The sequence below is a fragment of the Haemaphysalis longicornis genome, unplaced genomic scaffold, assembly GCF_048455015.1.
Source record: "Haemaphysalis longicornis isolate Haplotype H1 unplaced genomic scaffold, Haemaphysalis longicornis Haplotype H1 scaffold_2, whole genome shotgun sequence".
Lineage (NCBI taxonomy): Eukaryota > Metazoa > Arthropoda > Arachnida > Ixodida > Ixodidae > Haemaphysalis > Haemaphysalis longicornis.
Window position 1 is genome coordinate 65,958,925 of NW_027526295.1, and position 127,217 is coordinate 66,086,141.

Sequence of the window (127,217 nt, forward strand, 5' to 3'; positions counted from 1 at the left end):
TGGTGTCTCTCGTGTAAGAATACGAGCTATTATTACGCCAATGTGGCGTGAGCTGCAGACGGCGTAACCTAAACTACGTGTACTTTTAAACCCTTATTTTCAGATGCGACGCTGAGAGCATGTCTTGTCGGTGGCCCTGTCCTTCCTGCGTGCGTCCGTCGTCGTCGTCGGCGCCGTCGTCCGCACTCTCCTCCGCTCACCCCCTCTCCTCTCCGATAGCGAAGACTCTCTCGCTAGAGTGTACTAGAAGTTTTAGAGTGGCCCGAGCGGCGGCCTCTCCCATTGCTCCGCCGGGTCGACTTTCGCGCAGAAAATAAAACCGGTATAGCGGCGGCGCTGCTGTCGTCAACAACTGAACAGCCGGCGCTCCCCGGCACCAGCTCCCAGCCTGCGCGCGGCAATATTTGCGTTGCTCGCTGCGGTGTTTTGCGCTTGCGAAGCTGATTTATTTTGGATTATGAGGTTTAACGTGCCGGCGCTACACCGGCGATGAGGCAAGCGCTAGTGGAGGGCTCCGGATTAATTTTGACCACCTGGGGATCTTTAACGTGCGCCGAAATCTCGAAGACACGGGCGTTTTTCGCTTTTATCCTCCATCACAAAAGCAGCCGCCGTGGCCGGGAATCTATCCTGCGCTTTTGATCAGCTGGCTTAGAAAGTAGACCCGGAAACGTTATGACTCCGCTTGAGCAAACTTTAAATAGTACGACCCGCCATAAAATTATCGACCTCCCCTCCTCCCTCCCCCCCCCCCCCCCCCCCCCAACGATACTTTCTCATTTTGTATGCGTTTTCTGAAAACGTTAATTGTTGATATACAGTAATCTGTCGTTAACTCAAAGTCGTAAAATTAGCTGAAAATTTTCAGATAAGCGCGGTGTTTCGAGCTAAATCAAATGCAGAAAATTGTAGCCAGGTCCCTGAAACAACAGCTATATATATGGTGCTGCTAACAACAGCACTATTGCACACGGGAGATTTCGTAATAAAGGCAAAATAATTCGCAGGAAAAAGAAACTTTTATTATTGCAGAAGAAAGAAACAGCTGTGTTGCGCTCGGCTGATTCGCGTTCGCATCTGCATCCCAGAAAAGCGTACCAGAGAATTATCAACGCATCGCATGAATTGGTGGTCGCCACAGCTACGTTCTACCTTGTTACAAAGCAGACGCAGCATGTATGTTGTTTCTGCCGTTGTAGGCACTTCTGGAGGCTCCTCCTCGTCCGCATGATCAGCTGCGTCGTCTACAGCTATCTTATGCGCCAAACAGCATTAATTCCGGTAACGGGGACGCGTAGTCCGCTAAACTTGCACTTCACGACCGCGTTCGGCGAGTAGTGGGAGTAATCATTCGAACGGGGACCTTATCAGCTGCCTCCAGCGGACTTTGCCTTGTGTCCTCTCTGCCAGTATTTCGAGACATCCGTGGTCCTCCGAAAAACGTTTTGAGATAAAGCGGGCAAATGCGTAGCGCCTATGGGAGGTAAACACGGTGAGAAAAAGTTTCGAGAAGATATTTTGAGATATAGCAGAGTTCGAGTTAACGAGGGATTAATTTGACGGACAGGCACCAGAAATGTTCTTCCCTTCCCCTTCTTGACTGCGCATGAAGCAAAAGCGGTGGGGCGCACATTCTATGCTGCAAAAAGTTTACTGTTTTTTACGTTCCTATTTGGAACGAAAATACTACTCGCCGCGGTGGCTCAGTGGCTAAGGCGTTGCGCTGCTGAGCACGAGGTCGCGGGTTCGATTCCCGGCCGCGGCGGCCGCTTTTGTGATGGAGGCGAAAAGCAAAAACGCCCGTGTGTACGAGATTTCGGCGCACGTTAAAGATCCCCAGGTGGTCAAAATTAATCCGGAGCCCTCAACTACGGCGCGCCTCATCGCCTGCGTTGCGTCGGCGCGTTAAACTCTACAATCAATCAATCAACGAAAATACCAAAAGCCTTCTTCTGGGATACCCCTACCGTTGATGCGTGTACTGTCGTTAGTGGGCTTATTTTATTGACCTACTTTGTCGCAGGCACTTGGTAAGAAAGTGTGTACTGAAAACGAAGTGCCAAGTCTGCGGGACCAACTATACTGCTTCCTGCATGCCAGGGGAGGATGCCGCTGTGTTTGCTACCTCTTGTAATTTGGGGGGACTTCTGAATCCTTCCGCGCACTTTTTAAAGTTTATTAGCGATCTCTAGGACGTTTTTACCGGTCGCTTCAGCGACAAGGAGCTCCACCATGACAGCGTTATGGATGTGCTGCAGCCCTTATTCACAACAAACACCTTAACGGCGTTGGTTGCGACCAGCACGTGAGACCTTGACCGCAAATTTGGTTTGGTTCTGAATACATTTCGACACGGATTCATTTCTACATAAAATGTTTAAACAAGTTCCGTGATTACATGCGGAGGTGGGAGCAACACCTTAAACTTAGCCGTCGCTAATGATCGAGGGCGAGTTATGAAAATGCGTTGACCAAAAATGACAATTTAAATCTCCATGTTACCGTTATTCCTAAACCTTTACACGTGTAGACTTTGCGCATGATTTCCCGCGTTACATTTCATTTGCTGGGCTATTGAAAATGAAAACAAAATGTGTATTTGTTCCAGTTCCGTTTATTTGAACCTCCATGTTAGCCTTCTTGAACCTTTACCTCTATAGTAGACGTGTTATATTTCATTTTTGTCGCGGTCAATATATCTTCTGATCTATGTTTTGCATTTGTTTTATGTGCGTGTAATTGTACTTTCAGCATACTTGCGAATTAAATTTGTGTTAATCTGATTCAACTCCTTTCTTGATCGAATCAGGTGAAAGGTGGTGCCATTAATAGAACGTTGCGGGAATAGTTCTATGAAAGACGGTCATTGGGACAACTGAGCTAACTGAGCTAATCACTCTAAAAAGATCTCTCGCTTGCGCATGTCATTTTCTGTTCGGCCACCACGGTGACCCGTAATTATCCCAAGCGGGCCACTGCTTAAATACTGCTATAATAACAACTCACGCAATAAAAAACAAACGCAACAACTTACGATAGTAACCCACATACCTGCAGTCTGAGCGTAAATTGCAATACAATAAGTAAGAGATTGTTCTGAGAAGCTGTCATCCCAGTCCTCATATTTTTTCGTGTCATGTCCATCAAGCAGCCCAGTAAGGGCACAATCATAAAGCAATCATAAACTGGTTCATATTAGTCAATTCAACGCAAAATACGTTTTTATAGGACATTGGAATAGCGAAAATGTCGCTGCAATTAATGTATTTAGAATCCGTTACGAATGCTGCACTGAAGGAAAATCCGTAATTTTCCTTGTCGAGCGGGAAAGGCAAAACTAACGCAAAATGAGCTGCAGCGTTTATTTTTCATTTCGTTACCAACAGTCCACTGTACCTACAGTACATTTCAGCAATTGGACGACCCGCAGAAAACATTTCCAGCGCTCCACGCGTAAAGCGTTTCCTGGCCCGGCTGGGCGCGCGGCCGTGCGCGCGGCCAGCCGCCGCTTTCGCTTTCAATGGTCGTTGACTACAGCGCCGCCGCTATTTTCTGCGCGAAACGAGCACCTCTCCGGGCGGCCGGTAGGACCACTCTAAAACTTCTAGTTCACTCTACTCTCGCGAGGGGCATTGGATTGGATTCGATTGGATTGGCTTGGCTTGGATTGGATTAAAGTGGATTGTGTTGGATTGTGTTGCGTCATAGCCACGGCAGACGCACTGGCGCCGGCGCGTGCCCAGGTGAGAGCGAACACTCTCTCTCAACATCTGCGCGTGTGCGGCCCAGCGCGCTCTCACTCCGCCGGTGGGTGGCGCTGCGCGCGGTGCTGCGCGTGTGCAGCACTCTCTCTCTCTCCGCGGTCTCCTCTCCTTCGGGCGCGCTGCGCATATAACCGGTGTGCCGCTCTCCGGTGGCCTTTCGGTCGACGGTTGCTCTCCGCTTGCGCGTGAACCCCCCTCAGCGTCGCATCACACCAGGGTTCCCGCGAGGGGAGGTGGGCGTAATTTTTTAAATGCAGAGCATTGTATAACTCACGATGTCACCCGTGCGTCGGCGTCCGCAGCAGCCAGCCTCCCCCTACACTATAAAAAGAAAAAGAAATAACAGTTACCGGCGCCTGGTTTCGACCCCACGACTCTGCGGACGGAACGCAAGGTACATGGTGCTCTACCCACTGCGCCACAAAACGATACAATCAAAGGCTACGAACGCGCCTTATATCCTTCACTCATTCAAACTACGTCGTCAGCGGCGTGCGTTGGCGACTCAGCGGCGTGCTAGCGGCGTGATAGCTGCGTGGTGTACACGTGATAGCACCAACCCCCCAAACACTAAACGTTACCGCAATACAACAACCCCCTATAAAGCGGGTTGGCGCGGGCTCCACTCCAGTCAACTCCTGTGCTCTCTTCTCTTGCGTTCGTCGGCGGTCGCAGTTGATAAGCGATGGAAGCAAGACCTTCAACTAGTACCGCGACGCAATCCAACATCAGCGTCGCGGAACCAGTACAAGACATCGTACCATCGTTTTCGTCGGTGGTGGTCGACGAACCGACCCGGCCCGGATGCCCCAACTACCACCACCAACAACTACCACCAACTACCACCACCACCACCACCACCAACCCTACGCCACGTAAACGACCCCAATGCTCTGCATTTACTCGTGTCCCTCGCGCGGGGGCATGCGACGGAGGATTTTTTGCGTCTCAGTTCATGACGTGCTTGTACAGACTAGATGCTCCGTCTGATTGCCCGCTACGAAGACATTCAACCAAATATAATAAACAAATTTTCTTCAGCGTCTAAGACCGCGCCTGGTGACACACACGCGGGCCCTCACTAGGGTCAAAAATAAATGACCGGGCCTGTGCCGGGCCTGGTCTTGAGACGACGGGCCCGGGCCGGGCTCGGGCCAGCCTCACTAATGAATGTCCGGGCCTGGACCGGGCCCGGGCTAGGTGTTACGGGCCCGGGTCGGGCTCGGGCTTCACAAAGCGGGTTAGGCCCGGGTTCGGGCATTAAAATGAGGCCCGTGCAGTTCTCTAACGAGCATATCAGCGCGCCCAGAAACAAAAACGGACGACAAACGCTGCCACCCGAAGACACGCAGAAAAGCGCAATTTACGTCCACGGCCGCACCGAGAAGCCCCGAGCTCCCCGTGACGCGAAGCGACCCAGGCTTCGTTGTTTCATTCCTGTGAACAATAGGAGACGCCAGACGCAACGCGAGTGCTTACGTTCCGTTTCTCTCTCTCTCGTGTACGTGCCTTCGCGTAGTGAGTCGCCCCACGACAGTGCACCGCGTCAGACGTTTTCTTCTCGTGCTCCTCTGTCCCGAGCTATAAGAAACTCTAGTTTTTCTAATCAATTCCGCATTTTATTTTTTCCTATGTAGTCTTTCATTCGAGCCGCGACCTAGCTAACAGTACAGATAATTTAAGTATTCGCGAGTAATATAAATTGAGTACTCATGAGTGCAGATTACGCACTCATGAGGACTCATGAGTACAGAACATTGAGTACCCATGAGTACAGATTGAGTACTGATGAGTACAGATTGAGTACAATTACTCATGAGTACAAATGAGTTCAGTGCTCATGAGTACGAATAATCTTGAGGACAAATGAGTGAGTGTAAGAAAGTACGGTTACAAATGAGTATGTGGTGAGTGAGTACGAGTGATTTTGAGAACATACCAGCTTTTTGAGTCTGAGTTTGATTGAGTACAGCGTGAACTAAAAAAATGTGATTGAGTTTGAGTGAGTTCTTTCTGTTTTGCCTACCTATGCTGACAAGCTGCCTGCCGTCGTTTTGCACTCGGACGAGCCTCGCCTCTTACCCTGGCCATCCTTTCTCAATGTCCCATCCTTCCTCATGCCCGCACAGTGTGGACCCCCAGCCACACTGCCCTCCCTGGGAACGAGGTGACACACGCCACCGCCCGAGTTCTCCTTGACCGGGCATTCCTAGAAGAGGTCAACAATGCAGCCAGTATTGACAACTCCCTTACGCCCATCTCCCAAACCTACACTGACATACTCTACCACTATACAGCAACCCGACGGACATATCCCCCGCCTCAGCCTTCCCTTTCTTCCGCAGACGCTCGCATTTGGCGCCGAATTCAAACCAACACGTATTGCAATCACCACCATCTCCATCACATCTGTCCTACTAACTACCCACTTAACTGCTCCCAATGCGATGAGCCTAACACCGCAACTCATTTCTTCTGGACGTGCCCCACCAACCCTCCACAATCCAGTTCACCTACCCTTGAGCCAAAGGAGTGCGCGTTGCAGAGCTTCCAGCTGGAAGACCAGGAGGCCCTGATCTGTCGGGTGTGGATGGCAGCCGCGGCACGCGGCCTAACAGACTAGGATGGCCACCCACAGCTCCTATTTTTCTCCCCTACCCTGTCCCTGTTGTTTCAATAAACGTTTTCTCTCTCTCACTCTCTCTCTCTCTCTCTCTCTCTCTCTCTCTCTCTCTCTCTCTCTCTCTCTCTCTCCATGACTAGTCGAAAGTCAAGAGTCAAAATCCCTGGGAAAAATTTCGTCTAACTTCGCTACTCAGCAAGAAACTTTGCTACGCGGCAAGGTGGACCCCCGCCCCTACGTGCCCGTGCGCCTCGGCCAACTTGAGCGACGTCTATCTACAGAAATATTGATGAGGGTAATATCATAAATTTTATGGTCAATTTACGCCTGATGTCGATTTCTCTGAGAAAGTGTTTTTGCTGACCAAAATATGAGTTTTTCGCAATAAAATATCAAAATCGGCTCAGAGCACAATTTTTTTCGAACTTTGAGCCAACGTATTACAAAAAGTACTTAAGTTACTACCTTCAAAATTCACGCACGTGTGCTCCCGACCCTTTTAAACAAACATACAGAATATTATCATTGTGTAGATGACGGTTAACATGCATGCACCGGGCACGACAGTTGGAAGAAAAAAATGGCCACGTATCTGCTCCTTTCGTTGCAAATGTCGACGCAAGACAATAGTCGACTTTCGCCCCTAGCAAGTAAATGCATCCCTTCTCTTTCCCGCTCACCTCTCATACTGTTCCTCTCCCGTCTCGTTCCCTCTCGGATAACACGCCAGGGGTTTGCTCACGTCAATTTAAATTTACCGCGTTCCACTGCTCCAAGTCCGGTGCCTCGATGCCAGCGCTGACGTACGGCGGAGACGCGCGTGAATCGAGGCACCCGACTACAACGTTTATAGAACCACGTTGCCCTACTCCACGAGCGTTCCAAGCGGAACGCGGAAGCTATCTAGTGAAACCTTTCGTTGCTGTTGCCGTTATTTTTTTTTAATTCCGCTAGGTAGCACGGGCAACAGCAGGCGATGGTTTTCTGCAGTTGAGGTATTTTATTTGCTATTGCAAAAAGCAAGCAACCGTAAATTTTTTGATAAAGGAACACTGCAAATATCGCTCCTGTATTGAGTTTCTGCCTTATATTTTCGTAATGCGGTGTTCTTGTTGAACAATGTTGACAAGTGTGAGCATTAAAACCGAAATTAGACGTGTTATTAGATTCGGCTGTGAGTATATAACACTATTGCGCAGCATCAGGTTAATTTTGGCCAGCTGGCTGAATCGAGTGACAGACATGCAGACAGACAGACAGACAGACAGACCAAAATTTTTCCGTTGAAGTAGCCCAAGGAAGACTATCGTCTTTAAAAATTGAAGAACAAGATTGTGACGCTAAATAAGAAAAAAAACTTTTATAAAATTCCGCTACACGGCCTACCGGAATAGGATGGCCGCCCACAGCTCCCAACTCTTTTTCTCCCCTGCCCCGTCCCTTCAGTTGTTTCAATAAACATTTTCTCTCTCTCTTTCTTTAAAATTTCCCTCAGATGTAGGCTTTTTTCCCCAGGCGTAGGCTTGCATTAACAGCAGACTTTTTCATCATTTTATTCCTGGAGCGGGTACAGCTCTAGAGAGGAGTCCTATCCGCCCGGCACTCCACGACGTGCTGTACGGATAGCGACTTCGCTCAGCATTGTATAATAAATTACATATGTCTTGTATAAAAGGCAAATGATCCCCCCACGGATACAATAACTGAGAACAGAACAGAAAAAATGGCATTTTGATGTCTACATTGACACCGTAACAACCAATCTGCGCCCAATTTAAAATGCATAGTTTGGGGAAAAACAACAAAACTTTAAAGGGTCCATGCAGACAAAACACAAGCTTGGTTCATTCGAAAGATTGCCTCGTTAGAACCGTACTGACACCATTCTTAACGAAAACTTCACTCCAATAAGCTATATAATTAGGAAAAAAAGGGAGCGGCCATGCGACCCACTAGCTCATTTCCCGCAACATAACCTATGATGTCATACGTGCCAGCTGTGCGATTGGCTGAGGCCGGCAAACGCAAACGCAAATTAGGCAGAGCTTATAAGCTTGTCGAACGAGCTATTTGGGCCCAAATTTAGAGCACATTCTTTTTATAGCAGTAGAAATGGTGAGATAAAAAGTGGAAATTACGAAAGCACACGTAAACATATAAGTACCAATGCGTACTGCTGTTGGTACTGCACGCACTATGCTTGTTTAGCTGCACAGCACTGCGGCTCTTTGGGGTTGCCTCAGACGACATTGGCCGATTGGCGTAAGCGACGTCGTCCCACGGGACCTTATTTGTCGAGCGAGCATCACGTTTCACAAAATGGTTACGGTCTCCGTGAACAAGAACAAGCCAGGTACAAAAATGGTCAAAAACAAACCAAAGGCAGAAAATGGCCCGCTGCGGTATGGTGGCGGCATATAGGTTGACTAACGGTAAACACGTCTCCGCTTCACACCAAGTTTAGCTTGAAGACCCGTTCTTATGATGCCATTGCAGACGTCGTTAAAACACACGATTTTGGCGAGAGAATCAAAATTTTAACTTAAATTGATTATTTCGCAGTGAATAAAGTAGTGTTTAATAATAATAATAATAATGACAATAATAATGTTTTATTGTCTATGTACAAATACAGCAAAATATCTAACTCGCATAAGCCTACTAGCTTGTGTTCGTAGCTGGGCAGCCTCAGCACTGGACAGAGGCGAAACAGATGCCCTAGCACCGTTAAAAAAAAAAAGAAATCAAGCAAACAGGTAAAGCATCGAAATGTACATTGAAAATACCAATGTGTGGAAATACAAGGTTAACAGAAACAGGATCAATTGTATCTTCTCGACATATAGCATCTCGTATACAAATTAGGAAATAATAAAGAAAAATCTGATCGCAGAACAGTGAGAAATTCCCGGCAAATACAAATTGTAATAAAATAGACAGAATGCACGGCGCTTCATTGTGAGTAGTAATGCAACCATCAAGTAAGGCATCAATGTCACACGTGAAGCACATACAGGGTGTTTCAGCGAACACTTTCAAAAAATTCCCCGCATTTCCCCGAGGGGAAGAATGTGAAAGTGCGAATGCACGAGTTGAATTTGCGCGGTTCGGTAATGTTCGCGAAAGAGAGATCACACACACACGCACAACTACAAAGAAAGAAAGATGCATTTATTCACAGACACCTATTTGTGTTGTCGTTGTACTTCATTGCTAGAGCGGATCTCAGCTTTGAAATTTCGTGTCAGTACTCCTTTAAGCAGGTGCATTAGCCCTTCTCACGCCCGATTCTTGGCCAATCCCCCACGTGGGTATGTGCCATGTCAGCGGCCAGGCAGCGCGCGCCCATCTCCACGTGCGCGGACATCGCCGGTGGACGCAGGTTCAGGGTCGCTTAAGAAGTGCATTGCACTTAAAATTCTTAAAAATAGGCTCTTCGAGAAAGAAACAAACCCTCTTCAGAAGGAGATTGCTAGCTGCGGCGGACGCCAGATAGTATCAAGGGTGTGCCCATTAGTTAGGTGGGTAATCAAACTCTACTAATTAACTTCTTAATTAGCGGAGTTTGGTGGTCATTGTCAATGGTGATTTTGTAGCCCCGGAGAAGGCGATTTCATATCAGTTTTTAAAACAACGAAAAAGTCGGTGTTTAAAGCCCTGTAGCGCGAGGAAACCTGCCGTTGTTTTTCGCTGAAAAACGAAACTCGGCGCTCGAGGAGCGCTCGAAGTTTTGAGCGAACGCAACGTGGGCTGGTGACGTGTTTCAATGAATGTGGCGACCAATTCGAAATGTAAGTGCAATTTTCCGTAGCTAGGAAGCCTCAGCATGCAGCCACAGCCGCGAAATTCCTCCTCGCCCATAAAACAAACCTTTCCTTTGTCTGATGCGCTTTCTAACACGCAGCGATTATAAACGAACAGCAGATAAACCTAACGAAAAAAAAAAGAACAGATGGTGACGTTTCACATCTTGCACGTTTGGTAGTCACGTCAGATGTGGTCGTGACAATAAAAAAAAAGTTATTTCTTTTGCAGTGCGCAGCCAGAAGTGGCGAAGACCGGAGATGCCGAGCGGAACGCGTTCCGCTCCCCGCTAGCAGACGACGCTCGCTTTCCTAGCGCAACTCGCAACCGCAGCGCCGCGGTGGCGAGAGTCGCGGCCGGCCGCCTTCTCTCCACGGCCGCGGCGGGGAGATACGGAACTGAAACTAAAGCGTGGCACACTGTTCGCATGGCGGCGCAGTGAAACATCCCCCTCGCGAGGGGCACGATCAAATGCAGAGCATTTCCGGGGGCGCACGACGTTAAGTAGTTTGCGTTACGTTAATGTTGTTGCACTTGTGGCAACTCGTCAGCGCTCGTCAGCAGTAAAATTGGCAGCCTCGGCGCACGCTGAGTCCGAGAGAGGGGAGAGAGTGTCCTTGAAACGTGCCTGGGCGCGCCATCGAATGTTGATCGCGCCGATAGCGAAACGTCTGAGCCGGGCATGTCGAGGCGAGCGATGCGGACTACTACGGACACCTAGAACGGGTGACATCGTGAGTATCTTGCTCCGTGATCGTGAGTTAAAGAAATGCTCTGCATTTAAAAGAAAAGCAAAACTGTCGCCAACGCCCACTAGGGCTCCCGAAACGGGCGACCGTGTTGTAGGTAATGGCTAGCCGCTTGCGCGTACCAACGAAAGAAAAGATAACGCTAGCCGTGGTATAAGGTGATGCGTTGATCATTGAAAAAATTGGGCCCATCTCCCCGCGAGGGGGACTCGAGTAAATGCGTCGCATAGGGGGTGGGTGTATTGCGTTAACGTTTAGTGTTTGGGGAGTTGGTGGTAGTGAATGCGTTGTATCAGCAGCTTCTTGACGTAGTTTGAATGAGTCAAGGATATAAGGCGCGTTCGTAGCCTCCCATTCTGTGTCGGCTTTGTGGCGCAGTGGGTAGAGCACCATGTACGTTGCGTTCCGCCCGCAGGGTCGAGGGATCGAAACCAGGCGCCGGATAGTATTTTTTTTATATAGTGTAGGGGGAGGGGTGCGGACAACGACGGTGCGGACTACGACGGACGTCAACGCGGGTGACATCGTGAGTTACTGAAATGCTCTGCATTTAAATATACAGGAGGTGATGGCGTTGATATCAGCTGATTCCCTAGGGTGGGGAATCACCAGAGCCTTCTTGAATTGAGCGACACAGTCACTGCAACACGTCATCAGCGGATGTTGCGTTTGCACTAGACTTCTGGCGCACCATGTGCGCTGCGTTTCGGTTTCATGGGGGAAAAATACTTGATTTTTGCGGGCTGCAGGGCTCTACAGAGTATTTTTCTTTGCTTTAAAAACTGATCGGTTATCATCGTCTCCGTGGCTACAAACCCGCCATTGGGAATAACCGCCAAACTTCGCTAATTAAAAAAGTTCATTAGACAGATTTAGTTAATTAACAATGTAATTCGCATGTTTCTCATAATTTGTGACGTCCGCCGAACCTGATAGCTTGTTTCTTAAGATAATTCCTATTTTTCTTGAAAAGCCTACCTTCAGAAATTTTGGAAAGTGTTCACTGAAACACTCTGTATGTAACATAATTCAAATGACAGAGAGCGATGTACAGAGAATGGCGCATAATTGCTTAATCTACATTTTTTACCCATGACCGAATAAATTCTCAAGCCTGTTTGTAGGACGTGATATTGGGATTGAGCAGAAGCTTATTAAAATAAAATGGGACATAAAAATTGGGGGAAAGGCCCAGGTAGACCACGAGTAGGGAATATCAGGAGTGACGGTATTGGTGGACAGAACTGTGGAAGACGAGGTCTCCCGTACACAGCGCCAATATGTGTTTTTATTGACCCGATATCCACCGCACACCTGACAGTGCGGACGGTCTGGTGACTTCTGTATGTGTTGGCGAAAGAGATTACAGAGGAGGGACAATGTCTGCGCCTGCATGCAGCGTGTCTGGGTGACATGAATTTAGATGGGAAGGGAACAGCATTCTTGCTGTCCGAATATTGCCGAAATGTTCGCGGCACCTTTTGTGATACATTGCTCTATGCTCTTTTGGATTGTATTCCTCGGGCCACGGCTGAAGGCTGCCCGGGAAAGCTCGTTCATTGCCCTTTATGCCTTGGTGGCCAGGGATCCATTCGAGGAAAATGTGTAGGTGGGGATGAGCTTGCATGTATGTTGTCAGGCTAGTGCGGACAAGGGATGGAATATCATTCGTGGCGAAGCTTCGTAGTGCTCTGCCCGTCCGGACTGCAATGTGGTCGGTCCGGTGCTGGTGAAGTATAACGGCTTCTGCGATGGCTTGAGTCTGCAGTAGGCGCCTCTATGTCCGTGACTCAGGCTTGCCACGACAGCCAACAGATCCCAACGAGCCGCAACATGCCTGGAAAGAGCCGGATCGCTGGCGCCTCGCTGTCGGCGGGATTCAAACTGCGGTGGTGGCAGACAAGGCATGCAGAGACGTGTCCGATGGACGCGGAAGCCGCAGCGGAGACACCCTCCCACCCCCTCTCTCGGACTCAGCGTGCGCCACTACTACTGACCCCTCACGAACTCTAGAAAGAGCGTTGTGTGTGTTTGTACCATGTCGCACCGTGTGCAAAAACTAGAGGGAACGCTTGATTGATAGTTAGCGCTTCGGGTATAAATAAGAGCACCCGAAAACGCATTACTCCTGTTGGAGCAGTGAATCAATGCTGTCACTCTGCTCGAGTTCTGTACTGTAACCTCGCCCTTCGGGGCATTGCTCTTGTCTTGCTTCGGTTCACCTTTCACCATGCAGTAAACAAGTTAAGTTTGCCTTCGGTTTCTTGTCGTCATCTTCACGGCAGCAACATTGGCTGCCCGCTGGTTTCACCCCGCTGGAGGCGACGGAACTCGGCTCGCGTACGCCTGCCCGAATGCAACACTCTGGATTTCTTGAAGCGCTGACAGTCTTCCTTTCGATATAGTTTGCTTTGCACTGGATCCGCGCACACGGCAAGCCTAAATTCGCTGCATTTGCTCCATAAAGTCAAATATTTCACAATAGGGGAAGGTGCACAAATTTTTTCTTTTTAGATTTCCGCGAATACCGGGTGCTTGCCTCCACGTAGGGACCCCTCTTTTTCTTACTCGCACGCACACACACACTTGTGAGGCGCTGAGAGTGATTTGGGACTGCAGATCGGGCAACGCGTGAATACTGCCCTAATCATGAGCTGGAGGTCTTAACTCAAAGTCAGACAAAACATCACCTTGGTTATGCGTGATTGCGAGGAAAGTTTTGTCAAGAAACCCTTCAAGAGGTCAATTGGGGAAGAATTCCGCATGTAGAAGCAAAACTATCTTTACAACACCACTGGGCTAACCAATTTTAATGCCCTACTCCTTGCAACCGGGATGAGTCAAATGTTATCGTCAGCAAAAAATGCGCTCCTGCGCGTACTGTGCCAACTAGCACATGTATGTGGCATAGACGGAAAATACCACGAACATAATATAGATACCAGTGTGCATAGATGAACTGTGCATTCGTTTTAAGCGTGCCATCAAGTCAATGCTAATGGGGGGTATAGGGAAGACACAGAAGGTGTCTCACGCCCGAAAGACTGAATAGAAGGTAGGGTGGGGAGAGGGTCAGGGGAGGTGGGAGGGGAGGAATTGTGATTGCCACATGGGAGCCAGGTGACTTTTAAGTGTAGAGCACTTTGGGGGCTCGCCTTGTCGTTGCAGCTCGCTCGCTGGACCCAAGTAGACATCCACACGGCGTTCCGTCGTTGCGGCACAACCCAGAGGCTTCGAAAGGCAAGCGGTTGATATAGTTATAATTCTAAGCGTTCAAAACTCATGAACCGCTGGCGCTTGTTACAGAAAACTGTAAGTACATTTGAGGCAAAATATACGTAATTAAGCGGCTGCAGCGCCCGCGTTCATTTAGTTGGGAACGCTCGTTGGGTTGGTTTTTACGATAGTAAGCGAATAAAAGTGGAAGTGCAACGGCAAAGGCGGCACGTGGGGACGAAAAGCAAACACAAAAAGAACAGAACTCCCGCTGGCGCAGTTTCAGGCAGGGGGCGCGCGAGCACTGCGAAGGCGGGAAATTTGAAATGCGTTGGGTGGTAGCAGTGAGCGGATAACGGTGCTACAGCCCATTATGGCGAAGCACTGCTCTGCACTCCCGACTGCTTTCACATTGAGTGGAACGGCTTTAATTTGTATACAAGGCACTTGACCCTAAAAAGGAATCTGGAATGCATTTCCAAAGAATGCATGCGACGTAGTTGTAGGAACCTTTAAACACCACCAAACATTTTAAAACCCGAGGAAGATCTCAAGAGTTGGAATTCATCCGGCCCGAAACATGACAACTGTAGTATAAGAACGTCAAGTTCATAGACGTCCCAGGCGTGAAGCGAAATAAAGTTTCCTACTACCTAGACAGGAAAAAGGAATAGTGGCGACCAGTGTATGCGTTCCCCGCATTCAGTCCTGACACGTGTGGCGCAAAATTTAAGTGATCCGCAGGGGGTACATGTGATCTATACAGAACGGCCTCGGTGTACCCTTTAAGGAAACTCTAAACGCCTATATGGCGGGGAACAGAGTGGTAACTGTGCTACACAGCTGTGTACAATTTCGATAGGGTGACGATTGTTTATAGTATCGCAAGTTAACTTTGAAACATCAATTTTGTCTACATTATTCTGTGTAATTTCCCCTCAGGTGCTATCTGTTGCCTTTTGTAGAAAAAAAAATCAGATATACGCAAATCTTAAGGACGTAGCACTGTTTCCTGTCTGAGCACCCCGCGGGGAGCATGGCTGACAGGGCGACATACTCGCGCTCTACACACTCCAGCATTGATATGATGCAAGGTGTTTGTACTTCTAACGAAAGTGAATTTAGCGGTCAACATCTTGAAAGAGTTTCACAAAAATTGAAAGTGTGGACCCTGAAGGGCCGTGCTGCGCACGCGCGAGGAGCATTGGATTGGATTGTATTGAATTTGGGTTGGATTGGATTAAATTGGATTGCATTAGATTGGATTTCATTGGAAATCCAATCCAAATGGAGTACTGGTGTGTAGAGAATTGGGTCTGCACATTCGCCGGTCTGCACATTGCAGAGGAGTGATGTCATAGCCGCGGCAGACCCACTGGCGCCGGCACGTGCCCAGCTGTGCGCCTCTGTTGAGCCAAGTCTGACGCTGCGCCAGAGCCGCTTGATAGCCGTTTCGCGTGGCTCCTGGAGAGCCGTGCTGCGCATGCGCGAGGAGCAGTGACTGGACTGGACTGGACCGGACTTGACTGGATTGCACTGGACTGGACTTTACTGGATCGGATTGGATTGCTGAACCTTAGCTAACGCTACGCATATCCTGGCATAGCCGAGCTAAGCCACTGCTAATTTTTTTTAATATGGGGTTGAACCTTCGAGTTTTGTCGTTTTTTTTTTTTTTTACAAACTTATACACTTCAAATGGGGCACATATTGGTTGTTTCGGCGCCAACGTGGACATTGAAAATGCCATTTTTCCTGTTCCATTCTCAGTTATTGCATCCGTGGAACAATTGTTTGCATTTTATACAAAACGTATGTAATTTGTACAGATTTGAGGCGAGTCGCTATCACTACAGTACGTCGTGGAGAGTTGGGCGGCTCTTCTCTCGCGCTGTACGCGCTCCAGGAACTAAATGATGCAACATGTGCTTGACGATAATGGAAATACATATAAAGGCCTACATCTGGATAGAATTTGAGAAAAATCAAAGATGTGTTTTTATTTTTTATTAGCTCTGAACTTTGTCTTTCGGTTTTTCTTCAAACTTTCGTGTCGGTTACATCTTAAACATATATTATACAATTATAATATTTTGAATGTTTGTATTTTGTATGTTTTTTTTTTCGAAGGTTGTAACTTAGGTACCTTTTGTAAAATTGAGGCTCAAGTTCGAAAAAAAATGCGCTATGAATTTTACATTTTTTTGCGAAGACGTTATATTTTTGCTAGCAACAAATCTTTCCCAGAGAAATTTTTTTTTCGAAGGTTGTAACTTAGGTACCTTTTGTAATATTGAGGCTCAAGTTCGAAAAAAAATGGGCCCTGAATTTTACATTTTTTTACGAAGATGTGATATTTTTTTTAGCAACAAATCTTTCCCAAAGAAATGTACACCAGGCGTAAATTGAGCATAAAATTTATGTATTTTCCCTAATAAATGTTTTCGTGGATAAACGTCGCTAAAGTTGGCGGAGGCACACGGGTAGGTAGTGGTGGGGGTTCCTCTTGCCCTGTTCCAAATTTTTTTAGTTTGACAAAATTTTTCCCGCGGAAAATATTAGTGACTCAGGACTTTCGAATAATCAGAGAATGATACAAACAAATTCAATAAAATTGAAGAGGTCGAGCAGCCACCCTTCGTTCGATCTCATCTGAAATCACCCTACTGGTTGATCAGTCGTGAAAAAATCCAGCTGCTCGTTCGGCCAGATGAGTGAGTGGCTTTGCATTCGGCTCCAGAGATGGCGCAGTAAGTGCCAGCCTTTCGCAAACCAAAACTATGGAAACACTGTACTAAACCTCTCTTCGCGTTGCCAACGTAGCGTGCCACAAAAATTAAACGTTTAGTGTACGCGAAGGCAGCAAACGCTATACCGAGCCCTATAGTAAACACTCTCTAATATTGCCGATAACAGGGTGTTTCTGCTGCCACTCATTTCAGATAAACCGAGGCTCCACCATCTTGAGGCTCCACTCAAATGATGGATTAAATATGTTAAGCTGCGCAATCAAGTCGATATTAAATAAAACTTCGCCGCATTACCTTCAGTGCCCAATAATGAAGTCGAGCACGACTTGCCTGTTTCTCTAATTAGGACCTTTCCGCACCACGGCTTCATAACGAACTGGGCCAATGCCATTGGCCCCACCACGCTCCGTTCAACAAGGCAACACTGCGCACCGTGTAAGCTGGTCAGCACAGCAAGAGGACTGCACGGTCACTTTAACTGCACTGCGCCCTCCTCCTCACCCTTTCCCCTCTATACGTAAGTAGTTAGTTGCAGTTTTATTGGACAGGAAGGTCGAATCCAATCCATGGGGTGGTTGCGGTTGTGAGTGAAGGGAGAAATGGTGAATAAATCTTTATTTGTCAAGCTGGTGCAGATGTTAGGGCACCCGCCCGGTGGGGGGCTTCCCTATTCCGGGATACCCTGAGCTCGGCTGGCGGTCCAGGCCCTCTTCACCAGTTCACGCTGGATCCCAACGTCCGGGCTCGTCAGGCGGTTCACCCACTGCTTGTAGGAGGGGGAGGTTATTGGGGCAAGGCCTGGGGTCTTCTGGCACTCCCAAATCTGGTGGTACAGTGTACCGGGCGTTGGACAGAAATTGCAGGTAGACGGGTATTGGATGGGGTAAATCGCATGGAGTAGGGTTCTGTGGGGGTACGTATTCGTCTGTAGTCTTCGAAGGGTGGTGGCTTCTGCTCTTGTTAAAGGAGCCATGAAGAGAAAACGCAAGTTTGGTTCATTCGAAAGATTGCCTCGTTAGAACCATACTGACACCACTTTTAACACAAACTTACAAACTTCGCTCAAATAAGCTACATAATTAGGAAAAAAGGGAATGACCATGCGACCCACCAGCTCATTTCCCGCAACAGAATCTATGATGTCACACGAGAATGCTCTGCGATTGGTGGAGGCCGGCAAAAGCAAACGCAAGTTAGGCAGGGCTTACCAGTTTGCATAGTGAGCTATATGCCCGTTAAACATACTGCACAGTCCTTTTATGACACTAAGAACGGTGGAGTAAACGGTTTAAGTTCCGAATAAACACGTAAGCATGTACGCCAATGCGTACTAAACTACCGCCAGCCGAACTCGACATCTCGCCGTCGCGCAGACGAATTTTCGGGTTCGAGGCTCTTCGGGGCCAACGAACCGTCCCAGCACGCACAGCCGCGACCGTGCTTGGTATCGTAATCCCTTCACAGGAGGTCGGCCGTCATATCGCCAACCAGCAAAGGTAAAAATAGAAACGAGGGGAGTAAGGAACAGAGAGCAGCAACGAGATAGTGCCACTCGTCGCACAGGTTTTGGTATGGAGGCCGTGTTGGCTTGCTGCTGTCGTTTACAGTTTACAACCACTGAAAACTTCAGTTTGTTCGAGCACTTTACAATGAAATTTCGTTGCTGCGTTTTGAAATGCCCATGTAGTGCGGGCAAATCGTCGAGGGAGTGCGACATCCCCGCCGGTGAGATCTCCTTTCATGTGCTGCCCAACGACGAACCTCGGCGAAGCAAGTGGCTACGTTTTGTGAACTTTGCAAACGGAGGAGAAAGAGAGCTAAAGGAAGTACGAGTGTGCTCGCTTCATTTCAGAGGAAGTGATTACGGCAGGGACCCTTACGTTAGCTCACTCCTGGGACATGCTGGCGCTCGTCGCTGACTTTGTCAAATCGCCGCCAAAGCGCTCTGACCTTGGGGGAAAAAATGCCGTATACACCGCGCATTGACGCTCGTATCTTTCTGGTCGAAGCAGAGAGTTCGCGCGAACGGCTTTCCATACACGACACCGGCCAACTGGCATAAGGGATACTGCTACTGAAATTAAACTATTATTAACCGTAATAAAAATACGGCACATACGTACCAGTCTGTATTCGTCCGTCGCGACGGGGCTGACGAGGCAGCGATGCCGACGGCTGGGCGGTCGTCTGTTGTGGCTATCGCGGAATGGTCGCTATCCGGTCCATCCGCGTATCCCACAACTCCTGCCGCTCGTGCACTTAGAAGCATTGAGCGTTCAAGTGGTGTGCGGTTGTTAAATGCAAGCCCGAGCTTCTCGGCGAGAGTTTTGTTCTCCGGATCAGGCGATTCCATGACTAGGGCTGCGGGTGCACTAGGTTTTACTAGTATTTTTAAAATGGCCGCCGTTCCTGTTTGATTCCCGCGTGTGCACGGGTGCTATATGGAGTCGACATACTAAGTATCCGTTTCATGGACCGGCTCGTATGACGCCATTGTTCACGTCACGAAATGTACAATTTAGCGGGGAGATTTAAAATTTTGGCTTAAATTGCCTTATTTCTCAGTACGGTACGACAACTTTATTGATAGTGCCTGCAGACGGCTTGTCGCCCTGGTCTTGTTAGGGTACTTCGCCGCGACGCGGCCTTGACGTCGTCTCGGTTGGTGTCGCCTCTACTTTGGCCGCGGCCCCGCTACTTCCTCGGGTCGACCACGCCTGCCCCTGGTCTGGAGCGGCAGTCTTCCCTCGGGTTCGCTGGGTCGCTGCCTTTTGAGTGCGGCCGAGACCTGCTGGACGGCCTGGATCTGGGTCTCCCTGTCGTAGCTCCTCGTCGTGAATAAAGCATCATTTGCTTCCGGGAAAATCTTAGGGTACTATGAAACACCTAATCTTTCGAATAAAACAAACTTTTGTTTTCTCTTCATGGCTCCTTTAATTGGGAGTGCGGAGTCGGGAAGGTTCTTCGGCCTTGACGGTAGTAAATGAGAATGTCAGCATACCTGACAAGCGGTTCTGTTTTGGGGGCCGCAAGCGGTGTTTTTCCCTCTATGGTAATGGCCCGATGAATAAGCGCGCGGGCAGCGGCGTGAGCGGCCTCATTACCTTCGAGAGATTCGTGTCCAGGTATCCAGATGAGCCGCGTTTCAGGTATTTGGGTAGTATTTTTAAGAATTTGAAGTGCCGTTTTGCTGATAGAGTAGTATCAGTTGCAGTTCTCAGTTGCACTTGACAGTTTCTCATTGTGATGAACTATGGGTCACCCTTCTATCGCGCCAGACCACTCTTACTTGCAAAGCTAGCGAGCTCCGAAAGAAGCCCGCCACAGCTCTGATATTTCAGCAAAGGTAAACGGGGTGTGACGTGCTAGGAACTGTTTTCGATGCTCCTAGTAGTACTATACGCATGACCATATGAAATGGTCTAAGTCGGATTTGACGTCCAGACGAGACATCGTAGCCGTGGGAGCGGGCGTCCGACGGCACAAAAGGCGGACGAGGCACTCAAATACGATGCGCTGCGGGCAACACTACCTTTATTCGCCGTTCACAGCATACGCCACCGGCATAGCGGTTGTGAAAATTACTTTCTAAGCCGCAATCGCAACAGTGAGTGTCGCTAGTGCGGAATTCGCTATTACGTCACAGTGCTCGGCGCGGATGGCACAACGACTGCTAGTACTGGGCGTCCGGTTCCTCGCGGTAGAGGAAGTACACGGTGACGGGGCCACGTGACGTGTGCACTACTTCCCGGTGCCGGATCATGAGGAGGGATCCCAGGCCGTACGCCAACGTCGGGATGCCTGCGTGGGGAGAATAAGAGCGAACACGCACTAAAGGAGGGGACACTGTGCGAACGAGGATTATAAATTTAGAGGGTTTCACTAGTTAGTTTATTAGAGAGTTTTATCATATCGTTACCGTGTTTGCGTTACCGTTTACCGTGTTTGCGGGAGTAGACTGCGCAGCGCGAGAGTTACCGCGAACGGTAACTTACCGTCACAGGCTTCACCGTCGCCAGCGGCTTCCGGTAACACGGTAAACGGTAACGCAAACACGGTAACGATATGCTAAAATTGCCTATATATTAACTGTGTAATGTAAACTTCTAGGTAGTAGACAATGGACAGCTCGCGGGATACTCGGGATTTCATAGGTACAAGCATTAACGTGGTTTCGAGCAGCACTGATGCCCAAAATATCGGGACATTGTACTTTTATTACGGCCAGTGGAATGTTTAGGAGCTGGCCATATAAGAAAAGGCAGTCACAACACAGGTTTAACAGGTAGCGCCACTGGCAGGAGATGGCACCACTAATCGTTGTTTATTGTGTCTCAGTCGTGCTGTTTGTTCGTCAAGATTCTAACGAGTAAAGTTAGAGGTAACGGGGCCCTCACCGAGGTTGAGGACCTTGAGGAAGCGGAAGAAGGCGTCCTCCACGGTCAAGTCATGCGGCGCCCTCCGTGAGCAGTGGTACTTGATGAACGGGTAGCAGCCGGTGCGCAGGACCTGCATGGCGCCTCAGTGAAGGAGTCTGAATACAGTAGCCTATACAGTATAGCGCATGGATGTGCTCAGACACAGCTACTTGCTAATATATACTGCACAGGATTATTGGGAATCCGCTCAATTCAAACATTCTTTACGCGGTGCTACCTGCTTTTTTTTGTCGTTCAGAAGTCACGGATGCAAAGCAAGAAAGCAAAACAAGTTGCACAAGACATCTACCTTTAGGTCTTAAGATGCGAGACGCGATATCGTTACTTTTTTTTAGAGAGAGTTTCACAACAGAGCTGCTTCATTCACAGTTCATGCTCCTGAAGCACTGATGGTCAGCCGAGACGGTGAGACTATCATCAACGGTTTTCTACGCCCCTGTACTGTACAGAGACCACTGAGAACGCACCAGTTTTCCTATTAAATACAGCCGAACACGGATATATCGAAACATTGTCTATATCAAACAGTCGAAGCATGCCCTTGGAAATCTCATGGAAAAGTATGGCGCTTTTGTACGCGTGTATCGAACTGCCGATCACGGGCACATTCGATATATCGGACACTGGGCTGCAAGTGTCCCTGCAAGTGCGCTTCTCCTGATCGTGGTTATGCAATGAGGCAGTGGAAGTGGTAAGCGAATATATCTACTTAGGCCAAGTTGTGACCCCGGATCCCAACCATGAGGCAGATATAATACGAAGTATAAGAATGGGGTGGAGTGCATACGGCCGACATTCTCAGATAATGAATGGCAGCCTACCATTGTCCCTGAAGAAGAAAGTGTATGACATCTGCATCTTACCGGTGCTCACCTACAGGGCAGAAACTTGCAGGCTCACTAAGAGGGTTCAACTTAAATTGAGGACGACCCAGCGAGCAATGGAACGGAAGATGATAGGTGTAACATTAAGGGACAAGAGGACAGCGGCGTGGGTCAGGGAACAAACGCGTGTTAAGGACATACTAGTAGAAATTAAGAAAAAGAAATGGACGTGGGCAGGGCATGTAATGCGAAGGCAGGATAACCGTTGGTCATTAAGGGCAACAGAGTGAATCCCTAGAGAAGGCAAGCGGGGCAGAAGATGCGGCAGCAGGTTAGGTGGGCAGATGAGATCAAGAAATTTGCGGTGATAAATTCGTCGCAGTTAACGCGGGACCGGTGTAATTGGAGATTAATGGGAGAGGCTTTTGCCCTGCAGTGGGAGTAGATAGGCTTCCGATGATGACGATGATGATGACTTCTCGCGGGCGCTGCCGCAATCGGTGAGAAGGAGGCATCGCCGCATCGTTTCGATGGCCTCCAACACTTGTTGGCACGCTAGCGTGGTGGGCAGCCGCATGGCAGCGAGAATGCGGGAAGTGGTTGCACAGAGTTTCTTACAGTATACACCAGAGAGGAATCTGGCGCTAGCGTCTATGCGACTAACATCAAGGCCGTCTGTGTCGTCATGGACCGCCATTATACATCGCGCTCGCCATGGCGCTCGCCTTAGTTTAATCATTGGCTTGGATTGAAACGTGTTAGTGACCACAAATTTAAACAAAGTGCCACAAAAACGCGAAGAATAGTGTGCAATTACGTAAGTGGAAAATAAAAACAGCTGTTTTAAAACTAAGGAAAAAAGAAGTAAAGCGTATTTTTGCCGGAACGGTTGTGCCTGCTATTCCGCAGGCCAAGGTTGTAGTTACGAACAAGGTTAATATTTGGGGGGGGAGGGGGGGGAACTGATTAGAGACTGATTTTATTAATTTTACTACTATTGCAAATAATAAGTTGCTTGAAGAGTTCGGAAAGTTTTCTGAGCGTGCCTATGAAAACGTCGCCTTCGTGGTGAACCGGTGCATCAACTGTCAGCTACAGGTTAACAAAACTTGCCGCTGAGCGAGTTGGTTTGTACTTAACGAAAAAAGAAAACGTGGCGTTAAACAGTCGTGAACGATGACAAGATAGGAATGATACGTGCGCCCGTATCTGCCGTATCTTGTCTTCGTTGAAGTACGTTTCGTTTCTTTTTTTCGTGAGCTACAAATTTCGCGGCGGCATATCACTCGCACAGTCATACGTCCTTCGACTGCGGCATGACCACCATCAGGTACGATCACGCACTGCCTCCTGTTTAACCGAAGACGGCTACCACACAACAGGGAGGATTTCGGTTTCCTCGTAGCTCGTAGACGTGATAATGCAAAGTGAAGAAAGCAAATCCCCAAAATCGCTTAAGAATCCAATTTTCATGCCAAGCCCAAACCAAAAGCGGGGGTCTTCCCATACACCCCCACGTCGACATGGCTTTATGGTCGCGGCTGCTGTAAGTCACGTGGTATCACTTCAAGGCAGGGGTGCAAGCGGGCTTGAGCCTTTTGGAGCAGCTTTGGACCAGTAAAAGGGTACTTTTGAAGCAGCTTTGGAGCACCAAAAGAAGAGTTTTGGAGCGGTGCAAGCCTGCCTGGGAGCAGATTTTTCCTAGTGTAACATCATGTATTTTCACTTCTTTTATTCTTTGTAAACACAAAATAACAAAAATTCAAAGTGTTCTTACTCAACATTCAAGCAATACTAAGCGGACCAGTTTACCAACAGTTAGAAAAAGCATTTTCTTATAATTAAAACATAAAAGCTGACAAACCAGTAACTAAGAGACATAAAGATAAGCAATGCTTTCTCGACTTCAGTCACGCCCGAGACGACCACAGATAGGCAAAATGGTCCCTTTTGCACCTGAGCTCTTAACTACCAAACGAGTCTCCAGACAAAAGAAAGAAAGCTAGGCGAAACTAATAGAGGAAGAAGTAGGGGAAAAAACTAAGAGGAAGCAAGACATAATTTGATTCATCGCAGAACCAAACCTAACTATATTCCAGAGATGTTACAAATAAATATTGATGTTCACAAAACACACGAGAAAAAAATATACCACCATTTGAGAACGACTGCCCTAACGAATCGAACATACCAGAGTTTCCCAACTTTTTTCTCCAGAGTAAACAGAGGTCTTACCGGAGGGAGGTAGGGGGGGGGGGGGGGGGGAGAGTTCCCTTTATTCTCACCAACGTCCCTCCAGTAAGACCTCCGTTTACGCTGGAGAAAAAAGTTGGGAAACACTGGTATGTTCGATTCGTTAGGGCAGTCGTTCTCAAATGGGGTCCGCGGACCCCAGCGAGACCGCGAGGGCATTTCAGGGGTCCGCGAAGACCTACCCGAATTACTAACACCCCCATACATTTCTCCGTTTTGCTAGATCTTGCTAGAAATGCAAAAAAAAAAGGTGGTTTCGCTACATAACTTGTCAGTTTTTCTCCGCGTAGCACGTGTTCTAACGTTGGCGTTTTGCACGACATGCCAGCTATGCGGCAAAGCCAGACACACAAGATGATGGGTGACAGCTGCAAAAGCCAATTGTTGGAAATTTGACACACATGTTGGCGACACGTATGTTCACACGTATTTGACACGTATGTTGGCGACTTTAGCTGCAAGTCACAATTATTTGACATTATGACCCGATCGACATAGTTCATCGTGTGGTCCCCCGTCGCTCCTGCAAGCCCGCAAGGGGTCCTCGGTACACTCATTGAACCACTGTGTTAGGGGATGGAGGGAAGCCTAGCTTCCCCCCTCTCCATCCCCCGTTCAGAAACATAAAAAAGTCAATGCTGTACGGCAAGGCGCACCTACCGGGCTGATTACTTGCAGATATCTGCTAGCCTAGCAGAATCTCCCCTCTCCCTTGCAGTGTTGCGGAGTTACCAGTCCGGAATTGGAATGAATCCGGAATCATTCCACATTTTCGCGACCCCGGAATGGAATGGGAATGGAATGGCGACAATACTTGAATGAATAGAATGGGAATTGAATTAGGCGCCTTTTGCCCAGAATGGAATGGGAATGGAATTACATGTATTTTTCCCAAAATAACGCGCACTTTTCCTCCTACGGGCAGTTTTTTGTCAAAATATGCAAAAATACGCAAAAGATCCCATCAGCCCAAGTTCAAACATTAGAATTTAACAATAACTCAGTACTGTTAAAATCGATTGGCTGAAGCAGCGATTGTACTAAAATTATGTCCTTAAATACAGCGCTGCTACGAAGTTCGTCGCGATTCTCCGCATAATAAACGCGGCTCTAGGCCGTTGGTGACCATCGTGGGGAACTACCGCGGTGGCATCCCCCCCTATCTCTACCATTCTTCATTAGGCGCGCCATGGTGCAGTCAATGGGAAGCTGCACAGAACGGCACATGAGAATAAGAACACCCTGTCCTGATCACGGCATTCCCACGAATCCCGTCTGGCTAAGCTTTCCCACACGAGCGATGTTACATGACGCGCGGTGGGCATATCACACCCCAAATGGGTCAGTTTACTTTGGCAAAGGTGGTGCCTTTGTATGGAAACGGACCCCGCACTACGACTCGTAAGGAGTCTAGGAGACTCTTTGTACTTGGGGGCACATTCTCCGCAGACATCCCTGCAGTCCTGTCTGTTCTGCAGTGACCGAGCCACAATTGCCCCCGCGCATGTGGCAGCGCACCTCTGCTCCGGCAATCAATCGGTAAAATGGAGAGTCGAGCTAGTTGGTGAACACACATTCTTGAAAATTAAGTGTGAACTATACTACACGGACAAGAAAGCGCCGTTGTCGTCGTTCTTGTCCGCGTTTAATTTTGAACAATCAATCGGCGAGTGGAACCACGCCAATCTCTTTAGTACTGTTTGTTGTCTCATTCCAATGTTATGCTCTGGCCTTCAGGTGGTCTGCATGCGTTGTCTTGTATTGCACGCGCAATACGCCTCGAGCGCGGCCTGTAGGGGCGCCACTGAAATCCCCCTAGCGGCCCGTTTCGAAAGCAGCCGCGGGAGTCCGCGCCCCGCTCCCCAGTGCCGCCGCTGCTTTTGCAGCACGTTCACCACAGAGATTTACCGTTTGCGGGTGTTTGAAATCCACGTTTATGTGGAGCAGTCACTCTGTTCGCAAATGGGGTGTGTTTACGAGAGTGTAAATGTTTCTGACGCGATCTTAGTGCGGCATATTCGGTCTGTATAAGCGCCAGGTGTGTGCCACAGGACAGCGTCGCGGAACCGGCGTATGATGGAGCCGATTGTAGTTACACTGACCTGAATTTACTAGCAGTGTCTCCGTAACCACCGGGTCCTCAGATGTTCATGATACGGCTATACACTATTATTTAAATCGGTTTTGTTCGCAATCAGCGGAGCACTCATACCTGACAGCACGCCAGTTACGTTTGCCAATATTATACCTGAGATATTGCTCACCACCATTTACAAGCCAGTCTGTGTTAATTTCGGGAATATTTACAAAAGTACGATGGACAATGCATAATTATACTCGGGGATCAGCACACGACAGAGTCGTCTTGTCGTGAGGTGAGCGCCCGCAAACATTCATCTGCTACATATATCATCTGCGAGCAGCGCGGAGGCGGGCTTAGAATATAATCCGCGTCCGCGACGAAATGCTTTTTCGAAATATCGTCATATAGCACATGGAGCCTGCAGAATAAAGCAGAAACTGAAATCAGAGGGCCTTATTCCATATCACACTCTTCCAGCGACACCTTTCATCGCTTAATTATTGAACAGCCTACCCTGTATACTTCCAAAAATGCGTCCGCCGTACGATCAGCTCTTCGTTGAAGTAGAAAAACAAAAGGAAAGTGAACGCGAGATTTGTGTGTGGGATTACTAAATCGTTCATTGCTTGATTCCGCTTCGCATTTGTACATAGCGCCCCCCTCCCCTCCTCCTCCTCCCCCCCCCCCCCCCCCCCGATGTCTCGCGAAAAAGCAGTGCATTTCGCGTATAGTTGGTCTAGTGAACCCTACCTGGCTTAAGTTTCGACGAACCTCTTTAGCATGTCAGAAGCTGCACTGTTCTTTTTTTTTTTTTTTTTACATTTCTGTTTCTTAATTCTGCACTTCCACAGCATTTTTTTCCCGCGGTTTCAGTAACTTGCCTTGGTTTTTGCTATATGGCGTGTGTGGGCACATATTTAACGACGCACAGGCTTCGAATTTACTTAACATTTTCGCATGGTTTATATTCTCATAACAGACATTAGTTATTGTCCGGGATTGGGTAATCACATCCCCGAAACATTTATCTGCGACGTATATATTCGAAACGAAGCCGCGTTCGTTGTCCACGCTGCAAAATGAAGCCAACCTTTCATTGTGCCAGTATCAGGTCTAAACAAGGCGACAGTAGAATTCATTTGTGCTTGATGTTTTGGAGGTGACATGGGTGATATGCTGCTGCCGTCGCCTACGCACGGAAGCGCGGCGACGAAGCGCGCAGAACTGCGTCCCCCGGTAGCTCTTGCAGGCGATCACGTCCTCTACGAAGACGCAGCTGCTTTTCAAGTGACCCAAACGTACTCTTTGCCTATAGACGTCACCATAACAAGTTTTTCTTAGGGCGCGGAAAGGCGAAAAGAAGCGAAACAGAACCAAAACACTGCACGAGCCCCTACCAGCCACGCAGCGCAAATCCCGTCAACGCCGCGGAGAAGCGGCTGCAGGCGGCGCAGCGATCGCAAAGCTCGAGGCGTATAGACGCTGCCCATGTGATGACCCTGCCGCCCATAGAGTTTGCCGCCCCCTTCATATTTGCTAGGGTGACAACTAGAGCCACTAAATAAGCTACGATCTAGTGGCTTAGTGCCACCCTAAGGGTGCCTCGACACCAATGCCACCACCACAGCTTCAGGTGGAGACACAAAGTTAATACACCAGGCCACCGCAAGACGCCATTTTGGTTCTGAAATATCGGAGCGTACCATGGCTGCTGTGTCATAACCAATGCAGTGGATAGCGCGGGGCCAGGGTTGTAAATGTATTAGCGTTGGATATAAATTATTAGGTCAGTTGTTGAGAGAAAGATAGATGCAGTAGGGAAATAGTTCATGCGCCACTGATGGAGCCAGTCAGATACTCCGGTGAACGGGACTGCAGAGTAGCCAAGCCCATGTTACACTGCTTCAGCAGGCCCAAATCACAAGCTCTGCGCACTTTGACCTTTGATTGTCAGGAGTGGGCAAGCACACGGCACCTGGTAGTTGGTGCCGTCCATGGGCCAGTTGAAGTGCGACCAGCCAAAGTGGTCGTTGCGCACAGCAGCGTAGCGCACCAAAAACGAGGTCCACGGAGGCAGGCCGCGCTGCCGTAGGTGGCAGCTGAGCACCTCCGATGCCAGGGGCCGCTCGGAGTGCCGACCCAGCGCCACCCACAACCTTGTCACGGGACCCCACCGAGGGCTCATGTGACGATCCCTGCGGCGGCCTCGGAGGCTTGGTTTCACAACTGGCCGCACACCTGCGGTGACATTGTTTGCTTGAAGGCTTGAAGCCGGCGTGAAGGCACGCGGCAATTTTGAGTCGTTCACAAACACTGCCAACCCAACCCATCTGTCAGCCAATAAACTGAAAGTATAAGTGCATGTTAGTTGTGCTTTTCTGCTTGATGCGGCACAGCTACTGCATGCACGATGGTGCATTTTAGCAGGTTAATTTGGACCTCCTGTGATCATTTGGCGTGGACAAAAATTTATAGAATACACTGAATAACATGCATTTGGGACTGACTGTAAGCCATTGCCTCAGCAATCTTGGTAGAAACACTTGACCGAGACTATGCAGCATAAAAAGAAAGAACAGATTACGATCCGGAGGATTTTCGTGCAGTCCAACAAACTGCGTGGACAATATGGCAATGCATACCATAGCTTGCCTGGTGAAAAGCTCCCGCAAGTTGTACATAAGATCCCGCATAGATATTGTGACTGCTTACATCAGCGGCAGCGAGGAGTTTTCACCAAAGTCCCAATGTACGTGAGACCATGTGCGTCAACACGATTATCAGACTAGCACATTAGCAGGTCGGTCACGGGCAAACAGAGATTAGTGACACCACTTCTACGCAAATTGGATTCATCCGAACGTCCACCTGATAAAAGGGAACATGCCCCAAAACTTCTCATGTCCACAGAGAAAATTTTCAGCATTTAGAAGCAACCACAAAGCTTGCTTGCCTTGGTGTTACCAAACAGCCAGCCAGCACAGGGTCTGAAATGTCCTCCACCAGTGCACTCCGCGGGAAAGGGTGACTCGAGCTCCGTCATCCCACACCAAGTTTTTTTCTAATATTTTTTGAAGGATTTCCACTGCATGGCTGCAGCAGCAGTGAGGGTGGGGGCACCTCCCTCCCCTAGGCCAGCCTCAAGGCCTGCTTTACTGTTTTTACGTGCATCTTCGGAGCTTTGATAAAATCAGATGAAAATGCTCAGGCCTTTGTCCTTCCGGTAGGACAATATTGATCGATTGTGAGGTTTAACACACCAAAGCTACAACTGGGCTACGAGGTGCGCCATAGTGTTGGGCCTCGGATTAACATCGACCACCTGGGGATGTTTAACGTGTTCTGAAATCTCGACACACGGACATTTTTGCTTTCTGCCTGCATCTGCAAAGCAGCCACCAGGACCGTGATTGAACCGGCGCCCTTGGGCACGGTAGAGCAGTATTAAATGAATAGTAAAAGACATAGTGTTAAATACTTTTACTCAAAAACATTCAGCTAGGCTCTCTTTTTGAGAAACCAGACTTTCATTATAGTGCCTGGAATATACTTCTAGGCACTGTACTTTCATGCAGCTGAAGTTTTACTTCTGTTTGTGAGCTTAGCCAAGACAAGCCAAGGACTATGAGTGTTTCGTCTATGTGCTTTGCTTTTTGAGCCTTTTGAGGATCGAAATAGCACAGGGCTGGCATGTCTGTCAAATCGAACTTGGCCATTTTAAATATCCTCTCCTGGGAGGCTGCAAACACCAACTGGTTTAGTTCTGCTGTAGTTCTCTTAAACAAGCCCAATAGGCCTGCAACTTTATGACCAGCATGCCATGTCTATATAAATGACCACGTTCGCTGGAGGTAGAATATTCTGTACGGCTTCCATTTCTGCCACGTCAGTGGTAACGTTGTCTGCATACAAGAAACTTAATTCTTGCTTCACTGTCTTCACTCTTCATGAATTCAATTTTAATCCCGCTTTGAGATGTCAAAACACTGCAGTGAGGTGAAGAGAAAATACAACTTTGGTTAACTTGAAATAGTTAGGCTTCAGTACCTCACTCAGCTCCATTGCGGCCATGAAAAACATTTTTTAACCGATAAAAACGCAAGAAATACTTAAGAACTTTGAAATTCCGCGCCACAGTGACGTGTTATCGGCATGAGTGACGTCATATGGATCATCACTAAAAACATAATTTTCAGTGTCTTAACTGCAGGTTAGCATTCAAGTGACTCGATCAAACGGAACTAGTGGCCCACTACAGTCATCTAGTCATGTGTCCTGGCGATTGATCAGTTCGGCCGCCGTCAATTGCCCAAACAAGATTCTGCGACGTCATGGAAAAGTTGCCGGAAACTGGCTAGCGAGTCGCCACTCCTCCACGCGTTTTCTTTAATATCTCCGTTATTGTTCCGAAGTTTGCGATGAAATCGGTATCATTGTTATCACGACAGAGCAGTCTTTCTAATGAACCAAACTTGTATTTTGTCTTCATGGCCCCTTTAAGGCAGTAAAGTGTAGAAGCAACCAGTCCTATTTGCAAATCGAAATTCGTGGCATAGTTTGGCAACAACGTGCTCGCTTCAGTGTGGGGGAAGGCACAGAATTGTTTCTTTGGCATAAAAATAAAAATAAAGTATTTTCGATAAGCTGTGCAATGCTGGGGTACGTTCGCCCTGGAACCAAACGGGCCATTGTCAGTAAAAAATAAAAGCAACCCCACGTCGGTTAAAACCGCAGTTAAAACTAAACAGCAGCCACCACGGCCGGAATTAAACCTGCGTCCTTGGGCTCAGCTGCACGATTCCCTAGCCACTGGGCCACCGCGGCAGGGCACAAGTTCTTGAACAGTGCAAGCTTGCCCTTCAAAATGCAGACTTCTAAACTTTTCAAAGCCATGATCATGGCTTCATTCAAGAAATCATCATCATCACCAGCCTATCTACGCCCACTGCAGGGCAAAGGCCTCTCCCATTATTCTCCAGTTACCCCGGTCCTGTGCTAACTGCGACCAATTTATCCCCGCAAACTTCTGGATCTCATCTGATCATCTAACTTTCTGCCGCCCCCTGCAACGCTTGCCTTCTCTAGGGATCCACTCTATTACCCTCAATGACCAACGGTTATCTTGCCTGCGCATTACATGCACTGCCCGCGTCCATTTCTCCTTCTTAATTTCTACTAATTTGTCCTTAACGCGCATTTGTACCCTGACCCACTCCGCTCTCTTCTTGTCCCTTAATGTTACACCTACCATCTTGCGCACCACTGCCCGCTAAGTCGTCCTCAATTTAAGTTGAACCCTCTTAGTGAGCCTCCAAGTTTCTGCCCCGTAGGTGAGTACCGGTAAGATGCAGCTGTCATACACTTTCTTCTTCAGGGACAATGGTAGGCTGCCATTCATTATCTGAGGACGCCTGCCGAATGCACTCCACCCCATTCATATCCTTCGAATTATCTCTGCCTCATGGTTGGGACCCGGGGTCAAGAAATGCTGCATTTTAAACTTGCTGGACAATGCCAAGGACAGTGGTGAACTTTTGGAATGTGACAGCGACAAGGAAAGCACTCGTATCAGATGATGATAGCTTGTGATTGTTGTAGTACCAGTATGTATTGCCTTTTGCACGTGGAAAGTGGGATGCGAAATAAATTTTCTAGCAGGTTCTTTTGCCTTATATTAGGCTTGATCACTTTTCTTTTCTTGGGTCCTTCAACTCTCCCCTCGCCTTATAATCTTGAGTGGCTTATTTCAAGTAAACAGGGTACCTTTGCTGGCCTTGAGTTTGGTGAAGGCCAGTAAGTGGCTGTTATGGCAAGCCTCTTAACTACTACACAAATATGAGACCTGCTCATTTCAGTAACAGTAACGGCTTTCACAATAACGATAGTTTGTGGCAGGAAACTCAATGCAAGTTTGTTTGGTCAGATCATAAGTACAATACAAAGTCGCTGCCATTGATCAAGCCAAACGTAGATTTTGATGTGTTTCGCCCTCCGTGGGATCCTTGTTCATGACTGTGAACGAGGATATTGCTGGGGATCCCAAATGTCTTATCTTCCAAACTTCATATTGTGATTACATTTTGTGGTTGTATAAAAAAAAAACACTAAATTCAATTCCTTCCAAGTTGAAGAGCACAAAGGTTTTATTAAACCTCTGCAACTCCAAGAAAACAACATTTTTGCTTGGGACAATTAACAAGTGTCTTCATGAAATTTATTACAGGAGACTTTCCTCATATGCCATTCGGCTATCACAGATGAACAAAAATGCAGTAAATACATATGATGAAGAGTGATTTTACAAATGATTTGTTTCAACTTTGCAGGCCTAGCAACTTGCTAAATGAAAAACAAAAGAAAGCCCTTTAAGTGCAGAAACTTTTAGTATACACAGACTAGGTGTACCCTGAAATTCTTTCGGGTAAGTGACAAGGGTATGGGACACTGGTAATCACTGCACATTCTTTGCCTTTTATATGGTGTCACATGAGCAACGGTGACCGTACGAATTATGCGGCTAACTTTGCCTTTTACAACATTAGTCCACAAGTGAACATGGAATGTGGTAGCTGTTCTACAGTTCTTCTCTCTTCAGGCGAGGAAATTGCAGAGGTACACCACCGACCACCACCTTTGAGCCAGCAGTGGCCGTGTCTGGCATTTCCGAGCACCCAAACTTGGGGCTGCCACCGCCTGTGTACATGTAGCCGTAGCACATGGTTCGCGTCGTGTGTGCCCACATGAGGTCGCCAGAGGCCCGTTGGGGGTCCCAGCGCAAGGCCAACACCCCTGCCAGCCGCTCCGTGGCCCCGTTCAGGAAGGGTGACAGCAAGAAGCCCCTCTGGACACAAGTATGCAGCGTCACCACAGGCTCGTCATCACCGGGAAACTTCAGGGCTTGCGCACACTGCCGGACGAGCGCACTTCGGATGAGGAGTTCCCCGGAACCAGAGCTGGAGACGGCCACTGCGCAGCCCCCGCTGCTGTCCGCGTTCTCGGCCCAGCAGCCGCACCCGTAGACGGCCGCCTGGCCGACCCGCCCGCTGTGCTTCAACCAGAGGCCGCCGCTGGACACGGCGGCCGCCACGTTGCCTCGCCGGTCCATGCACACGGCCCCCACCGTGTCCAGCTGGGGCGGGTCGCTGTCCGAACTCGGGCAACGCTTGGTCAGGGTGCCGGCGTCGGCCAGTGAAACGGCCCACGGCTCGTCGTCGTCCGGGTCCCGCTTGGCGGGCCGTTCTCCGAGCGGGCTGCTCCGCGCCAGTGCCTCCTCGGCGGCGCAGCGGTCCAGGCGGCGCTTGAGCTTGACGTACCGCCGCTGCACCTCCGAGGCGACCAGCGCCTCGGGCCTGCGCTCGACGTCGGCGCGCACGTGGTCGCGGGCCCAGCGCAGCGCTCCCTCGCCCGTCAGAAAGCAGGGCGGCGTGCGGCCAAGAGACAGGGGCCCGTCCTGTTGAGCGCGGCACAGCGCCTCGGCCACGAGCACGGGGTTGCCGACGCGGGGCAGCGCGCCCACGGCGCCGAAGCCCAGCGTGCGGCCGTCCATGACCGAGGCGTCACACTCGACTCGGCCGCACGCCGTCAGGTTAGAGCCGAAGCCAGCATTGGTGAGCGGGTCGTTTTCGAGCACGGCTACGGCGCCCGCCACGGCTTCCAACGCGCCGCCGTCCGAGCGCTCGAGCACGCCAACGGCGTGGCGGCAAGCCATGTTGCACAATCGCCGGTAGCTGTCGAACTTCTCCGACGCGTGGAAGCCGGCGCCGACATGAACAGCCACCACGGCCTCCATCACGCGTCTTCGTCGGCGGTGAAACGCGCACAAGCCACCAGTTGCACCTTGACAGGCAGGCACGCGGTCGTCCAAGAGATCAACAAGTGTCTTTTACTAGAACGATTAGAATGCACTCACGGCACCCACTCACGCACACACCTGCACAGGCGTTCAACACACATGCGGCCGAGGATCATAAACGCTAACCTCTTTTCGTGCGCCGCCGGACGTTCCGAAGGCGTTGGGGGGCGTCGTCCCGTTGCCCGGCAGCAGGTTCATGATATCGCGTTCGTGAGCACGCAACCTGTGGCTTAATGTGCGCTACACGCCACAGGTTGAAATTTCGCACAACTTCAAACTGTTGCAAATCGCGGGAAAGAACACGCGGCGCGTTCGTTCACTTTTGTCGCAAAAGGCGCCGCCATTTGAGCTTGAAAGTTGTCTAATCTTCGGATTGTAGTGACTTTATCAGCCGCTTAGCCAAGGTCTGCTACAAATCCGTGAGCAGCCACTATTGTAGCGCATAAATCAGACAGCAACTCTGGCGCCGGCCGGAGCTCTTTCATGAACATGGCTGCCGATGCCTCCTTGGAGTTCCCGATCTGGGCCCTTCTGCCGAAAAAGGAAACATGCGTGCCGTCCTTCCTGAGCAAGTACCCCGAGTACGACGGACGGGGAATCAAGATCGCCATCCTGGACTCCGGAATCGACCCCGGAGCCCCCGGCCTACAGGTTAGCGCTTCCGCCAGCCGCGAATGACAGAGCACTTTATAATGCACCGCTCGAGCGGTTGGTACCGTCCTCCTGTTGCAACATTTTTTTAGTGCACGCTGAAAAAAAAAACTGGACCGAATGTTCCCGGCACACGTGAAGCTTTGCTAAAGTGGAACGAACAGCGCTGCATCGGCTGCAGCCATTCATAGTGGGGAAAGCGGTTCGGGCCGTGGTTTAATGTGATGACACCAGCATCTTTTTTTTTTCTTTTACTTCCTCGTTTTTTTTTTTCTGCACAAAACATTATGAATAAAAGTGCGCAAAACTGCGTCGGTGGTGGTGAGGATGTGCGAAAAAAAAATTGCATGGGTGAAACTGGTCTTATATTCGCGGTTGTTTCATCCACGTTCGATCGACTTTGTTCATTCGTTTTTTTTTGTTTTTTTTTTAATGCGTCCAGCCGTCTTCCAAGTAGCCCGCGAAAATGTTTTGGCAATGCGAAGGAGCATTTCGGTAAAGCACGCCAGCGCGGCTCGACCAACTGGTTTCGGTCTCAGGTGGCAACGTGGAAGTCAGCTGTTGGACGGACGGTGGCCGCAGTCCGAACGTTACCCGCGATTGCGTGATTACCGCAGCTGCGAGCTCCGGTGCGTTGCATTCCGATCCGACTGTCTAATCGAGGCACCTGCGTCCCGGTGTTAGTGCCAAGGCCCGCTGGGACCTAACGTGTTTTCGTTCCACCTTATCGAGGTCAGGCTGGACATGCCCGGCCCCTTCTCGCACCGACGACCGTACAGCTTGGGGCAGTTTCTGTTACCAGGCGCGGTTCACTTCTTCCTCGTTCGCGCAGTGCGATAGGGATTGCGCGTGAACTGCATCCGTGCAGTTGTTGCTCGGAGAGTACTGTTCGCGGGGGAAACTTATCACGTTTTTTTTTTTTTTCGAGTGAAGAAAACAGCTCGCTGGAGTGGGAAACTTTCAAAATACTTCGTTGTTTCGGTTCTAGTTTCACGCATGTATTTGCTTTTTCCATTGAATAAAAAAAAACTTTTTTTGCGGGGCAATTATCCTAGCAATACTCACAGCATTTAAAAGAGTAAGGGTCCCGGCTAGTTTGCAATCCATGCCGCTGCAAAGTGCACATACCGACGATAAAGAAAAGCGACACACACAAGTGCTGACTTACAGCACGTACTTAAATATGCATTAATAACAACTGAAAACATCGCATCCAACCGGCTATTGCCATATCACAAACCCGTGGTAAATACTTGAACAAAACACAACAGCTGTCCACTTAGCAATGACAGACAAGTGGCGTTTTTAGTGAACTCAGATAACGAAAGCCCTTAAATAAGTTATCTTTTTGAGTTACGTCAATGGAAGGCACATTTATGCATTTCTCCCTTTGCTTTGCTACTTCAGCTGCCTCTGCGATTTGATTGATTGATTGATTGATTGATTGATTGATTGATTGATTGTAAGGTTGAACGAACCGATGCAACGCAAGCAATGAGGCACGCTGTAGTGGAGGGCTTCAGATTAATTTTGACCACCTGGGGATCTTTAACGTGCGCCGAAATCTCGTACACACAACCGTTTTTTTTTTTTTCTTGCTTTTTGCCTCCATCAGAAAAGCGGCCGCTGAGAATCAAACCCACGGCGTACTCAGCAACGCTTTAGCCACTGAGCCACCCCGGCGGGTACCTCTGTTATTTCACATGTTAGTGCATGATTATCACAGTGAACTACGATGGACTCATTAAACAAAGGTTTGCAGCCCGCATGGGAACATGAAGCTGCCAGGCATTGCATGAGGGCATCATTTTTTATTGCAGTTGAGAAACACGTGTTCAATTCCCCACTTAACCAGCTTGAGATGGCAGGGACTATATGATAATGGCGGCTTGTTAGCACGTGGTTCCTACCACCAACACACATGCGAATTTTTAGAGCTCAGGATGAGATCAAGAAAAACGGATAGATCGTTCCACAAGAATCTCGTACGTCAGAACTAACGGGCTAAGGCACTTGCGAAATATTCTAACAATACGTTGGAATGTTTCAAGAGTGCTTCAGCCTGTGTGTCGGGTTGTTAATGACTATTTCGTGGTTTTGGCAGCAACAGTTCCAGTGGGGATCAAGCCACAAAAGTTGTTGTTGGAATTTTTTGAGGATGCCTTAGCCCATTAGTTCTGTCGTACAAGACTTGGGTGCAATGATCTATTCGTTTTCTTGATCTCTGAATGATCTTCAAAGCTTCCCGTATGTGTTGGCGGTATGAACCACACTCTAACAAGCTGCTATTATCATCTATTTCCTGTCATTCCAAGCTGGTTAAGTGAGAAGTTGAACACGCCTATTTCTGTAATGTAATAACAAAATTATTTCCTCTCGCAATGCCAGACAGCTTCAGTGTTCCAGCTTCCCGTTTTTTGTCTACGGGCTACCCTGTGTTATTGCTCAGTGCTGTCGCTGAAGGATTTTTAACATCTGTAGAGATCGCTGACAAGGGTAACAATGAAAAGTACACCAGCAAAAAGAAAATAGTTGTCATGTCATACATCCACTGCCTATCGCACAAACTGAAGAAAGCCACCGAGCAAGTTGGTCTTCAGGTTATGCTATCTGCACCACTCAAGTTGTCCAGGCTGCGCAAAATAAATAGGCCCATATCTAAGGAGAGTACATCTGCCGCATCAATCATCGCACAAAATTTTTTTAATGTGTTGAAGGTGTAATCTACAAGATTCCCCTATCCTGCACTAGGAGTTATGCAGTGCAAATGGGCCGCTGTCTTAACAACAGGTTGAGCGAGCATGACAATAATGTGACGCGGGGTCTGGAAGGGCATCTAAGCTTGCATTGCCATACATGTTTTAAGACAGACTCGTTAAACTACCCTTGTTTAACGAGTCCGTCCTAGTTTACCGTCATAATCGTGTACTACCATGTGAAATCACAGAGGCAGCTGAAATAGCAAAGCAAGGTGAGAAATTCATAACTGCACCTTCCATTGAACTATCACAAAAAGAGAGAAGTTATTTAGTGTCTTCTGTTATCCGAGTTCACTAAAAAATGGCTGGGGCTTACTTCAACTAACCTTGGATATGCAAAACAAAAGCTTGGCTTAGTCTGGTTGAGTCTTGGTTTCGCTTGGTTAACCTTTGATTTAGCGGTATTGCCGACCACGGCTCAAAGCCGTTCGTTCGCGTGCAACGCTTGCAGGAGGAGGCCCGGCCTTGCTTTCATTCACGATGAATGCGGCGTTCTTTGCCGGGCGCTAGATGAGTCGCGTAGCCCAAGACGACCCAGCGGCACATGTGTGGGACACTGCGGGGGTGGTCGGCTGCCTATCAACTGAGCGGCCGCTCGCACCACGGCCGGCGCCGCTAGTTGAGCAGAGTTGACTGAAAAAGGGGCCTTGTGTGCAGCGCTGAAAGCAGGCCCGGCGAGTCACGTGTCTGCAGGCAAATGAAGGTGAACTTGCACGACCACGGCAAAACCGCTGGACAAGAGCATTAGAGCTTTGCTTTAAAGGCCACTTGTCCATCATTGCCACGTTGCTACACGGACAGCTGTTGTTTTGTTGAAGAATTTTTTGTGTCAGGTTTGAGATATGGCGATAGCTATTTTGGTGTGACGTTTCCATTTGTTGCGAATGCATATTGAAGTAAGTGTCATTTCAATTAAAGCCAATTGGAAGTCAGCGCTTGTATGTGTATGCTCTTTTCTTTGTTGTCAGCTTGTGCGCTGTGTAGCGGTGTGCAGTCACAGCATTGTTGAGGCACTGTGACATATATTCTGCGCATAGTTTAGTTTTCAAGCAGGCAGTGTTTATCCTTAAATTGTTACATGAATTCATGTTTTTGTTTAAAAGCAAGCAGTTTTCTCTGTCGTGCGGGTAGCATCCGTACAAAATTGCAGTGATGTTTCTGCACAGTTTAGCATTTAAGGCAGCAATGCAAGTTCGTATGTTGGACTCGTATGCAAGTTCATATCTCGGGCTCCACTATAAGCTTCTCTCGTTAATTAAACTCTGGGAAGGTACTGCCAGCATTTGGTTTACTCGAGCATAAAATTAGATCAACAATACTTTTACAACAAGAGTTCGCTCCCAACATTTTCTAGTGAGACCAATCGTTTCCCAATTTCCCCCACAAAAAATACCCACAACATCCCGAAAACTTTTCATGAAATAAATTATTCATTGTCGCGACATAAAGCTGCCATTTAAAATGATATTCAGAATTTTAAGTCAATGACTATACCCTAAAGCCAAAGCTGTACTGGAATTGCTAATGTCACCTCAGTGAATCGTTCAATTATTACAAAATTGTTTACTTGGGTGAAGAACTGTGAAAACTTGCTTTGGAGTGGGTTTCGGCTGTGGAGGGTAATACTACAGGCATTGGGGGGAAATTTCTAGATGCCGTGTCAATGGCCCTGTTGGAAAAATCCGAAAGGAAGAAGAGGTGGCCATTAGCAGCTGCCTCCTACTATCACTATCAATGTACAGTTCCATCCGCCATTAAAAAGAATCGCTCGCGTCCCGCGGTCCTCGCCTCGGTTCTTTAACAAAATGGTGCCGTGACCAGGATCAAAGGATAACACAGTTGAAGACCTGAGTGCGCACCGCCCCACAACGATGACGTGAGTGACCGCAACGATGGGACTGAACTGTCACCGCTGACCATTGACCGCAAGCGTCCACAAGAAAACTTAAGGAATTGAGGACGAGCCAAACGTGCATGTACCGAATCCCACGCCCTCAACCATTTTACCGATTCTTGACGGACGTCTCGCGGAGACCACTGAAAGACAACAACAACGGCTTCGGCATCAACGACAACGGCTTCGACATTCTACCGAGCGTGATCCTTCTCGACGACTACCTATAGACATTAAAGACGTCGAGAATGGACCTGCAAAACCTTTGCCAAAGAAGAAGCGTAATCCGACAGGACATCAAAGCACTGATCGACGACATAAAATCACGCATTACTGACGAGACATCATCAATCGGTGAGCTAATTTTGATGAAAAAAAGTTTATTAGAAAAATATGAAATCCTGAAGAAACTGGACGGTGAAATTGAAGAGCTTGTCGAATTGGATGATTTAGAGAAGGAATATGAAGCATCATTAGAATTCGAAGATTCAATCCTGCTGACAAAATTTAGAATGGAACGATTGTTCCCGGAATTACAAAAATATCCTAGCAATGACTCTGTAGCAATAGCCTCCGAACAAGACGACAGCACCATAAAGAAGAAAGAGTCAGCACTAAAGAACAGTGGCCGTCCTAACGAAAACAGCGATTTGGCGGCACCTCCGAAGGACGATCGTCAGGAGCCCCATGTCACCGAACGAGCTGGTACTTTCAAAGAACAACATAATGCCTCAATCGACAAAGTGCCGGCAGCTGCTCCTAAGGCTCGCTCAGATGAACTGACAACAGTTTTTCCCACAGTTGACGGTGCAAACGATGAACCCGCGTCATTACCTCGAATGAATATAACGAGGGATAGAAGTGACGGCACTACACTTGAGGTACCAAAAAAGAAGCCTTCTGCGCAGGATTTTGAAGAGATTAAGAAGTGTTCACCGCACAACGAACGACTTCATGGAACCCCGAAGGTGAACCAAAGAACACTGCAGAAACATCGACAGATTGACGCAGTTACAGGCGCACCTGTCGATCGTTCAATTATATGTTGCCATCACGGAAACACGACTTTGGTGGGGATTTTATTGAATAGAACAAAACGTGAAGATTTTATAACCCCGATGCCAAAACAACGACGGCGAAAATGGCGAAGCCGGACAACCCTACGACAGGCAGGTACAAGTAGCACAAATAAGGCTCAACCGAAACGTGTGATCCAGTACAATGCGAGACTAAAAGCAAGGAATCAAGGGAAAGCCACATGTCTAAGGACCTGTATACACCTGAAGAGATACATCCGGTACTTGAATTTCCTTAGGACCCGACAGTCAACCCAACGACCATGCCGCATGAAGTTTGTACGAAGTCTGCAAGGTCGTCATCCAGGACGGACAACGGTGCAATCGAGTCGATTACCCTGCTCAGATTCTGCAAGGCGCAGGTATCACAAACGCACCAAGCATCGATGGAAACAAAAGTATAGACTAGACTAACACAGGGCGGCTACGACGTTCATGACAAGGATTTTGAGCACATTGAACTGATCACGGGACCTTAGACGAAAGTGTTCTGTTGAAAGACGAGTGCTTGCTTGAGGACCGTTGAAAACTGCAATCCTTCACGTCATGCCCATTCTCCTCCGCCATTTATCGCGTGGCCGGGAGGATGTTGGAAAAATCCGAAAGGAAGAAGAGGTGGCCATTAGCAGCTGCCTCCTACTATCACTATCAATGTACAGTTCCATCCGCCATTAAAAAGAATCGCTCACGTCCCGCGGTCCTCGCCTCGGTTCTTTAACAGGCCCTGTGCCAAATTGCTTGCTGGTGTCTATGTTTAGAAATTTAGGCTTGTCATTGTTGTAGCATGACGCATTATCTGTACAAAATGCAGTGATTGTGAGAGTTTGGTGACCTTTATTTCCTTGTGTTACCGGCTCTTTTATTCATCTTACTACAGTGAGAACATTTTTGCACCTTAAAAGATCTTACCGCTGTTGGGTGGGTGAAGATGTTACCAGAAAGCAAATTTCTCCCCAGTTTAAATTAAAATAGCAGTTTATCTTTCCGACTTGAGCAAAATTATAGAACCTTACAGAACCCAAAAAGAGGACCCTATTTGTACCATAAGCGGGGACCCCAAATTTAATAAATTTAACTAGCTGAGGTCGAATTGCTAGGAGTCCATCCTGGGAAGTGCTTGTCTCATTCCTTCTGTGAACTCATTTCAATCTCGCATGGGGAGCTAGGCTTAACGGACTGTCACTGCTGGCTACATAACTTTGAGACAATATGATATTCGTGCACGAGGCCAAGTTTCTCAGTGTGGTCGCATTGCAGGAAGCTTATTGGAACACCTTGGAAACTTTAGGCTCTCTATATTGAGTACAGTGTGGTTAAGTTACTTGGACTGAAAAACTGCTTTCAATTGTTTTGTTTTCGTGTGTGGAACTCCCCTGAAAAAATAACAAAAACATAAAGAAGACGGACTGTGCTCCATGGGAAGGCAGTCATTCATGAGCAAAGAACCAAGTAGGGATCCTCGGTTCCAGTTATTAACTAGAAAAGATTGTGGTTGAAGTGACACCAGTTGCCTGTAGGTTTAGCATTCATTCACATATAATTTGCTTTTTTCTTTTCCTGCTCTTATTCTGGCATAGATTTGATTGATCTATTTTGTAATGGTATTTCCCTTTGTACTAAGGGGGATAAACTGCAAAGGCTGTTCCTGCATTTTTTGTTGCTTCAAGGTAAACAACTTCAGCTTTTCACTCTAAAGCTTGAGGTGTGTGGGGCACATTGGTAAGAATACAGTTCACCCTTTAATGGTAATTACGGCAGCCGGATTTAGTCCAACCAATGCCACCATACTTGCGCTGTGTGCACAAACGGCCGGTAGTTCCCTATTTATGTTAAACAGTGTTGCTGTCAAAGCATTTCAACCATTACTTGCAGTGCTTTTCGATGTTGTCCTATGCGTACTGTGTTAAATGGAATATGGGCATGTTTGTTTTCATAATTACTGTCTCATTTTTCCAGAAATGTTACTGCAGCTAGCTTGTGCAATTTGAATTTAACCGGGGAGGTTATAGAAAAATTGCATGTCCTTCAAAGTGGGATAAGTTATGAAAAAAGGGTAGGGGGAGAGAAGCAGCAGGCCCGAGAGCTAGCTTCTGTGTTTAGTCATTTTGTGGTGTCTGTCAAAACACCAGTTTTGTCGCGGTCAAAGTGGCATTGCGCTGTGTCAGGAAAATTTCACTCGTGTGATTCCGTTGCTCCTCGTTGGGTAAAAGTGGTATAGAAGATGCTCAGGCCTATGTTGAACTGGTAGGCGTGGATTGAGAAAACATGCTCAGTTGCAATAGATAGACCGCTTTGTTCGGAAACGATCATCACTTGTGCTAGACACTTACAAAGCCCGAATAGCCGAATGTTGGGAATAATGGCATCGCCAAATTTTGTCCTGAATTTCTACTCTTCCATGTTGCATAAAAATACTTGATCAAAAGTAGCGCTAGACAGCATACTATAACCTATATACTATATACTATACTCTAGCATATTCTATATTATATAGTATATATATATATATAGTATATATTATAACCTATATACTACAATACTATAACCTTAATGGGCACCAAAGGGGCAGTAGCCGATGGAGAAAATGCATTATTTCTTCCAAGCCAGCTCAGTTGCCTGTGAGGTTTTAACTGCCAGCACCAACAGCCTGCCCGTTTCCTCACATTCAGTGCTTGGTGAGCTCTGTTATATCTTGCTTCATTTAAGAGAGACCTATGCAGTTAATTAGCGCCTTTGAATTGCATGACAAGAGGACTTGTCTGCTACCCTGTCCACAGACAGGGTAGCAGACTTAACAGCACAGTGTTGATTGTGCTCGTAAAACTGATTTCTCTGCTAGTGCTACTCTTGCATCCTCCCAGGCCCTAGGTGGTTTCTTCCTGCCAAGTGCAACATTGTGGGTTGTGGAAAATAGCCACGGATGTGCTATTCCATTATGTGGGCTCATAGCGCAAGTGCAGCTTTAGTATGTAAAGTCTGCTTTAATTCTAGCCCAGTGTCGCGGAGTAATAGCAAAAGAAGAACTTGCGAGAGAAGAAACTGTATGGCCGTTGCGATTGGCATTTCACTGGGCTGTGTAGCTTTGTAGTCTACGTTGGTTTTCATTGTGACCTTATCTGGTCACTTGCCTGCGCCCAGAGTGGTTTCCTGCTCCCGGAGGTCCTTTCCACGAGTGAATGACATCTTCTGTTGTTCTCTTCTCTTTCACGGTGTTGTCGTAACGGCTCCCCTGTTGGCCACGCTTGCTGTGCAGGTGACGAGTGATGGCAAGCCCAAGATAGTGGACATGATGGATGCCTCGGGGGCAGGGGACGTGGACACCTCCAAGGTGGTCGAGGTGCAGGACGGCTGCATCGTCGGACTCTCGGGCCGAAAGCTCAAGGTAGGGGGCCTCTCTCTTTCTATACAGGCTCCCCTGTGAAAGCATTTTGTGTACCTTTGAGGGGAGGGGGTGTGGGGAGGGGGGCATGTTGCAGGCACAGCAGAACAGTGGGAAAACCAAGAGACTGGCATTTGCGTGACTACTACGCCAAACCTTACTACATCGCGCTACATCCCAAGTAATTTGTACCAAAGTCATGCGACACTTTGTTTTTTATGGTTTCTTTAAGGGGGGGAACACTATCCTTAAGAACATCTTTATTTTTTTAACCTTGCCATTCAAGGTTTACATATCCAGTGTGTCTTAAGTGCGAGACACAGGCACGACTAGAGCATGCGATTGGCATGCGACTGATCATTGGAATTGATCGTTAGGACCGGTTTTTACGTCGTACGCTCGTCGGATGAGGCTCACGACGTGCAACTGACAAGCCATATGCAATAGCACCATTGTTGCGACCATCAAGCGGCCGCAGGCAATGAGAGCCATAAGGTGTCGTCATAATGACGTCACTGTGAAAGTTTCTGTCAAAGCCTCAAGGAAGCGCTAGTGGCAGTTCCGAGTATTTTGAAGGGAGCACCGCAGCGCGTGCTCGCATGGTCTCCGCTGACAATACAGACACCTGGTTGACACATGTTTCCGGCGGTACCAACATCATGGACGAGCGGAATCGTCAGTGCCAAACGTCCCCACACCACTGTACTGAACGTATAAAATGCAGTGTATAGTGTAATAGCACTATTCATTTCCACTTCAAGTTGATAACTGTTTTCTTTTCCTGATTTGGCTTTGATTTCTCTCGCACATATTTAAATCAGCCGGAGTGCGCCTAAACAGGGAGGCAACCGTGGAGTGAAAACAGTGGGTGGAGCGACGCCAACGATGGATCGCATGCGCACTTTGGAGCATGTGTCTCAAATTCACATGTACGACTAGTAACGATCGTAACGATCAGCCGCATGCCAATCGCATGCCCTAGTCGCGCACGTGTCTCGCGCTTTAACGCCCTGAGCACCAGTGTGCTGCCAGTTTTCGCATATAGGGCTTACGGTACCTTCGGGACCAAAAAATTGCACAAAGAAGAATTTCTTAGGTATCACCTTTTTCTTTGTTTGCACAGTTTTTTCTCCAAAAAGTTGGTACTTGAGCAGCACTAGGTACTTATAAAAGCCGTACAGGCCCAATTTAGATCTTAAAAAAAATTTCAATTTTTTCTATAATTTCCTCCTTTTTCACCACGAGCGATATTGCAGCAATAGGAAATGCTCGAGAGGTACATCCCAGCATGTAGAACAGCTAGAAAGATAATTTCTTTTGCTGAATGTTGGAACCATCCAATAAGGGAAGCATATTTTGTATTTCATGTTTCAGTACGGGTTTAATTAGCATTATTTTTAATTTGTTAGCAGGAGTACTTCAAACCTAGAAGTTAGAATTGATGTATACTTGTATGTGATTGCAAAACAAAAAAAAAAACTGCTTCCCACATTTCATTCTCCACAACGGTTGGTATGTATTCATGCCTTGCTGGTAATTTTTGTTGATTAGTTTTTCCCCGCTGTTCTCAAGAACAATCGAAAAGGATTTTGAATTATTTCAGAAACTAAATTCCTTACATTAAAACTAATTGGATATTTGAAATCAGCTAAAAAAACTGTACAAGCCTATAAAGTTTTATCAAGATTGGCTGGAAAGCAAAGAAAGAGTCCCTAAGACCAGTCTGCCCCTTAAGTTCAAAGTTGTGCAAATTGTTATGCAGTTTTGGAAAAAAAAATTGGTTATCTCATTACTAAATAAATACTTGTATCTCTTTGTGCCCTGGAAGGACCAGGGAGTGCAACTATAGCAGAGCAGTAACATTAATATTGTTACCGCAAAAGCCATAACCATATGAAGTATCAGACCAGCACATGCTATTTCGTGTACAAAATTGAATGCGCGAAATTTTGTGCTAATAAAAAGAATTTGTTTATTTCTGTGGGTTTGTTGCACTATTTAGTTAAGAAGATTTGAATGAACCCAAAATGACGTCAATCTGACCTGTACATCTTGAGATATTCTCTCCATGGGAAGAAAATTGGTTCCAAGAAAACAAGGCACGAAGTTTGGAAAAAAATTGGTTTCGAGAAAACAAGGCACGAAGTTTGGAAATATAGGCAAAAATGGTCATTTAGAGGACAGAAAAGTATGACAGCTGTGTAAGTAGTTGAGATACAGCCGTAACATGTTGTAAGCGCATTCAGTGGGACTGCAAGTATGTTAATACGGAAAGTTTGTTTTTTGGGCAATTCTCGGTTCTCAATATCAGTGTCCCCCCCCCCCCTTAAACAAAGCTAACCGCTTAAAAGCTTGTTGTAGTTCACAATGCTGCGGTGCAAATCGAATTGAATAGAAAACACAATTCATTAAGTATTTTGAGTTGTGAATATTTGCACACCGCTGTCTTTTATGTAGAGGCTGACAATTCCAATCAGGACTTGCACAAAGGAACACACTCTCACGTCCACGGTATTGATCATCTTGCGGGTGAGAGCAACCGCTTGTAGCACAAGTCAGCAAAGCGCTGGAAGATCGCGGCTGACAAGCTTTGGCACTGTTGGGTCGTTTCCTCTGACCCTCGATACTACGATAAGAGGGAGACAATAGTTCTCTGTGCTGACGCTTGTTCTTGCCTTGCGGGTTTCAACAGGTAGTGCTCACCAACAATAGTGGAAAGCTTGGAGTGCATGTTCTGAGGTTGTGACTGTTCTGTCGCACGGTTTTATCTTGAGGGGCAGTGCGGTAGACCAACACACGAAAAAGGAAGAAAGCAGAACAAGAAGATAATGCCATTTTGTTTTCTTTTGTCGCATACAGTGAACTCCCATGAAGACCAACTTGAAGGGACCATGATCATTTGTTTTATCAGAACGTCTTATCAGAAGCTCGTCTTATCCGAAGCCTTTCCAAAAAAAGAATCGGCAACATGCCCAGGCGCATGCAAATATCTTGCTTCAAGATGGTGAATGAAGTAAACTTACAATGGAGGAAAAAGACAAAAATGTCATTTGAGTGCACAACTTGACAGGATACTGTCTTCAAGTGCTCTTGCCTGTTCTTATCCAATTCGAGCGACGACGGAGAGTGCACACCTGCTACCTCAAACGGCAATGCAGCAGAGACAAAGAGGGAACTCCTCGCTTTCTTGGCGGTGACGCAGTGGGACTTGCGACACGAATTGATGCTCCCGCTAAGAAACGGCATTGGTTGGGAGAGCTGCTACGTTCATGAACAGAAAGTTTCTGTGGTTGCTTTTTTAAATTTTATATATATATATATATATATATATATATATATATATATATATATATATATACAGTATAGCCCACTTATAGCGAACCCGGTTTTAACGATATAGCGGCTATAACGAACACATCTTCGTTTCCCGTTACCATTGGTATACATAGATTTTCTGTCCAGATATAGCGAAAAGCGGATATAACGAAGTGATTTCAGTTTCCCGTTGTGTTCGTTATAAGCGGGCTCACCTGTATATACTATTAACCTCTTAGTTTTGCGCCTCTCTCCTCCAGAGCAGAGCGGCCACAAAACTCTCCCTTGCTCTTTTTCTTTTCGTTGCTTTGCCGCTGGCTTCGTGGGTTAAAGGGTGGGAAAAGTAGTTGGTAGCTTTATTTGTGTGCCTTTTTTTCACACTCCCTCGCGCGGTGGTTTTCTTTTACATTTCTTTCCATCTGGTCGCGTCAATGCCCCGCCACACCCCACCAAGGCTGCCATGTTTGCTGCCCAGAATCACTAGCAGTGGTGGTCACCGTGAAAGTTGTTCCTCTTAATTGAAGAGTATGTGCAAGGCTTTTCGTCTTAATTAAGCAAATTTTTTTTGCATTGGGTCTATGGAAAACCAAACGAGCGTTCCCACATTGCTTGCCATAAGCAAGAACTCGTCTTAACCGAATTCGGCCTAACAGGAGTTCACTGCATTCATCTACTCTGCTGCCCTTCAAGATGTTCAGCAGATACAAACTTGCCCAAATGTTGATTCTTCTGTCACACATTAAATGAGAGAACTAGTGGTGTGGACACCTGCTGAGATGTCAAATTGTGGCGTGGAAATGCTCGAAGCAATTGATGCTCACCAACTGATGTAGACTGGGAGTTCTGAACACAAGCCAGCAGGTATTGGTACTTTCGCCTCGCATAAGTCGACTGATGCCATGGCACATTTATTTATTTATTTATTTGTTTATTTATTTTTTTATTCACAATACCCCTAAACGCCCCCGTGAGGGGGTATTACATAGGGGGGTTACATAGCACACGTGTTGTACTAGCGCAGTAAAGCGGAAACAATAAACAAAAAGAAGCAGGAATATTCCCACTGCAAACGCAAATAAATACACATTGTAAACTTGAAAAAAGTGATAAAGCAGTAATCAAATCATTATAGCAACAAAAATATGTAACTCAGCGCGAATGTCACAACTGTCAACACTACAAAGGGCGTGGTAGTACTGAGCAATCACTGAGCTTGAATAACTAGTTGGGTGTGCTCCGTCTCTTGACGGATCCCCTCTCCTCCTCCCCATGCAGATTCCGGAGTCGTGGAGCAATCCGAGTGGCCAGTACCACGTCGGGCTCAAGTGTGCCTACGACCTCTACCCAAAGTGCCTCAGGGAGCGCCTGCAGGTGGGCTTCCGAAACAGCTGCGTCGGGAGAGGCTCATCTTAGGCCTGCTCCTGCTGCTGCTGTTAGTGGCGGGCGTGATGAGGAAACTTGTTGGATTGCAATCCTTCTCCTTTTTTTTATTCACCACATTCCGGTTTCAGTCACATTTGGTTCGTCCTTCCCGTTTTCACTTTTCCCTTATTTTAATACCCCGGGGCTCCGGGACATAGTATTCCTGAAAGGGATTTTGGTGACTGCCAGTGTGCTCTAACCAGTGGCTGCCAGTGTCTCTATGGAAAATGCACCCAAATGGCCAATTTATTATTAACCATTTGGATTCCCAGCGATGTGAAGTTGCCCACCTCTGCAAGAAGTTTGGGGGCCATTTCACATGGGCTCTGAAATGTTTTATTGGTTAATTGTAAGGTTCTCAGTTTCTAATTTTATTTGATTCTTTCAGTTGGGCATACTTTGTTTCCATGTTCACTGCAAATTAGATTTCTAGTTTTTTTTTTTTTTTACAGGCAAGTATTTAATCATATTTAGCTGTACCAGGTTCTCTCTGTAATTTTATAATTACAGAAAGAACTTGTCTTTCATTGCTCTGTCTTCATTGAGCACGTCAAGTTCACAGTGTTAGAAAGTTTAGAAGGACTTGTTGTTGGGCGAGTTGGTGCATTTTCTCAGAAGGGGTAAACTGCACTAAGGAAGACGCTACACAGAGAGAGGTACACAAAGACAGGTGCAAAGACTGCGCCTGTCTTCGTGTACCTCTCTCTGTGTAGCGTCTTCCTTAGCGCACTTTACCCCTTCTGAGAAAATAAAAGTGATGGGAATGGATGTAACCAAAGCTGTGGTAATTGAAAGTGGGCCACCCCGGCAAATCCGCGACAGTATTTAAAATCTGCTGATGAAAGTGTGAGATAATGCATGTTTATTTCTTATATTTTCCAATAATAGAGGGGTTTTAGCTGGCCATTCTTGACAGTCCGGTCCACTCTGCTCACGATGGCCTGCTCAGCAGCGATCAGAGCGTGAGCAGCAATGGTTATCACTGCTGCTCACGCAGCAGCGATAACTGTATCTTTAGCGACAAGAAATCATTCACGTCACTGGTTGTGCACTGTGCGTGTGTAAACCCAGGGGTGATCCAGCTGCGCCATTTGCGCCATTTTGCTACAATTGTACTCTCTTGCGCCCTGCTGCGCCCAGTGGTGTTTTACTTGCGCCAAATGCTCCGAACCGCTTGAACCCGATCTTTCGGCCGAGAGTTGTCCCCTCAAACCAGCTGAAGCGAGAGACGATCATTCTGCCGCTAACTAGCACGATGGTTCCTAGGTTGGCAACTTGGAGGAAGCGGTGCACTCGATTATTCGGTTGCCCCAGCCGAGCTCTGCTCATGGTGCAGCCACAGTGCAGCAATAGTGCAGCCACAGTGCAGCAATAGTGCAGCCACGGTGCCGCTTCGGAGCAGAGATGGTGATTCGGCAAGTCGGCATGCATACACTCCGGCGGCGTGGACCGCAACTGAGTGGTTTCCCGCACTGCTGCAAACAAGCATAATGGCATTACTTCATGTGTATCGCTTGTAGAAAACTAGCGATTGACGTTCGGCCACTCGTGACAAGATGCACAAACGAGAGTCTATTCTTTTCTGCGCTCGCGGCAAATCGTTTTGTTACTGTGTGGTCTTATATTTAGGGCTAGTACAGTGGAGTAGCGCTAGCCAAAACTGCATCAGCGTAAGTTTGAACAACTTGCCGTTTGTGATTTTCGCAGCGGGTTTCTCTTTGTTTTTGTTTTTTGTTCTTTTTTTTTTTTTTCATTCCGCGTGACGGTATTGAAAATAAAGCCCCTTCATATTGCTCTTATCCACCGCCTGAGTGGTCGGGAATGTGGTGCTGATGTTGGCAATGAAAAGCGGCTCAGGTGGAATTTGAATAAAAAAGAGGATCTCATGCCATGCGTTGCTGAAAAGGGCTGAAAACATTATTTCATGAGGGCAGGCTTTATTAGCAGAAGGCAACTCTGCCTTTAGCCACACCCTCTCCTAGCTGAATGAACTTAATAAGAAGGCAAGCAAGAAGCAGTAGTATGGTGTGATGTGTGTGAAGTGCAATATTTTCTGTCTAAATATTGTCGAGCCGGACCCTCCGAGCTGGATGAACTGAACGAAACAACAAGTAAGAAGCAACAAATCAGTGCAATATGTTTGAGTTAGTGAAATATTTTTTATTGTAAATAAAATGGGCACCCTTTTGGTATCAGTAAGTTTTTGTAATGATTACTTGGTGTTTTTTTTTTAAGTTAAAGAAACGCTTGTCATCTGCTTCACTTGCAGCGGTGTCTAAAGGCTGTGGGGCACACATTTTTGGTGCTTTAGTTACCAGCTTCAGAGTCTACAACTGTGGGGAAGTAATTAGCGTTGCCTGAATGGTTGCCAGCCTTCTTTATCTCCAGATAAATGAAGCTGCAACATAAGTTTTGTGCTGCTCCCAAGCTGCTCCAAAATCAAGCTCTGATACAATAGTGCTCCAAAATAACATTTTTTCAGCTCCAAAAATTGCTCCCATAGTTCGAATGGCTGGATCACCCCTGTAAACCAAAACTTCATTCGAAAGGGAATGTAAAAATTTGTCTTGGTCACTCAAATCAAGCAAAATACGGTTTATTACCTTTTTCACGTTTTCTTTTTTTTTCACATTTTTAATAATATAATGCAGTCAGTAACCCGATATAATGTTCCTAAATAATTTAGAAGAAGCCATTAAACTTCCAAATAGTCAAGACAAGGCTGTCTTTCTGGGAGCTGCATAGAAGCAATAGAAGTAGGCTCGCACTTTGGTTGACGTTTTTCGTGTCCGTTCTAAACCTTGTTGAGGTGTGTGACATATTTGCCTATTTGGGAACGTTTTCACGGTATCATCGCTCATGTTTCGGCTGAAGAGACGGACTTCGCAGTAGCGCGCTTGCCTCGCTGGGGGAAGCCATGGTGGAATTCCGCGCTGTAGCGTATGCTGCCGTGAGCGGAGCGGATCGTCAAAAACGGCCAGCTAAAACTCTCTAATGGAGCGCTAAAAATGAATGGTCACGAAACCTTAGAGTACAGGGTGCAACCCAAGCAACAAGAACAAACAGAGCGTAGTTCAGTACCATTTAAAAAGCACGGAAACGGGCATAGGGTGAAGAGTGAGATGGTAGTAATGGTAGTGTGTACAGCCTGACCCACTTGTAATATTGAAGTGCTGCCGAAAAGTCACTGTTGCCCAAAGACGCAGGTTCAATTATCAGCCGCAGTAGCCACTTTTCTGGTGGAGGCGAAAAGCAGAAATTCCCGTGTGTTCGAGATTTCGGCGCGCGTTAGAGATCCCCAGGTGGCCAAAATTAATCCGGAGCCCTCCTTTACGGCACGCCTCATCGCCTGTGTATCGGCGGCGCGTTAAACCTCTCAATTAAGCAATCGAAAAGTCACTGTTATAACTGCAACCACAAGTCCTAACTTCTTTCAGAAGTTCTTTCGGTTGCAGCCAGGAGTGCTAACCATAGTTATCTGGAACGAATGTAGGTGCCTTTTACCAAGGGTCACGTGCAGCTAAGGTTTGAGGGGGCAGAAATCAACGAGAGGTAGGTTTTTGCCATGAAATGACTCGTTAAAAGGATTTTGGAGGCCGATATATTCTGACCTTTGCCACCGTCGATTGTAACTAAGCGGTGTAACAAAAGAATTAAAGGGACCCTGCAACACTTCCGAGAAACTCTTACACTCTTTCCTTCGTTGCTGGTTGCTCTGCGAAAGCTGTGGTTATCACCAGCTGAGAGCAGCACTTTTGGTGATTGGCTCGTCCCAGCAGATACTCCTTGTAGTTTCTGCTTTGTTTTTGTTGCGGTTTTGTTTGTTTAAAGTGGCTGTCGTATGTGGTCGTTGTTGCAATTGAAGGGAAGCCGGCTGGTAGCCGCTACATTGCTCTAATTACATCATCCGAGTGCTGAAGCAATGCTAAGGTTTGGAGAGAGAGAAAAGCCGTTTTGGCGAGTTTCCAAGTTCTCTGATGGCATGGAGCAGTACTTTTTGGCTGAGGTACATTGTGACTACCTATTGTAAGTGCTGAGTGCACTTGTTGGCCACGTTTTCAGGGCATTTCATGTTTTGAAGGAAAGTTGAAAAAAGTGTTGCAGGGTTCCTTTAAAGTACGTCTTATGGTGCAGTGACCATTAATGATAACTCGACAGATCATTTCAGGTTTTGAGGAAAAATTGAAAGGATTGTTTCAGGGTCCCTTTAAAAAGAGTTTATGACGCAGTCACCATTAATGATTGCCCCACAGATTTCACTTCAGTGTCCCGTTTTCTTTCCCGTGGTGCAGAAGTCGTACAAGGAGCGGGAGTGGTCCCCTGCGCACAACCTAGCCCAGGCCAAGGCCTCACGGGCACTGCAAGAACTGGAGGCCAGTTTGGGCACAAACAACAACAGCGCCGGCAGCAACAACAACAACAGCCAGGTATATGTGCGCGCCTTTTTTATTTTTTATTTTTTTCTTCTAATCCTCAGTGATATTTAGGGTGTCCGAAGCAATCCCTTCCTCGATTTGTCCAAGGTGCACACAGTGCCTATGTGTGTTGCCGCTGCTGCAAGGTGGTGGTGGGGTTCACTTTGAGGAAGCAATAGTTGCGAGCAAAGAAAGCGTTCATTGACTACAGTTAAACCTTGATGTAGTAAAGTTGCAAAGAATGGCACTTTACTTCGCTGTTTTGAAATCTGGCTGCATTGAAATTCTGCACCTAGCGTGCGTTGACATTGCCACTGTACTTGCCAGGTCTACAGAGTCTTTCAGACCACCGTTTATTTTCTCTAAAATAATCTGTGGCCTTATTTTGTATCTGGTTTGCCGTTGGAGGTGGCCTCACGCTGCGTTCATAGGCCCATTTTGTGGCCCAGTAGGTAGATGTTGCGTAGCGGGCACTTTGAGGTTGCTTGGGTCGGTCTCCTTGCAAGTTCCCAAACTTGCTTGCATGGTGGAGTCTGTGACTTCCCTGGTAGCAACGACGCTAGGGTCAGTATAAAGGAAGTCCTCTAAAATGACACCGTCTGGAAGTGACCCTGGCATTTTTCAGGCACCTTCATGCTTCTTCAAAGCCAGCCTGATTGTCTTGCTTGCCATAGCCGAGTGCATGCGCAGCAAACGGAGCCTCTTCATTGTCTCCTTCGCTGTCATGTATTCGTGTCATGTATTCCCTGCACATGGGCTGTGCATTTCACAGGGTGAAATGCAGGCAGATTTGTCTCCACGTAGTGTCTCATTTTTTTTCTGCTGCTGTCATAAAGTTGTCACTGGCAACAGGTGGAAATTCTCACGGTAGGAATGTTTAAGTGCTATCTAAAACCATCCTACCTTTTGCCTTGTACCTTCAGTTGAGACTCTCTTAGCGAAAGTATTGTGCGTGCACTACCATGCCAGAATGGCAGCAGCACCCTTGGCAATTTCTGCCAGAGGGTTGTGCAAGCCTCCCTGCAACAGGCCAAATTGTATGTCGCACACCATCAGGCAGAAGGCATCGCAAACACTTGCTTCTCCCTTGATGGTGTGCCACAGGTGTGTCAATTGTCCAAGTTCCTTTTGTGTAGAGCCGCCACAATGCACACAACACTCGTCGCACTGTTACGGCCAGAAATGTCGGCACTGCGCAGGCGTGGCTAGTTTGATGGCTCTGGTGTGTCTCACTGAGGTATGACCCAATCCTCCTTTTTCCCATCCTCTTCCTCTGGTCAGCAGCTGAGCCTGGATCAGCGGCTGGAGCGGGAAGACCGAGAGGCCCAGGTGGAGGTGCTGGCCAGCCTGGAGAAGAAGTTTGAGGACGCGGGGCCCGTCTATGACTGCGTCGTCTTCCACGATGGCGCCAGCTGGCGGTGAGTACCTTGACCGGCAGCAGCCACGGCTGGCAAGAAAAAATTTGGAAGGGCGGCTCTTGTGTGAAGTTTGCCGTACAGTATGGTACGACTCGATACTACGAGAGCCGGCCTAGCGTGAGAGTAAATGTTCTTGCATCCATATATGGCTTGTCCTGTAAGAGAACCTTTGCGCTTCCTTTTCTCGCGAAAATAAGGTGTGCGTTACAATCAAGCGTGCATTAGATTAGAGTAAATACGGTATTACGGGTTTGAAAGCGCTCACATGAAGAAAAACATAAGAACCGGTATGTATTGAGGTTCGTTAGTTATTCACTTTGCTATTTTTCTTGCAAAAAAAAAAATGGAGGAAGCTGGCACTGTGTTAAAATGGTGCTTTGGACTAGTTGGTGCATACTAAGCAGTGAAGCTCACACTAATGCATAAGACTTGAAGGTAGCGAAGCTGTATGCAACCTTCACGACCGTCACGGAGCTTTAAGTCCATGATTACAGCCGATTTGCTTCTTCGCTGCCACGACGACACTTAACCCATCATTGTTGCTATAATTGTGAGTTACTTTCATTTTTTTTGAAACTGATAATCATTGGACATCACCTTGGAGGGGCGAATGCTGCGACCTGGCTTTCTTGTTCCGAGCAAGTGTTGTGAAGATTCCGGCAAACACCGCAGTCTTTTTCGTTCCAAACAAGTGTTGTCACGATTACGGTGAACGCTGGAGGGTTTTCTTCTTTTTTTTTTTTTTTTAACCTATCTTGGTCAATCTTCCTGAGTGGGTATGCTTGGCTTGACAAACGTGCACAGGGGACGCTGAATGGTTGTTGCGAGGCACACACACACACGTTATGCGACGAACAGCAATTTCGTAGCATTCACTATTGAAGTATGTGGCCTCTGTTCTAATAAAGGGAAATCAGCAGGGTGCATAAACTTTTTTCAACCAAACCACAAAGTTTGTCATTTTTTTCCAGCCATCAGAGGCCCCTAAGGCTGGGGGGCCTGGTTCATTTGTACCCTTTGAACCATGGATAATCCGTGCGTGTATAAACGGCATCCTTATTAGTGAGCTCAACTGTACTCGAGCAGCGATTATTAGATTTTAATTCAAAACTAAGGTAATAGTGTCTGTACTGAAACAGTGCGTAACCACATTGCATACTAGTGTGAATAACATTACCTGTGGTAGTTTGCGCAGTGCCCTTGTTGTCTTTTTCTTGAGAATTCTGAGTGAGCTATCGTCCCAGGCTCCCAATAAATAGGGAAATTGGGAATCCACAGTTGCACATATATTTGTTTTAGTGCGTCCCTCCAAGATGCATGTGGCTTGACGCACTGCATGCATTGTTGTGTTGATCCTGCTGTGTTGCCGTGCAGGGCTGTGCTGGACACCTCGGAGCAGGGGGACCTGGCCAGCTGTGCTCTGCTGGGCACGTACAGCGAGACCCTGCAGTACGCCACCCTCACCAAGGAAGGTGTGTCTCTCTGGCCCCCTGGCCGAACTTTCTGTGTGGAGGCAACTTCAGTGGCTGGCGTGTGGCCTGCTCTGTTACTTTTGTTCTATTTAATAATTCCCCTGGTGGCAGTTGAGGCAGGAGTGGTGCGTGAAGAAGCAGCAGCAGTGATGAGTAGAAGCAACACCGAAAGCTAGGCTAGTTTATCTTTTCCATTTTATCTTATCGCCATTCCAAAGGTTAGTTGCAAAAGTGTGTGCACCCTATCCAACAGGATGAGATAGCAGGGGATGGCCCTGGCACAAGCGAGAGAGGAGTTCTGTTAACCGGCATGTAATTAACTCGATAGTTGCGTGTAGCCGTACAGCACTGCTTTTTGTTTCGGGGGGAGTCGTGCCCCTCTCCCCAATTTTACGTTCGAAAAAAGAAGTTGATGTATAAAAACTGGTATGTTCGTTATTTGGATAAACATGACGCAGTTGCATGGCATTTTTTGCTTAGATAGAAGCATGTATTACTTGATCAGTAGTGTAGGTAATACACTAGGATATTTTTTTGGTGTGTGTGTGTGCACGTGAACATTTGAAAATAAATTTCTCATGAGTCCAGTCAGGTTTAGTTGAAATTGTCTCTTCTTTCCTCTTAGTTTCTTCCTCTCTTAGTTTTTGTTAGGTTTTTTTTTTACTTTTTTTCTCATACGTCTAGAATCTGCTTAGGTGTACAATGAAGGCAATCCTTTAATCGTAGGGGCAAGAGGCCTATCTCTGGACTTCCCTAGGTTGTTTCTCATGGCTGTAATGATGTTGCAATAACAGGAACATTTATTTTTTTTTTTTACTTATCTGAAGTCTAGTTAGGTGTAGCTGTTTAAAGCATAGCTTATCTCCATTTTTGTCACGGTTATTGCTGTCAGCTGTGACGCTTTAATTCTGAGAACGTATATGTTGAAAAAGTTGTTTGGCTCAGCACTGATTGAATGTCGAGTTAAAAGTCATTTGAATTTTTGTTTTGTCTGGTAACCAGAAATTAAAAACTGCAAATAAATGATGTTTGGCTGTAGAAATCTGCTCCCAAACATTTGCGCTGCTCCAGAATTTGCCTTTTGATGTTCCAAAGCTGCTCCCAAACAGCCCTTTTACTGCTGCAGAGCTGCTCCGAAACAGCTTTACTCCTGCTGCCTGAGGTGTTTTGAAATGCTCAAGCTCGCTTACACCCCTGTTACTCTCAACAGCAAAATTTATTGATACGCACAAACTTTATCCATAACGACAAATCAAAGGTTAGGGGAACATAGCACTGATTAGCACTCACTCTTTTCCAGGCAGATGGTAGATGTTGTTCTCACTTGTGCTGGCCGATGGTTGATGTTTCGTAAGCAGAACATCAACCACTCTGCTTGGAAAAGAGTGTGGGCTAATCAGTACTACATTCCCCTAACCTTTGATTTGTCGTTATGGATAAAGTTTGTGCGTATCAATAAATTTTTCTGTTGAGAGTAAGTGCTTGGGGGTTTTCCTTGTGTGCTTTTCAACTTTCCAGTGATGAGTGAAGCAAGGGCACCAGCGTGGTGCAGTGATTCGAAAGTGAGCAGCGATTTAAAAAGATGCAGCAGCTTTTCGCAGTGTTGGAAAGGTCACTAGGGGGGCTTACATATGTTCTCAGGCCTGGCATCTCTTGCATAATTGGGATTGCACAAGCTATCCCTTGGCAGGTAATGTGACTTATGCGAAGAAGTTGTGTCATCCTGCTTCTTCTGTGTCGTCATGCTTATCACACTCTAATTTTCTGAACAAGTATGTGCCAACTAGCCCAACAATGGGCTTTACTGACGTATGCAAGAGTGCTAGTGCTAGCATTTTCCTCTTCTTGGGAGACCCTTCTCCCACAACCAAACTGATAAGCGCTGCAGAACTGACGAGCACTTGGTTGCATTTCTGCTTGAATGTCTGCAGCACGCTGTTGGACTAGGAACTTTGGTGGTTTGGACTGGGAAATTTTGTGCATTGAGCTAAGCCCACTTCAGACTGGATGCTTGGCTGGACTCGTCGGCATCTTAGTAGCTTTGGCTGCACTGCGGAGTGGCTGTATTTGTGTCCCCCCTCCTTCCTTGCAGACTGCCTCAACTACGCGGTGAACATCCACGACGACGGGAACCTGCTGGAGATTGTGGGCAGCTGCTGTGAGTGGCCTGTTGCCTTTTCTTTTCTTGAGCTGCTGTTATTCCAACAGGGGAACTGCTACAGGAGGTAAATGTAGTAAGGAAGCAGTTATGTTCAAGATGTGCAGCCTTGTGCGTAGACAAGTTTTGGCGACTGCGGGATAGTACCTTCGAAAGCATTGAAAGTTAAAAATGGAGGAGAGATTTGCAGTAACGTTGCCCACCCTTGAGGAATAACTGGAACAGTGAATTTGGAATGAAAATTCTTCATGTTAATGTTACTAGCCTTTTTTTTTAGTTCGTGACTAGGTGCGATTGTAAAAAACATCAGCCGGCCAAGGCAATGGGCGGTTTGTGAAAGCGGCCATGAAGGGAAAATACAAGGTTGGTTCACTAGAAAGACTGCTTTGTCCCGATAACAATGATACCAACTTTACTGCAGACTTCGAAGGAATAAATTAAAGAAAATGTGTGAGGTTGCGGCGACTCCACAGCCCTTTTCCGGTGGTGTCTCCGCGACGTCTACAGAATCTTCCTGGGCAGTTGTACTGGGTTCGTCTAGATCCATTTCTTCACATCACTTCAATGCTAATGTGCATTAAACAAACTGACAACTATATTTTTAGTGGCGGCCCATCAGCGCGAAATGTGAAAGTTTCTCAGTACATCGCCGTGGGCAAAAACGATCTCCATGGGCAAAAATGCCAAGGCCTAAGACGCTGAGCGCATGCGTCAGGCTAATAAGGATTCGTTTAGCTCAGAATTTGTTTAAAGGAAACCACAAAACAAGCATCGAAACCACATTATAGATGATAAGGCCTCTATGAACAATGGCACCCCCACCATGTGTTCCTGGTTAAGTTAACATTTGCAGATTACCTTTGAAGGCTAGGCAGGACTAGTGTCACTAGATGTGGCAGTTCTTGCCCAAGACACTGAGTGCATGCGTCAGGCTAAGCAGGACCCAGCATTTACCGCATCTTTGGGCACACTTCCGCTGCTGGAATGCTGTTAAACGCGTTATCTTTGATTCGTATTCAGAACGACGTCAGTCGCACGCAGCCGCAGAGCAGGGAGGACAGGCTAAGCCTACCAGAGTTGGCGGACTAAAACGCGTAAACAACTAAATGGCGGCACCCATGAACAGTCGCAGTGTAAACAAACGCCACGTGATTCGAACTGAACAATGAGCATGGCGGCGGCACGGAACAATGGGAGACAAAAGTGCCGATACTCCGTAACCCTGTCTAGTGAGACTAGCCGAGCACAGGCGACGAGCCCGCCGAGACGACGACAAAGATTTCATACCCTCCTCCATCACCATTTGTAGCAGTTCACAACAGTTTTGCTGGGCATCCACTTTCGCAGGGTTGGAGGGTAAGCAATTTTTTCCGGTTAAAAAAAGCTTCTTCCGGGGCTGGAATGGAGCTGAGTGAGTGACCAAAGGCCAGTTCTGTGAAATTGAACGAAGTTGCGTTTTGTCTTGCTGGCCCTTTTAAAAAGGTGGCCCTTCCTAGGCCTCTTCACTCAGTTTGACGTTCCTACCAGCATGGAGCCCCGAGTGAGTTGCCAAAGGCTAGTTCTTCCGAACTTAATTAACAAAGTGGTGGGGTGTCTTTGTGGACCCTTTGAAAGGATGACGGTCCTTCTTAGGGCCCCGTTGCCCTGTTTGACGTCCTTCCCCCCACTCCCCCATTGCTCGCAGCCACCCACGGCACGCACGTGGCGTCCATTGCGGCGGCCTGCTTCCCGGACTGCCCCGAGCGCAACGGGGTGGCCCCCGGGGCCCAGCTGGTGAGCGTGGCCATCGGGGACCTCCGCCTGGGCTCCATGGAGACCGGCACGGCCCTGGTGCGGGCCATGGTGCGCCTGCTGCGCTCTGGCTGCCACCTCATCAACATGAGCTACGGGGAGCACGCCCACTGGGTCGGAGGGTGAGTCCGCTTCTGCAAGCATTTGTTAGTACAGAGGACTCTTGTTAAGATGAACTCGGTAAGACGAACTTTTCGTGCTCTTGTAACCTCCACAATGCAAAAAACCTCCACTTAAGACGAATTTTGGATAATATGAACAAATTTACGGTGCATTAGAGTTCCTCTTAACGGCAGTCTACTGTACTTTTGGGTGGAAGTGGCACATGGTTTCTTTGCCACCACTCTGTATAAAAAACGGCATTGTTGTTGCCTGCTACATAAAATGCCATTTAGAGACCCTTCAGTAAAGATGGGAAGACTGCCGAAGCTTATATTGGTGGATAGCCATATTTAGTTACGTATGGTGACTTACTACATTGGTCGAACAAAGGCATGAGCACGTAAGTGCCTGATAATCAATTCGCAGTTAATTATCATACATTTGTTTCAATGTAGTCTTTATCAAGCAAGAGTCTTTATCAAACAAGAGTTACGGCTGTTTCCTGTAACAATACTCCGTCTGTATAGATATCCACGTATTGACAGATATTGACAGATTGACAGATATCCACGTATTGACAACTTCACTATGGACTGATTATGAAGAGTAAATGGCACTCAGCATAATGGTAGGGTCATCTCAGTGGCCAATATTAGTATTCCCCGCCCCCCCCCCCCCCCCCCCCCCCCCTCCTCTCCCCCAAGATGCCTACATTAGATTGAGAACTACAGAGCATTTGCTAGCGAGTTGGCTTTGCCGCTAGATCAAAAATTCTCTGTCGATGCAACTTTGTACACAGCTTCGCTGCAAAACAGGTGCAAACTTGAGTGTGCACTGAACTTTGGTTTCTGGAGTAGAAGGCGCGAAGTATTTAAGCACTACGTTATCACAGCAGCACATTTGCAGCAGTGCAAGAAGGGTTTGCCTAGCACATGCATTGCAAATGTCGTATCGTGTGACGGGGGATCGTGACGGCATGCGTGTAGAATTGATGCACGCCAACCATGGAGAAGTTCGAACGTGAAGTGTGGTCGCTCTGCCTGTCGAAGAAATTTGTGCCGAAAGACAAAGAAGCGTGAAAGCACAGAGAGAGAGACGCAAGTGGAGAGGCGTGTTTCTCAATGAGAGTGTCACGTGCTTGGTCACCGACGAACATGCTTGCTCTGGATGCCACCCCCCTTTCTAATCTCAGCCGGCTGCTGGAGCTGCTGCACGAGGTGGTGGACCGGCACGGTGTGGTGATGCTGAACAGTGCGGGCAACCATGGGCCCGCCCTGTCGACGGTCAACGCCCCCAGCACCATGCCCACCTCGTCCATCATTCGTGAGTAGCGTGTGGGCGGGGTGTCCCCCACGGTGGTGGCAGCATGCGCGTGCGTGCAACAACTTATCTACGAGTCGCGGCCCCTTTTTAAAGGAGCCATAAAGAGAAAATGCAACTTCGTTTAATTTGAAAGAACTAGGATTCAGTATCTCACTCAGCTCCATTAGAGCCACAAAAGATGTTTTTTTAACGAAAAAAAAAGCAAGAAGTATTTTAAACTTTCAAATTTTGCGCCACAGTGATGTGTTATGACTTTTGAGCAAGAATGACGTCGTATGGGCCAACAATAAAACAATTTTCGGTGCGTTAACTGCACGTTAGCATTCAAGTGATGCGGTCAAATGTAACTCGAGGCCCCAATACAGGCGTCCAGTCATGTGTCGTCGCGACAGGTCAGTTGGGCGGTCGCCCATCGCACAAACAAGGTTCCGCGACGTCATAGAGAAGTTGCGGGAAATTGGCTAGGGGGTCGCGACTGCTTCACACGTTTTCTTTAATATCTCCGTTATTTGTTCACAGATTGCGATGATATTGGTATCATTGTTATCGGGACTACGCAGTCTTTCTAATAAACCCAACTTGTATTTTGTCTTCATGGCTCCTGTAAAAATGTGCGTCCGTGCGCAAGGGTTTGTCAGGAAGCCGTCGGTTTGCACAATATGGGGCCATTCCTGCACCCCAACCGCCATTCCCACACACACACACACACTTTTTAAGGCGGGAGCCTTAAGGGTGTGGGGCAGTGCTCTTAAAACAGCTTCCTTTAGTTGTTCAGTAAACTCTCTGAAACTTGTCAGTCTTACTGCTTTTTTTTCCCACTGGTTTCAAATATGGCATTATTTTTTGAGCCAGTCAATGAGTTCCCATGATAATGTAGAGATAATTAGCCACTTTTGGAGGAATAATGGACAAAACAGTGCTGGTCGTAGAACTGTAATCTTTATGCTTTCCAATACTATGAACAGCCGCATGGCACAACAGCACAGCTTGCAGCACCAGTTAAAAAATTCCTTGTGGCACTTAAAGGGTTAGGTGCCACGAGGAATTTTCGAACTGGTGCTGCAAGTTGGGCTGCTGTTTCCATAGTGACACGTTTCTTCTTGTCTTAGAAGCAGAAATTCCGGCTGCCAAAGAACCCCATGGCGTTCCGTGTTGCCATCATTGAGTATGTGAAAGTGGAAGCAGAAATGAAGGCTGGATATCAGTTGCGGTTGCAGACGACCAGAGCGTGCGATTGAAAGTGCTCGCTTAACACACACCGGCTCTATGCACGGTCTTTTTGGTTTTGTGGCTTCTGGTTTCGCAGCTCTTGTGAAGTCTCTGCTGGCCGCCTGGAATGACAGCAGAAGTTGAGGTCGATAGTGCGTACAGGGGTGGGGGGAGCAGCAGAGGCACGGAGTACAGCTAGAAAACAGAGCAATAACATTGGGTAGTCAACTCTGTCATCGTATCTGCTTTGCTGTCATCGTATTCTGCATTGGGAACTACAGTAAAATCTCATTACAAGAGACACTCAAGGGAACCAAAAAACATGTCTCTGTAACGAAGGTCTCTTGTATGCAATCTTGCTAACATGGCGAACATAGGAAAGCCAACCAAACTGCTGACTGGGCTAGTTGGTGAATAGATGCCAAGATTTGAAGCGCAACAAAAACACACGGACGAAAAACAGAGTAGACGAGACAGGCGCTATCTCACCTGTCTCACGCCTGTCTCGCTATTGTGCCTGTCTCGTCTACTCTGTTTTTCTCCGTGTGTCTCTTATGACCAAGTGCCTCTAGTGGCGAGGTTTTACTGTATTGTTTCTATGCATGTGTCTTTCCTGTTGGGAAAACTGTGCTCTTTTGTTCCTTCCTTTTCTTCTCACTCTCCCCATTGCCCTCCCCCGTGGGAGCAGCGGTGGGAGCGTACGTCTCCCCGGACATGATGGTGGCCGAGTACTCGCTGCGGGAGAAGATGCCCGGCCTCGGCTACACCTGGACGTCCCGGGGGCCCTCGTAAGTTGCCCCCGTGGTGGGAGTGCCCGCCCGTGCAGAGGTTGTCACCGTTGCATCCGATGCCTGCTGGCTATTTACACGTAGTTTGAGGCTTCTTGACCTCTCTTTAGCTGAGTTTATAAAGGTATCGGTGATTGAACTGATGCGGAATCTTTATAAATGCGTTTTGTTACCTGGGACCCCTCTCGGTTGTCGCTTCAGGAAACTCCGATGTATGTCCCGAGGCGAATGTGCTTTCAGTCTAGACAGGGGGAAGGGGGGTTCAGTGTGTTAATGGGTCTAATACTGCTGCTACATACTGCTGCTACATATTGCACAGTTTTGATGCACCAGGCTGCTCCGAAAGCATGAAAACTGCGAGAATTGCGCCAAACTGCTCCAGAACGGCCTGAAAGGCAAGGATTTCGATGCATCAGTTTCGACGGGGAGAAAGGCCGAGTTGGCTACCTGGTTTTCCAAGCAGCCTAAGTGGTGCCGTTTTTTGCGAGCACGGGGCGATCGTCTTGGTATTGCCAGGTCAGGCTGAACCCTCGTTTTCTGGCTTCTGGTCGCCACTCTTATCTTCGCTGCCTCGCAATCGCATAAACGATGAAAAAAAGAAAGGCTGTGGAACGAAGCAAACGATGGATTCTAAAGCGTGATTGACTGCGTTCGCTGACTGCGTTCGCTGGCTGCGTTCGCTGAAACAGCCTTCTGGATTGGGCGACACTATAGCAAAAGAAACATAGCCGCTGGGTAAAGCGATCGCTGCGTAGTTCAAGCTTCGTTAATCTTTTCCCTGGTTTAGGTTATGCGGCCAGTTACCGTATTTTCGCGCGTATAACCCACCCCTGCATATAATCGCACCCTCACTTTCAGTTCGCCGGAAAAGAAAAAAAAAAATCCTCGCGTATTGCTCGCACATTTTATACTGCAAATTGCAGCTTCATGGCAGAAAGCGCACTGCCGTGAAGCTGCCATAAAGGAGAAACTCCGAGTATTATCCGCACCCCTATTTTGAAACGGAAATTTTCGCATTTTTGGTGCGGGTTATACGCGCGAAAATACGGTAGATTCCTGTTTAGTCATTTATCTGTTTTGGTACTGAACAGTGATTTTTGTCTGTTATCTATCGTGGTACTGAACAGTGACACTAATGCAGGTATAATTTTGAGAACGTGTTGAATTAGAAGTTGAATGGCTCGAAAGACGGAGTTCATTGAAACAACGTGGTGCCAATGACTTCACCATGGCTCATACTTAAGTGTGAAATGCGGTGCGTGTGTCTACGCTTAGGGTTCACGAAGGGAATCTTTGTGCTCATTGTGATGTTATAAAACTTTCAGTTATTCCTGTGTTCGACAGCGACCCCGAAATCCTCGGGAATTTAAACAAACGACGTGCCAGAAGCTGCGACGCGTGCGGAGTCACTGCAACGGGTTCGGGCATGCGCGCCAGATAGGACTGGTTACACGAGTAACAATAATTGATTTATGTGAAGAGAAATTTAATGCCACAAATGAGGTGGCTAAACATAGCAATGCTACTCAAATCACGATCGGCGCGAACGTGCGCCTCTGGGATTGAAATGGAGCGATGGCCGTCACCTGGCCTTGTGCAACTTCTGTCGTGGCTCTGCACCCATTCGTAGGCTGCAGTCAGGAATTACAAAAACAATAATTCCAGCATTTAAATGGTAAAAAATAAAAACACATTACAATTGCAGCGTTTTTCAATTTGAAATTTTTTATGGCATTTTACGTTGCCTCTGCATACAGCTTCAACACAACTTAATTAAAAAGTTTGCAAGAAGGTAGCGCAGTTTTTGCCTTGTGAAACTCTGTTATAAACACTTTCGCTTGAGGTTATTTCAGTGCTATGTGCATTCCAAACTGATTCAAAAGGGCACTTCACCCCAAAGTTGGTACTAAGATGATTTTTTTTTAAGCTCCTACAACAACGTATTCAATGTTGGGAGCTGCTCCAAGTATAACTTATTCTGCTCCAAAATCAACATTTCGCTGCTCTCAAAACTGCTCCCATATCTGTTTGGACTGTCTCATTTGACATGACATTCAAGTGAAATGGCTTTGGAAATTCCAGATGTCATACATTTGAAATTTCAAAGGCCATTTGACTCAAACGCCATTCAGATGTCACTTCAGACATCCATGTAGCAGGGTTATGGGAGTCATTGGTGAATTGGCTACAAAATATAATCTGCACCCGATTGCAACCATCTCCAAAGGGTTCGGTGGGTAGAAAACCCCCAGTTTGCATTTTAGAATTTATATTACTACAATGCTTAGAATTAGTTACCACCGTCAAACATGGATTTAACACATTACAATACGCACTACGATTAGTTTTGCAGATTTGTGCATAGATCGCTGCAGTCTGTTTTTTGTGCTGTAGACACTGTGAAGTGGAAAACACCAACGTGAGGAGCTCTTGTGTGGGCGTCTAGTGTAAGGGTGTATGCCGAGGGACTGGGGGAAAGTGCCAGTGCTAGTAGGTGAGTGGTGGTGTTGGGGGGTGGGGGCAGCCCAGATGGTGACCTTGGGGTGAGCGTGTGTGCCCCGGGTGGAGCCATCACCTCGGTGGCCAACTGGACCCTCAAGTCCAGCCAGCTGCTCAACGGCACCTCCATGAGCTCCCCGCACGCCGCCGGCGCAGTCGGTGAGTCTCTTTTCTCACTCTTTCTCTTCGTGTCCAGGTTCCCAGTAGTTGTGAATGCACGTGAAAATGGCGAAAGCTGTGCCCAATGGTGTTGGAACGGTATGAAAGTTGCGAAATTCCGTTCCAAAGTCAGCGCGGTCGGACACTTCCGCTTGCCCCTAGCACTGTCCACTGGTCAGCTTTGAACACTGCGGCAGTCTTCTGGACCAACTACTAAGACAGGCTTGCTGTTCGACCTCTGTGGCCTAGCGGGGGTAGCGGCATGACTTTTAACACTGAAATTCTGGGATCTAGCCCCAGCAGTGCCAACTTTATTTTTGTAATTCCAGTATGTTTTTCTTGATTTAAAAATGCCCCATTAGATCATTCCTATGCATTCTTTTCGTAATTGAGGGCGGTGTAGTATCTTTTAGGTCGGTTTAGGTGCGGGAAGGAGCCTATCGTCGCATTTAATTAAAGTTCTGCATCGTGCTGGGAGTGCCCGGCCAGCTGTGAGTTGGAATGTCACCTGGAATCTAACAATTTTGACACTTGCATGGTTTTTTTTTTATGGTCGACAAAAGGCCAGATCTGCCATGTGCGTTCACCCTACCAAGTTAGGGGTACAGTAAACCATCACGGTCATCACATTTGTAACCACAGCTTGTCACCAGTGCTTGGAAAAAAACATTAATGTTGGATTTTTGAATAAGGAAGGAACGTTTACTTAGCTGCGAATGGGAGGCTACATTTTACCGATGTTCTTGCTCACAGCCGGACCAGACGTGTTGTAATATTTTATTCATTTCAAAACCATCTGGACAAAACCATTTTTTGGCTAATATTGCTTTGGAGTGAAAATCGCTATTGGGGCAGTTTTTGCACTTTCTTGCAAAAATGGCGGAAGACTTTGGACGGGAGTATGGGAGAATACTGGCGTGTGACAGCAGATTACTTTAGTGCGCAAAGTAAGACGAGCTTTGTGCACTGCTTTTGCAGACATGTTGCGTGTGCTTCATCGTTGCATGAAGAAGACCAACTTCGCAGATAGTGAATGCTGCGCCAAAGGGGCAAAAATGTCTGCGTGCCTTGTGACCACTGGGGCTTTGCAGAAAACAACAGGGGCTGTGCCTACCTAAACCTCAGACGCATTGGCTTAGAGTGAAAGTTTTGGTCCCGAGTTTCTGCGCATGCCTCTGTGCTTTCGTGTGATCCTGTTGCAGTGTGGGGGTGGGAGGGCTGAAGGTTGTCCTTGCGTGCAATGTTGCAGCGCTGCTTCTGTCGGGCATGGTTGCGAAAGGCCTGGCCTACTCGCCGTACAGCGTGCGCCGGGCCTTGGAGAACAGCGCTCTGTCCAACACAGACCCCTTCAGCATGGGGCACGGCCTGCTGCAGGCGAGTGGCCCTCAGTGCTTGAAGCTCGAAAGATTGAGAATGCCGTTCATTGTGATGTTTACAAGATTGTCCGTTATAACATTTGGATTTCCATTACACTGTCCGTTCACACGTGTGGTGTAGTTTTCACGTATAAGACTTTAAGGAGCCTTAAAGAGAAAATACAGCTTCGTTTAATTTGAAAGAACTAGGATTCAGTTTCTCACTCAGCCCCATTACAGCCACAAAAGGTGTTTTTTTTAACGAAAAAAAAGCAAGAAGTATTTAAAAAACCTTCAAATTTTGCGCCACAGTGACGTGTTATGAGCAAGAATGACGTCATACGGGCCACCAATAAAACAGAATTTTCAGTGCGTTAACTGCACGTTAGCATTGAAGTGATGCGGTCAAATGGAACTAGAGGCCCCATTACAGACGTCCAGTCATGTGTCGTCGCGACAGGTCAGTTAGGCAGCCGCCAATCGCACAAACAAGGTTCCGTGATGTCATAAAAAAGTTGCGGGAAATTGGCTAGGGGGTCGCAACTGCTTCACACGTTTTCTTTCATATCTCCGTTATTTGTTGGAAGATTGCGATGATATTGGTATCATTGTTATTGGGACTAAGCAGTCTTTCTAATAAACCCAACTTGTATTTTGTCTTCATTTAACGAAATCCTGGCTATAGCGAACAAATGCTTGTTTCCCGTTACCATTTGTATACATAGATTTTGTGTCCAGATGTAGTGAAAAACGGCTATAACGAACTTATTTCCATTTCCCAATGTGTTCGTTATAAGCGGGCTGCATTGTACTCATGAACCAACAGGACCAGGCTTCCGTGGCACACAATGGGCATTCTTCATTGCTTGTATGCTATGCTATGAGGTTCTTGGGACAGGATAGTTGGATTAAAAGGCCCCGAAGTTTTCTGACGTGGGGTGCCGACACCTTATCAGGCCTGCTGAGGGGAAGGGAAGGGGACTAGGAAGGGATAGGAATGTGGAAGGAAAGAACAGAGTAGGGAAAAGTATAGTGAGGAAAAGAGAGGATAGAGAAGAAGTTATCGGGAGGGAAAGGGCGGTCTCTTCTCCACTTCAAGAGAGTGAGGAGACTCGTGAAGCCTCTCCTTCTCCTCTCGCTGCGCGATGACCCGCAGGTGGACCGGGCCTTTGAGCACCTGCTGCAGTACGGCCAGGGGCGGGAGCGGCAGGTGCGCTTCCGGGTGGGCTGCGGCCCCCACCGCCGGGGGCTGTACCTGCGCGAGCCCCACCTGACCCAGAAGCCCACCGTGCACACGGTCACCATCGAGCCCCTGCTGCTGAACGACGAGCGCGCCGGTACGGTCGGGGCTGGGGACTGCTCCTCCCTCGCGAGGCTGGTAGCTTGGCCGGAGGTGGTACGGCGCAGGGTTGCTCAGTGTACACCAGTTGTGAAACTCCTCATAGGCCCCCACATGGATCAACTAGCCTGCCATCTGTCGACGAAATGATGAAATAGTACTCGAGTACTTGCGCTCGAGCACTCCAGCTCGAGTGCTCGGTATAGTAGTACTCGAGAAATAGTATTCGAGAAAGGTTATGACGTATGGCTGCTGCCATAAGTCATCAAAGAAGAACTGTGGAAACATAAGTAAACTTAACCTAATTTTCACGTTTTCTAACTTTAAAGGCAAGCTTTATTTCAGCCTTTGTCCCTTTTGCGCTGTGCCAATACACCTGCCCCCTTGGCTACTACGAAGCAGGGGTGCTTGCATGGCTTGGATTGTGAGGGAGAGTTTCGCAACTGATGTTTATTGACTAACTCTGGGTGCAGCGTAATTTTTCTTGAAAGTGCAAACGCTTGTTGCAAACAGCAGAGTGAGGACAACAAACATGGACCGCTTTGTGTTTGGCGTCCTCTTTCTGTCGTCTCCAACATCAGTTCGCACTTTCAAGAAAAATTACACTGCAGTTTGGTTCACCTTGGGGATCTTTAACATGTGCCGGAACGTCGACCCACTCATGTATTTGTTCTTCGCTTTCGTGACAAAAAATGGCCACCATAGCCCGAAAACAAACCTGCAGCATCATGCTCAGTAAATAGCACAGAGCCAATTTGTGAAGTACCGATTGTGTTCCCGTTGAAATGTTTTCTACATATTTTAAGAGAGGCTGCCACATCTCAATACTTGTATACTGGGCAGGGAATTGTGACGTAGTGGTCGGAGGTCAAGAAATTTGGAGAGGACCAGCTACCGTATTGATTCAGTTGTGAGGCGCTCACGATTATAAAGCGAGAGTGCAGTTTGGAGAGAGAGAGAGAGTGTGTGTGTGTGTGTACCATATTTTCTGGTCTATAAGTCGCACCAATGTACAAGATGCATTTGTTAATCAGGTAAACTCATGGAGGATCAGTTTGTTAGAAAGTGCGTTTAAAGTACATGGTTGCGGTGGCCGCCGCCTCTGAACGCATCTTCCTGTAAGTAGTGCTAGACACGTGCATCTACTGTCCAAAGTCTAGACAGAACTAACTTCTCAAAAATGGCTTATTGATACACACAGATGGCATGTACTTACAGACGGCGTCTAGGCAAAACAATCGAAGCCTTCTTCCTCCGACTCTTTAACAAATAATTTATTCATTTAGACCATAGAGCTGTGTCTCTTAACGTGCACTGACATCACGCTGCACGCAGGCACCTTTTCGAGTGCGGGCCCTGTGGCCCCCATGTACCAAATTTATCCCATACACAAGTCTCACTGGTGGTTAAGACGCACCAACGAAAATTTCAGAAAGAAACGCGACGTATACACCGGAAAATATGGTATATACAGTGGAATCTCGGTGATACGAATTCGGTTGATATGAATTTCGTTGTGGTACGAATTTTCGAAATTCCCCGGCCAAAATGCATTGTGTGCAATGTAAAAAAATTCGGATGATCCGTACGCATTTATCACTCCGGTGCGGGTGATACGAACGCGCGAGCAGACGACTGCGGCGTGGGCGGGAGGCGGGAGTGTTGGAGCGGCCGTGGGGGACGGTAATCCTCCTCGTGGGGAGGTGCTGTTACGAACGAACCGAACGTTTCGCCCTCTCGATGCCTGTGTTTTCTCCCTCCCTTCTTTTATCTCCCGCTGCAATCTCTTCTCTCTGTACCTTTCGTTTCCGCTGGCTGCAGCTCGGGTGCCTCTAGCTGCCTTTTTTTTTTTTTTTTTTGTATTTTACCTCTTGAATAAACCGCTGCAATCAAGCGTCTCTTCATTTCTCCGCGAATACTCTCACCATTTTGCCTTCTCCACATTCCTCGCTTCCGTCTATGCCCCGCACTCTACCTATCCTGTTGTCGCCTTGCCGTGTTGCCTGCGCTACTTGCGCGTCGATTATGTTGAAGCGTGCACCGTATGGAGCGTTTTCTGCTCGTGAAAACACGCCGCAGGCGTGCTGACGCCGCCGCAAATACCACCCGCATGCTGCGCGCGGCGGCAACATGGCGGCGTCACCAGCCGCGAAGTGGTGTGGGTAGCTCGACCGACCGCTTCTGATCGCTCTTTAAGATGCCACTTAAGAAACAAATGAAGTCGCTTGTACAGTAAAGGAGCTGATAATGTGGGCGAAAACGACACTACAAAGCATCGTCCGCGCGGTTAGGGGAAGCGCCGATCAAATATCCGCCACCGTGGTAAGCCTAACCATCTCCGGCGGGGCCAGCGGGCTGTCCGGAGCGCTTTCAAACTGCCGCCGTGAAAAGCACGCCTCCCCAATGGAGCAAGTCGGCAGGCTCCCCCCACTGCCGCGCATCATTTTCCGAGCGAGGTAGAATCTGACAGGGCAAAATCGCCGACGCGGAACGCACGCGCAACGCCGACCCGCACGTATGCGGTTCACGCTTGTTCGTGTGCGTGCGTCGCGTCGGCGATGAGCTCGCATTCTTTTGACGCCCGTGTCTATGATTTCGCCCCTGTGTCAGATTCTACCTCGCTCGGAAAATGATGCGCGGCAGTGGGAGGAGCCTGCCGACTTGCGCCAATGGGGAGGCGCGCTCTTTAGGGCGGCAGTTTGAAAGCGCGCGCAGCAGCTGGCTGGGCCACCTCCGCGGCGGATATTTGGCGCGGATATTTTATAGTGCAGTTTTCTCCAACACTGTCAGCTCCTTTTTACCGCATGAGCAATTTAGTTTACATCTTGAGCTGCATTTTAACAAAAGGTTAGAAGCGGTCGCTGAAGCTACCTGCAGCTCTTCACGGCAAGAGCCGACGCCATGTTGCCGCCGCATGCGCGGCACATTTCCATTTTTTCTCGTTTTCTGATGATATGAATTTTCGGGTGATACGAATATTTTTGCCGCCCCTTGAGATTCGTATGACCGAGATTCCACTGTATATACTGAGCTTCGAATATAAGGCAGGGTATGACTTTGAGAGTACGGATTTGGGAAAAAACTTAGCCTTATATTTGAATAAATATGGTAGTCCATCTTTATACTTTACAAGAGAGGCAGTCATTTGCTGAAATATCTGATGCAGGCATAAGGGGAAGGCAGTTAAGCTTAAGGAAAATGGTGTGGGGAAAATTCTTTGGAGATGAGCTAAGTCAATTCCTGACAAGAGCTCCTGCAGTGTTCAAATAAAGGTAAACAGATAAAGCAGTGGAGACTCTCGAGTTAGTTTCTGGCACATTTTCTATGAGGTCGCAGTACATTGTTTGTGTGATTGGTTGCCACCGACCTAAGCCACCACCAAGAGATATGAAAACATGACTAGGCGATTGTAGTGGAGCGTCTTGGTTCTGTTTTGACAGGATCAATTGAACTCTAAAGTGCAGTTAACGCACCGACAACTATGTTTTTTGTGCTGGCCCATATAAGAGCACTGTAGTGCTAAATTTAAAAATTTTTCTGTATTTCTTGCATTTTTTCTGTTAAAAAAGCCTGTTTTGTGGTTGGAATAGACCTGAATGTGTTAACAAAAGGCCAATTCTTTCAAATTGAACATAGTTGTACTTTGCCTTTACGGCAACTCTAATGGACTACATGTGGATCCTGCTTAGTGTTCAAAACCCCTGCATCTGTGCGAATGGCCACAAACCTTGCTTACCCTTGCAATGGCCCTCGTTGAAACAGCCCTGGTGCTATTGTTGTGCAGACCCCCTGGACAAGATCGGGTTTGAGATGAACTTCAGCCTGACGTGTGACGCGGCCTGGGTGTCGGTGCCGGCACTGCTGAACATGACGTACACCTCGCGCGCCATCTCCATCCGCGTGGACCCCTGCGGACTCCCACCCGGCTGCTACTACACCGCGGTGCGTGTCTCCCGTTTCCTGACCGTTTTTGTCTCCGGTGTGTGTCAGCCACGCCAAGGCCGTTAGTGATTTATATGAAGCCACAAGGGGCCGCTGCAGTCCACCGTCATCATCATTGTACTACATGCATACATACATACATACATACATACATACATACATACATACATACATACATACATACATACATGCATACATGCATGCATACGTATATGCTTGCATACATACATACATACATGCATGCATACATGCTTGCATACATACATACATACGTACACACATACAATGGTGATACGAATGTCAAGGGGGTGGCAAAAACATTCCTATCACCCCAAAAACCCTATCACTGCAAAACAAGGAAAAAGGAGTTTTTTTGCACGTGGAAACGCGCCTTGCATGGACCGACGGCGGCAACATGGTGTCAGCTGTCACATGCAGGTAGCTCCAGTGACTGCTTCTAACCTTCTGTTAACACGCAGCTCGAGGCGTAAACTAAACTCCTCATGCGCGAAAGGAGCTGATAATCTGGGCTAAAGCTGCATTATACAATGTCGTCCGCACCAAATATCCACTGCAGAGGTGGTCCAGCCAGCTCCTGCCAACGTTTCGAAATTGCCGCCGTTAGGAGTGTGTCTCTCCCCATTGGGGCAAGTCGCGAGGCTCCTCCGAACAACCGAGGCAGGAGCTGCCGTCAGGCTGCCGGGCTGAATTGTCAATGTGGGCATCAAAACACGTGCCCATCGGCAACGCGCACGACTCTCGTGTAGAAACGAGCCACGCTGTTCAGTGTGCAAACGGTGTAGGCAACTTGGCAAGGCAACGAACGGCAAAACTGCGAAGAATGTGGAAGAGGCCAAATGGCGACAGTATTCACCGTTAGAAACGAGAGGGAACGCCTGTTTACCACCCCGGCTGTGGTTTATTCAAAAAGTATAATACAAAAAGGAAGCTAAAGGCACCCGAGCTGCAGCCAGCGGAAACAAACGGGACAGCAAGAAGAAAGCATAGCAGGAGATGAAAGAGGGGAGGGAGAAAGAACGAGTGTGGAGAGGGCGAAACGTTTGTATGTTCGGAGCGGCACCTCTCCCGCCTCTACTGTACACACCCCACAATACCATGGGGGGGGGGGGGGCAGGACTAATGCTATAATGCTTTTGTGCCCACACGGCCACACCAAGACTCCCTCCTCTCGTCCACGCCGCGGTCGGCTGCTCGTGGCTCGTGCATTTGTATCACCCGCACCGGAGTGATAAATGTGTACAGACCATCTCAATTTTTTTACATTATATACGATGCATTTTGGTTGACGAATTTTGAAAATTCGTGTCACAGTGAAATTTTTATCAACTGAATTCGTATCACCGAGATTCCGAGGCTGCTCTATTGCAGGGTTCGCACAGACCCTTGAAATCCTTGAATATCCTTGAATTTGATAGCATTAATTCAAGGGCCCCTGACACTCCTTAAGGGGGGAGGTGGGTCTTTGGACAATTTTTTTTATTTTTAGTGCCAGGTTGATGAAAATTGGCAGTCTCGAGCAGTTTTTTATGCTGATTTCAAATATGGTTTTAACATAGGAGAATTTGTTGAAGAAATACAGTGATTTGAAATGAATTTATTGAGGCATTTCTTACGGGGGTTTAGAGCTATTTCGCTTTATCAAGCTCAAAGATGAATTATATGGACATAATGCCAAAGGTCCACTCTGCCAGGCTATGCTATTTTTATTCATTTCAAAAGCTTTTGCAAAGTATGAAAAAAGTGAACACTTTATACCAACAATTTCTATAAAATTATTTCATCATTACTCAATTTTGCTTATAGGTGAACAGCGTCAGAGTGATAAAAATAGCATAGCCTGCTAGATCAATTCAATACGAATACAATGATACCAGTCTTGTCATCCTAGCTCAAGAACAACATAACAAAACCCCCCGTAAGGTAGAGCACGGTCTCGCAAAAAAAGAAACTGAGAAAAATGCATTTGAAGTTTCCGATCATAGTAACTTTTGTTACAGCACAGCTACAATAACAAAAATGGCATCACTGTGTAGCTCAGTTCTTCATGAAGAAAAGCAGACTAAGTATGTGCCTGTACCACAAAAATAAGCGTAAAACATTCAGCGTAAAGCCAAGCATAATCTCTGAAAACGGTTGAGAAAAAGTAGATTTTCTACAAATAAACTTAAGAAACCAGATTTGCTATTTCCCAGTTTATTCTAGTGCCTCTGAAAACTACATACCAGCCCACACATCACATACTGCAGTCTCTTCTGCTACCTGTAATGCTAAACCACAGCAGCCAATGAAAAAGTGACATTATTCCGTTATGATTTTCAAAACTAAATCAAAGACGTAGGTGAATTGAAATTTTCTAATCAACGCTAGGGCTGTACAAATAGCATCACCTGCTAGAGCAATTCAATACAAATGCAATGATACCAGTCTTATCATCATAGCTCAACTGCAAGATAAAAAAAGACCCCGTAAGGGGGAGAGGGATCTCTCAAAACAAAAAACTGCATGGCTGTAGCTGGATATCGCAATTTTGTGATCAACACTAGGGTTGTACAAATAGCATCACCTGCTAGAGCAATTCAATACGAATGCAATTATACCAGTCTTATCATCATACCTCAACTGCAAGATAAAAAAGACCCTGTAAGGAGGTGAGGGATATCTCAAAACAACAAAAACTGCATGGCCAAGCTGGATATTGCAATTTTGTGATCAATACTAGGGTTGTACAAATAGCATCACCTGCTAGAGCAATTCAATACGAATCCAATGATACAAGTCTTATCATCATAACTCAACTGCAAGATAAAAAAACACCCCGTAAAGGGGAGAGGGATCTCTCAAAACTAAAAACTGCAGGGCCGTAGCTGGATATTGCAATTTTGTGATCAACACTAGGGTTGTACAAATAGCATCACCTGCTAGAGCAATTCAATACGAATGCAATTATACCAGTCTTATCATCATATCTCAACTGCAAGATAAAAAAAGACCCCGTAAGGAGGAGAAGGAAATCTCAAAAAAAAAAAAAAAAAAGAAACCCTGCATGGCCGTAGCTGGATATTGCAACTTTGCGATCAATACTAGGGTTGCACAAATACCATCACCTGCTAAAGCAATTCAATACGAATGCAATGATACCAGTCTTATCATCATAACTCAACTGCAAGATAAAAAAAAACACCCCGTAAGAGGGAGAGGGATCCCTCAAAACTAAAAACTGCAGGGCCGTAGCTAGATAGTGCAATTTTGTGATCAACACTAGGGTTGTACAAATAGCATCACCTGCTAGAGCAATTCAATTATCACGAATTTATCACGTCCAAGTCCACGATGACAAACTCCGTGCCACTTTCCGAGCTTTCGCACGCTGGTTCTCTGTCCAAAAGTTTGAACTTGCGCTCCGTCGCCGACTGCGACGCCAAACGCTCCTTCACACCCGCCGCATGTTTAGCACGCTCGGCAGATTCACCAGCGGTGTAATACACGTTGTCCATGCGGTCCTGATTGGCACTCGAGGAGCCGGATGACGGTTCGCTGACGCCTGAAGCACTGCAACTTGCCACGGCCGGAGATAATGAAAAATCATCTGTCTCAGACGCAACAGGCGATGTCGTCCCCGCGTTACACGCGCGTTTCTGCCGCTTCCCGTTCGCTTGACGCGTAGTTTTTTTTATGCGAACATCTCCCGGCATTGTAGCAAGAAAAAGAACACGTTGCACCAAATTGCAGCAGCAGAGAGAAAAAGACACGATGAGATAAACTACCGTGGAGGCGAACGCGGCGAACGCCAGGAAAGAAAAACAAAAATACAAACGCAAAAGGCGCCGGGTTCGCCGCGCCGCCCAATCAGAGACGCGATACGAGGGGCTCGTCTCGCGCGCGCGCGGTCTGGCCAATCAGGGGCTCGTAAGTGACCTTTCGAAAACCGGCGAGAGCGAGCGCCCTCGCCATGCTACGCCATTTTGAGATATCGCAAAATACGCACAAAGAAACGACCTTCAAAACGCGTCCAAGATGGCTGCCGCCAGTCGTCTCCTTCGCGCATGGCGCGCGCGCGAAGTTCAAGCATTTCTTTCCTGATTTTCGACAATTTGGGGTCGCCGTCATGTTTACAAAGTTGATTTTAGGACACTTTTCGATCGAATTCAGCGGTGAAACTTTTAGAGTAGGTTCTTGAAGTTACAAAGGCTTCAAAAATGTATTTTTCTCAAAACACGTTTTTTCGCGATTTTTGGCCATTCTAAGACCCGCGTCCCCCCTTAAATATAAGTGAGCTCCTTGTAATCCGTGAAAATTTAGTGGACTTTGTTTCAATAAAGCAAATGAACGACGTATTTCTGTAAGTTGTACTGATTTCATAAACGCGTTTACTGAGGAATGACCGCGAAAACAAGTAGTCTTGACAGAAGAGCAATAGCAGCAAGTTTCAGTTTCGAAACCGGCAGCGCCTGTGTCGTCTGGCAACAAATGCGAGCCAGAAATCCAATCCAATCCAACGTAAGTTGTATCAACGGTTGGTCGGTATGTGTCTTCCAGACACCATACGGTCGGTACTCGGTCCGACTTTACTTTGACAGGATGCCAGGCGGAAAGTGCAAGTTTCAGTCCAAAAATAATACGGAGCACGGGAGTTACGAGAGTTATGGGCTGTGATGAAACTTCTTCTCCTCCTGAGCCATGGGCAGGCCTCAGTGGAAAGAGGCTTCAGCATCAACAAGCAGGTTGCGGTCGAGAATTTGGCAGAGCTGTCGTATATTTCTCAACGAGTTATCTGCGAGGCTGTGAAAAACCATGGCGGCCTGCTGAATGTTCCAATTCCAAAAGAGTTGAAGGCGTCAGTGCGCCAAGCCCGGCATAGGTATGCTGCATACCTAGACAAACAAAAGAAACAAGCACTGTCACGGCAGGCAACTTCAAAGAGAAAAGAGCTCGAGCAAGAGCTCGATAAGATGCAGGGGAGGAAGTCAAAGCTTCAAAAAACTCTCAAGTGCCTGCTGGAATCCGCGGACCGTTTTTCGGAAGAAGGTGAAGCGAAAAACAACCTCACCTACTTAGTCAAGGCAAACAGCTTCTGTGGAAAAAGAAATCCATGCGAAAACTGCACTGCTTTCACAAGTCTTGTAAGCAAATGAAATTTTGCTAACACTCCTTGAATTTTGCCCATTTTCATCCATGAAATCCTTGAAAAGTCCTTGAATTTTCAGTCAAATATTCTGTACGAACCCTGCTATTGGTTGTTCTCTTGAAAAACATCTCCCCTAACCGGAATGCTTTCTTCATGTTTGGAGAAATTGTGTTTCCTCTGTTCGCTCAAGCAGCTTTTTCGCCTGCTGCTTAACAGAAGTCTTGTACATAAGAGGAAACAGTTCATCTACCTTTGAAGGGCGATTTTATTGCTGGAGGTAACACTGGGCTCTTCTGTTGGTAGATTTGTGGTGTGCGTCCCATGGGGTAAGGAAGATGATCCCACTGCTTCTGCTGCTGCTCTGCCCCCCCCCCCCTGCCCCCTTTCACCACAAAGCTTCATTCTGTACCCACCAAAATTCTCTGTCGAACTTCCAGCACTGCGTCACCATATTACCAATAATGGTGCAAAATGCTGCCTTTTTTTTTTTAAAGCGTTGGCTTTGTGCAGAACCACTTCCCCACATATCTCTGACAGGGGATGCTTCGTTCAATACCAATTCTTGACGGCAGGCAGCTTTTTTCATTGAAGCTGTAGCAGGTGGAACATGGTTGAGAATTTCTATTCCTCTGCATCTCACTGCCGAAGCTGCTTCTCATGTGATCAGGGTGCCAATACAGTGTTGGGTGAAGGGGAAGGAGTCTGGTGCAGTGGCTTCGTAGTCTTGCTGTGCACTCCAGCTGCTTCTCCCTGTGTATGAGTACCATATTTATTCGAATATAATGCCAGGTTTTTTTTCGCAAAATCCGTAGTTTTAAAAGTCATACCCCACCTTATATTTGGAGCTCAGTATCTGTATATGGCGATTTTTTAAGTGCAGAGCAATTTAGGGGCTCGCCTTGTCGTCATAGCTCGCTCGCTCGACCCAAGTAGAGCCACACAGCGTTCCGTCGTAGCGGCTGTCGTCGCGGCGTATCCCAGAGGCTTCGAAAGCCAAGAGGTTTATATGGTTCAAAACACGTTCGAAACCCATGAACCATTGCCACTTGTCACACATCTCATTTATTTAGCGCGAAGACACCTGCAGGTATATTTGAGTCAAAATGTAGGTAATAAACTGGCAGCACCCACATTCCTTTATACTTGGTGACAACTTAAGAACAGCACCGGAAGTTGCCGCTGTGCCTTATCACCGTAGCCAGATGTATCTCTGCGCGCGCGCAGTAGGGCGTTACTGGGAATATTTTGAACATGGCGTGAGCCGTTCCCATGATTTTTTGGACTTAATCTCTACCTATAAAGAGAAGTGCCCGACTGACTGACTGACTGACTCATCAACGCCCAGCCAAAACTGTTAGACCTAGAGACTTGAAATTTCACGAGTTTATTTGCGTCATTGAGTAGGTGCTCACTAAGGCGGGTTTTTCAGAAATTGCCCTCCTAGCCGAAGAAAAAGGCGAAATTGTGGTTTCGCTAATTCGTGATTTTCTCGGTCACCCATCCACATATCGAAGCGCTTTTTGCTGAATAAGTAGCCCTTAAGAATACCTAAAAAATAGTTTTTGGAATTCGCCCTAACCTACACCAGCAAGGTGATACCGCATTCCGGAACTAAAACGGTGTTCCTAAAGATTCTCGAATAAATCTTTCACCGATTCAGTAATCCAACTGATTTTTGCTAGATATGTTACTCATACAAGTGCACAAAACCATTTTTAAGGATTTCGCTCTGCGACGCCGCTAAAGGGGTCAATTTGTTTTTTACAAATGACACGGCTGATGAGCCAAAAAGGCCTGACAAGTTATGTCACGTCTAGCGAAACTGCTTTTTCAAAGGGCTACAGATTGCAAGGGCACATTCTGATTACGGTGTTGGAGGTCAATATTTCTTAAAATTTTAAAAATTCCACCCTGGAGACAGTGAAAAGCGGTAAAATAGTTTTTCACATATTAATTTTTTTACCACCCGCCATCTCAGATATCGAACTGGTTTTTGTTGAGATAGGCAACTTACTGACGTAGCTCAACACTGTTATACAACATTTTTCGATGACACCCTCCCAATAGCGGCAAGCAGGATTTCTGGAAAGGACTGTTTTGTTACATATTCGCAAATAACTACGCAGCCAGTTGATATCTATGATTTGTTTTTTCTTGAAAATGCTGCCCATTTAATTGCCCAAAAACCAATTTCAGGATTTTGTCCTGAGATGCGGATTAGAAGGCCAGCGAGGTTTTTTAATCTGCATCCTTTTGGACGTAAAATTCAGTTGAGTTTTCCCGCGTTCGCTTAGCGGTCGCCATCTGTTGACACCTTCGGCAACTACGCGTCTCCAGTAGGAGCAGGTGTCATATATCATAAATGTAAAAGAGAAGATGTACCAGTAAAAAGAGCAAAGGTTAGCCCTCGGCATCTGCTGGGACTTTCTGCAACCTCGCGCCTCCCACAGGAAGCCCATGTTACTTATGATAAAACTGTCCCGATGAGCATCGTTCATATCTTCTGAGATAGCACTTCCTACGCGGAAGAATACCCCTCACCCAGCCGGCCTCCATCATGTGGTCCCAGCGCAATCTCCTGCCGAATTTAAGTTGTGGCTGCAACCTGGCACTCTTCCTCATATATTAAGAACGAAAGCAAACCAAGCTCCTCCTTCTTTCATCCACTTTTCCAAACCTTGAGCTGTGGGATAAACTGGTGACAATCAGCGATCTGGATGTCCTGACAATACTTCCTCCAGAGTGAAGGCTGCCGACTCATCACATGGCTTTCTGATATAGGGAACCACTCCCACTTCGCAGGCTCAATAAAACCTTTTTCACTCACTGACTCATTCGCTCAAACGCGCCATCTTGGTGCAATTTGTTTAGCTAGAGTTGGAGTAAAACATGAGCACCAGTCGTTTCACATTACCACGACACGCCTGAAGTAGGAGCCTATGTACTGACAGCAGGCAGGCGCTTCCGAGTGTGTACCACTTCCCAATGAAGTAGCCTAATATGGCTACTAACAAATACCAATTGCTGTCCTTAATATAATGGCACAGCCGGGCACCGCCGGGTACTACCGCTAGTATGCTTATAAACGACTCCAGTGACGACAAACAAACTGCGCGAGACGAGGCAGATGATATCACCCATTCATAGCAAACCCCTTTGAAAACGCGCGTGCACTGACGTCACGGGTCCGGCGCTTTAGCGGAGTGATAAACTACATGACGTGGTGCCGTTCTTGAGTTGTAACCGAGTATAGTTAGGAACGCTCGTTGGGTTGGTTTTTGCAATAGTAAGCGCAAAAAAAGTGGCAGTGCAACGCCGGCGATTGCGGGAGGAAAAGCAAGCACAAAAAGAACACAACTCCCGCTGGTGCAGTTTCAGGCATGGGGCGCGCGAGCACTGCGAAGGCGGGAAATTTGAAATGCATTGGGTGGTAGCAGTGAGCCAACGCCGCCTGTATAAACAGTGCCTAACGCGTGAGCGAAAAATGGCCAAACAGCCACTCTCCTGTTGCTCTCTCCTACCCTTCCCCGCTCCGTAGCCTTCAAGCGTGCTTTCGTGTCCGCCAGCCAGCGCCGCTTCTCGGAAACTATGCAAAATAGTGGAAAGTTTGTTTAGCGTTCCCGAGGCGGCGCTCCTACGCCTTCTTGTTTTTCACCATGCCTGTCTGTCTTGGTCTGTCACTGATAAAACTTCCTTTGTCACGAAGCAAAGTCCCTTGCGCTGCCGCAGGCTGATGCCGGCTTTGCGCGCTTATCTACTCGGATCACAGGCCCTGAAATTTTCTGAGTGGGGCATCCCCCTTCTATCCCCTCCGCATTTAGGTATTGTTTTGACCCCCCTGTTCGCACTCCGCATCGGTACGCACTTCTAAAATTGAGGACTGTACTGTAGAAGCGCCCGGACAGCGTGGCGGGATCCAAGCTGCTTATCCTTTTGTTTCCTATAATTTTCTGAAGTTTGCAAGCACGTGATATTATTTGAAAGTAATCGTAGAAGTGAGCGCCTGAACAAAAAACGTGCACGCAATTTTTTCTTCTCTAAATACTCCAGAAAGAAAAATATCAGTAAAATAATGGCTGCCCCATCCGAAAATATCGTTTTTCTGTTAGTCTACCCGACAATCAGTATGTTCTTAGACTATTTCAGTCCACCTCCATCTTTATCTTTGGAAAAATGCAGCAAGTATGAAGCGAGCGACACGTTGAACGAGATCCCCAGTGCGCCACAGAACTAGCGCCCCGTCACGGCTAAGATGTAAGCGAAACGGCCCTTGAAGCCCAACAGGCAAGCTGACAGACACACGTCGTAGAAGTGGGTGCAGCGTTCGCGACTCGCGAGCAGTGACGTAATGCGAGATGTCCGCCGGCATGCGCCACATAGCGGATCAGTGCCTGAACTAAGCGTCCCTACCCTTCCCATTGAAAAGCGCGCGACGCGTCAGGCAATGTTAATACAGGCGGCGTTGAGTGAGCGGATATTGGCGCCACAGCCCATTATGGCGAATCACTGCTCTGCACTTCTAGCAGCTTTCACATTGAGTGGAACGGTTTTGACTCTCCAGACTGCACTGTCGCCTTATAATTGTGACCGCCTTATAATCGAATTAATCCAGTAGCCTCCCTCAACCGGCTGGGCGCCCAGAGAAACTTTACCGGAGGTGAAGTCTAATGAAGCTTGTGTGTGGCCGTGAGGCTGGTGACCAAACAGTAATTTGCGTAGATGGACGGTGTTGTTGAAGACTCCTCGTATGCCTCCTCCCCCTCCTCCTCTGTACAGGTGAAGGCATTTGACGTGACCTGCGTGGACAAGGGCCCTGTCTTTGAGGTGCCCATCACCGTCATCAAGCCCAGACCGTGAGTTACAGCTTTGGGCAACCTTGGCACCTGCTCTTGTGCATTCCGGGGAAGTAGAGACAGTTTGGTGGGTGCAGTCTTCATCAGCGGCAGGCTGTGGAACACAGTCCTGCTGATTGCCAAACACCAGTAGTATATCAGGTTGGCAGTTCCGGATTAGCACTCCAGCCAGTTCGAAATTGTGCACGTCATAGGAAACATCACAGGAAATCTGCAAGGAGGATGCAGAAAAGGGAACAACACCTTTGAATTGATTTTTCTAGTAAATTAAGTTGCGTGAACGTTTTTATAGTGGTCGAAACGTGGCCTAGGGACTCTGGACATCAATTTGTGCTAGTAATCCCCCAGTGTTTACAAATTACTTCAGTGTCCTTTTGAGGTTGGAGAGTATTTGCATCCCTGCTCAGGCGTAGCTTGCCTGGATCGATTGGCTTGTGTGCTGTGCAATGTGCACACCACTTTGTGCTTACCTGTGCCTTGAAAGCTGCCCCCGCCGGAAAATTGTCGCAATGTGCGGTGGCAATGTGGCCTTTGTTGTTGGGCCTTGGGCAAGCGTAGTAAGGTGGTTGGCAGTGTGTATACTCTCTCTCTCTCCCTCCCTTCCTCCCTTAAGGCTATGCCAGGTAGTCTGCAAGGTCTGAGCATTATCTGTATCTGAGCATGAGTTAGTATCTCTAGTGTAGTGCTAGGCCTTTTGTGCTCTACTCTTATCAGTGTACTCTTATCTGTGCACTCTTATCTGTGCACTCTTATCTGTGCACTCTATCAGTGCATTCTATTAGTGTGCTCTATCACTGTACTCTATTATCTATCAGTGTTCTACTCAATGAGTGCTCTACTCTCGGTGCTCTACTCTACCATTGTACACTATCAGTGCTCTACTTTAATCACTGTACTCTGTCTATCAGTGCTCTACTTTAATCACTGTACTCTGTCTATCAGTGCTCTACTCTATCACTGTACTCTATTAGTGCTCTACTCTAATCACTGTACTCTGTCTATCAGTGCTCTACTCTAATCACTGTACTCTATCTATCAGTGTGGTCAGCTGTGTTTGGCACTCTAGCCTAGTTGCCAGCAGCAGTGTGAGTTGCTGTGGTGGCACGTAGCAGCGATCCCTGGCTGCCCCTTCCCCCCATGCAGGGTGGGCGAGCAGGAGGGCCACCAGTGGCGGCTGGAGAAGCTGCCCCTGCGGCCGGGCCTGGTGCACCGGGAGTTCCTCGTGCCACCCCAGGGGGCCACCTGGGCTGGTACGCTGCCCCTCCTTCTTCCTTCCTGCTGGGTGCCTGGTGTCCACCTGGGTGAAAGGGGGGGTGTGCTGTTATGAAGAAGGGGACTCCTCTCATGTTGTTCAGTGTAGAAGAGCTGTCAACGACGCAAGTTGGTACCGGTTCATTGTACTCTAATGACATTAGATGACAGACAAAGAAAATGGAAAAGGACGCAAGATGCGCACCGCTCAATATCACTCAGCTCACTGTGACTGTTTTTCACTGTGACCTGGCTACCGCTATGCTGTTGTTGAGTGTGGCTGGAAGACCTGTTTAAATTGTAGTTGTTTCTGGTGTGTGTAGAGGGCCATGTGATTGTGCTAAAAGCACTCCGCTAAAACAATGTTGATCAGTGTTTAAAAAAAAAATGCGGCATCTGGCATTACTGGCCCAACATAACCTAACATAACGTAACCTGACTTAACAAACAGAAAACCATAATTTAAAACATCAAAAACTAACCAAAGCCATGAATGTGATACTTGAAACTGAAAATGGAAAAAAAAATAATAATAAAGGAGCGGAAAGTCAGGCTTGAAGCAGTGCCCTTGGTATCGGGAATCTAAGATTCAACCTCTAACACCACAACAACAGACGCTCTTCCACGTGCTAGCCTAGTTTAAATGTTTGAATGTCATCAAACAGCACTCCAGCCATGGCTACAGCACTGAGCTGGAGAGCTATCAGAAGGCAGTCTGGACACTGCGTTAAATTCAATTGGACTACCTCAAAGACAAGATTTTAAGTTGGAGTCAAACTTAAAGGAGGGAATAGTTGTTTTGGTCAAACTGTTTCAATTCAAACAATCAAATAGCTTGAATGTCAGCTCTGTTACTACTGTTTCTTTGCTCTTCCTGTTGCGTGAAGGTACTTGTATATGCAGGGGCCACTGCGCGCATTCTATATAAAGACGCCGCAGTCGCGTGCGGTTCTTGTGCGCTGTTTGCACTAACACGACGCCTCCTCGGCCCCTGTGGGGACGTGCAGGGCTGCAGCTGAAGTCCCGCGACCCCCAGCAGGTGGCGCACGTGGTGGTGCACGCGGTGCAGCTGCAGCCACTGCAGTCGTGCGAGACCCACGAGTTCCAGAAGACCTGCATGGTGCCCCCGATGGGCGAGGCCTCGCACGCCTTCGCCGTCCTGGTGAGGCCGCCCTTCTCCCCTTACTCAAAAGAGCTAGGGGAGAAGGGGGGGGGGGGGAGGGGAGGGGGGGGGGGCGTCGGATGGTTTTGTACAGAGTGGCTCGAACCTGTGCTTTCGTGGCTTGTAGGCACGGGAACAACTTTTCTGGCGTTGCAGTACCCTGACTGTCCTCGAAGTTTTGCACGTGCGCAGCTAAAATTTGCTGTGATTGGAAAACAAGACGTTTTTGCCACTTGGCAAGTTGTGGAGATTGAACGCAAGCCCTCAGAAAGGGATTGTCGTTTACTTGTCAGGGAGGACGGTCTTCTTAACCTTTTCACTGCCAATCCCGAGATAACTTGGGCGGTCACGCACGCACACCTCTTGCTATTCCCGAGGATGTTTGTGTTGCCATTATAACTCGCTCCGTATCACTTCCGAAACAACTGAGGCAAAAAAAGTATAGCAGGCATGTCGCGCCATGTATGGAAAGTTCACACAATGCATAAAATTTGTAGGTTAAATTTTATACAGGAGATGGAGCACGTGTTCCTCCATTCGCGTCGCTTCGCCTTCGTATCAGCAGCGCTGCAACGGCCGGCAACCGTGTCGCGCGTGTCTGCGCCTTGACGAACACAGAAATTCTGGAACTTTTGATGAATTCCCGCTCCAACAAAAGTCACAATAATGAAGCAACTCAGCTGAATGGCTTGTTGAGTGAAGACAGCGAGGAAGAGCCCCTGCATTCTTAGAATCCAGAAAGAGGAAGAAACGCGACGAGTGAAATTTCTGCTGGAAGAAGAAGAGAATTCAAGCTTCAAGAGCAGGCTTTCGACCCATCTCCTTCAGGAATAAAAATGTTTCTATGTCGTACAAAGGTTGTAGTGATTTACTAGCGCAAAATTTCCACATAAGTAACATTAAAAATAACCCGGCCAGGGGTGTGAAGCAGTCATTAAAAAAAAAAAAAAAACTCTGCAGTGAAAGGGTTAACTAGGCTTATGGCACGAAGATACAGGAGGGTGGAAGGAGAGTTTGTCTTGGCTTCTAGATTTAGTGGAAACCGGACAGTAACTTTCAAGGAAGAGCAGGCCATTGTTAGAAGGGTTTACCTAAAAATCAAAAGGAGCTATTTTAAGAGCAGTGTCCCCCCCCTAAACTAGGCTTGTTTCTCTTCCCCACCCCCCCCATTCACCCGTGTTTCCCCCGTTGTTGACCACCATGCAGGGCGGGTGCACGCTGGAGCTGTGCATAGCCAAGTGGTGGACCAACCTGGGCGAGGTGGAGGTGGACTGCACCCTCACCTTCTACGGGCTCCAGCCGCACCCCCAACGTCTGTGCATGGTACGCTGCCCTATGGCTCCACCCCAGTTCAACTCGGCGCAGTGGAGTTTGGCATTGCCCATGTCCGAGCTAGAAACTGCTGTGGCTCGCTTTCCTCTCTGTCCAGCTATTCATGCTCTCATAGAGTTTGATACTATGATATATACAGTCGGACCTCATTGTAACAAAGTAGTGTTGGGGCAGCAAATTAGTTGTATTTGATATTCGTTGTATTAGTATGGGTAAAAATCATCTTCAACAAATGGGCAATCTGGCTAGGGCAAATATCTCGGATACAAAAACGCCATATGCTAGACTTCGAACCCACTGAAAACGAGGTGATCGTTCCCTGTTTCCTTGCGGCATTTCAAACATGGACAGGAACACGAGAAAGTGAAATTACAACAAAACAAAGTGTGTTCGACAAAACAACCATGCGTTCTTATTTGTGTTAGGATTTGATCTTCATCTGGTGGCTTTTAACAGCACCGAGTAGGATTAAGCTTTCACATTGTCCACGCACGAAAGGGCCTTTTTTTCTACTTCCACAACTTTAGACGTCACCTATCAGTCTTCCTCAAATAGTTGTTCGTTATAAATAGAATAAGTTTCACGAAAACAAGCTTTGCCAACCAAAGTTCGTATTTAGTTTGCTATAGCTTATAATTCACTGTATCAGTGTTCGTTATAATGAGTTTTAGCTGTACTAGAGGGAAACGTGGTGCCAGTGTCAAGGCGAGCTGCACTTCAGCGAGCGTGCCGTTGTGTGCCAAGTCGGAATGTTCCACCAGTCCTTGGAAGGGCTTGCCAACAGGCCCAACAGTTGTCTGTGGGTATAAAGAGGCAACAATATTATTGCAAGGGTTAATTAGAGTTATTTTATCATTATAAAAATGAAGCTCTAAGATTTATGTGCCAGGAATAATTTCGCAGCTTCACGTGAGGCGAACAAGAAAAAAATCTATTATATATTAGTAGTCATGCTTCATGCAGATCATTTTTGTGCAAGCCATTAGGCCTCACTGGCCATTATGATGCAAGAAGCTTGTAATACATTACGGAAACGAACACGCCCGACAGTAGCTGGACCAAGACAACCGTCTGTTGCGCTGGTGCACGTTAAAAAGGCGTTGTGTCTGAAGGTTCAAAGGGGGAGGGTGAAGGGTAGGAAACAGTGTCGATAGCGGCAGCATTTGATGTCGCAACGTTGCACTGATGCAGCAGTCGTAAACCATGTGTAACACAATATTTACTATTTTCGTGATGCAGTAGAACCCTGATAATACGGCTTTCCAGGGACCGCGCAAAGGTGTCGTAGGATCAGGGTACGGGTAAATGCCGCCCTAGTCTCCCGCGACAGGGGGGCTAAGAGCTTATTTAAATTACTGTGTTAAGCTCATTCTTGCGTAATTTGCAAACCCATAACCGAAATCCCAAGTTTCTAAAATAGAACCCTTATTTCATGCCCCCAAGAACAGTGGAATAGACAAAGCAGGTGTTGTTGCACAAACTTGCCACTCGTTTATTGGAAGTGTTGATCGGTACATATTGGCACGCGATGGTCAGTAATCAAACAGATTGAGCAAGATTATCGAATCATCTGGCATGCAGTAAGGGGGATGTTGGGTCCGGTTATACGGTAAACGAATGCTAATTCAAAACCTTCGACTGACGTGTGCCTATTGAGACGTAGCTGAAGATCTTCGCTGTGTTCGTTCTGTTTGGCAGCGTGCGACAGACGGGGTGTTCCGCTTTGACGTCACGTCGGAGCTGCGGCCCGAGGAAGTGGCGCCGGCAGCCAGCCTCAAGCAGCACGTCATCGTCCTGCGGTGGGTGCACCGACGACCTTCGTTGTTCTTTTTCTTTGAGGGAGCCTTGTACAATGTACATGGGGGGGTGGATTTGGTGGAATAGCAGCTGGACGCATTCTGAGTCTGTTCATGAGGCCTTTCGTGAAACCACTGAAGGAAGTTTGTCAAAACTTAATTTGCGGAGGAATTATTTATTTTGTCCCATATAATTTATAAGGCAGCGTCTATTCTTATGGTAGCTGTGAGAATTACCGTAGGAAATTTCTCACAGCAGTGAGAAACCGAACCGAACCTTACCCAACCCAACGTAAGGTTACCTAATGCAACACAGCCCAACTATGCTGAAAACAACTTATCTTGAACTCAACCCAATAAAGTAAAAGCCCTATGCTTTATCATGTGGTAATTGTATGAATAGCCCCACTGCAAAAGAATTTGCCTCCAAAGGCCGGATAAGGGAAAACTGAAGAAACTTTGCCCTATTTTGGATTTCAACCAAAATCTTACCGTCTAGAGGTGGTAGCTATACCGCAACGCCATTGAATTAGTCAGCAGAAGTGGTTTTCACAGAATATTTGATCCAACGATGCTTCAGGTGGCATGCTAAGCCAATGGAAGGCGACTGCCATGAGAATAAACACTGTTAACTTATAATATGACTGTTTAATGGAAGTATATAGTGACTTAGTTGACCTGTGATTGGCAACAGAAAAGAAAATGTCATGCAGTGTGCTTTCTTTCAATCTCGGCGTTCAAAATTTGAATTTTCACTCACTTTCTTATTAACGTGGACCCTTGTTTGTGCACAGGTGAGTTGTAGTTGGGCAGGTTGGACATGCAAGCGGTCCACTAAAGTTAGCTTTGCAGGCCTATGGCCGATGTCGGCAAACCACAGCAATGGATGGTGCGAGCGAAGCAGGACTTTTGGAACTCGCCTTTCTCGTTTGAAATTGCAGTCTCAACTTCAATCTGGTGAGGTAATTTGAGAATGTTTACAACTCGCTGTATAAAGCAGTGACAAGGCTCGAGTCTATCATGTGCAGCAAGAAGTATGCTGGCTGCTCACAGGTGCAATTCTTGGCACTGGTGGCTGTGTTTCCGATGGAGGGGGGAACCTTGAGTGCGTGCGAGATTTCTGCATGCTTTCAAATCTAAGCAGTCGAAATACTCTGCTGCAGCATGCCTCACAGCCCTGGCCTTGTTGCGTAAAAGCCCCGTTTGACCTTTGACCCCCGTTTGTGTGACCTGCAGGCCGAGCGAATCCAAGGTGCTGCCGCTGGGTGCACGTGACGTGTTTCCTGATGGCCGGGTCATCTACGAAATCCAGCTCACCTACAACTTCTCCCTGGTGAGCGAGAAGGGATGGAACGGGCTCGAAGAAGAATGCTCGCTGCATAATGAATCCTGTAGGCGACGTGCAGTCTGTGTGAGAACGTGCGAGGGGAGAAAATGCTCCCTGGAGAAGCGGTAGTGCTGCTTGCGCCTGCACTGCTGTCAGGTGATAGAACCGCCAGCTGAGAGGTGGTCACCTGGCAACCTGCGAAACTGAATTTAACTCTCGTTGTTTAATCACTTATACCCGTGCCACACGTGCACAAAAAATGACATCGGGTTCTTAAGGCCCTGAATGACATTTAACCATTTAACTCTCGGTGTCTAATCACTTATACCTGTGCCACACGTGCACAAAAAATGACATTGAGTTCTTAAGGCCCTGAATGACATTATTTTGGTGGTCTGTGCTACACGCCAAAGCTCAAAGGTATTAAATGTGTTAGGTATGAGGGTGATAATGACCAAAACGAGAAATGCGCTCATATTTTAGAAGTATTTAAAGCGGAGAAAAACTTTATAGAAGGGTTAGAAATGTTTTTATGAAAGAAAAATGACTGTTTTCTAAGCAAACGGTGTTAGCTGTTTCTAAAAACGGCTTCAGCAGCTGCTGTCGCCTGCCAGCAGTAGCCAAATCCAAAATATTCAAAACAAGAAGTAACAAGATGGTTTGCCTTTTGCCGCTGTTTTAGTGAGCTTCATCTTCTTCAGAAATTTGCCGCCAAGTGGACACAAAAAATCGTCTTATTTGAAAGTTCAGATACGTTTCAGCATCAATACTCTGGTGCTGAGAGTTTCGTTGGTTCCATTTCGTGCCCATCACGTTGCCAGATTTAAGGTGTTCATGAAGGTGAATGAGTTGTGCGAAACTCCTTAAACCAAAAATGACATTAGAGCAAATGGCATAAGATTTTGGTGTGTAGCAGGGAATTGATGGCATTAAAACCTAAGGCATTAAACACTTAGTGTCATTTTTCGTGTACGCGTGGCCTATTACACTGCCCGGAAACTCGTGCTACATTCTAGGGGTGGCCTTCGGGATTGCGGCAAGTCTTACACCACACAAGAGTGCTGGCATGCCTTCGCTCTGTGGAGTTCTTTCTTAAAGGGCGTCCCTATTTGGCGGGTGTGCACCTGGTCTTGGAATGGAATGTAGGAAGCTGCTTGCTAACAACGATGTGAGCCACGTGCATTTGAACCACACTGGTTTTACGCCTGCACTGTGGTAAACCCTGCATCCCTTTCTTGTGTCTCATACAGGGTTGTGAGAAATGAAAATGTGGCCCCTGCTGTTTTGTAGGGTTTGGTTCTCAAAACTTGTCAACTCTTCCACTTTGGGAAGAAGGACGGGCAACGAAGCTGTGGTTGTGCTGTACCTCAGTCGGCTACCATATTTACTCGCGTAATGACCCCCCCCCCCCCCCCGCCCCCCCTATACTTTTCTTGAGAATTTACGGTCTTGTCACCTTGCATAACAAATGCAGCCGGGATTTGTTTTTACCTTGGCGAGGTTGCTGATGCCATAGACGATCGCAGTAACTTGATATCACGACACAGTATGCGCAGAAACGCTAAAAATGCATTCTATCAAAAAGAAGTCCTCACAGTAGCTGCACACAATTTTAAAATTGCGTGCTTGCGGAGCACCACCTGCGCAAAGCAAAACAAACCTAAACGCTGCGGCGTGCGAAAAAAAGCACCAAATGTGCTCCTCACTTCTTCCCTGATCTGTGCTGTTCCGCAACTTCGCCATTACGCGATATTGTTTGGTTGTTCAACTGTGTTCCGGCTTTTTTTTTTTTTTTTTAGCTCTTGGTGCGCGGCATATGATAGGCCAGTACGTGAGTTACACAGCCAGTTTTAAACTGAAGGTGGTGGAGCGTGCGTTGATGCACATGGAAATTGCGCGGCTGGGCAAGACTTCAGTGTTGAGCCAGTGCATGTCCGCTAAGGGTAGAAACGAGAGGTTTTTGGGCGGTTAACAGGGATCGCCGTGTGTTTTGTGGGCCCGAAGAAGGGAAGTTTCTCTGGGTGGGAAAAGAAGTTTTGGAGGGCCTTGATGGCTGGGAAGACGATGCACTGTGGGCTGACAACAAAATGTGAGGCGACAAGCGACTTTACTAAGGGTATAGCTCCATGACGAGTAGGGGGCCACTAGCATGTTGTGAATAAAAAGGAAACTTGATAACATAGTTACCTACATGTATTTACTGGAAAGTTGAGGCTTTGACAGCGCTTCTGTTAGCATCTTTATTGTATGACATTTCAACTTTGAAAAATCTGTTGCAAGATTTTCCCGCATAATCGACCCCCCCCCCCCCCCAATTCATGCTGAATTTTCTGAAAAAAACAGTGGGGTTCATTACGTGAGTAAATACGGTGTATCGTCCAAGGATTGCACGAAACAAAACACGTTCGTTTGCAATTTGCGGTTGAGCATACTTAGTTCATTATACTGAATGACACTTGGAAGGACTGTAGTCTTATTCTGGCGTACAAACATGGCTCTGTCAGTTTCCCTCCTGCAGAAGCCGGAGTATTGACAGCAGGCAGCAATTCCACAATATTTTCAACTTAGCAGCCAGTTGTCATACAATTCGTTTGGGGATAGTTCTGTTAAAACAAGAGTTATAGCCATTTTCTGTAACTATACTGCCTCCATCGACAACCATGTATTAACAACAGACTGTAAACCATCTATTAACAGCAAACTGTAATGATAGTCGTCTTAGCGGCCAATTTGAGTCTGATTTCTTTCATGTTGCCTGCGTTAGATTGGGAGCCACAGAGAATTCGCAAGAAACTGGAGATGCAAATTTCGTTCCATGACCACACTATGCATAAGGGGACAGACATTGACCACCGCTGGAGGCTAGCCATATACTACACTGCAAAAATGAGGGCAGAAAAAACTGGGGAACCATTATATGACAATGTGGGACCACATGTGGGTGACCTTCCTTTTCTGCATGGCAACCCAGAGCAAGTCGACCGAGGTGACGCCCAGCTGCGGCCTGCTCTCCGAGCTGCTGTATGAGTCCGAGTACGAGTCCCAGCTGTGGATGATCTTCGACGCCAACAAGCAGCTGATGGCCTCCGGGGACGCCTTCCCCAACAGGGTGAGGAGGAGCCACCTTCTCTTTATGCCTCCTGTGCACCAACTGTCCAGACAACGTGAAGGACGTTTTGGTTTCTCCTTCAATCTCTTTGAATTGTCATTTTAGACTGCTCCGAACTGCTCCAGAAGAGCTTTATACAGTAGAATCTCGATGATACGAATCTCGCGGGACAGCGAAAAATATTCGTATCATCCGAAATTCGTATGAACCAACACAGACAAAAAAATTGAGCGCTGAAAAAAGTTTTCGTTTATTTGTTTTTTTACTTTCGCGTGAACAAATCCATGATTTCTTCTGCTTTTTTTAAACCCCCACGTCACAAAGCAGTCTTTTCTGGAGCGCGTAACGCTTCGCCTAGCTTCGCGCTTGTCTCCTCACTCCCGGTGTCCAAGCTCGCCACACGCCGCAACAGTCAAGCGTGAACCGCATGGTGCGTTTTTGCACGCGATTCCGACGCCTCGGCGTCGCGCGCGCTGTATTTTCACGGCCACATTGACGATTTCGCGCCCGCGGTATCTCCTACCTCGGTCAGAAAAAGACGCTGACGACTTGGGAAACGCTCGGGACAGCCCGCTGGCTCCGCCCGAGATGTTTAGGCTTAGCACTCCGGCAGATATTTTATGGGCGCTTTCACTAGCGGCGCGGATGGTGTTTTATAGTAACGTTTTCGCCAATGTTATCAGCTCCTTTACTGCACAAGAAACTTCGTGTCTGCCTTGAGCGGCATTTTTAAGAGCGGCTAGAAGCAGTCGCTCAAGCGGCCGTGCCACTTCGCGGCCGAAGCCGCCGCCATGTTGCCGCCGCCGGCCACGGCGCGCGCAGCGTGCGAGAGGTTTCGCGGCGCGCATGGGGCGTGCGGGGCGCGTTTTCGCGAGCAGAAAACAACAGCCCGGCCGTTTCTGGAGAAAAAAGAGTGACAAATGGGGAGAGAGAGCCGTCACTTGCTTGTTCGGCAGTCAGGCGCCTCGCCGGCTCGTTCGTATCATCCGCGGGGCCGCGCAGGTCCGTTCGTAACAGCCGAAATTTTTCCCATTGCAAACAATGCAATTTTGCCGGGACTTTTCAGAAATTCGTATCATCCCGAAATTTGTATCACCCAGAATCGTATAATCGAGATTCGACTGTATTTCATTTCCGCATAGAATTTATATTGCAGGAGGAGCAGTCCTGGACTGCCAGCAAACTACTTGGAACTGTTCTGGGTAGGCAAATAAAAAAAAGAGGCCACTTGTATTGCTGATGGCATGGTATTGCAGAAAACAGCCTGCATAAGTAATAGTGTCAGTGCAGAGCTTTTTGTGGCCATACTGCAAGTTACAACTTCCGTGTGTTACACTGTCACTATAAGATGTCACCGAGAGAGCGAGAACCGAGTGGTAGAAACGGCGAGTGTTGCTTCAGCTTCTGTCCTGTTTTTATTCTGATGTGCCATCATTTAGGGCTACTCAGTGTCCCACCTTAATGTTGAGCACACGGCACACCAATCTTTGTCCTTGTAAGTACAGTAAAATCTCGATGATGCGAATTTTGCGGGACCACGAAAATTATTCGTATCATCCGAAATTCGTATGAACCAACACAGACAAAAAAGAGCACTGAAAAAAGTTTTCGTTTATTTCTTTTCTTACTTTCGCGTGAAGAAATTTGTGATTTTTTTCTGCTTTTTTAACCCCCATGTCGCAAAGCAGTCTTTTCTGGAGCGCTTAAAGCTTCGCGCATCATCTCATTCACGGTGCCAAAGCTCGCTACACGCCGCAACAGTCAAGCGTGAACCGCATGGTGCGTTTTTGCACGCGATTCGCGCGCCTCGGCTTTGTGCGCGCTGTATTTTCACGCCCGCATCAACGATTTCGCGCCAGCGGTAGCTCCTACCTCGGTCAGAAAATGACGCACGGCGCGCGTGGCACAATGGAGGAGCCTGACGACTTGAGAAGCACGCAAGACAACCGGCTTGGCTCTCCCGGAGTTGGTTAGGCTTAGCACCCCGGCAAATATTTCATGGGCGCTTTCACTAGCGGCGCGGATGATGTTTTATAGTACCGTTTTCGCATGCATTACCAGCTCCTTTACCGCACAAGAAACTTCGTGTCTGCCTTGAGCTGCATTTTAAAGAGCGGTTAGAAGCGGTCGCACAAGAAACTTCGTGTCTGCCTTGAGCTGCATTTTAAAGAGCGGTTAGAAGCGGTCGCACAAGAAACTTCGTGTCTGCCTTGAGCTGCATTTTAAAGAGCGGTTAGAAGCGGTCGCACAAGAAACTTCGTGTCTGCCTTGAGCTGCATTTTAAAGAGCAGTTAGAAGCGGTCGCTCGAGCGCCCGCGCCACTTCGCGGCCGAAGCCGCCGCCATGTTGCCGTTGCCGGCTGCGCCGCGCGCAGCGTGCGGGTGGTTTTGCGGCGGTGTCAGCGCGCGTGGGGCGTGCGCGGCGCGTTTTCGCGAGCAGAAAACAACAGCCCAGCCGTTTCTGGAGAAAGAGTGACAAACAGGGGAGAGAGAGCCGTCACTTGCTCGTTCGGCAGTCGGGCGCCTCGCCGGCTCATTCGTATCATCCGCCGGGCAGTGCAGGTCCGTTCGTAACAGCCGAAATTTTTCACATTGCAAACAATGCAACTTCGCCGGGACTTCTCGGAAATTCGTATCATCCCGAAATTCGTATCACCCAGAATCGTATCCTCGAGATTCCACTGTACAACAATTTGTGGACTCGTGGGGCTCTTGAAATCGTCCTGTGAGAACCAGCTTTTAATGAAGTGTTCTTGGGCACTACTGCAGCATTTGTGATGGTTTGAGACCCTGGCCCTCGTAGCAACAGGAAAGTCGTCAAGGTCAGCTGGAGAACGAAACAGTGTCGAGAGGGTTGAAGCAACGTTTGAGAAAATTGTGGTAGGGTGATATTGAGGAAAGAGAAGGTACTTGCCAATGTCAGTCACACCACCAAGGTTGTTCATATCTGACACTAAGTTCTTTGTGGTTGAGGCAACGCACGAGTTCGCAGGGAAACAGACCGCTAAGTGCAAGGGTGAGTATGCGAGGCACAATGCCAACCACGGTCAGCACTTTGACAATAGGTGGGAGTTTGAGGATCTCGGTGAGTGTGGATCTAGTCACTGAAAAATGTTACTCGCACTGTAGCGGCCACTATCATCACCATGGACCGTTGTGCCAGCATCACCAGCGCGTGGCCTCGACAGGCACGACGAGCCACGCGCCACAAAGAGAACACCCAGGCTACTGCGCTACTCGGCCGTGTTGCACGGGCGCTTCCTGACTCGCGGGGCTTCTTCTCCCACCGGATCCTCCTCTGTAAATAAATGTAGGGTCAGTCGCACGACCACATCGGTGCCCACAGCACAAAATAGTGAAGGAGACACGAATGTTCTTGTAACAACGTGCGAAGCAACATGGAGGTAGGGCAGAACCTAAGAATGTGCCCAGTGGACATCTCGACATGGCAGGAGCGGGGTCACAAAATGTGATGTCGGGGCCTTTCCTAACCTGTTCTTTTCTCCCTGCTGTCATCGCACGAGTTCCGCTCGCGACCGCCCGCTTCCTTTATTTGTTACACAACTTACGCCTAGCGGTCACAAATTTTGACTAAAGGTGAAGCTGAACATATTAAATGATCGCAGGTGGGAATTCGTTGCACCAATGTCAATCACCGTGCCACTATCATAAAATGGAGGTCAGGGATACTTCTGCTTTTATGGAGGTGGCATTGGGGAATGAAAAAAAATCGTTGAATCCAGAAATTTGTTAAAAAGAGGCTCATTACATTCCAGTTAAACTGTATTTATGTATATCACAGTGAAAACAGGTACCTTGCTGTGCGGAAGGGGAATGCAGTGGAAAAATGTGTTCCAGGCCGTGCCCATGTGGTTCGCTTTATCAACGTGTGTTGAGGGTCGCCGTGGTTGTCCCCCGTGCTGGTGCAGTACTCGACGAAGCTGGAGAAGGGCGAGTACGTGCTGCGCCTGCACGTGCGCCACGAGCAGAGCGCCCTGGTGGAGCGCCTCTCGGACCTGCCCCTGGAGCTGTCCCAGCGGCTGGCCTCGGCCCTGACGCTGGACGCGTACCGCTCGCACGGCCAGGCCATGCTGGGCTCGGGCAAGAAGTTCGCCCCCCTCGTGGCCCGCCCGGGGGCACAGGTGCCCGTCTTCCTCGCACCCCTGCCCTGCGACAAGTGCGTCTCTCTTTTTGTCTTGCTCTATCCGTATCTTTCTCTGTTCCCTCTTTTTTCGTCTCACTTTATCTCCCCCTCTCTCTCCCGCTCTCCTTTCCTTTCGCTCTCTCTCCATCATTCCATCTCCCTCTATCCATATCTCTCTCTGCTCTCGCTCTTCTGCCTCACTCTCTCTCCCATTCGTTCCTTCTTGTTTAAAATGGTGAATACTGTGTGCAGGGATTCTGGGTGGAAAGGTTTGTCCTGCCCAGGCATCGAAGCATGCTCCCTGTGCAGTCGTGTTGTGCCTTTTTAAGAAGAGGAGGAGGTACCAGTGGTTACCAAAACCATGTTCATCTATCCTGGGCGTGAACAGTGCATTGCTGAAAGGAAAATGCAGCCAGGAAGCCACACTTTTCTGCAGCAAGGCATATGTACAGAGCTGATAACATGCAGATGGCTGCTGGGTTATCACCCCTTTGCTTGTGCCGGTTGTGGCACCATTTACCTCAACCTTTTTAAGGCCGCACAGCACCACCTGATCTTGGTAGTGTGGGTGCACTCGCAATAAAAATGGGATTGTACCGCTTTGGGAGTGGGCAGCTTTATTTTTGCTGTACAGTTGCAAGTTGGGCGAGTTGGTACGTGTTCATACTTAATCACAGCGCGAAGGACGGGGCAGACAGAAAGATTAACCACTGGACAGGCGCTGTCCAGTGGTTAATCTTTCTGTCTGTCCCGTCCTTCGCGCTGTGATTAAGTATTTATTTTTGCTTTTGACGTGCGATCTGGCTAGGATAGAACACGGCCCACGTGGCGGCAAAGCTCCATTTCAAGGTAAACCGTGCGCATTTCCCGCACGCTACCTTCACTGTTGAAGATTCGCCAACTGTTAGAGCAGGCTATATGAATGAAAGTTAGGTATGCTTTCCTTACGACATAAAGGCAGTGATGCTGGAGCACTGGTGAAGTTGGCTTCCTGACCACAGGCATTTATTATCAAGCACTTGTGGCAGTTGTTGTCGCATCTTTTTCTACGCTTTTGCAATTCCCCATCCACTTCCTGTGAGCTCCGTCGCCCACAAGGCCCCTTCCCAGATGAGAGCAGAGTGTGTGTGTATCCCTGCAGGCTCCCCAAGGGCTGCAGTGCGGGACACTTCCTGACTGGCACGGTCACGGTCACCAAGGACGAGCAGGGCAAGAAAGTGGTGAGTGCCGCCCTCCTCCTGCCACTCCTCAAGGTTGGAGAGAGCCTTGGCTGCGGGGATTGGCTGTCGGCAGGGAAGTGTTCTGCCAGCGAAACTTTAAAGGAACACTTAAATAGTTGTAGACATTGTTAAATTACTGTGCCAAATTGAGGTGTACTGCATGCAGGCCATGTTGTTAGCTTTCCTGGCCAATTTGCGCGCATTTTTAATGAAAAAGGCTGCTCAATGGGGCCACTTTCTTCGCACAGCCCTTTCCACCAGTTCGTTGATGTCGGCTACAAATTGCACGGGAAAGTTTCATGTGAACAGATGGTTGAGAGGTGCGATCATGGCGCTGCACCTGCTAATTTAAGTTGTGAGAAGTCAGAAGAACGAACAGTTGTCACAAGAGGTTGTTGCGGAGCGGCAGTCCTGCAAAATGTTTTTCCTTATCTGCGGAGAAAGCACTCTTTTTACCTTGCAGGGCAACTCACATGAGTAGCACATTATTTTTTTTTTCCTTTTGAAAAACACAACTGCACTCACTGCAAAGATGATTTCTCCATATGCACTCCCCTCGCTTTACTTTTACATTGCTGTAGTGTGAAATACGATTGTGGAGGCACTTCCTAATGTTCGGAAACGTAAACCAGAAGCACACTTTACATTTATCGGGCACATAGAATGTGACTGATGGCTTTCTGTACTGTTTAATTAAATTCCTCCGAAATGCCTCTTGCTGGGCTGTACTTTGGGTGTAGGCCAAAATGACACATGCAGCAGTATTTATGCTAGCACATGAGAAAAGCAGGGCAAGAAGTTGTTACCCGAGTGGCATTCCCTTGCTGGGACACCTGCACTACAACTCCACAGCTTTCACTTGCTGTATTCCTGCAACTGCTCTAAGGCACTTGTGTGCAAGGGCTCTACAGCATCCAAGTACTATACTCTTGCAGCCATCAGCTTTTTATAGTTGTGTTTGACTCGCCTGCAACATGTAAGCCGATTCCACACCGTGCAGTGCTCCACGATTCGAATACGTAATCAGTAGTGCAGATAAGCCCTGGTTTCACTTAACTGCACTCCCATTCGATAAGAGGCAGAATCAGACAAAAGAAAAGATGTAAGCAGGTATTGCTTCAGTTCTTCACGACGGCAGAATTGGTGCGAGAGCTGATTCTAAAGGTGTGGGCTGAACTGAACGCACCTAAAGTGACGCTGCCTCTGTCAGCCACCTGCCAAGCAGTGACTCCCTTCTTTCCCTGCCTACCAGGCCGTGTACCCTCTGACGTACCACGTGGGCGAGCTTCCCAAAAAGAGCTCGTCCTGCACCTCGTGCACCAAGAACCCGGCCGAGGAGAAGAACCTGGACCAGGAGTACCAGGACGCCCTCAGGGACCTCAAGGTCTTCTGGATACCCAAGTGGGTGCTGCCTTTCGTCCACCACATTTGTGGCCTTGTTGCCCAGGGTTTCGTACCAATGTATACCAGAGGGAAATCTGGAACCAGTGTGTAGGTTAGCCAGGCTTCAGGCAGCCTCTTGTGTATCGCCTGTCGAGCTTGGTACTGGTATTTACTGATATGTCTAGGGGAGCCATGCTTCAGCGAGCATTCCGTCGTGTACTGGGCGGGCGGGCACGTTCCACTTGTCCTTGGCATGGCTCATGGACAGGCCGGAAAGTTGCCTCTGGCTGCAAAAGGCAACAATATTACTGTAGAAGATTAATCAAATTTGTTTTGCTATTATAAAGTTGAAGCTCCAAAAAGATTTATTTGGCAGGGATGATTTAGAAGCTTCGTGCAGGATGTACAAGAAAAAGATGGTTGCCCTTTTTTTGTTGACTTTGGCTTTGAGACAAAACAGAAGCCTTGTGGCCAGCCAAGCCAAGTAGGCGAGGAACGTCGCTAGCTGCGATGGCGGCGCCCAGCGCCAGATTTCTCTCTAGTGTGTATCACAGGGTGTCTAGCGACCGGGAAAACCGGGAAAAGTCAGGGAATTTTGAGCCACCGGGAAAAGTCAGGGAGTTGTCAGGGAATTTTTCAATCAAGTGCTACCAGTCAGGGAAAACCACTTCGGGGCCTGCCCACACTGTTTTAGAATAGGGGAAACCAGTGTTCGAGGCCCCCAAGAAGTTACCGAACGCAACAAGTTCGCGCGCGACGAAAGCGTGAACCGCATGAAACGTTTTCTGGTTCTTCTGCAAGCGAAAACGCGCCGCGCACGCCTGAGGTGCGCTGACGCCGCCGCGGAAACCACCCGCACGGTGCGTGCCGAGCGGCAGGCGACGGCAACATGGCGGCAGCACCGGCCGCGGAGTAGTGCGGTAGCTTATTTAGTGACGTTAGGTAGCATCAACGGCCGCGTTTGCCACTCTTTAAAATGCTACTCAAGGCACAAACGCACTAGCTTGTGCAGGAAAGGAGCCACCGCAGGCACGAAATCGTCGACGCAGCCGTGAAAATACCGCGCACGAATCGCGTGCAGAAACTCGCCGTGCGGTTCACGCAGCTCGCAGCTGGCTTAGGTTGCTGGGTGCACTTGCGCAGAGGGACGATGTGTGGGGTGCCAAAATCACACGCACAACACGCTTTTTTTTTTTTCAGCGAATTTTAAAAGGCAGCGCTTTTCGGGAGCTAATCTTGAAAGAACTTCTTTCTTATGGCAACAGGAGCCAGAATTACATAATCAGAAAGGATGACATGGCTTAGCATAAACCGCATGCGGCGTTTTCTGCTCGCGAAAACGCGCCGCGCACGTCACAGGCGCGCTCACGCTGCCGCAGAACCACCCGCATGCTGCGTGCGGTGCTGCCGGCGGCGGCAACATGGCGGCGACTTCGACCGCGAAATTGGAGCGAGCGCTTCTAAGCGCTCTCTAAAATGCCGAAGAAGTCATGCACGAAGTTGCTTGTGCGGTGAAGGAGGTTATAATGTGGGCGGAAATGGTACCATAAAACATCATCAGCGCCGCTAATGAAAGCGCCCATGCAATGCCTGCCGGGGTGGTAAGCCTAAACATCTCTGGCGGAGCCAGCCGACTGTCTCGAGCGCTTCGAAACTGCCGCAATGAGGCACGCGGTTCCCCATTGGCGCATGTCATCAGGCTCCTCCCACTGATGCGCGCGACGCGCGTCATTTTCTGAGCGAGGCAGAAGCTGCCGCGCGCGCGAATCGTCGACGCGGGCGTCAAAAAATCGCACGCGCAACGCCGACGTGCCCGAATCGCGTGCAAAAACGCACCATGCGGTTCACGTTGCATGTCGAGCCACGACAATCTAGAAAAAAAAGCAAAAGGTGCTGGCTAAAGCGCAACCTGAAGCTTCTATCCTGCAAGATGAAATAAACTCTCTGAAGCCGTAATTGAAGGCAAGCAAACCTCAAGCTGAACGAGCAAACTGAAGTTATTCAAAGTGCATTCTGAGAAGTAGGGCACTTGCAACAAATGTGTTTTTCCCTACGATAGAATGTCTTTTCTCTACACTTTTTATGTGCTTCACTGACCATTTCCACAGAATGGCGCCTGTTGTATAGGTCAGGGAATTTCGACTAAAATGGTCATGGAAAACATGGAAAAGTCAGGGAAATTGAATTAGGCAATTTGCTAGACACCCTGGTATCAGTACGAAATTCTATGATATCAGGTTGGAAAACGTTCCCATTGTCCTTGGCATGGCTCATAAACAGGCTGTGGCTGTGAAAAGAGAATGATATTATTGTATAAGATTACTTAAAGTTGTTTTATCAGTGGACTAGTTTAGCTCGAAGATATTTATTTGGCAGGGACTATTTATAAGCTTCATGCAAGATGTACAAGAAAACAGATGTTACACTTTTTTGTTGATTTTGGATTCAAGAGCAGAAAGAAGCCATGTGGCTAACCAAGTCAGGTTGTCAGAGGAACGTTGCCAGCTGCTATGGCTGCGATGGTATGCAATTGCGGCAAGAGACTTCTTTCTACAGTCTAATCCCGCTACAACGAAGTCCGCTTCAACGAAATTTCCGCTTCAACGAAATATTTCCAATTCCCCGTCAGCTAGCCATAGAAGTCAATGCAACAAAGTCCTCGCCACAACGAACCATTTGTCAGGCTTGCTTTCGCTTCAACGAAATTTTCGATGAATGGGGCTGGGTTTGAACAATTATTTCACAATAAAATAAGCATAGCGCCAGCTATTTGTAACTTTTTAAACATTCAGGACGCTTAGTTTCACCGAAAACATGCGCGGTGCGCCCACACCGCCACCAAAAAAAAAAACAACTCATAGGCGGACGCCATTGTTTGATGGTGATAACGATGTGGCTGGCCGTCTTTACATGAGGCACAGGCCCGGTTCGCCAAGCCGGAGCTACAGCCAATCTATATCCAATTGAAATCGCACGAATGTGCTCCACTGCTGGCGCGGCGCCGTCATGTATGCGTTGTGGCTCGTGAGCAGCTGTCCTTGCCGTTTTCCTTCTACCATTCTTCATAGCCAAGAGCAAAAATCATGTTTGCGTGTTTGGTCTTGAAGCCAAGTCATCCTACCTTAGTCGCGAGCGCGCGGTCATGTTTAATGCAAGCGCGCGCATCTTGCCTGCCAAGGTCAGTAGCTGCCGTGCCGTCAGAGGATAAGATAACGCCACTGCTCCTGCCACAAGCGAGGGGGGCTTCCGACCGCCTAGCAGCTATCTGAAAGTAATCAGCTCGGTGGGCACGCCTTGTTGTGCAGCAATACGTTTTCCGCCTGCATTTCTTCACCCCCCTCCGTAACGCGTTCTTTGCGTGCAGTGAACACAGATAACCATTGGTATGTTTGTTATCCGAATAAACGTGACGTTATTTAAGCGCGTCACTCCTTTTTCTAAACATTGTTTTGTTTTTTTGCTGCCAATGATGCGGAAACATACGGGGCTATTTTTCGGGCCTTTTCGTGGTGTGTTGGGGCGGATTTCGCCTCAACGAATTTTCGCTGCAACGAAATTTTTCGCGCGTCCCGTCAATTTCGTTGTAGCGGGATTCGACTGTAGTACGTAATATGAAAATGTATGGCTTATTGGAAATGAAGTCGGGGACAGTGTGAATTCAAGGTTTTGTGGCAGTAGAACTGTAATGATTGGCATAACCATTTGCTCTACTGTGCTTCACACTTGGAAGGGAAGGTGCGAGATTCAGCCTCTCAAAGAAAATTAATGCCGTTCCACTCAATGTGAAAGCTGTCAGAAGTGCAGAGCAGTGATTCGCCATAATGGGCTGTAGCGCCGTTATCCGCTCACTGCTACCACCCAATGCAATTCACGTTTCCCGCCTCCGCAGTGCTCGTGCGCCCCCTGCCTGAAACTGCGCCAGCGCCGGGACTTCTGCACGTTTTGTGCTCGCTTTTCCTTCCACACACGCCGGCGTTGCACTGCCACTTTTTTCGCTCACTATCGTAAAAACCAATCGAATGAGCGTTCCTAACTAAATGAATGCAAGCGCTGCTGGTTAATTATGTATATTTTGCCTCAAAAGTACCCGCAGTTTTCTTTGTGCTATACAACGGGGAGATCTGTGATTTGACAAGTGCCAGCGGCTCGCGAGTTTCGAACGCTTATGACTATATCAACCTCTTGGCTTTCGAAGCCTCTGGGTTATGCCGCTACAACGGAACGGCGTGTGGCTCTACTTGGGTCCAGTGAGCGAGCTACGACAACAAGGCGAGCCCCTAAAGTGCTCTGCACTTGAAATAGTGCCTCTCGGCCACCGTTTCATTGTTTCAACTTTGCCCATCCGAGACTGTGCACCAGCTTGCTTTTTCTGCTGGCAGAAAAACCTGCGTCGGTGTCAACTTCTCTGTCCCATCTTGCTATGCGGACTGCGTCGTCTCACTGACTTACTAATAGGAAGGGCCTCCCTGTCCATGCAGGCTGCAGGGCAAGTCGTCGAGTGACCTGTACGAGGAGCTGAAGCAGCAGCACGCCAAGCACGTGCCCCTGCTGCTTGCGCGCATCCAGGCCCTGGACGCCGACAAGGTCAGTGGCTGGAACAGTTTCAGGTGGTGGCAAAACGTGTGCCGTTTGGTGGCAAAGCACTTGTTAGATCAGTGGGTTGTGCGGTGTATGGCTCCATACCCGCCGCGGTGGCTCAGTGGCTATGGCGTTGAGCTGCTGTGCCCGAGGACGCTTCTTTGATTCTGGCCGTGGTGGCTGCTTTTCAGATGAAGGCGAAAAGCTAGAACGCCCCTGTGCAGAGATTTCAGGTCACGTTAGAAGGGCCATGAAGAAAAAACACAAGTTTGGTTCATTCGAAAGATTGCCTCCTCAGAATCATACTGACACCACTTTTAACGGAAACTTTGCTCAAATAAGCTAGATAATTAGGAAAAAAGGCAATGGCCATGCGACCCACTAGCTCAATTCCCCCAACAGAACCCATGATGTCGTACACAACAGCTCTGCGATTGGCCGAGCCTGGTAAAAGCAAACGCAAATTAGGCAGAGCTTATAAGCTTGCTGAACGAGCTACATGCGCTTAAATTTGGGGCACATCCTTTTTATAGCAGTAAGAATTGTGGGACAAACAGTGGAAGTTATGAAAGCACACGTAAACATAGAGTACCGATGGGTACTGCTGTTCGTACTGTGCACACTATGCTTGTTTTAGCTACACAGCAGTGCGGCACTTTGTGGTTGCCTCAGACAACACTGGCCGATTGGCGTAAGCGACAGCGTCTTACGTGACCACATTTGTCGAGCGTAGCCCCCTGTTTCACAAAAACGTTCACTACTTACCATAACAAAAACAAGCCAGGTGCAAATACGGTCAAAAACAAAGCGAACTCGGAAAACGGCTCGGCGCAGTATGGTGACGTCATCTAGGAGGGCTGACAATAAACAAGGCTCCGCAGTCTGCCAGCAGACCCGTTCTTGCGACGTCACTGCCGGCATCACGAAAAAACACGATTTGGCGGTAGAATCAAAATTTTGAAAATTGACTAATTTTTCAAATACGGCATAGTTTGCTTTCGGACAAGCGCTGGGCCCACTCCAAAACACGAAGTCTTTCGAGTAAAACAAACTTGTATTTTGTCTGCGTGGCCCCTTTGAAGGTCCCCAGGCAGTCAAAATTAATCCGGAGCCTTCCACTACAGCACGCCTCCACAGCCCAGATGCAGCTTGGACACGCTATACCCCCAAAGGTTGAATTTTGTGCGTGGTTCCGAGGAAATGCCGACAACTGCCATTTTTCGAGGCGGGACTATTCATTGAGGGAAAAGGCTAGGGCCAAGTTAATATTTTCCAACTTGATTTTCCGTGGTGCAATTATTTGTCGTCTTTGTTGGGTGTTAGAGAACACGAAGTATCGTATCTTGTTAACGCTTTTCCACTTCTCGCCTCATGTTTTGTTTTTGGTGCATTATGTTTTTGGCGGGATGATGAACCAACATGTTGGAGCGTGTTTCCTTGTGAAGTACAAAAAGTAGAGAAAGCTGCTTTATTTTTTTTTCCCGGCCTCTTACTGAGTTCTAAGTCTTGTCGCAACCAGTCCCACTTTTCACCATTTTTGAGATCATTTTCTGAGTACTTCTCGCTGAGGGTTCTTTTTAAACAGGCTCTAAGCCCTTCCAATACAAAATGCCTATTGTGCATACACTGTGCACACAAATCGGCTGTCGACAACACCTAGTTGGTCAGAACTACTATAAGAATATTCTTAAACTTTCTCTACGAGCAGTAAGCATTTTCTCATCACCCAGCTGCTTCATTCACCTCACTGGAAGCGTAGCAAATCAAAGATGGCTCGAATAACACTCCATGGCAGGTCGAAACCACTGTTGTCCGAGCAGCTCATTGTGTGATGTTTGCAGCCCAGCTCCTGCTTAGGGCCTGCTCGAGCCTTTCTTGTGCAGTGTGGCTGTGTTAGGCCTCATTCACACAGCCGTGACCCTCTCCGTCACGGCACCGTCACGTCGAAAAACCGCGACGGAGACGTAACGGAGTAGCGTTCGTACTGGAACTCTCCGTCAGAGTAGAGGGTCGTTTGCCTGGTGATCAGTTTAGCTTAGAATTGAGTAAAGGAAAATAAAGAAAACGTCGTGATATATACGATACGAGGTAAATATAATTTCTGTAATGAAAAAACAAGTAATGGCTTAGATTTTCGCGTGTGCTCACTTTTTGCTAAATTTAGCCGTAAAAATTTAAGCTTTCTGATTGGCTGGTTTTACCGCGGGGCGTGGTCCCGTTGCGTTGACGGAACGGGAACATAGAGCTCGGCTTTCCATTGCCCTTGCACCGTCTTCAGCGAGAAATCGCCTGAGAAACCGTCGCCCATGACGGAAGACAGTGACGTTGCGGTGACGTGACGAGGTGAAAAAAGGCTGTGTGAGTGATGCCTTATTGTAGCTGCCGTCACTTTCTCAGAGAGCCTTTTTGTCGAACCCATGCACGTCGTCAGCTTTGACGATAAGTGCTTGGGGACATGCTGCCTGCCTGCCAGAGCAGTGCATTGCTGTTGACCGGTGTCCCTTCTTGATGACCGCAGGAGCGCACCAAGTACCTGTGGGACATGGTGGGCCTGGCGGACGAGGCGCTGGCGGCCATGGACACCCTGGAGCTGCTGGCCTCGCTGGGCGCACGCACCGACAAGAAGGACACCCAGAACAACAAGCAGTGCGTGTTGGCCATGTTACTCTGCTTTCCGCTGCTGCTGTTTTGGAGAGATTGGACACGGCGGCAGGGGAAGGGGGGGGGGGGGGGGGACATGCAAGTTTTTTCAGTTTTGAGGGCTAATAATCTGCACCTGGACTGTAAGGTACACTGTAGTGGAGGGCTCATGTTTTTTTACCTCTAATTTTGACCTCTTGGGGATTTATCAGTTGCCTATCGAAAGGGACACACAGAATTCTTTTCTCGATGAACCACTTTCCATTCCACTACAATGAAATTCTTGTTCAGGTATTATCAGAATGTTGATTCCTTCATGTGGGGAAAGGGGAGGAGGGAAGGATAAAACTCGAAACGGAAAGGGCGAAATATGATCTCACCACTACTGCCCCGTGTTTCAGGCAGGAGAAGCAGAAGGCACAGGTGGTGGAGGCCCTGACACGCAAGGGGGCCGCCCTGTGCGAGATCTTCCTGTCCAAGCAGGCCGGCCAGGGATCGGGGGATGACCGGCCGCAGAGCCCCTCGGCACCCGCCACGGAGGCGGCCACTGAGGCAGTGCCCCCCGCGGCAGCCACCACCACGACGGCGGCAGCCGACGAAGAAGGTCCCTCGGTGGCTGACCTGAACCGTGTCTACTCGGAGCTCCTCAAGTGGGCTGACCCCAACGACCCCAAGGTCAGCCAGTTGTCTGCTGTTGGGAAGAAGCTTTGAGGCTTGTCCGTAACCTAAGCTGTAGTAGACACTCTGAGCTGTTCAAAACTTTAAATGCACGCCAGCGTTCTTTCCATGGGGGGTGGCAATGGAAATCCCACCCACTGCTTTCAGTAAACCACCCACTGGCCCAGCTGACTGTTTCGAATGCACGCCCGAGGAACTAAAAACGGCCACTGTACAAGAGCAATGCCAGTGGTAGTGGGCCGCATCTCCCGCCACCTGGTTATGCAAAAAAAAAAGTCTGAAACAAGTGGCTTTGAAGTCCCAAGTATTGCCATCTGCGTACTTATTGCGTTTTTCTTTTCTTTACTTAACAGCGTCCACTTCACCACACCGTGGCACCATGGTGGCCAGTATTTGACTAGAGTTGTTTAATTTTTACGATGCCAATTTGAAATTCCCAAGCTTCTTGCCCCTCCCGTGCTCCAAATGTCCACCTCCCACGAATTTCCGATGAGAACCCCGGTGTGCACCTAGTCCTGCTTCCCCTGAGTGCTTTGACTGTATTCTTGAATTCAGAGCTCAGCACACAAAACGCAAGGACGAGAGGAAGGGTGAGAGGCAGTGCCTGTGTGCCTCGCTCTCTTTCTCGTTCCTGTTTTTTGTGTTTTGCAGTCTGAATCCAAGAATATGGAAAACCAACCTTACTTTGGCTGTGCTGGCATCTCGCTAGCCGCACTACGCGTGCGCGAGTGGCATTTAATTAACCAGGCCGGTGGCCAGTGGGCATCCTTTCCCTCCATCTGTGACGTTCCTCCTGTGAGGTGCATTGAGTGGTGCCCCGTAGAGTGCGTAATGGAGGCACACCTTCCCTCCCTCCCTCCCCTGCCCTGCTGCTGCCCAGGTGGCCCCCTTTGTGGAGAAGCACGCCCTGGCCCTGAAGCAGCACGGGAGGGCGGCACGGCTGCTGTTGCGGCTGCTCGACGAGAAGCCCAGCAAGGAGGTCGAGCGGAGGCTCCTACAGGTACTCTCTCTCTCTCTCTCTCTCTCTCTCTCTCTCTCTCTCTCTCTCTCTCTCTCTCTCTCTCTCTCTCTCTCTCTCTCTCTCTCTCTCTCTCTCTCTCTCTCTCTGTGTTTTTTTTTTTTTTTTTTTTTTTTTTTTTTTTTTTTTTTTAGCAGCAGAGCTGTTTAGGCTTTTAGTTCCGCCACAGAAAGGGTTACCAGAAAACTCAGCCCGGCCGAGCGCACGTAAGCGTGCGTCTCATGATGAACGCCCGACGTTGTCGAGGCCTGCACCACATGAGGCGCTCACAAAAAGATAACGAGAAAAAATGCCAAGAGCACGTGAGCGTGTGCCTTGTGAGTTGCGCCCGGCATCAGCCAGCTTGACCTTTGAGAACACTCTGCCTAATGTTTGTGGTTTGATCTCTTGCGTGCTCTTCTCCATGCCAGTTCACAAGCATTCGCACCTGATGTGGAGAGCACAGACGTGGTGGGTGCTTGGTTACTCACGAGAGTTCATAGTATTGGAAAATATAGAGATTACAGCTTTACGACCAACACTGTTTTGTCGATTGTTCTCCCAAAAACAGCTAATTATCTCTAATTATCTTGGGAACTAATTGACTTTCTCAAAGGATAATGCCATCTTTGAAGTCAGTGGAAAAAAAGCAGCAAGACTGACAAGTTAAAGCAAGTTGTTTTTAAGAGCCATGTCCTCCCCCCTCAAACAAGTTTACTGAACCTGCTGTGACAAGAAAGGGGATGTTTCTCCCGTGCCTCGCAGGTGTACGAGTTACTAGGATGGGAGCACTGTAGTCGACACCTGGAGCGGAGCCTGCTGGTGCGCTACCCGCCCTCGTACAGGCTCTTCTGAAGAACACCCTAACGCTATACTACTACTACTCAGGCTATTGCTAATTAAAGACTGCTGGAGGAGGAGTCGAGTGGACGATCATCACAACGCATCTCCCTGGGCGTGCTGTCTCATTCTTGTTCTCGCACTGTGGCACTGCCTTGTAGCATGCCTGAACAACCTTGAGGATTCGCTCCAAGGCCAGCGCAACAGGTGTGCTTTTTGTTCCTTCCGGATGATGGGGTTATGACAAGTTCACCCCCCCCCTTTTTTTTTTTTAGGTGCGAAGCCTCTTAAGGGCTGGGGCTGTTGGCGTCTCCTGTAATTTTTGTCATCGTCGTAATCGTCATTCCTGTCACGTAGTCATGGTGCTAAAACAGTGCGAAACTCGTTCACTCCTTGCGGTTTAACGTAGCGCGTACTAAAAAAACACCGGGACACTCGTTTGCGCCTCACACTAGAGAGCTTTGTGCTTCAAGGACAAGACACTTTTACAGCAAACTTGTATACCTCTACTTCCCAACGGTTTCATCTCTGTGGGCAAAAACACTAAGACGCCAAGAATACACTTGTACATTGCATGCTTCACCCCTCATCAGGTTTCACATTAGCGGAGATGGCCTGGGATTTTTTTTTTTTTTAAAGGAGTACTGACACGAAAATTTTATGTTCCACTTTTATTGATTTTATCGATGCTTAATGGTCTGGTGAACCCGAAACAGCACTTTAAATACTTCAGCACACGAAAATTAATTACATTGAATGGCCTGAAAATCGTTTGTTTCAAATTCCCACGCTTTCATTCCAAAAGGCGCATATGACAGAATCCCGGCATGACCTCACCGCTCTGTGCGGACGCCAAAACACTGCGGAGGCCAGTGGGAGCGTCGGTTTCGACCGTGCCGCCACCGGAGCTCAACGGCTGAGCTGCCTGAAGGTGCTAGGTCTACCATTGTGGTGGAAAATCGGTGTGACAGCTTTCGATAAAAGTCCTAATGGCGACTTCTATTGCGATTCCAGGCTATATTATCGCTTCCTTTTTCTTCTGTGGAACTTTATTTTTGCCAGCAGTGCCTTTCTGGACAGCGGTTATGCATGTAGCTCTGGCGACGTGCACCCATTTGTGAATGCGCCGGCGCCCGCTGCTCGCTCGCGGGGCCGTGCACGTGAAGTGACGTCACAAGTTTTTGACGTGCGCTGGCGCGTCACTTCTTTTGGCGACCACGGGATGATGTCTCGCTGATGTCCGTTTGCTGAGTGCTGCTCCGTGTGCTGTTCCGTTGGTGCGATAAATGAGGTCCAATTGAGGTATGTTCTTCGCGTCGCAGGCTGCTCATATTTCAGCCAGGGTATTCTGTTGAGTGAAGAAAGCGAACTGTGCAATATATTAACGCCGAAAATTGGTGTCAGTGCTCCTTTAAGAGTTATTGTTCTGCCACTCCACATCTTTCAAGGTCATTCATCATGTCACATTTGACCTTCAGCCGCTCCCACACAAGCTGCACCTTTCTTATTGCTTCACTTGCTCAAAGCCTAGCAGGTGTGGTATGTATGACAAGGTGAGGGTTTAAAGCTTGGTCTCTCCATCAATGGCGCACCAGCTTGGTCTGTGTGTGTCTATCAGTGCAAGCGAAACGGTGGATCGAACCGTCCAATAGGTATAGCAAGACAGCAGATTGCGAAACTCGAGCAAAGGCAAACGTTCACCAAACACTGTGTGCATAGTTTTTGCTTTCACTTGCGCTAACGAGGCTTAGAAGTGCTAAATCTGAGCTTACTTCTTTTTTCAATGTTTCTAACTTTGGTATGCATGTCTAGGCAACACTAACAGAGCATGGGGGAAGGGGAAATATGAGAGCTGCTTCAGTGGTGTTTGGAAGCTCTGCTGGCACAGCAAAAGTGTACCAGTTCTATCGCTTCTCGCATTGTGGCAGCACCCATCTCCCTGGGTCCACAACTTGCCTGCTCGTCAAGAATTGCAGCAGCTGTGAAAGAAAAAAAACTCGTTATTGCGTTTCAGCCTCCATGGTTTTGGGCTGTTCTGCTGCTGCACAGTTGCATGCTGTAGATGTCACTTTTCCCACCCTGTAATACTACCAGATGTTATCGTATTAAAGCATGTGTGGAGGCTTCGTTTCTGGGTTGGAGCTTAGTTGCTGTAAAAGTCGGAATATAGGTCGAGATTTTTAAAGCAAAGCTTTTTACCTCTACCCCCCAAGGGTTCCTTTACGACCGTAGGTGTCACCAGAAAACTGCAGCGAACAAATAAAATAATTTACTGGCATCGCTGGGAATCGAACCTGGAACTAATAGACAAACAAAACGGGAGCCCGTTGTGTTACCGATTTAACTACGAGTCCACGCGAGGACGGGGAAGCCAGGTGGTGTACTCACCAAGCATATCCACGGGTTTACCCCTGCGTTCTTGCTGAATGCCACGTGAAAGCGTCACACGACCACTCACGCCCATCTAATGGCCCTGTGCACACGTTGCTCATGTGCTAAGAGTTGCAAAAATTAAAGGAAGCTCACACCAATGCATGGCATCTCACTTCTAGTACGCCAATGTGCTAAAGCCTGTGGCCTCCAGTGTTCACGTAAAAAATCACGGCTCCTTGTCGTCCGCCCTCACGACAAACCAAGGAATACATTCAAATACTCCTCGATGGCCAGGCCATCACTCCAAGCCCCAGCATCAAGATCCTGGGCCTACATCTCGAGGCTAACATCAAGAGTGACGTCTCCTTGCAGTGCATCAAAAACAGCATTAATCAAATCATACACATGATCAGGCGAGTTGCCACCAAGAAGCGAGGCCTAAAGGAATCCGGTACCTTTCGAATAATTCAAGCTTTTGTCCTCTCGAGAGTCACTTACGTCAACCCCCTGTCTTTTTCTCTACAAGGAAGACATAGGGATGCTTTATATAATGATTAAAAAGGCAGTCGAGCAGGCCATTGGTCTTCTCATGAGTGCGTCCACACAGAGGCTGCTTAGCACGGGGCTCCACAACACGGTGAAGAGCTGATAGAAGGCCATCTTTCTAACCAGAAGGTCCGACTCAGAACTGCGATGGGTAACCGCATGCTTCACCAGATTGGCTGGGCAGCCCAGAATGTCACTCCGCTTTACGTACTCCCAGACTCTTGGCGAAAAGAACTAAAGATGCTCCCTGTGCTTAGAAATATGAACCCCTCGCATGACGAGCGTCAGCGAAAAGCACGGGCTCAAGCGCTAAACACCACCCTCAGTGGGGATCATGCAGTTATCTACACAGACACCTCCAAACATCAAGGGCAGCAATACGCCATCATCGTGGCTACCTCCAGAACCAACCTCGCGTGTATCTCGCTTAGGACCCAAGAAATTCCAGTAGGACCCAAGCCTACTGGAATTACCAGTCGGGTTGAGTGTCTTGACCTGCACTGCGCGTGCTAAAAAACCACTACCCAAACGGTTCCATTCGGCTCATCTGGACACCCCCTCACGCTTCAATGGAGGGCAACAAATACGCCCACCCAACAAGCCTGCGCTTTTACCCCCCGTGCTATGGAGCTGCACGAGGACAGTCACCCGCTTGTGTCATTCAGGGACATAACCCAGCATTATCGCCTTCAGAGACAGACCCTACCTTCGCCTTACCCTGACCTTTCCAGAGAACAACAAACTACCCTACGCTCATACAATCGGGCTCCTTCCCACACCCGACGCGTCTTCACTTAATGCACCCGAATCGCTGCGTCGCTGAATGTAAATTTTGCTCAGAAGCAGGAACACTTGGCCACATAATCGGGCTGCGCGACTTTAGCCCTGGGCACCCTTCTCTCTGTTGAGCCCCTCTCTGCCTACCCCATTTCAGCTGGTGAAGAGAGCACAGGCGGCATGGACTGAGTATGGGCTACAGTGAAGAAGGTACCACTCCCCTGGGCCGCACTCAGGGTCGTTCAGAAATCTGAACAGAAGTATTTCTTCTTCCTCCTCCTCCTCCTCTGCCGCAAATCTCGTCACGTCCGTCCGCGCCGCAGAGACGGAGAAGTCAGAACGCCTAACAACAGGTTGGAGCTTACTTTAATTTTATAAAAAAAGTTTCCACTCTTGTGCTACATCAATACAACTGAACCAAACACTGTTCATGCATCGTGCAATGATTTAATCTTACCAAGAATATTTCTTTGAAGTAATAAATGGTGTGGTTAAGTGCATTTCCCTTCTCTCTGGTTTTACTATTTGCAGAGCGATGTGATTGAATTTAAGTGACGTCGCATGAGTAACCGTTATGGGTGCCATTTACAGCTTTGCTTTCCAACCACATTCACGGGGTGGATTGGCGCGATTTTTTTTAGATGGTACTCGGGGTCCCTGAGTACCACACCACCACTGCGCATGCCTGTCCAGGCACAGCTAATCATGATTGTGGCACGATGCCCTTTAGTGATTGGCCAACCAAAGATTCCATCACGAGATAGCTTCGCGTTGAACCACCGTCGTCATCTTCCCGTAGGGGAACCCTGAGTACCACACCCCCACTGCGCATGCCTGGCCAGGCACTGCTGACGGTGATTGTGGCAGTATGCCCCTAGGGATTGGATTAGATGAAGCATCTCATGCTCGGGGCTGTGTCCCTCCCTCTCTTGTCGTTGTCCACCGTCCGCACACCCCCTGCGCATGCCGCACCGCTAATCATGATTGTGGCAGGATGCCCCTTAGGGATTGGCCAACTAAAGAATCCATCACGATATAGCTTCGGATTCAACCACCGTCGTCATCTTCCCGTAGGGGAACACTAAGTACCACACCACCACTGCGCATGCCTGGCCAGCCACCTAGCTATAATGGTGATTGTGGCAGGATGCCCCTAGGGATTGGATTAGATGAAGCATCTCATGCTCAGGGCTGTGTCCCTCCCTCTCTTGTCGTTGTCCACCGTCCGCACACCCACTGCGCATGCCTGGCCTGGCACCGCTGATGATGATTGTGGTAGGATGCCTCTGGGGATTGGATTAGATGAAGTATCTCATGCTCAGGGCTGTGTCCCTCCCTCTCTTGTCGTTGTCCACCGTCCGCACACCCCCTGCGCATGCCGCACCGCTAATCATGATTGTGGCAGGATGCCCCTTAGGGATTGGCCAACTAAAGAATCCATCACGATATAGCTTCGGATTCAACCACCGTCGTCATCTTCCTGTAGGGGAACACTAAGTACCACACCCCCACTGCGCATGCCTGGCCAGCCACCTAGCTATAATGGTGATTGTGGCAGGATGCCCCTAGGGATTGGATAAGATGAAGCATCTCATGCTCAGGGCTGTGTCCCTCCCTCTCTTGTCGTTGTCCGCCGTCCGCACACCCACTGCGCATGCCTGGCCAGGCACCGCTGATGATGATTGTGGTAGGATGCCTCTAGGGATTGGATTAGATGAAGTATCTCATGCTCGGGGCTGTGTCCCTCCCTCCCTTGTCGTTGTCCGCACACCCACTGCACATGCCTTGCCAGGCACCGCTGATGATTGTGGCAGGATGTCCCTTAGGGATTGGCCAACCAAAGAATCCATCACGAGCTAGCTTCGTGTTCAACCACCGTCGTCATCTTCCCGTAGGGGAACCCTGAGTACCACACCCCCACTGCGCATGCCTGGCCAGCCACCTAGCTATGATGGTGATTGTGGCAGGATGCCCCTAGGGATTGGATTAAATGAAGCATCTCATGCTCGGGGCTGTGTCCCTCCCTCCCCTGTCGTTGTTGTCCGCACACCCACTGCGCATGCCTGGCCAGGCACCGCTGATGATTGTGGCAGGATGTCCCTTAGGGATTGGCCAACCAAAGAATCCATCACGAGATAGCTTCGCGTTCAACCACCGTCGTCATCTTCCCGTAGGGGAACCCTGAGTACCACACCCCCACTGCGCATGCCTGGCCAGGCACCGCTGATGATGATTGTGGCAGGATGCCCCTAGGGATTGGCCAACCAAAGAATCCATCACGAGATACCTTCGCGTTCAACCATCGTCATCTTCCCTCAGGGGAACCCTGAGTAGTATGCGAGGCATTCCTCCTCTCCTCTGCGACTCTCCTCGCCTCTCCGGGATTGCGCAACGAATGGCAACAACTGCGGCTCCGCGCGCGATAATGCGAAGCAGCTTAGGGATATAGAGACGCGACGGTAGCCGCCGCATACTCCGCTGGGGGCGCCACTGTAGCTCCGCGGTATAAATAGGGTTGTTCGTTTTCGGGTAAAACCCGATTTTACCCGATTCTTGCACCCCGAACAAGTTTCAGGAGAATCGGGTTAAACCCGATTTCTCCCCGAATAAACCTCCCTGTAGCGATCTGCACAATCGTGAGTTGACGGTCTGCCGTTCTCTCCTGGCGCCCCGCTCACAAACAAACGGGTGCATTTCACCCTGCTGCTTGGAGAGTAGCGCTGCAGTTTTTATCCACGCTTTCTAGACAGGTCGCCGTGAGGGCGTACATGCACCCCCCCCCCCCCCCCCTAAAAAAATGCTTGCAGAAGAAAGTGGGAAACACGTTTGAGGCCGGCCACGCTTCGAGTACATTGTGAACAAATTTAGGGTGAAAGAAAAGCAAAGAAATCTGCCCCTTTGCCCACTGCAGATTAGTGATCGGGTATGTGCACCTGCTTCCAAGAATTTCACGCGGAAGGGATGGGTGACCAGTCGGTGGGGGAGAGATTGAGCGACGAAGACGTTTTGTGTACATGTTTTTTTTACCAGCGTGGGTTCCAACCCGCATTATTATCGCTATTCTTCAGCCAGCCTCCGTCACGGTGACTTAGACGCGCTCGTCGGTCGGCCCTGCTGAGCCGTGCGTGGTGTCCTTCCTCCCCCGCGCATCACGCAGCTGGTGATATCTCCTTTCGAATGGCCACAAAAGCAGGGAAAGAAGCCACTGCACTCAAAATCCTGTTTTGACAGGAGCAGCAAAATTCTGGAAATTGTGGTATTGCTCTTTTTCGAAGAACTTCTAAAAAGGGTCACGTTTTTTAGTGGGTGGGGATAAAGACGAACGAGAAGAGAATGTGAACAAAACGCGATCCAAGGTTGGTCTCTTAGGTTTTCTTCCAGTTTTTCTGTGACGAAGTGAATCAGGCTTCTGATTGGTGCGAACTCTAACCAACGAGACGCATATCGCCATCCTCACTTAGCATTACCAGGCGCGTCTTGTGAGCGCAAAGCCACCGTCGCGGACATAAGGCGGCACCGGAAACTTCAGCGTGGAGATGGGAAGAAAACGAAAGGCACTGGATGACTGGTGTAAAGAACATGAAGATCTCCAGATCGCAACGAAAGACAGTGAAGGCACCCGCACGTTAGTGTGCAAATATTGCAACACCGAGATGGTCACCGATCCAGCGAAGAAGCCCTACGACCGAATTCGTGAGCATCTAATGTCATCTCGTCATAAGAAGTTCAAGACGGCTTCCAAGGAAGCTGAGACTGCGGGAACGTCTCAGCAGACGCTTTTTGATATGTCCTGTAGACAGCGTGCGAAAGAAACTGAAGCGGACGGCGTTATCCATGACTTTGTTCGTGCCCTAGCGTACAGCGGAATAAGCATGCACCAGGCGGACGGACCGCTGGGAGACTTCGCACGCAAATACTGCAAGGCCGCGAAGACCATGCCAACAGGACAAAGACTTCGGCTGAAATACCTGAAAGAAGCTTTTGACAAGGACATGGAGAAAATCCGCGATGATATGCGAGATGTGAAAGTGAGCGTAATCGTCGATGAATCCCCAGACATCACTGGTGTGCCTACCATCAACACTCTCCTGTGCTACGTACTACAGCCAGAAAAACGTGAAGAAGCACGTTGTTCTGGTCGACGTCGATAGGGTAAATGCATCGAACAGTTACACGGTGGCCAGCGCAGTTAGCAAGGCGCTCCTGACGGTTGGCAAGACGTGGAAAGACGTTGTGGCAGACTGGCAGTAGCCACAGACTCAGCGGAGTACATGCGAAAGATGGTTCGAGAAATCTGTCAGGCTGAAGGGATCCAAATCTTGCATGTGAAAGATATAGCACACCTTATTCATGTGAGTGTTGACCATGCCATTTCTTTACCATGCATGTCTGATGTTCGATCCGTAGTGATCAAGTTTGGAGCGTTATTTAAGCACGCTAACAAGCTACTGAAATTTGTTCTTCTAATGGCCTCTTTGGACCTGACATTAAGAAGCCACCTTCTGTTGTCCCGAATCGATGGCAAAGCTTCTACAAGGCACTTGTGGTAGTCGTAGAAATGTGGAGCTCGTTAACAGAACTTGCTGAAAGCTCGCATGATAGCAGCAAAGCAGAAGCTATTCGAGGGATACTTTCTGAAAAAGAAGTTGTTTATGCGAAGGCAATCTTGATGAGAGATGCACTCGGCCCACTTTTGGAAGCCCAGAAAACGCTTGAAAGTGGGAAGCTTTTGATGCCCAGCTTTGATCACCTAGCTGGTAAACGTGAAGCTGCAGCAGATTGTCGGGGAGCTTTCGGCGATGATCGGTAAAAGCGATCAGGCCAAAGCTGTTTTGTCTATGTTACCCAAGCGCAGCGCTAATTTAGTAAAAACATGTTCTGAAGAGTTCTGCACGACACTCGCCACAAAATGGCGCTGCACTCTTGGACGGAACGTCTCAGAAAAAGAGGAAAACCAGCTAACTTTGTGGAAGTTGGGAGCCGCCCTTGATCCGTTTCAGAAGCGTCTGCTGGGGCAGTCATTTGAGGACTACCGACCTCTGTTCATGTCCGTAACCGACAATGTATATTCCCTTAATGACGAGTTCAACCAGTATTTGCTGGAAGCGAGCCCCACAAACCCAGCTGTCGAACTAATCGAGTATTGGCATGACTCTACTTCTCGCTACCCAAGGCTTGCAAAAGCTGCACTGACATTGTTGTGCCTAGCTAATGGTAGCTGTGATGTGGAGAGAACTTTCTCCCAGCTGAGATATGTTCAACGACCGGACAGATCTCGAATGGAGACTGACATGTTGCGCATGCAGATGATAATGTATGTCAACAAGGACGTGTAAAAAATCGATGACCAGATTTTCGAGAATAAAATGTATAATTTCTAAGAGTCAATGTTTACTGATTCATTCATTTTCAAACACCACTGATTCATTTTCAAACAAACACAAAATTTCGGGTAGTATACTGTATTTGCTATAATACTCTGGTGTCTGTCCCAATTACCAGCTTGAAACACCAAATTTAACGTGTTATACTTAAAAAGCCGTGATACGTTTTGATAAGCTCAGTGTAAGTTCTGATAAGTACAACCGTATATTTAACCCGAAAAAACCCAAAGTAAGGAATGGTTTCGCAAAAAACCCGATTTTTCCCCGAATATCAGTTTGAAAAATACCGCCCGATTTTTACCCCCCGAATTTGAAAAAATATAAAACCCGAAAACGAACAACCCTAGGTATAAATGACGCGCGCGTGCTCCGCTCCCTCATTCTCCCGCAACGCCGCGATTGAACTGAAAACTAACGGGAACTTGAGTCGACCCCATGGCTGCTTTGCATACTACTCAGGGTTCCCCTACCGGAAGATGGTGAAATTTCTTGCCAAAAAGTTTGCTGAAAAGTCGCCCCTCCGCGTATGCCTGTCATTGGCTTAATATTGGGAACCAGACAGCCCATCCAAACCGCGAAGGCACCACCAATATCGAAATCAGACGCGTTATCATTTTAGGGGCGTGGCACGTTAGGGGCTGGGGCTGTTGGCATCTCTTGTCGTCATAATTGTTTTATGCACTCGCGGTACTAAAACACCAAGAAACTTGTTTTCGCCTCACTCTAGATAGCGTAAAACCACCAGGACACTCATTTACGCCTCGCGCTAGAGAGCTTCATGCTTCAAAGACACGAGACTTTTACAGCAAAGCTGTATACCTGTTTCAACGGTTTCATCTGCGTTGGCAAAACACCAAGGCACCAAGAATACACTTATATATACCGCATGCTTCACCCCTCCCCAGGTTTCACGTCAGTGGAGATGGCCTGGGATTTTTTTGTTTGGTCGCCTGTCGCTGTGATCAGTGAGCGTATGCGTGCTTCTTGCCCAAGATAACTTCAGGCACTTGGTGCCAATTTCCCATAACATTTAAAAAGAAACGTTATATGTATGCCCAATCCGGCGGCAACATGTCCAACTAGCACCACATCGGTGTCACCAAAAAGAGTGCACACTATAGCGTGAGCCAAAGGGGCACCTCTCGGCATGAATGCCCGGAAGACCTTGTTTTGAGGACGCCGCGCTGTGCTCCTGGGTCTGAAGGATAAGGTGGCGACATTTGTCTGCGAGAATCGCAAGACGTCTCTGCGAATAGATGGCTGGCGTCATCCCCAATATGCTTGCTGGCCGCTTGCACCGTCCCTCGGGACGGTCCGCACATGGGCGTGCCATGCTTGGCACTTGCCATGCTTGGCAAGTCGTCCGGACTGCACTGCGGACGACTTGCTGTGTGGGAGACAGCCAGACTAAACTTAAGTTTTTAGGCTCGTCGGAACCAAAAGCGCATCGTCCTGTGTATTTCCTTCTTTGTCAACATTTTTTTGTGCGCCTATTTTCAATATGAGCCCGACAAAAGTAGTCATCCGAAATATTTCAAACAGCTCATCTGAGACAAAACAGGTGCTTAGCGTCAAGAAAATGATGCGTACCTAACTTTTTCCCCATTTCACGGCCACAAGGCAAGGGGGTGACCTATATTCCAACTTGTATGGTACATACACATACGGATTGAAGTAAAGTGCCATAGCAAGCGCGGCCAGACATTTCTTTACCTTTTTGTTTATCTTTGAAGGCATCACCGATCTCTTTGAGGATACCCTATAAGGGACGCATAGGGGATTATAAGTGCATGAAATTTCGTGTGCCAGTGTATTTTTTCGTAATTTTGTCTCTTTTTCAAGTTTTTTCTCTGTAGTTGAACAAAGTTTCTTGAGCAGCAGGGACCCTTTTCGTTCATTTTAAATTAGAGTGCCCACGAGAGCTTGCGGGTGCTGTTTCTGAACTTCGAAGCTTTTCTCTAGATTTTCTCATTTAATCAATTCGGGGACTTTAATAAAACAGGAGCTAACAATTAGGCGTGACGAGAAAAGTGGAGGAGGAGCGCACCGAATAGGGTAACACTGCGCTCATGAGAGGAAGGCGTCTGCGGCTACTCGCTAACACGTGTTCGCTGGAAAAGCCTCCCTGTTTGTAGAAAAGCTCTGTGTGCGGTGACCACTGTGAAACGCGCCCGCACGTCACTCACGCGAAATTTCTCCTGCGATCTCTAGCTGATTAACTACGCAATCGCGCAATAAAGTTTGGTATTAAGTTGGCTGCACAACTTGGCTGCACAAGCGGCGCTACAAGTTGGCTGCACAAGCGGCGCTACTCGAAGCAATTATAACCTCAATAGAAAAAAACACAGCCTGTGACAGTACATGCATGCATGTCCCTCTCAAATTGTTTGCCTCAATATATTGCAAAATCAAAGCTACGAAACAGCTCCGCTCAAATTTTGTGATCAGTGATGAGTGTCCCGCGATTTTCGGTGATTTCTTTTTAATAAGTGAAGCACCTAGATTCTTTGTTAGGCAGATATGCTTTACGTCGGATGGTCCCAAGGGTTTTATTGCATTAAAAAGTGTTGACATCTATGAGCTTCCCACAAATGCCTTAAATGAGAAGAAACAATGCTCTGGAAGTTTTGCGCGCTGAAGCTTCCCTTGGGCTATTGGGCGCGCCTTTGTAGCAGGGCTTCGGGTGGTCTACCTGGGAATCTTTTACCTGCGCCGATATAACACATTGCCGATATGACAGCGCCGTGTTTGTGCCCTCTTCCTTTTGTCTCGTGTCGTTAGCGCTGCTACTATGAATATGCACCAACTCGCCCAGTCTTCTGTTTTAGATATAACACAAGGGAGCTTTTATTTTTCTACTTAAAAAAAACAACTCGATGTGCCATCCCGGCTTGCGAAATTGGATGTTTGTGCACAGCGAAGCTACAAAGCTAGTATACCTGCTGATGGCGGTGATTCATCAATTGCTTACAGCATCGCGATCGTGCGTCTCGTCGCTTCCAGTTTCTACCAGAGCTCTAATACGCAACGTTACTAGAACTAATACGTGCATCTCGCTTCAATAGATACCGTGTATGACGACGATGATGATGATGATCGATAGTGATATCCCCTTTGTAGCGGGGTGACGACGTGACATCTTACCCCCAAAAATGAAAAAACAAAACTAGTATTCTTATGTTTTACACTTTTCATTTAATACTAGCGCTGCTCTTAGGGCAGGCAAAAAAACTTATTAGGCACAAAATACTTATTTTTTCTGTTACAGGTGGTAGCTGTACTAGTCAATATTCCCCTCTCTGCTTTTCGTCCACCAGCCTTCTAATCTCCTTTTCGTCGCCTCGGCAGCCTTGAAGAACTGCCTCTGTGCTACTCTTAAATCCTAGGCCTTCATGTAAGCCAAATATTTCCCTCTAGATTTGGATGGATACCCTCGCATTCTAACACTGTGTGCCGCATAGTTTCCGTTTTTTTTCCGCAGCCCACAGATACATCATCATTTTGTGTATACTTCCCCACAAATCCCTTAGTTCGCGAGCAATTAACCTGCTCTAGCCTCAAAAAGCAAAGCACTGTCTTTGGAATTATCGTAGAAATTTTCCTTTCCGATGTCTAATTTCTCAGCCCTGTACATCTCTAACGAAGTTTTAGCTTTCATTTTTTTCCTTCATTCATTCGTTTCTGTCTGCCTTTCCTCTTTTGTTGGTTATCTTGGATGTCTTGGATCATACGTCATACTTGACGTCATGCTAGAGCAGCGCCCCCTACACTACGCCGACACAATTGCGCAGCCGCGGTTACCGCGGTCACCGCACCTACCACGCATGTTCCGCCATGGCCTCCACTGCTACAGCCGTGGTATCGACCCCTCCGACGCCCATGACGTCATAACCACTGAAGCGCAGGCCACGTGCACAGGCGGCAGCTAGAGCCACACGATTCCCGGTCCCGCCGGGCCGCAGCCGTCATGATTGTCCACGGGTCGGGTGTAGGGGAGGCTGCTCGAGTATTAGCGGCCAGGAAGCCACCGACCTCGGTTTAAATTTTAGCGCAGAAAAATCGGGAATAAATGTTTTCAAAGACGTTACCACCGACGTAGTGTCTATCCAGCATGGCGAATTACCCATAGTGAAGGAATATAAATATTTGGGAGTGTGGATAAACGAAGGGGATAACTACTTAAGAACTCACGAGGAGCAACTTAAGGTTAAGGGAAAGCGAAACGCAGCTATAATGAAGCATTGAGCTCTGTGGGGGTATAACACATATTAAGTAGTAAGAGGAATGTGGAAAGGAGTAATGGTTCCGGGTCTCACATTTGCGAATGCTGTACTCTGCTTAAAATCAGACGTTCTATCAGGCCTTGAAGTGAACCAGAGAGCAGTAGGCCGTTTGGCCTTAGCCGCGCATGGAAAAACAACTAATGAAGTAGTGCAGGGAGATATGGGCTGGGCGTCGTTTGAAGTTCGAGAAGCGCAGAGGGAAATATGTTTTGAGAGGAGGTTGAGAGCAATAGATCAACGAAGGTGGGCAGTTAAGGTTTTTGGGTACCTATACTTGAAAAGCGTAGACACGCAGTGGTTAAGGGAGACTAGAAGGCTAACGACGAAATACGGAAAGAATGCTCGCGAATCCAAAACAGCCAAGGTAACCAAAAAAGAGGCAAGGCAGATTGTAACGAATAAATGGAGAGAAGAAATGGAAGCTAAAATGTCGTTAGAGATGTATACAGGGCTGAGAAACTGAACATCAGAAAGGAAAATTTCTACGATAATTCCCAGGGCAGTGCTTTGCTTTTTGAGGCTAGAGCAGGTTGCTTGCGAACTAAGAGCTTTGTGGGGAAGTATTCACAAAATGATGGGGTATGCATGGTCTGCGGAAAAGAAACAGAAACTATGCGGCACATAGTGTTAGAATGCCAGGGTATCCATCCAAATCTACACGAGGGAAATATTCGGCTTCGAGAGGCCCTAGGATTTAAAGGTAGCACAGAAGAAGTTAACTTCAAGGCTCTCGAGGCGACGAAAACAAGATTAGAATTCTGGTGGACGAAACGCAGAGAGGGGAATATATTGCCTAGGAGTTACCACCTGTAACGCAAAAAAATTATTTTGTGCCTGCCCTAAGCTGCGCTAGTATTAAACCAAGAGTGTAAAACATAGATATATTGGTCCTTTTTGGTAATATGACACGTCATCACCCCGCTACAAAGTGGAGACCAATAGCAATCATCATCCTCGTCGTCATACACGGTATCTATTAAAGTGAGATGCACACGCGAAGTGAGATGCGGGGAGCGAAGCACTGTTTGCCTCGTTGTATGCTACAGTTAAAAGTAGTCCAACCAAAGATGAGGGTGAAACACTGGAACCAGTGTACGACACTTTACTTCAACCCTCATGTGCATGTACCGTGTAAGTCGGAATACAGGTCGACCCCTTGCCTTGCTGCCGTGAAATAGGGGAAAAAATAGGTACACGACATTGTTTTATTGAAGCTATAAGCACTTGTTTCGTCTCAGATTACGCGTTAGAGCTGTTTGAAATGTCTGAAATGATGAAATGCTAAAATAATATTTCGAAGGCCCGTCACGTTCAAGGCCCCGCGTCCTTTTATGTTTACATCCGGGTTACGTCGCTACTGCTAAGCGAAGCAGGGCGCACTGGAGCAGGGCGAAGCAGGGCGCACCCAGCGCACTGGAAATGGAATGAAATTTTCGTGTCGCCGCTTTTAAGAGAAAAAAACGGCCCCCAACGCCTTTTAATACGAAAGTGTTTTATTCCGGGATTCACGAAGATTTTGCTGGCGTCATATCCGTCACGGAAGTGACGCCAGTACAACGAAGCAAGCGGCCTGTAAAGGGTGCACCCCTGCACACAGCGTTTTCTTGCGGGGAAGCAACATTTAGTACTAAAGAGTACGTTATATGCTTAGGGTTGTTCGTTTTCGGGTTTTATATTTTAATACGAAAGTGTTTGATGTCGGGATAAACCAAGATTTCACTGACGTCATATCCGTCACGGAAATAACGCCAATACACCTTTGCCGAAGCGACCCTCCAGGATAACTTTGCTCGCGAAGCACACCCACAAGACAGCCGCCGACCCGCAAATCATGCTCAGCTGCAGATTTCGCTGCACATTTCACTTTCACTTTCGTGTTTTACCGATTCCTATGACAGAGGAATCAACCACAGTTTTTTTTAATTACTTGTGTGCCAAAAGTAGACTGTTCATTGCACATGCGGAAACGTTTTTAGATGTAGTGCTGTTCATTTTCTCTTTTTAGCGTGTGCATGCTGCTTTCAGCAGCCGAGTTTGGGCGCCTCCACAGATACATTGGACAATTTTAGTTTTTATAAAAAACATCCTTGTTATGACTAGAAATGCCGCGTGATGACTAAAAGCACGGTACCCATGCAGAAGCGCCATACATAGGCCGCATCGGCTTCCATTATTATTCGGCACAATCGCGTTCATGATGCAAAACAAGGTAGTGACTTTGGTGTAAGACTTCTTAATCAATCTCGCAGAACGAGTGAGCTTCACCTTTAAGACAAGAAACGCAATAGCCGAACAGCAGATTCGGGAGAGTGAGTACGTGCGCCCACCTCCCTTACATCGAGCGGCCGGGGTATACGCCATCTCTTTCAATGCCCTCGTGTGCTCTCCCGGCAACCTGGCCACCGCGTTGGGTACGCATTCTCCACAAACTATGACGTCAGGGGACCCCGCAGCGGATGAAAACTTTCCGCTCCTCTGAACGATTAATCCGGACATTTGAATCTCCCCACCGACGCCGGCTGCGACACGAGCTCCACCTGTAGGAGGTCTTGTTTTGCTTATTAGGCAAACCCACCTTTAGCATGTGTCAAGTACCCGGAAGCACGTAGTAATACGCGCATACCTGACACATAGCGGTAAGAACATGGGAACTGTACGATTACATCTTGTGTGGTCCGGTATCTTACCGGATCAAAAATAATGCAAACGTGTGGTGCATTGATTTACCAGCAAAACCAATGGTGATGTGACATTTTAAAATGTTGTTTTAAAATGCTCAGTAAATTGAACGCTGCAACCAGACAAGAAGTTTCCAAGATTACATGCGGTGTCTACGAGACTAAACGCTACATAGATCGTCAAAGTAGATCTTGTCAGTCATACGAGTAACGACGACGATGTTTTTTTTTTGCGCTTTATGGCCGGAAACTACCACGGTTTTTAAAAGCTATTTCTATTCATAGGCGATCTTTTGTCGCTGTTTCGTTTTTTTTCTTCTCGGACATCGCACTCAGAATTTTGTGGAGCCAAGTAGTTTTTAACTCAAGCAGCGTTTACGCATTACGACTACACCTCCATTTTTTGGAAAGACATTTCTCTCACGCGCACTATTCGGTGTTCTTTCTCTTAAGGTGCACCGAGCATTACACGTGATCTGCCCATATCACACGTGATACAAAATCGCAACGCTAGTGGACGTCTCTGTTATGTATGCAGTTAGATTGGTCGTATGCATACTATTGAGTTGAGTTATGTTGAGGCAGTGTTGCAAGTGATGCATAACACATATAGCTGACATCCAGCTTCTTTAGTTCTGTTAGTACAGGCGGCCTATTCATGCAACTGAAATGGCCTCCCGCGTCCACTTGACTTGACACGTCGGCTCTTTGGCAATACACGAACCCCTAACAGGAAAGCAAGCTTTACCGGCGGCACAGAAACGACTTCGGTATTGCAACCAGCGAGTATTAGAAACGCTAGACGATATAACAGCAATAATTGTTTATTACAAGGGGTACTTTGCCCACCTTCGTGAATGTGCGCATGAAAGCAAGGGTGGCGTTTCAGATTGGTACAATCAAACGAAGTGTCAAACACTTTCTTCACTCACGGTAGACCATATCCAGTATTGTTAATCGCACGATGGGCCAACTTCGTTTGCAGCTTCGAATTCAGTGGCAAGCAATTGCTTGTGTTTCTACTCATATTACCAAGAATAGGCCTTTCCTAAGGTCAGCCTCCTCTTTTGGCAACACAATTTCGACAGGGGCCGCTCCAAAAAACAGCACGAGACAAGCGCGCTTCCGGGCCGGAATTCTCAGCTGTGCACGTTTCAAAGCGCCCGCTTCGAGCGAACCCTCTGATTGGACGACACGAATGCGACGCAAAACACGCGAAGTGTAGTGCGGGTTTGTGTGTACACAATTATTGATTACGTCACGGCTAGAAACGGATGCAAAACGGGTGTTTTTTGAAACGGACACAACTAACGATTCCGCCTGGCGGATTAAAACGCTTATTCTACGGCATTTTCAGCCGCGCCCAAAAACTCCTCCCTCGCTTTGAAGTGAAGCTTCCGTGCGAACGGAAGCTCCCGAGGCTCCATGGGTCTTTCAAGCGCGAGGCTACGAAACGAAAATCCCGGTGTGTACGCTATTAGTTCGCGGCGACCACCAAAGTAGCACGACGTTCAAAACATGGCTTAAACTTCAGGCTTATACTTTTCACCACTTGGATATGCTTCTTGAGTAGATTAGTCAGGCGGCATTTGCAAGATCAAAACAAGACTTAGACTTCAAGCTTGTACGTATTATCGCTTGATTATGCAGTTTGAGTAGATTAGTTATCAATAGGACCATTTTAGATGCAGAGCATCTTTTGCTCGGGGATATGTCACTCCTGCGTGCCCCATCCACAGCGCCTCTCCTCCTCTCTCACTTTCCCTCGCCAGCGATAAGCAGGTACGCGCTGCACGCGCCCTCTCCCTTTCTCCGCTCCCTCGCCAGCTATAAAGCAGCTGCGCGCTGCACGCGCCCTCTCTCCCCCTCCCTCCCTCGCCAGCGAATAAAGCAGGTGC

General features: G+C 47.9%; 3 protein-coding genes across 3 annotated transcripts; 1 reads left to right on the top strand and 2 right to left on the bottom strand.

Moving 5' to 3' along the window:
• Positions 1 to 20,425: 20,425 nt before the first annotated feature.
• Positions 20,426 to 34,741, bottom strand: LOC144168950 (uncharacterized protein C15orf61-like). The gene is made up of 4 exons (XM_077697948.1): positions 34,484 to 34,741; positions 28,481 to 28,743; positions 21,304 to 21,415; positions 20,426 to 20,707 (listed from the first exon to the last, which is right to left on the bottom strand). The coding sequence occupies exons 2-4, from the start codon at positions 28,688 to 28,690 to the stop codon at positions 20,580 to 20,582; spliced, it is 450 nt and encodes a 149-aa protein (XP_077554074.1). The 5' UTR covers positions 28,691 to 28,743; positions 34,484 to 34,741; the 3' UTR covers positions 20,426 to 20,579.
• On the bottom strand, positions 32,621 to 34,490 carry LOC144168949 (threonine aspartase 1-like). Its single transcript, XM_077697947.1, has one exon. The coding sequence runs from the start codon at positions 34,292 to 34,294 to the stop codon at positions 33,080 to 33,082; it is 1,215 nt and encodes a 404-aa protein (XP_077554073.1). The 5' UTR covers positions 34,295 to 34,490; the 3' UTR covers positions 32,621 to 33,079.
• Positions 34,742 to 34,776: 35 nt separating the features above from the next.
• Positions 34,777 to 109,398, top strand: LOC144168951 (tripeptidyl-peptidase 2-like). Its single transcript, XM_077697949.1, has 29 exons — positions 34,777 to 35,008; positions 43,991 to 44,119; positions 48,707 to 48,802; positions 53,146 to 53,280; positions 54,550 to 54,686; positions 56,061 to 56,158; positions 58,251 to 58,316; positions 60,001 to 60,229; positions 61,402 to 61,532; positions 63,430 to 63,529; positions 66,054 to 66,187; positions 67,437 to 67,561; positions 68,699 to 68,879; positions 72,666 to 72,823; positions 82,746 to 82,822; positions 83,966 to 84,072; positions 85,081 to 85,235; positions 86,442 to 86,558; positions 88,266 to 88,366; positions 89,600 to 89,696; positions 92,662 to 92,799; positions 96,728 to 96,975; positions 98,084 to 98,162; positions 99,415 to 99,563; positions 104,024 to 104,129; positions 106,642 to 106,769; positions 107,165 to 107,438; positions 108,322 to 108,441; positions 109,204 to 109,398. Exons 1-29 carry the CDS (start codon positions 34,841 to 34,843, stop codon positions 109,291 to 109,293), a joined length of 3,873 nt encoding a protein of 1,290 aa, XP_077554075.1. The 5' UTR covers positions 34,777 to 34,840; the 3' UTR covers positions 109,294 to 109,398.
• Positions 109,399 to 127,217: the final 17,819 nt, after the last annotated feature.

Bases quoted from the DNA above. Each gene is read 5' to 3' on its own strand.
- LOC144168951 (XM_077697949.1), top strand. From the start codon at position 34,841: ATGAACATGGCTGCCGATGCCTCCTTGGAGTTCCCGATCTGGGCCCTT. The intron at 68,880-72,665 runs GTACGGTCGGGG...ATTGTTGTGCAG, and splicing joins GCTGAACGACGAGCGCGCCG to ACCCCCTGGACAAGATCGGG. The intron at 92,800-96,727 runs GTGAGGAGGAGC...GTGCTGGTGCAG, and splicing joins GGGACGCCTTCCCCAACAGG to TACTCGACGAAGCTGGAGAA.
- LOC144168949 (XM_077697947.1), bottom strand. From the start codon at position 34,294: ATGGAGGCCGTGGTGGCTGTTCATGTCGGCGCCGGCTTCCACGCGTCG.
- LOC144168950 (XM_077697948.1), bottom strand. From the start codon at position 28,690: ATGAGCCCTCGGTGGGGTCCCGTGACAAGGTTGTGGGTGGCGCTGGGT. The intron at 21,416-28,480 runs GTGCCGTGTGCT...GGCGCCATGCAG, and splicing joins TGGACGGCACCAACTACCAG to GTCCTGCGCACCGGCTGCTA. The intron at 20,708-21,303 runs GTGAGGGCCCCG...CTCCCCACGCAG, and splicing joins CCTCAAGGTCCTCAACCTCG to GCATCCCGACGTTGGCGTAC.